Source organism: Lycium ferocissimum, chromosome 5 (genome assembly GCF_029784015.1).
Source record: "Lycium ferocissimum isolate CSIRO_LF1 chromosome 5, AGI_CSIRO_Lferr_CH_V1, whole genome shotgun sequence".
In the NCBI taxonomy this organism is placed as follows: domain Eukaryota; kingdom Viridiplantae; phylum Streptophyta; class Magnoliopsida; order Solanales; family Solanaceae; genus Lycium; species Lycium ferocissimum.
In genome coordinates, this window is record NC_081346.1 from 1,268,806 (window position 1) to 1,409,771 (window position 140,966).

Genomic DNA, 140,966 nt, shown 5'->3' on the forward strand with positions numbered 1-140,966 from the left:
GCCACTTACCGCTACTCCGAGACAAACCTAGGTAGAGGAAAGCGCTCGCCCGCCTTTTCGTGCGCAAAGCACGGGGCTGGTCAAATACCTTTCTCGCTCTCCGAGCCTTCGACACCGGTGTCCAAACGAAGTCGTTCTTCTTTTCCGAGTAAAGAGAAGAAACGGTGGCATTTGTCGAGACTCGATACGAAGCGACTCGCCGCTATTCTCCCGCGAGCCTTTGTACCCCTTTATGTCGTTCACGACCTCGATGTCCTCGATGGCTTTGATTTTATCCGGGGTTGATTTCGATCCCCCCGTTCGATACCACGAAGCCCAAAAATTTGCCGGACCCTCACCCCGAAGGCGCACTTCTCCGGTTAAGCTTCATGTCAGACCGGGCGAGCACATCGAAGGTTTCCCGCAAATGCTTTAAACGGTCCTCTTCGTTTCCGTGACTTAACAACCATATCGTCAATATAAACTTCCATCGTTTTCTATATGTTCTTCGAACATTTCGTTGACTAGGCGTTGGTAAGTTGCACCGCATTTTTTAACCCGAAAGGCATGACGTTATAACGTAAGTCCCGTATCTGTAATGAAGATGTTTTCTCTGATCCTCCGGCATCCGGATTTGGTTATACCGAGTAAGCGTCGAGAAAACTTAACATTTCATGTCCGGCCGTAGCATCGATCATTCTATCGATGTGCGGCAACGGAATGAATCCTTCGGCATGCCTTGTTTAAATCTTTCTAATCGACACACATCCGAAATTTATTACCTTTTTTGGCACCACCACCACATTAGCAAGCCAATCCGGGTATTTCACCTCCGATGGATCCCATATTCAAAAGCTTTTTGTTACCTCGTCTTTGATGAAGGCATGTTTTGACTCCGACACGGGCCTCCTTTTTGCTTTACCTGGGCAAAACTTACCGTCCAAGCCGAGCTTGTGTGACGCTACTTCGGTGATATACCTGTCATATCTATATGCGACCATGCAAAGCACCGGCGTTAGTTCGAAAAACTCAATTAACTTATGCCCGAGCTCCGGGTAAGCCCCGTGCCCGTATACCTTTCTATCCGGGCAGAACTCGAACAGATGATCCGCTCCAGCCTCCTCTATGGTCGACTTGGTTGCGTCCGAGTCGTCTGGCGTGACAAAGGATCGGGGCATCCCGAAGTCATCCTCTCCGCACTCCGGATCCGCCCCGATATTCTTTGATTGCTATTGGGGGGCATCCTCCCCGGTTACACCCTTTTTTCCCTGAACTGGTTCCTCAAGCCGGGGTGCTGATTCTTCTACAGCGAACATCTCCTTTGCTGCGGGTTGCTCACCGCGGACGGTTTTCACTCCCTCTAAGGTTGGGAACTTCAAAGATTTCGATGCAACGCCAAGGCACCGCCCTCATGCTATGTATCCAAGGTCCGCCCAACAACGCATCGTACTTCACGTCCCCTTCGATTACGTAGAACAAAGTCTGTTGAACGGTGGCCTCAATGTTCACGGGCAAAGAGATCTCCCCCTTTGTGGTTTCGCCGCCATTTGAACCCGCTGAGTACCCGGGTTGCCGGTACGATTCGATCGAGCAGTCCTAACTGTTCGACCACTCTCCGTCGAATTATGTTGGCTGAGCTACCTGGATCAATCAAGACACGTTTAACCATAGTTTTAAAGATAAATGCGAAATTACCAAAGCGTCATCACAAGTTGAACGACGCTCTCGCGTCCACGTCGTCGAAGGAGATGGAAGCTCCGATAAATGATCTCGCACGCTTTTCCCAAACAACGAGATCTTTGTCCGACGTTTACACGGGACACCTAGGGGTGTCAATCCCCCCGACTATCATATTGATCACATGCTGATGTTCGACTGGTTCAATCCCTCGATGAACTTCTTTCTCCTTATAATGGCTTTTGGCTCGTTCACTCAATAGATCTCGGAGGTGGCCGTTTTTCAACAACCGGGCTACCTCTTCTCTCAACTGGCGGCAATCCTCAGTTTTGTGACCGTGGGTTCCGTGATATTCACAAACTATGCTCGGATCCCGTTGCCCGGGATCTGTTCTTAGTGGCTTCGGCCACCGAACATCCGAAACACGACCGATGGCCGAGACAAGATCCGAGGTACTGACGTTGAAGTTGTACTCCGAAATCCTCGAGACCTTTATCGTCGGCCGAACTCCCTGTGATAGCTTCGAACGAGGGCCCCCGAGGCGTTTGCCGCGCGTGTCCATTCGACTACCTCGACCGGGAGAGGGTGGCTCCTGCCTTCCTTGATTTCTCCGCCTTGAAATTTGATCGCTCCGAGTGCGAGTATGGCCGAAACCTTTCTTTAGTCGATTCGGACTTTGCTTCGTAACCCTTCCTCGGTTTCTCGAAGTTTCTGATGTTCTTTGACTTTGCCGGAGAGAGCTCGAGCTGGTCATCCTCTACCCGAATCTTCGACTCATACCGATTGTGGACATCGGCCCATGTTACGGCCTCGTATTCTAGCAAGTTTTCCTTCAACTTGGCCGAGGCAACCGAGCTTAGCATACCGAGCCCCTTTCGTGAAAGCTTGTGCGCGGCCTATTCTTCGGCACCGGGTAATTCCATCCGTTCCTCCGGAACCGGTGACGAACTCCCTTAGCAACTCATCGTCCCTTTGTGTAATCCGAAGATGTCGCCTTACGGCCCGTACTCGATGGCACCGCATGCGCCACGAAGGCGTCGCCCAAGATTTCGAACGAAGTGATCGAGTGCTCGCGCATGGTCATACCACGTCGCTCCTTCGACGCAGTTTCCCAAACTTTTTCGAAAGCAGTACCGACTCAATTTCGTCTTCTTCCATATCATTGCCTTTGCGGCGCAGGTATACGAGGTCACGTGCTCGTGTGGGTCCGTGGTGCCGTCGTATTTCTGGATGTCGGGCATTTTGAACCTCTTTGGGATCAGTTTCGGGGCCGCACTTGGCGGAAAAGGCCTTTGGATGTACCTTTTCGACCCGGCCCTTCAAAGAAAGGCGCCCCGGTATCTGGTCCACCCGAGAGTTATATGTCTCAACCTTCTTCTCGGTCGAATCTACCCGTTTTGCCAAAGTCTCAAGCATCTTTAGGACCTCGGTGGAGGAACCGGCCCCAGAATCATTGCTCTCGACCACCCGCTGTTCATTCCTTCCGCTTTCCACTGTACCCTTGGCCTTTTCTCCGGCCCGGCCTTCCTCGTCCATTTTGCAACCGGCAATCGCCATTCCTTTGCTCGGCAATCGTCGCTCTTTGTTCCCGCAACATCTCGAAAATCGACGCAGACATGCGGTCGTTTGGAGCCCTCCGCTTTTCGCTGTCCGAGACAACGTAACCGAGTTACGAGTTCTCGAAGACGGCGTGGCCGGTAGGCGGCATTCTCTTGATCCACGGTGTTTTGCCGATCGAGCCCCCTCCCTCGAGTCGACGGGGTTCGGGTCACAGATTCGGGCACAGCCCCTCGTCGTTCGTCGCCCTCATTTTCTCGCCACACCCCGTGTTATTAACGTGGCCGAATGTCCGATGTCGGCCCATAGATCCGTTTCGGACGAAACGAACGAGGGTTACGCTTTAGATGAGTTTGATAAGAATCAAGACTAAGAACTATTATCCTAGCCCCACGGTGGGCGCCAAACTCGTTTACCCCGAAATCGGATAATCAATTGAATTTGTGTCGGGCATGATATACGTGCTTTGTTCTTGATGTATGTTAGATAAAGGAAATAGAAATTGGAAGGCTCACTAATGAAGCACCGAAGATGTAAACGTTTGTGAACAATGTATTATATGATTAGCACATAATTCTACAAAGAAACGGCCTAGGCCGAATGCTCGAGGAAATAAAATATGAGATTCTTCAATCGTGTTGTGTTCGAAAGATAAAGGGAGCCAACCTCTCCAGCGATGGAGGGTGTCCCATATTTATAATCTTTCGCTCCACGGGCTCCATACAATGTGAACCTAAATAAAATAAAATAATAATAACAAGGACAAACTGCGAATGGATTTGGTGGGATAAGACCGACGGCGCCGTCACACACACACGGTTGGTGGTTGACCATGTCGACGCCACCGACGCGTGGCTCACATTCAACCTGCCAGTACCGACCAACGGCCAAACGGACCAACGTTGGCGGACCAAACGGTGTCCTTACCGGCCTCTGGCAAGCGCTCCTCCGGTTTAGCTCGGATGTCATCAGGCACGTTCCAATCTTCCTTGCCTCGGTCCTCATTTCATCGGTTTACGCTATGTCCGGTTTTCACCGTACACACTATTAACGTTTTTCTTTACAAATTAAAGACATTAATAGGAATTTAATAGGGGAAGGGGAAATGTCATTCTCTGAAATATTAATAAATGGCTGTGTTGACTAACCATATATTTCTTCTACGTGGGTTGAATGAGTAATTGAACTTTATTGCAAAGCTTTACGTGGGTTGCAACATAATATTTACTTTATTTATTTTATGAGGTTTTTATTAATCCCATTAATTAGTAGATCTTTGTTAATAAGTGAGAAAAAATGGCGAAAAAAGGAGAAAAAAGATAAATAGAAATGGTGGCCATACAGAAGTGTCACATCATCTTATTTATGCCTAACTTTATATTATATATAGATTATTACCTCATTAAATCATTGAACCACGATAAATTTATACAATTTGGTATAGATACCTAATACGGATACATATTTACTATATATCTAAGTTATGTCTCTTTCTTTCTTTCTTTAATTTGAAAATGCAAGCCAGCTATCGCTTAATAACAAATCCCCACAAGCAGTAGAATCAAGATCGAATATTATTTCCTCTTATCAATACAAACATCATCACGGATTATTCAAAATCACTAGTCAACTACATGAACAAATGCAACAACAAACTCCAAAAACAAAATCAAATAATCATATTCCACCCTCTAACGTATGATAAACTCTCTACTGTAATCTTTATCTGACAAGCTCTATATTTTCTGTACACAAACTCTATGCAGTACAACGTGAAAAACACCTCAAATCTCAATCATGTAAAAAAGTGTAAAAAAGATTAAAACTTTAACAAATCAATCAATGTGGAAAAAAAGAATCAAAATATGAAAAAGGTAGTAATAGATTTCTATCTAACTCTGGCCTACTCCTGGACCCAGATTAGATTTCTTGATGGAGTTGATCTTCTCTAGTTTTAATCCAGCTCTAAACTTTGATATAAAGTTTTCAGCTTTTGTGTTTACGTCCGGGCTTGGACAGAACAATGGCGGTGGTGGTGGAGGCGCAAACGCTGTCCGTTCACCGCCGCCAATGTTTTCCTCCGTTGGAGTGCTGACGGCGGAATCACTATCTTCAGGTTCAGGCGAACCTGAACGTGAGCTGACAGTGCTGTCTATTCTCACGTAGTCGCCTTGTACTACGAATTTCCAGGCATGTTGTTTTCTGAAGAACGGTGGCGGCGGCGGCGGTGGTGGAATTGGTCTCAATGGCGATTCTCCTCCGCTGTTTGAGTTCTCCTCGACACTTTCAAAACTTTTTACCTGTTGGTTTTTTAACAAGCAAAATTAGGAAAATAACAGAAAGACTTTGAGACTGTGATATTGGCACTGTAGTCAAAGAGAATTTTTTTATTTAGCTCTCCATTTAGAGGAACAAAAACAGTAAAAAATAATCATAATTACTCGCGTACAAGAGTATTCTAATTAATTACTACTTTCTCTGTCTCAATTTATATGACATTTTTTTGTTTTTAATCCATCCCAAACAAGAACTCACCTTTCTCTAAATGGAAACAAATTAATTTTAAAATCCCCTTACACCCTAAATGAAATGATTTACAGGCACTTAGTAGGATTACATTGGGTATATTGTAATTGTTGTTGAAATAATTTACAGCCATACAAATATTTAAGATTTGTTTTAAATCATAAATTTTAAAAATATTTCTTTATATCTTAAATTTTGTGTCACGTCAAACAATGCAACATAAATGAGAATAGGGAGTAACAAATAGGAAAAGCTAACTAACAAACTATTAACCAGGATTTATTAAAAAAAACTAAAGCAGTAAAACAAAACTACTGCACTCCAAAAGCAAAGTTCTAACATTACCTTCACTGGCTTTGGTGCTGGAGTTCTGGTGATTGGGGCATTTTGGACATTTGGTCTTGATATCCTGACCGGCACCGCCTTGACACGGGGCGGTGGTGGTGGTGGCGGCGGCGGCGCATTTTTCTTTCTTCTGGTTTTCTTGGATGTGAATAAGTTTTGAAACAGAGAAGGAGGTGGCGGTGGTGGTGGCGGAGGCGGCGGTGGAGGAGTGGATGTCACCGGATATTGGAAATGGAGAGGTGGAGGTTCTGATTTGTGTAGAAGAGCATCAAAATTATCAACACTTTTTGACCTGTTTTTTCTCTTCTTTTTGTGATACAATGAGTTAATAAACTCCTTTGTAGCACTTGCACCACCTCTTTTCTTATCACTTTTACTGCTCCTAGGCTCCACGTAATGTGGCAATGGCGGAGGTGGTGGTGGAGAAAACGTCACCGGTGCATCAAAATTATCAACACTCTTTGACCTGTTTCTTCTTTCCTTTTTACGCGGAACACTATGAGATGCTTTCTTCACTGTCTCCTCATATATTGGTGCAGGAGCTGGTGGCGGTGGAGGTGGTGGTTGAGGAAGTGTTGCCGGTACCATAATAACTTTAATTCCTTCCGTCTCATAATTTTCCCTCTGCTTAGTTGTTCTCTCACTTTTACGCGGAACACTACGAGATGTTCTCATCACTTTTTCCTCATATACTTGTGCTGGAACTGGAGCTGGAGCTGATAAGGGTGGAGATGGTGGTGATAGCACCGGTGGAATTGAAGCTGGTTGAGTAAATGTGGGCACCTTAATGGGTTCTAAATGATCTTCATAAATAGTTTTAATTATTTCAGGTTCAGGAGAACGATCAACATCTCTCCAGCTACGAGGGCGATGAAGCTGACCTGGATCAGAAAATCGATAAGCATCAACATGAGTATCGTCGTAGAATCGCCAATGATCTTCACCAGAGATCCACCGTGGTGATACTTCAGTCAAATCAGGATATGAACTAGAACTCCTCCTCAAACCAGGCCCACCACCATTATTGTTAAAGGAATTCCTGTCTACATTATCGAACCATGTGCGTGGTGTCGTTGGATTTGGATTTGGATTTCGAATTTCGTTAAACCATCGACTATTTGGTGTTGATGGGTTCGATTTCTGAACTTCATTTCTGTTTATTGGAGAACTAATTTGTTGATACTCATTAGGATTTCTTTCTTCATTCTTGTTTCTGCTGAGAAAACCAAAAATCACAGCAACTAGAACTAGCACTACATTAACAGAATCCCAGCTTTTCTTTACATTGCTTGGTCTAAATATATTACTAGTAAAAGAGAGAGTAGAAGGAACTATGAAAACTAAGAAGAAAATTGCTGCTACTAATAGAATGATGAGCAAGAGACCGGCGTTAAAGAAGAGCTCCGATAACCGGTGGCGGAGCCGCTCTGTACGGCGGAGATCGTTGGAGTTTTGTAGCCAAAATGGGGTCAAGTTTTCCCCATCATCTGCCATTGATTTAGGCTAAAAGGAGTTTTTTGGGACACAACCTTTAACTTTGGTTTGGCTCTTTGCTTTCTTGCTTTTTCGCTTTGTGGTTGTGTGGTATTGCTTGTTTAAGACTTTGGGTTTGGCACTTTTATGTTGGATGGATAAATCAAAGACCTGTATATTTATAATATATAAAAAGAATATGGATTTGGGAGTTGTAATGTAAGATTACTTGTGGGGTTGGGAATGGAGTAGTTGTGGGAATATTGAAAAGAGTATTTAAGTAGTATTAAAGTATGGTCATTAAGCATTATCTTTTGATTAAAGTAATGAAACTAAGTAGTGTATGATGCAAGAGTTGGGAAATTGGCACATGCTTTGGCTGCTGCTGCGTTAAGAATGACAGCTTATAATCAATACTTCAATACCGCGTACAGTGTAATTAAAGTATCTTTGAACCAGTCATATATAAGGTACTAATCGACAATTGACCATATGACTCTGTTAACGTTCAAGGATAAATTTTGACGTTTGCTACGGCCAGCAAACAAATTGCTAAAAGGCAAGCATACATTTGCCTAAGCAACAACTAGTATAAAGGAACAAAAGGAACAATTGCATGACATTAACGTGCTCATACTTCATAGAGGAGTGGGATCCAAGATTTAAACTTTATAAGTTCGAGTTCGATAATTCATAGCAGAGTCAGATTCTTGAACTTTATGGATTTGTTTCAAAATTTTACTCCAATTCATCTGATTTGTTAAGTACGAAATCTATTAGTTGTACTTATTTAACAATTTTTTCAACATATATATATAGAGTTTGAGTCGAAATTACTGTATTCAAATAAATTATAACCTCTGTTTTGAGTCCGCCCCTAGTTCATAGCCCGATTTGATCGAGGTATTGAAGACTTTCGAAGTCATTTCCAAGCCCTTCAATCATTCATAAAACAATTAACTAGCAATCTAGCATCACGGAAAGATACCCATCCACTCATCAAAACATGCGTACATACTAACTGATAGTAATTGATAGTTAAGAGTTGAGAATGTTTTTTTACCAATTCGTCTCAAAATTTACAGACTTGATTAATTTGGATTCGCGCAGTAAAAATTTCACTATTGATATTTTTAACGCTCCCTATTAAAGAGGACTCTATTTACGAAGTTACAACTCGAGACTACTGATTAAAGTTGAAAGAACCGTACCATTTCACTATACCATTTTATGGTAAGAAATTTAGAGTTGTTGAGACTAGAATCCTTGCATCCAGCCCTAAGACAAGGGGCAAATAATGTACCAACTCATATACCGTATTTCAAGTGAAGAAAGAAGAAAAAAGAGAACGCGTAGATATCGTGTGATATTGACATCCACGTCTCCATCAACTACGCTCCCATTTTTGGGTTTTATGTCTCCATGCATCTCCATTTCTGATGTAACTCTGGCTTACAGATGGAATTTGAAATCCTTTTTGTAGATGTTTGTGCATTATTTGAGTTAAAGTATTGTGAACTAGTCAAAGATTGGAATAAAATCACAATTTCATTTGAAATACATTGTTAAATCACTATTTCCATAAATCAGTTGAAACTTAAATACTAATTGCAAAATACTAAAATATTTATAATTATCTATGGTACCATTATTCAGATTAATTCAGACTTGTATTATGTAAGGTAAGGTCTATGAAAAAAAGAAGCGCTCCGCAGAAATTTCTCTGGTCAGAACTCTTAAAAGGAACTCATGTTTCAATCACTTACATTTCTCTAGTTAGATCGTTTATAACACTCATAAAAATAATCCTAAATCAATTATTTCCTAATATTATTGTACCTGACAAGTCATATTAATTGGCTGACCAATACCATCTTAACCTAGCGTTATAAATATTGGACATCTTTGGAAACTTCCAACAGAAGCTATAGTTTTGAAGTTTGACGATTTCAACAGCCTACTGTCTGCAATGTGCTACTACTTCATTGTTTAAAAGCTTATTTAAGCCCCCTTCCCTTCCCATAATAGTTGATGATATATTTTTTCTAAAGAAAAAGCTTATTTTAAGGTTTTTTTTTTTTTTTTTTTTTTATAATGGAAACTACAAAAAGTAGAATATGACCCACGCATTGAGTGCGTTACACAGGTTTTACTTCTATTAAAACTTGATCAATTAATACTAATTGGTTCTAAAGTACCTCACGTTAGTGGAGTCCGGAACCAAAATGCACCCAAAAAAACTATTTTGAACCAAAATACCGCAACAAAAATATATATTACAAAACTACCTTAAGCGCGATTTTATCGCGCTTAAAGACTTAACCGTAACGGAAGCCGCAAGTGCTTTAGCGCAGTAAAATACTGCGCTATAGCAATTCCTCTCTCTCCTATAGCGCAGTATTTTACTGCGCTATAGCGCTCCACTTTAAACCCATCGGGTTCCACCACTGGTCCCTCCAGTTGCCAAAAAAAAAAAAAAAAAAACGAAAACACCATTGGAGGCGAAACCGAGGTGGTCCCCACATCCAAAAACGTCATTTTCTATTTCGTCCGTGAAAGTTTAGATTCTCAGTATATTCAAGTCGGAAGCGAGATTCTAAGTTCGAATTTTGGGAAAAAGCGCGTACAACTCAATTAAAATAACTTTACAAAAAATCTTCGATTAAGGTTTTCTACTATGAACTTTTGTTATTATTTTGTTATATACATTATATTCTAAGCATGCTTAACATTTAACCCTTGCCATTTTCGAAAAACAAAAATCTTTTTTTTTTTTTTGTTCTTGTTCGACTGGGCAGTGGCTTTTGCCACTCTTCTGATTTTTTTTTTTTTTTGTTTAATTCATTATTTGTTAAATGTTTATGAATTGTTAAATGTTTATGAATTGTTAATTTGTTGTATGTTTATGAGTTGTTAATTTGTTAATTATTTATGAATTGTTAATGAATTATTATTTTGTTAATTGATTATTTGTTAAATATTGATTATGAATTTATTAGTTGTTAAATATTGTTTATGAATTGAAAGAAGTTGATTGGTAATGAATTATTATGTTGTTAACACTTTGTTTGGATGATTGTTATGTATTGTTTTGACATTTATCGTATTGTGTTGTATTGTATAGGACCAAATCAGTGGTTACATAAAATAGGACCTTTCGTCGTTACATAAAAATAAAATTAAAGTGACAATCAAAGCAAAATTCGTATTTAAACTAACAACATAATATAATACAATAGGTAACAACCATCCAAACAAGTTGTAAATGATTATGAATTGTTAATCTATATAATTTTAAAAGCGTGAATATATATGTTAAATAAAAAAAGATTATCTTAAAAAGAATAGTTAAAGTTCTTCTTTTCATAAATACATAAGCTAACAAAAAAAAATGTAAAGTTTGTAGGAAAACATGTGGTCGACGAATATACTCTTTTAGTTTAATTTTATCGTAGTTGTGTTAGCTATTTGGTCAACTAAAAATATATCACATATTCAAAATAAAGCTCTAAACAAATATTACTGCTGAATTTCGATTCTCAAACTAATTAACTTAACAAGTCTTTGCCATCACATAATTCAAAAGTAATTAACTTAAAAGTCTTTGCCATCACATATGTGTCCTTACTATCACATATTAAATTTACAACATATCCCATGTTAATTATTCACAAGATATAATACTACATAATTCACATATTCCCTACAAATTATTAATTAGTTAATATAATTTATCTTTCATTTCAAGAATAATGACTAATTTAGTTTGTACGGACCGGACTCTTTCATGGATCCGAATGTTCCCCCTGGGCCCGATGTTCCCCTGGGGCCTGATGCTCACCCGGGGCCCGATGATCACCCGGGGCCCGCTGACAGATCAGTATTGTCTTAGCAAGATAATCATAGGTCAGACTTATTATGGGCCGGTACTATAGGGATATCTACTAGGCTCCGTCCCCGTAGGCTGCAGAGAGCGTGGACTCTTTTACGCGAGCACCCCCCACACCCTCGCGTCTTGGAGATATTGTTTCGGGGCGGCATCTACCGTTGCGTGTCCGTTGGTCGGGTACAGCATGATTGGGGCTCATCACGGCCATGGTTGAGCGGTGGAGACCAGAGACACATACCTTCCATCTTCACACTGGTGAGGCCACGATTACACTTCAGGATGTGGAGGTCCTCTTTGGATTGCGGTAGATGGAGAGCCACTATACACTCGGTACGAGTCTCCTCCTGGTCAGACATGGACGACAGAGTTGACTAGGCTCACCGACTTCGTGCCTGATGCCGAGGGACAGATTTCGGGACAGAGTCGGGTTAAGATTAGTGCACTCTCACCGATGTGGAGGGTCCGGATCCGCCGAGGATGGCACCCCGCAGACGACGTTGATCGTAATGCCCGTTTGTACCGCTTATTATATTCGGGGGCATCTTGTTCCCGAACTCATCGGTGCCTTTGTCGGCTTACGTTATTTGATTTTCTTGAGCATCCGGACCGCACGGGAGACTACACAACGGTCGTTTTGGCGTATCTTTACAGATGCTTGTGCCGAGCGTCTATTGGTGTTGTCAGAGATGTGTGTGAATTTTTTGCTCTTCACCAGGTAATATTTTAAGTGTGTCTTCCTTCAATGTAGACAAACCTCTTGAAATGACGACTTAAAAATCGTATTTTCTAATATCGCTTACAATTATGGGCATGGGAGAGGATGCTGCCTTTTCAGCCCGTACCTAGGCATCACCTCGAGATTGACATGCCTTATGCGAGGAGGTAGACAGGGGGTTTTGACCGGGATGTGGATACGCACCACAGTATTCTTTCATTCCGGGACCAGCTTGATCACATGACGGACGATGCAGTAAAACTATTTAAATTTACATTAATAGTTATGCAGCTATTTATATGGACACTGTACGCTGCTATATTAGATGGTTTGCGGCCTTCGTAGGCGCGAGTCGGGGGGTTTGGAGGTCGCGGTGTCCATTGATACACCCGGACATCGTAGAGAGCACATGCCCGAGCGTGTCTTACGACGGTTGGGCGCACGAGTATACCCCCGACGTCCGTGATGAGCTCCGACACTACCACGGACGATCGGGGCCGCCGTCGATGATGATTTTCTGGCTTTCATGGATGTCCGCCTCACCGCCGGGAGAACAGTTAGGCACTTTAGCGGTGGTCCGCCATTTGACTCTCGTTGAGCGTTACATACGCGCGGTATCATCGGATCACACGCCGATTGATCGACAACCCAGCTTTGCGTCCCCCTAGGGATGTAGGATACTCAACACTCGCGGGGCAGTATGAGGCATTGGTAAGTTTATTGTATTTAGATTTATTTAATTGCATTAATTGTTACGTTTTAAAAAATAGTTTTTTTTTTCCTGTTGAACATAAATGCAGCTACTGGCCGTACAGCGTTTACGCATCTTTGGGTTAGAGCATATGCCTTACCCTGGGCTTGCGGGGCTTGCGGGGCTTGCGGCGGAGATGATATGGATATCGGAGGATGGTATCCGGCAGGCAGGCGAGATTAGGCGCAGGGAGGAGCATTCCGAGGGGCGAGTAACGTAGCGGCGGCCGGGGGAGGACCGGGTGCTCCCAGAGAAAGAGGTCGTGCTGGCAGAGGACATCGTGCTGCCGGAGGAAGCCGTGCGCGTAGAGGCCGCGGTGCTGCTGCTAGAGGACCTGGTGGTGAAGGACACCATCTGATAGATGAGGCGGATGAGGCCGATCCCATTCCAGAGGGCGTTCACGGTCTAGTCCATCCGCAGCCGTTCCAGGCCGGTGGCAGCTCACCTGGGGACTCACCTACGTTTACGCCGGCGCTCTTACTTGCTGAGATACCCGGGTCGTCATCACAGCCGAGCCAGAATGCATACATGGAGGAGCGTGATAACGTTGATTGGGTGGCGTTACGTGCTTCATTAGCTGATGAGCGGCCTGTGAGGAATTTAGAGGGAGCCAGGATTCTTGACTTCAATGAGTTTTTGATCCCGGTTAGTATTTAAAATACTTATTTGTAGTACTTATTTTAAATATGTATGTTACTTATTATTTCGTTTTTTTTTTATATTTTAGGATTCGGCGCCAGTGGGTCCACAGGACCGACCCATTCAGGAGCATTCTCATCGACTGAGGCGAAATGTCTTCTCGTAGAGACTACCGAGGCGCATGTAAGTTTTTTACTTAAAACTGATTTTATTCAATATTAGGTAAATATTTATTTAATTTTTATAACCTTTACTTGGACTTCGAACAACATCTCATCCAGGAGACTACCTCATATTCACCACCACACCCATCTCAGGAGCCTACAGACCCATCTCAGGAGCCTAATCAGGCGCCCGTTGACACACAAGTTTGATTAAATAAATAACATTAATGTATTCAATATAAATAAGAAATGGTACTAATTATTATATACTTTTCAGGTTCACCCTTCGGCGCCTGAGGTGGCGACTCCCGACGAGGAAGAGGTCGAGTTTCCAGACCTAGCTCAGCCTGAAGTTCTGGCGTGCCAGCGGGACTAGATCCCAAAAAGAAGCACGTTCTAGTTAAGGGCGCAAGGGCTAGGGAAAGAGAAGATGATCATGACTTGGAGCGCCCGGTTATTAAGAGGAAAAAGGGCGATGGAGACGATAGCGAGGGCGGTGGGGATGGTATGAGCCTTATGCCTAGGGATAGTCTCCGGCATACTACATGTGGGACCCATCCTCGGTAGTGTATATACATTAGTGTTGTACAATTTATCGTAAATATTATATATTTTTTGCATATTTATACATATTATCTTAGTCTTTATTATTGTTTATAGTTTCACATCCTAAATTGATAATAAAAAAAAAACGTGACACATTCGAAATAAAGTTAAGCATTAATTTAAAAAATAAGATGAAACCCTAAAAGATAAATAACGTAAAGCTAATGACTACAAGTCTTCAAACAAAAAAGGACTTCGAGCACTTTTCAACCACTAAAACGACAATCCAAAGTATTGAGTATTCTTGATGTATTGAGCCTATTTTATTAATTGAACAAATATAAGTAGGGTTCTATATAAAATATTGAAGTTCCGGAGTCTCAAAGCATGATTAATATACGGCTAAACTACGTAAAAAGGAGTGAAAATGTAATAAGAGACTGGTTTTGGAAAATGGCAGACCGATATAGCGCAGTAAAATAATGCGCTATAGATGAGAGACAAATTTCTATAGCGTAGTATTTTACTGCGCTAAAGCACTTAACAGCCCGTTTCGGTTAAGTGCTATAGCGCAGTATTTTACTGCGCTAAAGCACTTAACGGCTCTGTTACGGTTAAGTGCTTTAGATACTGCGCTAAAGGTAGTTTTGTTACATTTTTTTTATTTGGGTATTTTGGTTCAAAATAATTTTATTTTAGGGCATTTTGGTTCCGGACTCCACGTTAGTGTCATTAGTGGGGTAAGTGCGAACCAAAATGCCCTCAAAAAAAATAATTTCGACCAAAATACCCCAACAAAAAAATGTTACGAAAATGCCTTTAGCGCAAGAATTATCTGCGCTAAAGTGTTAACGAGAGACGTCTCCGTTAACTCCTATAGCGCAAAGAATTTACTTGCGCTATAGTGTTTTTTCTTTTTTTAATTTCCACCTCTTTTGGTTAACCCTTCTTTCGTTACACTTTTTAACGTACTTTGACCATAGATTAATCATGCTTCGGGACCCCGAAATTTCAATATTTTATATAGAACCCTACTTATTTTTGTGCGTTTAATTAGGTAGGATCAACACATCAAGGATACACAAAAGTTCGGATGACCGTTTTAGAGGTTGAAAAGTGCTCGAACGCCATTTTCGTTCAAGGATCGGTGACATTAGCTTGAAGTTCTTTACGAATACTTAAATTTGTTCATTAATAATTAATCAAAGTTAGTCAAAATGGCAGCGTTCATGCAAAAAAAAAAAAAAAAAAACTTAATTAAATTGCATCATTCATAACCTTGAGTAGATGAAAATACGTAACACACTAATTCATTCATTAATAAGAAACCCATGATATGTTAAAAATACAACCACAACATTCTTGAAAAAAACTTAATACTTAATTTAATACCTAAGAGCATAACGATATATTAAACTTAAAACTAAAATCCCAACATTCTTAATCATCATCAGAGTACAAGTCCTCAATATCGTCCTCAGAAAAATATTGGCGGTTTCTTAAGACACATCTTTTTTCGGTAGCAGTTAGTTCTCTACCGGTTGATGATGCTTGTTCTTCGGCCAACTTTAGCATGTAAAATCTACATCGTCTTGCCAGCATTCTGTTGTTTTCTTTTCTAATCCTTTGCACGGCAAGCTCGCAAGTTTCGCACCTACTTGAGGCATGGTTAAGGAGTACCTCGTTGGTATTGGAGCGTTGAGATTTTCCAAGTCACGAACAAGACGTTCTGATTCGGCAAGCCGATGTGACCATTCTCGGCGTAAACCGCAATAATATTCCCGCGGATCTGAATATTTCACACTGCAGAAATCATCATTACGCTCTATAAGAAGGTGGGGATTTAGCTCATCTAGTTTGAAATCACTAGTATCGCTCGAAAAACTGTCATGATTTGAACTCTCATCGTCACTGCTATTTGGTTCTTTTGGAAGGAGTAAAGACCAAGTCGAGTTTCTACTACTCGACATTGAATATGGTGTAGTCTAATAACAAAGAAAGGGCTACTTATATAGTTGCAAACCCCAAGTACCACTGGGGGAGGGGGGGGGGGGGGGAAGGGTCTTTATGACCCTACCTACTTACCTTATTGTAAGAAAAATGTTAGTCTTCATCGGACATTTCACGGTCCGAATCCCACTTGGATCTAAATCTTGTGCTACCATATATACCATATTCTACCCTATGGTAACGTATTTGCATCCGATTGTTCTCTTCGCGAAACGATTTAGAGCCAAATTAAACTCTTTAAGGAGTTCCGCGAGACATTGACATAGCACGTTTTTTGGGCGTTTAAGCCCTACCGACGCTAACTTGTGCTCCGGTCTTTGCGACCTCCCTAACACGCCAATCCCACTCCTCTGTCATTTTATTATTGTATTCTCGATTGAATCTATCGTTAGGGTTATTTGAGTAATGAAAATCATCATCATCTAGTTCCCGTGTCCTACCCATTGCTTCAAATATGTTTCTTGGAGTGAATGATATAACACGGTTAATATCTCTAAATTGATCAAAAAATGACATAATAACTCAATTTTGTGTGAAATGTTGTGTGGTTGGTAACAACTATTCGTCAAATTACGTTATATAAAGTTTGATTCGAATCATGACGTTTTTCTGTTTGATAGGTGAGGTGATGACAATGGAGGACTGTATAGCGCAGTAAAATTATGCGTTATATGATATAACGCAGTAATTTACTGCGCTATAGCGTCATAGCGCATTATTTTACTGCGCTATACCGTCATAACGCATGATTTTACTTTAGCGCTATCTTCGTCGAAAAGTTGCATAACGCCGTAAAATAATGCGTTACGCATCACCTCCACACTTATTTGATTAGACGTAACACTGTAATTGCATGCATGCGTTGGTTGGTTATAAATACCGAGTTCGCATAACGCAAAAAAAGTTAAAAATTCAAAGTTTCATCTAGTTTTTGCGTTTTGTATTCCTCCTAAATTATTCAAAGTATGGCGTATGTTCCAAGAATTAAAGTTTCTTTATTCTGGGACGGACAAATTATATTCGAGGAAAATAATTTGCGCTATGATTCTTCCCCAAAATACCATGTTAAGTTTCCACTTGACTTAAAATTCTCAAAACTACTTCAAGCCTTGTATAATAGATTACAAATTAGTAGAAGTGATTTTGATCTAAATATAATTGGAAAATATCCAACGTCATTTACGCCGCAAGGTGTAACTAGTTATGGTCGATGGTACATTCAAGACGATGAATCGTTGACCGATTTTTGAAGGCGCCTTATGATTATAGGAAATGCATAACTTTAAACGTCCTTGAAATGTATATAGAGAAGGTCCCCATTAATCGACTTGAATTCATGGGTAGGGCTCCTCGGAAGCCCCGTCTATAATTCAAACCGAAGTCACTCAAGCGAACCTACTTATCAACACAATTACCACGACATGAGTACCTATCAAAGCATTTTGACTAGCCAAATGCCTCCGGATAGTTTAAGTCATCAATTTGACGGAAGATGTAAATATTCATTCTTTTTAGTATTATTATTATTATTATTATTATTATTATTATTATTAGTAGTAGTAGTAGTAGTAGTAGTATTGTTATTATTATTATTATTATTAGTATTGTTATTGTTATTATTATTATTATTAGTATTGGTATTGTTGTTATTATTATTATTATTATAATAAGTGATTACAAATTGTTATTATTATTATTATTATTGTTATTATTATTATTATTATTAGTAGTAGTAGTAGTAGTAGTATTGTTATTATTATTAGTAGTAGTATTGTTATTATTACTATTATTATTATTAGTATTGTTATTGTTGTTATTATTATTATTATTATTATTATTATTATTATTAGTATTGTTATTGTTGTTGTTATTATTATTATTATTATTATTATTAGTATTGTTATTGTTGTTATTATTATTATTATTATTATTATTAGTATTGTTATTGTTGTTATTATTATTATTATTATTAGTATTGTTATTGTTGTTATTATTATTATTATTATTATTAGTAGTAGTATTGTTATTGTTGTTATTATTATTATTATTATTATTATTATTATTATTAGTAGTAGTAGTATTGTTATTATTATTATTATTATTATTATTATTATTATTATTATTATTAGCACTTGATTATTAGCACTTGAATGCTACTAATGACGTTGATTATATTATTTAGGGGTTATACACCTGATATGGATCATATCGGACGGTCTCCTCAATCGGGATGGATGAATCAGGTTGGAACATCCTCAGCCTATCCAACAACTCAAAGCGATGGTCCTTCCTCAAGTTTCGGTGCGAGGCCAGATTACTATCGGACGTCTATTTTTTTTTAACATCAATAGTGTTATTTGATGTGTAGTAGTTAAAACACCCTAATTTCTTGTGTAGGGAGAATGTGGTGGTTGCACCAAATTATAGGCAAAGGCGTGCTATGGATGGTCCAGATTATCCGAATTATATAGTGACATCACCCAGCGATAGTGAGGAAATACCTAATGCGGAGGAAAGTGACGATGAGATTGAGGTTGGAACTAATCGTCAACATCAAGTAGAACTGTTGCAAGACATGATGAACAGTCCGGTACACGAGGAGGAAGCGAATTCACAAAGAACCATTTGAACGAAAGAATCGACTCCGGTTCGGTAAAGAAGCCAATTTCAACAACAAAGAGTCGACCCCGATTCGGTGGCATTCCAATGAGATCCCATATCTTGATCATCTTCAAGATCGCCCGGATGCCTTTGTCTTTACTAGGGATGATGATCATATTCGGCAAAATTTGTGGAAAGAGCCGGATGCGGTAAAACAAAAGGCTCATATTGAAAAAGGGATGATTTTCATCTCGAAAAAAACATTGCAAAGAGGTATGTTAAGATTTATTGCATCCGGGGATGGGGAGTTTAAAGTTGACGATTCCACACGAAAACTTTGGCGATTGGTCTGCAAGCGAAAGTATCAAGGCTGCGAATGGATGCTCCGTGGTAAGGAAACTGCTGAAAAGATGTGGACTATTTCAAAGTTCTACACAAAGCACACTTGTGATATGGGTGACCTCCCAGATGATCATTGCAATCTAGATACTAATTTGATTGCGCGTGTATTAGTTGGCGACATTAGAGAAAACCCAAGGTATCCCCTTCGCCTAAGTTTCTTTTATTTTTTGTGTTAATATAATGTTCCTCGTTGTTATATCTTTGATATTTCAAATTTTTCGGTACCCTATTAAAGATCGTATTAGAGCCGTCTTGAAAGTATATAACAAAGCCGTCACTACGAGGAAGGCGTATCTTGGGCGTAGGCGTGCACATGAAATAGTCTACGGCAATTGGGAGAGCTCTTTCAAGACGTTGCCGAGATACATGGCGGCTCTACAACACTTCAATCATGGTACTGTTGTTGAATGGAAGCTCAAATCGAAGCCTGGTGTGCCGGTAATATTTTCGATTTTGTATTTTGGGCCTTCAAACCATGCATTGATGGGTTTGCTCATTGTCGTTTTTGTAATATCAATAGATGGAACACACATGTACGGGAAGTATGACATAAAGTTGCTAATAGCGGTTGGAATGGATGCAAATGGAGCTATATTCCCTCTAGCTTTTGCAATTGCGGCCCAATGAGAGCATTAGTACGTGGGGTATGTTTTTGGACTACTTAAGGCAACACGTTATTAAGGATCGCATGGGAATATGTGTGATATCGTATAGAAATGCTATATTACACAATATGTTCAATTTGCGGGGGTGGCAACCACCCTTTGTCTACCATCGTTATTGTTTAAGGCATTTAAAGGCAAACTTCCAAAAGGCATATCGAATCCCAACACTTTGCAATTGGATGTGGGCGGGCGCAACAGAGCATCGGGAGAAGAAGTTTAACCCGCAAATGGACATTATTAGGCGGGCGAATGAGGAAGCCTTCCACCGGTTAAATGCAATTGATAAAGACAAATGGACATTACACAAGGATGAAGGTAGACGATGGGGTATGCGACAACAAACATGCTTCCGAGTCATTCAATGGCTTGTTGAAATGCGCACGGGACCGTCGTCACGCAATGGTGAGAATGACATTTAAGCGAGTTGTGGAGCGGTTCGTCGGTAGATCAAAAGAGGCCAAAGCACATGCAAGAAGGTCTAAGATGGATGCCAAAACCGTTAAAACTATTCGAGTACCACAAATATAAGGCTCAAAAACATGATCGGATGGAGTACAACCCTGCAGAGCGCATATTTGAACTCACAACAAGTGTGCACCAAGGTAAAGGAGGTAACGTTCACACTATTTGTGAGATTTCAAGAACGTGCACATGCGGCAAGTGGCAATCATATCACATGCCATGTTCTCACGCCTTCAAGTGTTTTATCACAATGGGAAAGAACGCCTCCTCTTACATGGCTGAGGAGTATACGGTTGAAAATTATGCAAAAACGTATGCTGGAAGGTTCTATCCACTTGGTAGTGAGAATTATTGGCCACCAGATCCATTTTCAATGGTTGCAAATAAAGCATTTATCCGTAAATTCAGAAAGAATGCATACTCACGTATTCATAATGAAATGGATGTTCCACCGGGGAGATACACTCGAAAATGCTCATTTTGCAATTATGTTGGTCATGATAAGCGCAAGTGTCCCTTACGGCATAGTGGTCAAACTACATCTCGCGGTGGAAGTACCTCTCGGGGTGGAGGAAACTTTAGTGGTGGAAGTACCTCTACGTGGTGGTGGCACGTCTCGCGGTGGTGGCGGAAGATCAACTCAAGAGCATTAATTGATGTATTAAATTAAGTATTAAGTTTTTTTCAAGAATGTTGTGGTTGTATTTTTAACATATCATGGGTTTCTTATTAATGAATGAATTAGTGTGTTACGTATTTTCATCTACTCAAGGTTATGAATGATGCAATTTAATTAAGTTTTTTTTTTTTTTTTTTGCATGAACGCTGCCATTTTGACTAACTTTTGATTAATTATTAATGAACAAATTTAAGTATTCGTAAAGAACTTCAAGCTAATGTCACCGATCCTTGAACGAAAATGGCGTTCGAGCACTTTTCAACCTCTAAAACGGTCATCCGAACTTTTGTGTATCCTTGATGTGTTGATCCTACCTAATTAAACGCACAAAAATAAGTAGGGTTCTATATAAAATATTGAAATTTCGGTCCCGAAGATTAATCTATGGTCAAAGTACGTTAAAAAGTGTAACGAAAGAAGGGTTAACCAAAAGAGCGGAAATTAAAAAAGAAAAAACACTATAGCGCAAAGAATTCTTTGTATATAGGAGTTAACCGAGACGTCTCCGTTAACACTTTAAGCAAGATAATTTACTGCGCTAAAGGCATTTTCGTAACATTTTTTTTTGTTGGGGTATTTTGGTCGAAATTGTTTTTTTTTAGGGCATTTTGGTTCAGTACCCTCATTAGTGTGGCCCCCTGGCAAAAGTAATGACTTTTCATCTTAACTAGCCTGTCATTTGTCCTGAACTAGAGTATAGTTAGAAAAAAGGAACACCACGGGTCCCTTTTTTTTTTTTTTGGACACCACGACTCTAGAAAAACTTTATAGTATATGGTTTATAGATAAAGTTTAGTTGATTAAATTCACAAGTCAATATCTGAACGCTAAGAAATTTAGTTTTTGAAATCCCAAATATAAAACAAGAAAAGCTTTATTTTATGGATTGCGGTCCAACATTTTTATGGCTTATTATTTAAATTTAGGCCAACTACAGAGGAGCCTCTTAAAGTAGGCAGAAAATTTGATTTTGGCACCTTGACTTTGGCTTGTGCCTATTAGACACTCCAACATATTTTAAAGTGTGTATATTAAACACATATTTATATTTTTCTCTTTTTGTAATCATGAGTGCTTGAGTATTTTATTCTTAAGGAGTTATTGGAATTTTCTTCAATTTATACTTATTATTCTTTTTCAAGCTTACTTAAATTTACCCAAGTTTGGGCAGGTTAATGATTTATTTATTTATTAACTCGATCCACTTTGACCCGCTCATTTAAGCTATTCTAAATGTTGGATTTATTTGGGCTAAATTTATAGTCCAAAATGACCCATGAGATATCTTTGTCAAAATATTTTCTTATTTTTTTTGTTTGATATTATACAGTCATAATAAAGATAAATATTTCACCATGTAATTAATCAAATTATAAGAAAATAAATAAAGATTAAAACTAGGGTTGGTAAGGTCGGCTTATGACTCGTTGTTTAGCTCATCTTGACTCAGTCCATCATAGCCTAAGTAACTTCGGACAAATTAATACTCCATTCATTTACAAACTCAACCTATTTTTGACTCACCTAAATTTAAGTCATTCCGCCCATCTAACACCTTTACTTTCCCAACAAAACTTATGACATGTCTTTTGTGTCTAGCTTTTGGTATGGTACATCAAGAATCAAGTGACAAACTCTAGAAAACAAGTCAATATAGCAAATTAAGTTCTTGCGGAGGATAACAGAATACAAAACAACTGAAGCACATTAAGACAACCATACAGAGTACATATGAAGTCATTAGCCTTAGGAACAAATGACGAAGATAAATCAACAAGCAAGCTCAAAATGCAAACAACATAAGTAATTAAATATGTAACAGAAAAATAGTGGTGTAAACCCCTATAGATTAGATGACCAACACTTAATTAGCAACGGGGAGGATTAGGGAGTTTGCATTTCTCAGGAAGCTGAATTGCAAGTTTAGGATCGATTCCCAAAGAAGGCAACCACTGAGAATTTTTGTAAGAGCAAAGGCAGCCCATGTCTGCCTTTGCTAGTGCGCTACAGCACTTGGCTGTAGGCGCGGGCGGATTAGGAGGTGTGACCGATGGTTTGCAAGACATCAATTCTTCGCCCGTCATGTTACATATTCCTTGTGCCCGCGACACCTCAATACTAGCACTGCTAATAAACACAATAGCAACCAAAACCAATGTCACAATCTTTTTGGCCAGATAATGCTCCATTTCAATTTCTTTCTTTCTGATAAATTTCTTTCTAATCTTTGTGTATGTATGGAAAAACAGCATGAGATAGATGGGTTTATATAGGTAGGAATTATGTTTGTGATTGGGAATGGGCCTGTATGGTGTAACAACTGGAAACCCGTGATAGTCTATTGGCGTTACTTCAATTCTACCAAAAACTCTGGTGTCACGTACTCTTTTCTTTTGTAATAATAGTCAAGTGATGATTTGATCTTGTTCCCGTGGCCTCTCATTATTAGTGCATTGACCATTGATGATTCCATATTTATGTGACCCTATTCATATAATTTGATCATTCTTCACTATTATTCACTCGTTGTCTAGTAACGTCTGTGTCAAGTTTAATTTGGTGCCCTAAGTTCTACTCTTCTTACACTTTCCTTTGTTCGTCTTCTTCTACTTTGTCTTTCGGTCAGAAATTTCTAATCGTCTCGTCTATTCTGATCTTGTTGTACATGTTACTCTCTTTCTGGATTATGGTTGAAGCCAGAGGCAGACAACACTTAAATATGTACGCGTCCAGTGACAGGTGGTTAAAAATTTGTATATGAAGGGGATCTGAATCCCATTTATAGCATGTGGCTCCGCCTCTGGCTGATGTTAGATGGCCACTTTACAAACATATGCAAGTTAAAAGTGTTCATTTGTTCATTAAGCTTGTTCTAAAATGAAGATCCTACTGAACCAAACAAGTGAGATCTTCGGTCTACGTGCCAAAGAGCAACTCAAATAAAGAAATCTAATCCATGTAAATTCAGGCACGACCCGCATGGATCAACAGAACATCTCCTACTTTTTTACGTGTAGTGAGAAATTTTGTATTGTGACTCGTACAACAGACAAAAGTTGTGGCTTTGCTTTTACATCGTACACACTAGACAACAGAAGAACTAGGAAATTGTACATCTGATATTGCTACAACATGCTCAATTTACATAGCCATTTTGCTGGCGCAACAACACCAAAAATTTGGATAAACGTCGTTTGTTAACTGTCTTTTTCTATATTACATGCTAAAATACTACTGATTCTCATACACACCTTAAGCCCATAGGAAAAATGAATGGACCGAGTTATGTAATAATGAGATTATACCCGTCGCCGTGTATAGATTTATACTAAAACCAAATGTGGGTGAATATGTCATCTCTTCTAACATTTGCTTTTGAACTTCCTTTGAGCTTTAAGGTCCACCACAATCACGGAGATATTGTCTTTGCTCCCTTTTTGAAGAGCCATCGACGAAAGATACTCTGCTGCTGCTTGTGCAGCAGGATCAACTCCTTGGCCCCTTTCTGGCAGAGGATTAGTCCCATTCTTTTTGTGCCAGAGAAGAATTCGTCGTCTAGCCACTTCACAAACTTCCTCATTTGTCATGACATCCCACAACCCGTCACTGGCTAAAACTAGGCATTCGTCTTCTCTAGCGCGTGGTACAAACATAACTTCTGGTTCGGGTATAATCCATGGTTTCAAATATCTGTCACCTGTGGATAAAAAGGGGATTACATGAATAAACAACAGAAAAAAGCAGTTTTTCAACCATTCACTTCATCCATCCAAACACTATTGGGTAATGGACACCATATCAATACTTGAACAATGGCAGTTGTAGAGAAATCAGATAAATTACCATGTTCTTCCCTGCTTCCTGCCCCACCCCATCCCAAAAAAGGACATTATACACAGAAAACAACGATGACGAGGACACTTGTAGAATACTGAAAGAAATGAAGGCAATGCACGTAAGACAGATGATAAATAAGAGCTGAGAGAAAGCACAAGCAAGGTGTATCCGAAACTCGAAGGAAAAACATAACAGATTACATGCATCCTAGGTCATGTAGGTTTACAAACACTGTACAGAAAAGACCAACCTTACTTTCTTTTACAGTTTGTTTTAAAAAAAAAAAAATGACCATTATATAAATGGAAAATATCTTCCTTCCAACTAAACTAATATAACCATATGCTTCTACTTATATGTTATTTGATACTTGATCTGACATGTTATCAACTACCTATTCCACTCCACAGTTCGAACAATTACTTAATCCTCATCTCTATTGATCTCTACAATATAATATAAAGATAAAGATTAGAATGTAGGGGAGTATTCATGTACCATTATCAAAAAAAACAACAGAATGTAGGGGAGTATTGATGTTACCATTATCCCTGAATTAAACACGTTGAAGAACATGCAAAACCTTGATGCTGCCCCACGAGAATCTATGATAAGATTGAGCTCACACACATACAGTAATCTCTTCAAAATTTTACTGATAATGACCAAAAAGTCAAACTAGACATACTTGCCGGACTAGAGGATATAGAAGGATAAGTGCCTCTGCTTGGCATTCCTAGATTTTATTGATCATGGACAGTACTGAACTGTTGAACCAGAAAATGCATATTTATATCGTTAAGACGTTTCAGTAAGTTGTTCCAAGTAATTGCTTCATGGGATACTGCTCGTAAGAAGTCAAGAGTTTGGAGGAAAACAACACCAGAACTATGCATCAATCTCAAACCATATTGGGCTTGATTATATGAATTCTCGCTGTTCATGTCTCTAATCTAGATCATGTCTCAATCCAATATCTTTTTGTAAATGTCTTAATCCAATATGTAAAACTCAAGTTCTCCGACCCTTGAATTTCTCTACATTTTCTCTAGTCATAAAATCCACAAGACAGGATCAACGTTAGAGTAATAGGCAATATTCCTAGGGATCATTGGACCTAAAGTAACGTGAGAGTGCAGAAAAGCATCTTCTATACTAGCAGCTGTCTTCCAACTTGGGCAGTAATAGCTTAATATCAGTATTAGCCACGCATCATCTGGTGTACATTCCCTAAAGATCTCACAGGTTCTCTTTTGATGCATAAAACCATGAATTTTCTATTAACTAAGGGGTTGTCCGGTTGCTGATTAAGAAAGGAATTATTTATGTATTAAAGCTGACATAGCTAATACCATGTTTGGTAGCCTTTTAGTCGTTTGTATAAAACTCAGCACACCAATTACGGTGTTTGGTTATCACTTTACAATCTCACATAACTAAAACATGTATAAGTTATGAGTCAATTTATGTAGTGGCTGCGGGTTCCCTTGTCATAAAAAAACATGTATAAGTTATGAGTCAATTTATGTATTAATTTATGCAGTGTCGAAGATGAAATAACAAACATGAATAACTAAATCCTGCATAGCTACACCCTGCATAACTAATTCCAACATAACTCTAACCAGCAACCAAATGACCCCTAAAGTTACATATTACCAAGGAAAACAGGTATCAAGTAAATCCATTGCACAACACACCAATAATAAATCATGAATATTGTACAGAATATTCAACAGATGCAAAGGTGAAAGGTTTTAGTACACCAACCAATAGATCTTGACATTGCAAGAACGCCAAATACACGATGTCCATTCCACTGAATGACCTTGCCACCAGATGCTTCAATTCTGACATACTCATCCTCTCTGTTTGGCTGGTAAAAGAATACATACAAGGTAAAAGAGTGAGATGGTAATGCATCAACCGCATTCTTTCCTGCCAAAATAAGACACATGTATGTGAAAAACGAAAGAGAAGAAGAAGAACAAGAAGAGAGATGCTGAAGTGTGTTTTACTTTGTGATCGATTGACAGTGCCACTGCTTCTTTGCCACGATAAAGGACTGCTCTTGAATCCCCACAGTTAGCAACTATAATATGAGACGAACAAATCACCGCTACAACCGCTGTGGACCCAACAGTTTCTGGGGCAATAGGTTCAGAGGTATTTACGTTGTCATCACAGAGATCTACGTTCGCCTTTCCCCCAACTTCATCGTCAACTTTGAGAAAGCAATTAGTAAAGACCTTCTCCCACTGCACCTGCCGGGTATCCCTTGCGCTTCCATCCACCAAATAATCATCTTTGAAAAGTTTTAACTCCTCAACTAATGCTAGATGAACACGTCTACAGCAATAATCCGCAACCTGCATGACGAAACAGCAGTCAGTTATCATAAGCTTAGTTGTCATTGATCACGACTAGGAGTGGCAAACACTAGGAATGGCAAGCAGGCGGATTGGGTCGGATATGTGCGGGTCGAAAACAGGTTAAACAAAAACAGATAAAATATCCAACCCGCCCATATTTAACACAAATAAAAAAAGGGTTATAGGAACAGTCCGATGATTACACGAGCTAAAAGCCAAAATAAGCTTAGAACCCCAGAAAGCAAGAACTCATGGATATCCATCTGGATATCCATTTTTAGTGGATAATATTCATATTTGATCCATTTTTAAAAAGTCAATTATCCAACCCATGTTTTTTTTTATGACACAGTTATCCAACCCATGTCTAGTGGGTCAGATTGGATGGTTACTTTTTTTTTTTTTTTTTTTTTTAAATCCATTTTGCCAGCTCTAATCCAGATTCAAACTGATAATAGCACAAACACCCAGGTAGTTAAACTTGACAACTAGGTTACATTTGTAGATTTTATTGAAAGTCTGAAATACTACACAGCTGAAATCATGGGATGAAGAAATGGCTGGTGAACTGCACACAAGGTAATAGCAAGCTCCGAATAAATAATCTATACAAAATTGATCTACTTAATTGGCTAGTTAATCGAGACAAAAACATACAAGAATTCATTATACCTGAGATCCACCATGACCATCATATACTCCATAAAAATGAGATGTGAGGTGACTCAAACTTTGACTTAGTCCATCAATCACACGATCACCAATAAACATCTTGATAGGAATTTTCATAAAATTAGGAACAGCCATAAGAGCATCCTCCATCTCCGGTCTCTTTCCACAGATAGATACAGAACCCCAGAGTGGCACACATTCCAATTCAAACACACTCTTGACACTTTCTTTGACAGGCTGCTCCTTCTCACCGGGCAACGGAAGAGCCACTACAGATGCCTTTAGTGTAGGGCCTGTAGTAATTTCATCATCTGGAAGGGCAACTACTGTATTACTGACCATTCTCTCAAAACTCTTTTCCTCCAAACTTATGACTTTGGCAACAATTTGTCCATTGTCAATACCCTCGATTTCAACAGCAATTGGCAAGCTTAACTGTAAGTTAGCGCCCAACGGCAACAACTCCTCGCCGTTAATTCTACTTGGATCCTCTCCAACGGATAAAATCTCGTCTTCATCATTAATCAGGCCGTTTTCAGATCCCAATATAGTCTGGGGTAGACTACATTTTCCGGAACTTTCTCCTGCTGGGGTCAACAAGGGAACTCTACCAACGTCAATTTTCATACCGTTGCTATTTCCATCCCAACTGGTATTCGACTCGGTGTGCAACAAAGATGCAGTAGGATCTGAAAGTAAGCTAGCGGTGTCAGTGACTAATTTGAGCCTTGTGATATCTACATGGTTCGATATTGCAGGGTTATCACAACAGATAGAGTTGCTTAAGCTGAGAGTAACAGCAACAGCTGGAGACATCTCTTCCATTAATTCTTTCTTCTAGTCAAAACAATATGCAAAATCCACACAAATGAATCTCTCTCCCAACTATCGAGTCAACCGCGTTAGTCCGTGCAGCACCTTCTGCGGTACCAGAGTAGGACTGCTTTAAAGAGAAATTCACAAGCGCGGTAAAATAGCTAAATTGAAACCACAATGAAATGAGGTAGGAATCCACAGGAATGAGGAAAGACAGCTAAATTAAAAGCACAAGGAGAATGAGGTAGGAATCCACAAAAATGAGGAGAGAAAAATTGAATGGACAAGAAAATCTAAGTCAAAAAGCTCACTACCAGAAGTACATAGGGTACACTATTAACATCAAACAAAAGGTGGAAAAAGCTCAAAGTTAGTGAGACAAGCAATGGTATGACAGAGATCTGGAAAACGATCCCAACTTGGGTCCTTTTTTGTACCTAGAACTAAAAAAACATGCAATTCCCTTAAAGAGAAGAATATCAAGACCAACAAGAGTAAATCCTAACTCCACAACCACCAACCCTTAAATACACAAGAACATGAGGAAAAAGACAAAATCAAAGCCTTATCCATGAATTCAAGAAAGGAAAGCGAAAGAACCATGGAAAGTAACCTAGGAGGGTAGGAAAAAAATACAGACAACTGATCAAGAATCACAAGAAAACCCTAAAAAGATTGAACCTTTTTGCCACATGTAACTTGGGTTTCCATAGATCTGAGGCAACTCATGTCCACCTCTCAAAATATAGGTCATTTACTAAATAATATTCTCTTCTTCAACCCCAACAAAAAATAGAATCTTTAGCAGTACAAACTATCCAAGAACATAAAAAAAACTGTCCAATTTACAAAGAATTCAGCTAAAAGAGTGGAAATTTAAGCTTACCAACAAGAACCCTTTAAACAAAACAGCTTGTAGACTCTCTCTCTAATGCCCCTTAACTGGAGATATTATTTTGTTGTGTGAGCACATGAGAGAGAATACAAACTGGGGATGTAGAAAAGATTTTACCTTTGGTGTAGTCCTAAAGAGGACACGTGTAGATTCAATCATCTAACTCCAATCAATGCACCAGACAGACAAATGCTTTGAATTGTTTTGTGCTTACCCTTAATTACAAAAAGAAAACAAAAGGGAGAGAGAGAGACAGAGTTCATGGACTTTCCATGAGGACCATCTTCAAGAACAACACGTGTCCTTTCTTGGCAGGTCAGCCATTACCTAAAATAATGTCACCATTATTTTCTCTCAATTATCATGTGTTCCATCTTTTCAAGGGGGGTTTACTACTTATGTACGTCTGTTGTCTTTGCATATAACATTTCCCTTTTATTGCTGAAAATTAGGTATTTTGGGGTTATATGTTGCTTTCAACTATGTTGCAAGTATTTATTATTTGACATTGCATTTACTCCTCTCTTTTCTCAAACAAGGATTTTTATTTTTTTTTGGTATAATTCCTTTTTCTTTTTGGTTTCTCATATGTATCCATATTAGGATTCGATTAAATTCTGATTCGCATCAAGACATCTCAATAAAATATTCCTTAATAAAGATGACTCTTTATCATACCCAAATTCGGTATCTTTAATTAAAAATGAAGGTATACTTATCGTTTCATCATAACTCTTTGTTTATTTGGTTACATTTCAAACAAGGTTTATTGCTTTTACCTTTTTTGTGCAAATATATTCCAACTATGTTCTCAGTCATTTGTTGTTTTTGACTTTTCTTGTGTCAATATATACCAACTATGTAATAATAAGACCAGCTTTGTGCACCTCATCGTGCATTACATAATGATCCGACAAAAAATGCTTTGTCTATGTAAATTTACGGGCAATATATAGTTGAACTTGGAAAGATTTGAAATATTTACAATAATATTTAGATAACATTTTATATAATTGTTTGTCTCAAATTGAGTATGTGTTTCAATTCTAAATTTAAAATATAGAATTTCAAATTAGGAAATAGATTTAGGAGTTTTTCAAGTTTTCGCTTATAAAACTTTTGTTTTTATATTCAAACATAACTTCAATATTCAAATACTTTTTTTCAACTTAACTTCAAAAATTATTTCTTTTTAAAAAAAAAAAAAAAAAATCCTCAATCAAATCATGTCCAAACACCTCCACTGATGTGTCCTAACCACTTCATTTTTTAGCCTTTCCAAAAAAAGTTGATTATTGAGAATTTGTTTGAGTCAAATATTATTAATTAGGAGTACTTATATATTTTCTGGTAGATACTAAAATTTAGAAGTTTTCTTAATTGAACTTCAAATTGCACATAAAAGTACAAAGAGATTCTCATAATTTTTTTTTTTTTAAATAGAAGTACTAAAAGCAAAGATTTTTAAAATATGTTTTCCTTTTGTTTCATACTGTTCGACCGCAAATACTTCAAGATCCATCCATCTGTATACGGGGAAAACCGGACATAACGTAAACCAACGAAGTGAGGGCCGAGGCAAGGAAGATGGGAACGTGCCTGATGACATTCGAGCTGAACCGGAGGAGCGCTTATACGGAGTCCCGAACCGGAGGAGCGCTTATACGGAAGCCGACCGAAGGAGCGCTTATACCGAGCCGAACCGGAGGAGCGCTTATACGGAGGGAGAGCAAGGGTGCCATTCGGTCCGTATGGTCGTTGGACCGGATAACCATTGGTCCGGTGGTCGTTGGTTCGGTACGGCGGGTGCCGCGTGAGCCGCGCGTCGGTAGTGTCTGTCGTGGTCGGCTACCAACCATGCGTGTGTCGGACGGCGCGCGCGTCGATCCTAATCCCACCAAATCCGTTCGTAGCCGTCTGTTGTTATTATTTTATTCACTCACATTGTACGAGCCCGAGGCGACTATAAATATGGGACATCCCCCTCCTTTGTGGAGGTTGGCTCCTTTTTACATTCAAGAACATTTGTAAGAAAAGAATCTCATATACTTACTCTCCCTTTCATTTATTCGCCAAGGCCGTTTCTCTCAATTATTGCTAATCATATAATACATTGCTCACAAACGTCTACATTTTTGGTCAACTTCATTTGAGAGCCTTCCAATCTCTATTTCCTTTATCTAACATACGTCAAGAACAAAGCACATATCCTATATCCACTTACAAATTCAATTGATTATCCAATTTCGGGGTAAACACCATCCACCCACGCACAAACCAATAGCAGAATAAATGCAAAAAATGAAAAGAATATATATATATATTTTAAAAGGAGGAAGAAGAGACAAGTCAGAAACATAACGTTACAAGTGTGGTGAAGTCAAGATATATACGTAATCGATTTCATAAAATACTTCATTTTCTACGTTCGGAATTTTTTTTCCAAAAAAAAGAAAGGTTAACGTGTAAGAATTGAATTGATGGCCTTATAAGATTGGCTGAAAGAAATTAGATCAACTTTGGAAATAAAAAGAAATAGCAAAAACGCTGTAAACATAACACGTCAAACATTACAATCAAAGAGCAGAGAGAATTGATTACATAAAGGGCAAAAGCTATTTTTAAGAATCCAATGGAAACGGAACAAGGTAGCAAAGAGTAGGTGTTACTTTGCTTCTCTTAATAAAGAAAGGCTTTTGGATTAAAGATGGTGCGTCAATAACCAAGTTTGGTACCACTGTCGCACAGTGTTTTCTTTTATCGAGTCTAGTATCCGCTTTGAATCCTATTAATCTAAATTAGTGCTGAAAAATCCTACTTTTAAAGTAAACTGTTTTTTACCAAAGGTAATTTCTTTTCGAGATTCGATTATTGAAATCTCTAATTAAGAATTGAATAAAGATAAAAGAGTATTTGGAGCTCCACTATAATGTTTGTTGATGCGACACGGTGGTATCATATCTTCTATACATCTGCTTTTACCACTTGTTAACTTTTATGGATGAGGATTACCGCACCATTTCTGGGTGTTGGTATCTTGGTCAAACAACTTTTTTAATATTTGATAGGAATCATATTTTTGCTAAAAAATTGAATTCCTTTCCGAGATATATATTTGGAAGTTCTGATTAAAAATTGATTAAAGATGAAAGAGTACTTAACATTAATATTTGTTGATGTGACACAGTATTCTTTACATCTGCTTTCACCATGTGTCCACTTTTATTACTTTACTACCATTTAGAAGAGGCAGTTTGAGGCATTTTTTCGTCGTCCGTTGTGGACCCCCCATTAAAAAAAAAAAAAAAATTTTGGGCCCCATATTAATCAAGCCCTAAAAAAAAAAAAAAAAAAATTTTTTTGGCCCCATATTAATCAAGCCCTAAAAAAAAATTGTGGGCCCCGTATTAAACTTAAAAAAAATTGTGGGCCCCATATTAAACAACATCGAGTATTAAAAAAAAAAGTGGAACCCACCACATCCAAAATCACGGGAAAAAAAAAGTGAACCCCATATTAACAAAATCAAGCAATATAAAAAAAAAAAAGTGAATCCCATATTAAAAAAACACAGCAACATACTTAAAATACAAAAATGCTTAGAAAATCAAACAATTAAATCAATAATGATGGATTTATTGTCACATGCGTATCAACCCATTAGTGAGAGCAAATGAAATTATTGTACAACAACATACTTAAAATACTTATATATATATATATATATATAAAATAGTGGAACCCACCATCTCCAAACTCACGGGAAAAAAAATGGACCCCATATTGACAAAATCAAGCAATATAAAAAAATAAAAATAAAAAAGTGAGTCCCATATTAAAAAAACAAACAATATCAAAAAAAAAAAGTGCAGACTTTGTATTCGTAGCAAACACTAATATAATAAAGGTTTAGATACGAAGCACAAACTACAATGTTATATTAATCGTGTTTTGAACATAGTATATATATATATATATATATATATATATATATATATATATATATATATATATGCATAAAAATAGTGCAAACTAATAATGTCCAAAAGGGTGGGCCCCATACTAAATAACACCAAGCAATATAAAAAATAAAAATAAAAAAAAGAAGAAACTATATAAAGCATGGGTTTAGACTCATGCTTCATCGTCCGTTATCCCTTAAAAAAAAAAGGGTGGCCCCATACTAAATAACACCGAGCAATTAAAAAAAAATGAAGAAAAAAATTGGAACTCACCATCTCCAAACTCATGGGAAAAAATAAAGTGGACCCCATATTAATAAAATCAAGCAATATTAAAAAAAATAAAAATTGAACCCCATATTAAAAAAAAATATAATATTAAAAAAAAGAAGTGCAGACTTTTTATTCGTAGCAAACACTAATATAATAAAGTTTTAGATACAGAGCACAAACTACAATGTTATATTAATCGTGTTTTGAACATAATATATGTATATATATTATATGCATAAAAATAGTGCAAACTAATAATGTCCAAAAAAAAAAAGTGCACCCCATAAAGGGTGGACCCCATACTAAACAACATCAAGCAATATATAAAAAAAAAAAAAAAATGTGGAACCCACCATCTCCAGACTCACGATAAAAAAAGTGGACCCCATATTAACAAAATCAAGCAATATAAAAAAAAAGTGAACCCCATATTAAAAAAAAATAATGTCAAAAAAAAAGTGCAGACTTTGTATTCGTCGTAAATACTAATATAATAAAGTTTTAGATACGGAGTACAAACTACAATGTTATATTAATCGTGTTTTGAACATAGTATATATATATGCATAAAAATAGTGCAAATTAATAATGTCCAAAAAAAAAAAAAAATGCACCCCATATTAAAAAATCAAACAATATTCATGTAATTTAAAGTATCTCATTGAGTCAATAATGATGGATTCGTTCTTTACGTGCGTATCAATCCATTAGTGGGAGCAAATGAAATTGCTTTTCTTCAAAAGGTTAGGTAGTCAAACCATACAATTTTTTTTTATTTTTTATATTAGCCTGAGATCTAATCTAGCTATTAAACTGTTGTATTTGCTATTCCGCCATGTCATTTATTTGTTATGTTTACTAAAATAAATATACTTAAAATATTTATATTTTAAAATAAGATAAAATTTAATTACTTTTTTATTTTTATTCTTACTCCAATAAATGTGAAAAGAGATTAATGTCGTAGAAAAATATATATCAAATGGAAATCAAATAACGAATAAGGTAAATTGGTCAAATTATAATTCTAATCGACGTTTTCTTAAAAAACCATGCAAAAGACAACATGACAAGTAAAATGAGCTAAACCGAAATATTTACCAAAAATTAAAAAATAGTATTTCTTCGTTTAAATAGAAAATCAATTTCTACTTTGTTTTGTTTTAAACATGTAAAATTAATTTAATAATTTAAATTAGAATTATCCAAATCAAAATTTGATAAAAAATAATAAGTATTTTACACTTTTAAATTAATCGAATTAAAATTAAAAGTATCAATTGATCTTAAATATTCTTATTGTTTTATCTCAAAGAGAGGAAAATAGTTTCTTTTTAAACAAGTCTTCTCTTTTAAAAAATATTAATAAATTTGCCGATTTTGTATTCGTAGCAACCATTAATATAATAAAGTTTTAGATACGGAGCACAAACTATAATGTTATATTAATCGTGCTTTGAACATAATATATATATATATATATATATATATATATAATCACCATTCAAAGACAACTATATACACATAGATGCACTATAATCTAAAGTGTTGGGCCCGTGCGCAGCACGGGCATAGACCGCTAGTAGATTAAGATTACCGCACCATTTGTGAGTTTTGTATCTTGATCAAACAACCTTTTTAATATTTGATTACTTAAGCGGGTGAAAAATATAGGAATCATATTTTTGCTAAAAAGGGTATAAGTGAGGGACCGTGGAAGAAAAGAAAGTCATATTCTTTTCTAAATATTCATATTTTTCACTTCATATATATCCTTTGTTTCAATCAGCATTTAGATACTATTTTCAATATTGAATAATTAAGAAAATAACTATCATTATTCTTTACTACTATTGCCATGTGTCACATTTCTTATGTTTAATCAAATCCTGGAGATATATTCCAAATTTCAAAGACAAAACGTTTTACAAAATTAATTTCATAACAAACACGATAACCACGTCCACTCAATAATTTCCATAGGTTAGAATTGTGTCTGTCTTTTTTCTCCCGTTTTATAGGAGCTATAGCCCATAGGAGAAATGAAACAAGATTTATTTATTTGGTTATATTGTTATGCAAGGATAGAGATACAGAGAAATTGTAAAATCTTTTAAATGGCATATATATTAGTGAATGATATCTCTTTCTTTCTAGACTAGATCTGTAAAGAGATACAGTGCATCATGACAAAATCTAAATCAGGCAGCTGTAGGCCTATAGCCTATGGCATAGAGAATCGTACTGAGCTTTGATTTGAACACGTGTCTTTGGTAGGTGCGTTAGGTACTACAGAATATATTTTTTGGAATTGTTTTCCAGAAAAAAGTCTATATTCTGGTATTCGATTGCCATAACTTATGTTTTCAGGAAAGACATTTTTCACATCCTCATTTTTGACAGAACTCATTTTGCTTCCTATTTACCTCAACTCTTTAACTTCATAACATAGCTGCTTCAACCAACACTTAAGACATTAATACCAATCTCAATATTAAAAAATTTCAACACATTATCGGGTTTGCTAATATGTTCGTATCAATCTTTGATCACTGTTTTTTCCAGAAAATATTTTTCACTCTCCAACCAAAAATTAGAAAACATTTTCCGAAAAATAACTTCCGCCATACCGAATACACCATCTCGGGTTCTCGAGTCAGGTGCTAGCTTATCAAGTTTATCCTCCCAGCCTCACAGGCCTCATCAATAATGGCTGCTTTACCACATGAACATCAGCGCGAACCACGTCCAACAGCTAAGAAGTGCCATCATCTAATTTTTGGACTATCAACTCTCAGTCCGCGATGGAGAGGAGAAAAGAACTCACAATCATGAACGACTAAATATGGCACGTATCCAGCGCCTAAGCATATGGAGTCAAGTAAGCACATGTTAAATCACAAGATAGTCAAAATATATAAAGCTTAAGTTATTTTGATTCTTAGATTCAGGATTTAAAAAGTTTCAGGAGGTGGTAGAGCAAAAACATTTGAATACATCAATATACTGATACCAAAGAAATGCTTTTCTACAATCCATTTATATTTTGATCCTCTCTATGTAGGTATTGATGTCCAACATCTAACTTAATTGCATATAGATGTTATTAAACAAAGATCTATTGAAGAAAATGAACTTATCCAGAAAAACTAATGAAGAAATGGAAGATTTCTACAACAAAACGATTTACCACTTTGTTGATTAAAGATCATGTTCCGTTTTTCATAGATGATTGTACAGTCAGTCATGAATAAGTTGCATCAAGGAAAAGGAATCAAGAGAGATACCTCTGCATGGTAATATTCCGAGAATGATTCGTAATTTCCTTGCAGTATGTGTTAATGTCCACAATTGCAAAACCAGCTCTTCCAAACAAGGTCGATGCGTAAGCCTCAGAAAAGTAAAACGAACACTGAGACCATAATGACAACGATTTGATTAAAGTTGATATAGAGTGAGACAGCATGGATAACCCAACAAACCCGGTAAAATACTTACAGTTCCATCACCTCGGAAATAAAAATTCTCACTAATCATCTGGTTTCTATCATGCAGTTTCACCTGAAACATTTGTTGTGTAAATTCCATGCCAAAAAAACAGCTTTCAGTTCCAGACTTCTATCAAGTGAATCACTTGTAACAGAAAAATGGTTCAAGCCAAGATTAAAATGTTCGACATGAATGATATTTATGTGAAAGATGTTTCATTTTTAGAATGGAAACAGCCCATACAGAATGCTCTTCAGTCAGATTTCTCAAGTTGATTTTTTTACATGGTCACTCAACTAGTAGTTATTATCTCCGAAAGTCACCTTTCTTCTTGATTCCCATTTTTTTCAACAAAGAAAGTGATTTTCTAAGATAATAACTACTTATTAGTTGAGCGACCATCTGAGAAATCAACTCCAGATTACTCTTTAGCTAAAGAACTTCATTTTTCCGATCAACAAAGGGCCCTTAAAGAACAGTTATACCACTAATCAAAAAGATGATAATTAACGTGAAATTGAAATTTTAGCTACATGATAGTATTTGGTGTCTGCATCAAGGCCAGGAACACCAAGGTTCACCCCAAGTACTTCCATTTTGGCAGAGGTATCTGAAAAAAATCTGGGTATACCGAGTATCAAATAACACAGTTATTTCAACAATAGGAGAGCAAAGAGAAGGATTTATGTTCTTTGCCAACTGAAAATAAGTAAGTACTTAGTATGCAGCAGTATCTTCCTGTTCAAGGAAGGCAGTGAGCACTGAGCAAACACTTTCTTAATAAGATCACGTGTTTTCTCCATTTTGTCTACTGAGCTATTGCAAGAACAGCAAAGAAATACGTAATCTTCAGCCTTCAACAGTTTAAAAGATGTTTGACTATACACAACCATTTCCTCTCTTTTAGCCCCCTAGGAAAAGAAATTGGTCTTTTCTTAACAAGCGAAACCCCATTTCCCCCAACTGCAATTCCTTTCCACTTCTAACCCTGACCAGCAGAGCTGATGACATGTCTTGTCTTATGCGTTTCATGCTCTGGTTTGAGACAAGAAGAAGTGAGACACGGAGAACTCCCTCGCATCAGGTATATCTGAAGATCCAAAGGCTGCAGCACATACGAGGATTTACCTGAGCAGAATCTCCAATTGCGTAATCTCGTAAAAGAATGTGACCATTTGGCTGCAAAATGAGATCGCAAAAGCATGACACACCCATTAAATAATCAAATAATAGAGAAAGAAAAAGGAAAATGAGGTGAGTTATCTCCTGAGCTCATGTATTACCTTTAGTACTTGTTTACAGTTCTCCAGAATTGAAGCCATCTTAGATGGAGAAACTGCAGACAAGGTAAAAATCTACTTTAAAAAGTTAGATGCTCATGTAGACATACATCTTTCCCTTAGAAAGGAGATATGATGGTTAAATTGCTTTTAGGCAAAATACTATGCTTTAAGCACTTAATACATATTCAGATTTGGTTACAAGTACTCACTCCCTTCACTTACCAAGGTTACTACATCAACAGTAAAAGGCGTGACATTATCACAGAGATCATCCTTTGCGGCATCACAGACAAAGACATTCATCTTTTTGGCACTGTAATTTTCATGTGACTGCATCATATAGAATAAATAGCTTTAGGAGTTTGCGCGGGACTGCATAAGTAGCTTTAGCCACAAGCATGCCATAGAAAAGCAAGGGCTATACTCTGAGTTTGTCATACCGTAGAGAACAAGCATAGTTCCTCAGACATAAGACTTAAATCGCAAATAACAGACTAATCAAATGAAAACTCACAAATCTGAAGAACAAATTTTGATATAACAGAGAGTCATCAAGAGAACTATGTCATGGATGCTCAATGAGATCCTACGCAGACCACAGTAAGTGCAATGCAGGTGAAATATTTTAAACTAAAATGAAAATGACAAAGTGATAAATATTGTAGATATGAAATGTTAAGTTTGCTGATCTTAACCGATAGACTAAATTCATGGAGCTAAAAAAGTATCAAAGAAGAAAAACTGATATAGCAGCTAATCTAAGATAAAAATGAAAGGGGTACTGACTTGAGATCCTATCCAGATTACAGCTAATGCAACAGGCGTAAAGTAGCCATAACACTTAAAAATACTTTTATAGCTGAATGCTAGAAGTTCCTCTACGCAAGAGGAGAACATTTACATGTATTCCATGTGCTAATCAACACAGGTACAACTAAACAAGTCCAAAGAAAAGATCTCGCAGCTGGATGAAAGGATCTTCAGGGCTAAATTGTAGTTCCAACTTTTAGCATGGCGAGTAATGCCAAATCCAATTATGTCATACGAGTCACACCATATTTGAAAGAATCATTAGCCCATTAAACTGTGAGGGAGCAAATACTTGTTTCCCTTTTTCTTGGACCAAAAAGTGACTTTAAGTAGCTTTCTTTGTTCGATGTCTAGGGAATAGTACTGATTAAACAAAGGTATGATAGTAGGTAAACTGGCAGTCTCTATGACTCTAAAGTTACTCTTGATGACAACACAAGATAAGAAGGTTAGACAAACCTTAACGAGTGTTATTGCTTTAGGTGAGAAATCACAGGCGTGAATATATAGCTTCGGAAACGTAGTGACGAGAGGAAAAATCGTATTCCCCGCTCCACAACCAACCTGTCCATATCTATTCAGTTAAAATCTTCAATTAGCTACTACAGTAAAAGTACATTTACATAAGCAGTAAAATCACCTCTAACACAACCTTCCCATTGGAAGATTCGATTTCATCATCAAAATAGCTTCTCCAATCCTTCTCCAAGTAGTGCCGGTCCTTGAAAAACTGCCAAATATACAAATGTAAAATGAATTCAACAGTCCACCGATGCTGAGGTGGCACATAAATTTTGAAGGTGTCTTCATTGGAGTGCTCAACTAACACAAGAGGCCAAGTTTAGCGTCTATCTATGTGTAATGGAAACTTGTATGAGAGAGAAAAATAGGTGATTAGAGTTAGAATTAAAGAAAAGTTGGAGCTTGTTTTACCTTGTTATTGTGGAGCTTGTAGAACTTATCCCAGTACTGTTGAGACCTTCTGCTGTAATGGTGGTTTTCACTGTTACTGGTTAATGAAGTCCAACATCCAATAGTCAAATATCTCCGGCCGACACGTGGCGCTGGCCAATTCGACGCAGAAACCGTAACCGGAGGACCACCGGCTGCATGCATTCTTCCCTCCGTATATGGTTGGTTTGCTAGGCGTGTGGGAAATTTTGGATGAAGTAACATTGGAACGACGCCGTATAAGTAACTAACTACTGTGGTCCACCTAGGACTTGACACCTGTCATTTTGTGCTGAGAGTTACAACGCCTTAAACATTGACGGCTGAGAGTTTTTAACCTGAATGTTCCTTTTAACTTATAGGATTTGTCTAATCTAATCCTTAAAATATGCTGTAGTAATAACACTTTACATAAACAGTCCTGCTTTCTTTCAAACACATAAATAGTCCTGCGAGTGCTTCTTTTTGGGTCACCTTTGGTTTTCAACTAAAGTTTTGTAGCATGTATAAAAGGATCGAAATAGAAATTTAATTGAACGGTAATGTCTACAGTCTACCTGAGGAAGTTGATGAAGCATTTCCTAGTCCACCTTTTTCTTTATATATAATCGTGATATCTAGACTAGCTTGCGCGCACCTCAATTATTTTTATGGGATAGCTGTTACCTCCTATCAGCAACAGAGACTTTTGTCTAAAGCAAGGTTCGAACTCATGACGCACACCTAACTCACACATGACACGCTGCGCTCTTACCACTATACAGAAGCCCTAGGGGCAAGTCAACCTTCCATATATATAAGCAAATCAAACTAATAGCCTAATTTCATTCTTGTACGAGAAAGATAAAATCAAATATTGATGATAGTATCGAGACTCGCACTATTGATGATACTTTTAGAGAAATTCTTAAAGATGATCATAAAAAATAGATGTTGGGATACTCAAGTAAGTAGAACCATGGTCAGACCTTCTTATTTATCTTTGGAGTATCTAAACTCAAAGAACATATTTTGTTCAAATAGCTTATATGTGTTGTTGTGAATGAGTCTGTCCATTTAAACTTATTTTGTTTGTTTCTTTTAAACGAAAACCAAGATATACACTCAAAAAACATAGTTTGCTCAATATCATATTGTAACTCAACAATAGGTGTGGGTTTGATTTTCATCACCACATTTTTCCTCCACCAATCCCCCCAATGTAATGAAAAAATATTCAAAAGGAAATTTCTTAACGGATCAATTTTTAAACTTAATGGACCATTTATGTCAAAAACACAAATATCAAAGGTCTAATGCGAATGAAATTTCTTCCCCCAAGAATATTCAATGGAATTGAACCGGTCAAAATCCAAGTTTACAAACCCGGTTCGCCTAACCCACACCAACTTAAACAACTTGAATCGGCCTATTTATTTAAAACTAGCCGTAATTGAACGCAACCACATTCTAGAGTAGTAGTAGTGGAATATACAAGAATAACGAACTCAAATATAAACTCCGTGACGTAAATATATTTTAAAAAATAGACATAGAGCGTAATTTCCCTTATTTCTCAACATTTTTTTGTGCGAAGTGCCCTTCAAATGAATGATCTTTAATTTTTGCCCCTTTCGCCTAATACGTTCTAATCCCGACTCAGTAAAAATAAAAGACAATTTCGTAAGATAGAGTTTGTAGCAAAGTTAGGCCTATTCAGGTCAAAGTTAGGCCTTAAGATAAATTTTTGCCTTATAGGTATAAGGCAAAAAGTAGAGCCTTGCGAATCCAAACTTTACCTTGTGATTTTTTTAATTTTTACTGAGCAGAGGTCGGAACCCGAAATCAAGGGGTTCTAACGAAGCGCAAAAATGAAAGACCATCCAAAATAAGGGCATTCCTACTAATATGCAATTGAACCGGTCAAACCGTCAAAGTCCAAGTTTAGAAACCCGGTTTCCCTAAACACACACCGACAAAAAACACTTGAACCGGACCGATTTTATTAAATCGCCATAAATAAACCCAACCACATTCTAGAGTAGTACCTGTAGCGTAATATACACGAAAAAAGGGAAAAAGAAGGAACCCATTTTCTTTCTTATTGGGTTCTCTGCAAAACCCTAGCTCAAACCCTAGATCAAATCAAAACCCTAACCATGGCGTATTCATCTAATAATCACAACGCTAACAGCGACGACGAGAAGAATCGCCGTCTTTACAACCCATACCAAGACCTAAACATTCCAATCCAAAATCTCTACAAACTCCCAACTTCACCCGAATTCCTCTTCCAAGAAGAATCCGTCGCACAACGCCGATCATGGGGCGAAAACCTAACTTACTACACCGGTATCGGTTATCTCTCCGGCGCCGTCGTGGGCGCCGGCAAAGGTTTCATCGACGGCGTTAAAGCATCAGAACCAGGCGATACTATGAAACTTAGGGTTAACAGGGTTCTAAACGGGTCGGGTCATACGGGTCGGAAGTTTGGTAATCGGGCTGGTGTTATTGGATTGCTTTATGCTGGTATGGAGAGTGGTATGGTTGCGATTAGGGATACTGATGATGTTATTAATAGCGTTGTTGCTGGTTTAGGGACTGGTGCTTTTTATAGAGCGGCGTCAGGGATTAGATCAGCTGCTGTTGCTGGTGTTATTGGTGGTGTTGTTGTTGGTCTTGGTGTTACTGGAAAACAGGCGTTAAAACGATACGTGCCGATATGAGATGAGATTTGTGCTGGTTTGCTTTTGGATTTATGTCCTGTTTTTTTGTTTCGGAAATTTTGATGATAACTTGAGAAATTGCGTTCTCAACACTTGGGAAGTAATGTAATTTGGCATGAAAGTTGCATGCTTTTTTAGATATATTTAACAATATTTATTGAATATATTCTGAAATTAGGTAGATGAGATTTTTTATCTTGAATAAAGTTGAAAAAACTGAGTCTTGATATGCTTTTTTCATTGCTACTATTATGTCAATGCTTGTGTTGCCGGAAAACAGGCGTTAAAGCGATATGTGCCAATCTGAGATTTGTGGATGTCCTGTTATTTTTGTTTTTAAATTTTTGATGATAAGTTGAGGAATTGTGTTCTCATACCAGGGAAGTAATGTAATTTGGTATGAAAGTTGCATGAAATTTTCTCTTGAATAAAGTTGAAAAAACTGAATCTCGATATGCTTCTTTCATTACTACTTTTATGTCAATGCTCGTGTTGACAGATTTATGTAGATGATAGAATGCATTTTCCTCTGTGTTAGTTGTTTTGGTGGTGGAAGAGTTTTTTGTTCACTCTCTGATGCCGAATGAGTTCTAGGATTTGGTGAATAAACTATTGGAAATTAATTACGGTTTTCATGCATAGAAGTCTGTCAGTTATTAATTGCATGCATATGTATATGCTTTGTGCAGTATCTGCAAAAAGACTGGAGACACAAAGTAGTTGAATTTTGGCTAATCACTAACCTTAATTGAAGAAGAATCTATGCTATCATAAGATGCCTTGTGCCAGAAGGTGCTCCATCCTCAGGCATTCCTTTTAAAGAGAGTAATAATGTGAAATCTTATTTGATTTCTAAGCAGTTTATGTGTTGTTATAAATGAGATTACTTGTCAACAAAAAGTACTAGTCATATTAGATGACATGGTTATTTTAGAAGGAAAAAATCTGTTATCCAGAATTTTATGTGCTAGGGCTGCTAAGATTGAGCTATACTTCGGTTGTTTTTCTTGGCCATGATTATGAATGAAAATACTTTTACTTGATCAAAAATAAAAAAAGATCGTGTTAGACTTAGTACTTGGATATTTACCAAATGGTAAGTATAAAGAAGAAGAATGAGTTTTATTCTCTGTTTCCCAGAGGACTGATTTCCATTTTGGTAAAAAATACCGAGTTTTTTCAACTACACTTAACTTCCATATTTCCTATTGTCTATATGTTTTTGGTTGACTCGGTTACAGCTCTTTGTACTGCCATATGATGTTTGGGTAATTGCGCAAGGGCTTTGAGTTCCATGCCATTGATATGCAAAGGATGGAACTTTGAAATGATTCTGAGTTTCACCCCTTCTGATGGCAGCTTTTATCAATGATTAATGTTGAGAGCCTGAATTTTATGTGCTAGTGCTGCTAAGGTTGTGTTAGACTTATATATACTAAATAGTAAGTATAAAGAAGAAGAATGATTTTGATTTTCTGTTATATGTAGGAGCGGAGAAAAGATACCATCTTTTTTTTTCAATGTACTGACTTCCATATTTCCCTACTGTCTATATGTTTTTGGTTGTCTCGTTTCTAGCTCTTTGTACTGCCATATGATGTTTGGGTAATTGCGCAAGGGCTTTGAGTTCCATGCCATTGATATGCAAAGGATGGAACTTTGAAATGGTTCTGAGTTTGCCCCTTCTGATGGCACTTTTAATTCTCTGTTTTTGGAGGAGCTGATTGACATTTTGGAGAAAAAATGCCATCTTTTCTTTCACTATACTAGCTTCCATATTTTCCTATTGTGTGCATGTTTTTTGGTTGTCTTGTTTCCAGCTCCTTGTACTGCCATATGATGTTTGGGTAATTGCGCAAGGGCTTTGAGTTCCATGCCATTGAAATGCTAAGGATGGAACTGTGAAATGATTCTGAGTTCACCCCTCTGATGGCAGATTGTTGTAAGTGTATGAATTTTATGTGCTGGTGCTGCTAAGGTTGTGTTAGACTTAGATGTATACTAAATGGTAGTAAGTATAAAGAAGAAGAGTGGTTTTGATTTTCTGTTTTCTGGACGAGCTGATCGACATTTTGGAGAAAAAACTACGTCTTTTCTTTCAGTATAATACAACAACAACAACATACCCAATGAATATGTTTTTTTTCAGTATAATAACTTCCATATTTCCCTATTATGTATATGTTTTTGGTTGTCTCATTTCCAGCTCTTTGTTACTGCCATGTGATGTTTGGGTAATTGCGCAAGGGCTTTGAGTTCCGTGCCATTGAAATGCTAAGGATGGAACTTTGAAATGATTCTTAGTTCACCCCTTCTGATGGCAGTTTTTATCAGTTGGTAGTGTTATCTGAATTTCGTGTGCTAGTGCTGCTAAGATTGTGTTAGAAAAAAAAAATTGTGTTATGATATAAAAGAGATTCCTCGAGACTTAGATGTAGAGAGGAAGAATGAGCTTGATACTCTGTTTATAGGAAGACTGGTAGTGTATAGAAACCTGTCTTTCCTCTCACTGCATCAACTTCCATATTTGCCTATTGTCTGTATGTTTTGGTTCTCTTATTTCCAGCTAGTGTTTGGGCCCCCTTAGTTTTTTGTCTTTTGGTATTTAAGGTTTTTATCACAAACCACACCAAGTAAATGCTGTATCTCTACGATGTAGTTACAACTCTTAAGTTGCTCAAACACTTCCCTCAGCCATGCTACCTTCATCTCTTGCCAGATTCTACATATAAATCTTGCATGTAAATGTGTCATGAACCCCTTGTAATTAATGAATGCAGCTTATCAATTTCCATTGAATACACCCGACCTCACATCATGTTTGTGCGTTTATAGGAGATCATTGAAGTTATCTTAATAACCCCTTTGAAATTAATTCATGTGGTACCTTCTATTTTGATACATAATTTAAGAGAAGAAAGATCTTTGAAATTTACGATCCGACACAAAGATAACGAATTTAATATTTGAAGTTAAGGTATATATGCGCTTCAGAAAATCTGTGATTAAAGGCAAGCAGGAAGACTGGAAATGAGCGGTAGATACAAAGATAAATTTAAAATTTGAAATTCAAGATTTGAATGTATAGGTATATATACGCTTTGGAAAATGTGATTAAACGCAAGCAAAAATAATGGAAATGCACATTTCAAAGTGATATCGTATTTAAGTCAATAATGAAGACATTTCTTTGTTTTGCCCTCTGTATTCTGAGAGTTCTGATGCTACTATATTCACTTTTGCTTTAGGCACTGCTGACACTACGTAAACAAGAAACAAAACAACTGATAAGGGCACCATCTCTATAGAGCATTATCAACAGCAAATACCAACTTTAGAGTCGAGAAAAGTTAGCATTTCTTCATAACTATAATCAATCGTTTACGAACGCTGTTAGATATTTTACTTCTGAGTACGTCTCGCGTTCACTATAGGCATGAACATGAGATATTAGGGTATGATCTTGGTACTCACAAAGAGCCATAACCATACAAAGCTATTGATTCTGGTCTCACACACGAGCTAGTCTTGCAATCATGTGTGCAGCAGCAGACTCCCTTGCTTCACGGGGGCTCTCACTTATGTTACTTTCACTGATAAATTCGGAATCCGCACCTTTCACAAAGACCTTGGCAAGAAATCCACCTTCACAAGGGCAAACACTGACAAGGATTAGCTAAAATTTGCGAGACACTTGTAAATTGGGGAGTGCTTGCTTAATTAAGCATGAATTTTTAAAACAAAAATTAAGATTCATATTAAAGTGATGATGCCTGTACCAAGGTAAGCTCCGGGTGACGGAATGACAACAATGGAAAGCAAAGGAGTAGAAGTTAGAGGTTTAACCAAGTCTAAGACGAGCTTCTAGTGGAGGGGCTATGCCATTTGGCCATTGATAGTAGCATTGCCTGTGATACAAAGACTTCACCAACTGCAAGAAGGAAAAGGAGCAATAGCTTCTCCCTAACAGGACAACCCTCCCTTTATATCCCTACTTACATATCCCACCATGAAAGCAATACAGAGCCTGTTTGGATGGGCTTAAAAAAAGCAGCTTTAGATAAGCTAAGCCAAAAGCGCTCAATTATTTGTTTGGGCTCATTTTAAGCACAAAATGTCTTTAAGCTGGCCAGCTAAACACTCAAAAAAGTTGAAAACAGCTTATAAGCTATTTTCAGCAACTTATAAGCCAATCCAAACAGGCTCATATACTAGAGAAAAGAGTTCAAGCCACTAGGTAACCTTTTCCATCCAAAGGAAATGCATAAGCCCATGTAAGGCCTTAGTATGGTGAAAGAGTATTTCAAGAAAAAAAGCAAATAAAACAAATAGTATTCCAAGAAAAAAAATAGTGTCTCTGTAAGATGTGTGGAATAGAATACTTTGCTGACGCCCCGTGTTATATTATCACGCTCCAGTTGTCCAGTCCTACGCATACGGCGTGTTAAGTCCAACATTGGTTGAGAGAATAGACTGTTGTCTCCTTATATGGTTATGAGCGGTCCTTCCCTCATGAGTGCTTTTGCAGTTGAGTTGGGTCCAAGATTCATTTATTCAAAGAATCAAACAAATACAAAAAGAGTTGGATGAAAAAGGGTCAAAATTTTAGAACACGTCTTTCCCAGGCTATCACCGTGGCAGAAAAGAAATCTCATCAAATGTCCATCACTTTCATCAATAGCACAATAGCATGTATCATCAATTCATCATTGATATAGAATATATAGCCTTTTGAGGTAAATGGGAAAGTTTAATATCTTACCCTCAAATGGAAAGACTCGATATGCTGGCAATACCCAATTATTCCTGCAGCACAATTGATCCAGTTGCTGCAGACATAGAATTGAAGCATAAATGTGAGTTTGTTACAATTATGCAGCAAATAAAAATTACCACAAAGAAGAAAAGACACCAATACTTGTAGGCAAAATCACTAACAACAGGAATGTGAAGTTATATGACGCGACCTAAATTATTCGAACTCCTAGCAGGTAGATGTTAGGATATGCAATTAACATGAATGTGAGTTGATTTCAGCAAGAAATAACCAGCTGAATTTTTTTTAACTTTGCCATATGCTAACCCAATACTTAAGATTTTATATAAAGAACAAATGCATGAAAGTCAAACCAAGTACTGTCTTTCTTAGCTCAATAAAATGAGCACATCCCTTATGTTTCCCAATAATGACTTCCTATGTATATTGAAGGAAATCTTAGATATATCAAACATGAATAAACTTTTCAACCAACAAAGGACAATAGAAAATAAGAAAAGCGAAAAATAAGTGTCAAATTTTGATGCCTCATCTTGCCTGACATTGGTATTGCGAAGTAGGAATTGCCTCAGACAATCTTTTTCCTTTGCTACATTGAACAATAAATTGGTCTTCTACCAGTTGATTGGTACTGTCCCCAACTCCTTCACCTTTTACACACATGTCATTACAGCCATCTATGAGAGCTCCAATCTTCAATGGCAAAACACTTTGACCCTCTGCATACAAATTAAGAAAGAAATTATGCTGACACTCCCCAGTCCATTGGTTTAAACTAGTTGTTCAAGTGAAAAGTCTCCCAAAGGCTGACACAATATATCGACAATGGGTATCAAAACATCAAATACTAGCAACAGATAATGCCACCTCTGTCTTAAGAGAAAAGCTACCAGAACAGTTTCTGTCCATTGTTTTTCTGAGCTCCAATTAAACCAATACATAAGCGTCAGCTGTGTTTCTAATTTCCTAATAAAGATTTTCCTTTCACTATTTATCATCTTTTCAGCGTCATGCTTTAAGAAACATATGGGCCTCGATTTATCTCATAAAATCTGAAACTTATCAAAAGTGCAGCTTTTAGATCTATGTTAGGCATCTATCGGCAGTTTATTGCTTTGCATTTATTCTAATAGTCGCACATCGATATATGTAATGCCTTAAAGGCAACAAAAAACCTTCCTGCCAAATAAGAATCTAACTTTCATGAATGAATTTAGTATTCATTGACTAAGATGAAACATGCTAGGGAGAAAAGTTGTACCCTTTAATGCTGTCTGAATAGCTTTATCACACAATGCAATCTCATCTTCCAAAGTGAGTAGCTGATAATGCTGAAAGTGAAATAAGAAAAAAGTAAAAATATCAGGATGGCAATCAACAACAACATACCCAGTGTAATCCCACAAGTGGGATTTGGGGAGGGTAGGATGTCGCAGACCTTACCCCTACCTTTGAGGGGTAGAGAGGCTGTTTTCGATAGACCCTCGGCCAGGATGGTAGTCAATGTCTCAAAATTTGACGGCACGTTTTGGACCTAAATAGCATAATCCACAGTTTTCTACCATTTCCACAACCATATATTGAGAAAACTAAAAATGTGAAATTCCTTAAACCTTCACACAATGGTCTTCCATGTCAAATGCGGAACATGAACTGGAACCTCCCACCCCACATCCCACACACGCAGCAACCAAAAAAAGAAATAGAGAAGTGGGAGTGAAACAAGACCACCTGATTGATGTAAAGATGAAGGGAACTTCTTATCAGACGAAACAAATAATTATTAAAATAAAACCTCCTAAATAAAGGAAACATTCTTCAAAACGTAGTCAGAAGTTCATCAAGGAAAATTGGGAAAAGCTTATCAATAGGGAATGGGGTATTAGTCACTTGTCAGAGCAACCAGTGCAAATCCTCCTCTTAGGAGTTCCAAAAAATGTAATACCCAAAGTTTCATTTGCAAATTTTGATCCCTCAGTAATAATTATTTCCCAAAAGTGAAATGAGAAGCCATATTTGTTAACCATAGAATGACAGATTTTCAACTAGAAATGACATGCACCTAGGAAGACATAGGAACAATAGCAATATCAGAGACAGGTACCAGTTTCTCTCTTTTCCAGCGAAGAATATTCAAGGCAGATTGTGTTATTGCAGATTCCATTGAAGCCAAAGTGGCTACTGCATCCTCAGAATGTTGAGAACCCAACTGAGACAGGCCTCCTTGCACACCTCTTCTTCTTTTCGCTTCAACAATCTTTTCATCATCATAGTCAGTATTGCACGACTTAATTGTGGGTTGAGCCACATCCTCCTGTCAATATGCTTGAATATTGAATACTCACAACCATTTAAATCCATGCTCCAATAATCTTGCTAATCATATATATTGTCAGATGCATCCATAAAATTGACTCTGAAAGCATGAGGTGATAACAAAACTTGCACATAATTCCAAGTTATTACTCAGAAATTTGCATATAGGCTTTTCATTTTAAGGGAAATACTGAATGTCCCGTCCCAGAGCTTTTGAGGCATTAGTTGTTGGGCCCGACAATACAAAGGAAAGAACTCAGTTTTCAAAGGTAAGCAAGAAGAAGGTAACTTCCAGAATGCGACCTCCATCATAAATAAAGAAATAAATAAGTAAAACCAGATTAATACAAAAGAGGGGAAATAATTGAGGGAAGTTCCACATGTACTACATTAGACAGAAAAGGGCCTGTTAGGCGCCATGGGATTCATTTGGTGATAATAAATGCCAACAAGATTGTCACAGTTTTGTCTCTGCCTAGATGAAAATCACATCAGTCATCTACACATACTTGATGAGGACCACCAAGCAAATTGGATAAACAAGTCATTTGATAGTACCGTCTTTCTTTGAAAAAGCTCATGATTCCAGCTTCTAGCCGTGCATCCCTTCGAACTCCTTATAGCGTAGTTACTGTGGGAATTAGTTTTTACCTGATTTACTTCCTTCTCACTGGAGCTACCTCCAATATGTACATCATATGCATGACCAGCTACCACTTCAACATTTAGATCTTGCAAGCCATTTGATAACCTGTGATGAGAACTCATTTTAGCAACAAAAGGAATTATGCTTAATAAACTCTCAATAGTTTGAAAGAGCAGAAACTAGATATGAAATAAACAAACAAAAAAACAAAAAATTAAATTATCTAGAAATGGAAGCTGATCACTAGGTGATTTCTTCCCATCTATCCAAGACTTGGCGGACACACAAGCCCAAAAAGAATCACGAAAGAGGCGTTCTCACTATCTATTCAATTCAAAATGCTTACCTGTGCTGGTGGGAGGTAGCAGGTATCTCTAGCAGGTTCTCGAGTTGGTTAATTATATAAGAGGCTCTACATATACAATGTGAATGCACCGGCTTGAAGGGGAGTGTTAGATATGCTAGTATTAGCACTGTAAATCCCACAAGTATGAAAAAACTCATTGTAATACATGTATATAAATAGATAGAAGCGTACGGCATAGCCAGGCATTCCCATAAACTTTCTCCCATGTTTTATTTCTCACAGTTTTCCTATCAATGCGAGACCTAACTTTTAGGTTTTATGAAAAACTTAAAGATATAGCTGCAAGGAACAGTTAGAACTCGGAATTACTAATCATCAACAAATGAAAATTTATAACACAAAATAATCACAAAAACTAAAGCATGAGCTGTAAATATTTGAGTCAAAAACCAAGAATGGAAATATTATCAAGTTTGTGAACGTCCCCTTAGAGAAAGAAAAATCATTGGATAGTTTCTACTGGAAGGAAAACAGCTAAGCTCCTACTAAAGCATATTAAATTGAGAAGTAAAAAGCATTTTCGCTACCAAACATTTTTCTTAAAAAAAAAAAAAAGGACACAGAAATAACCAAAAGTAACCAGATGAAACTTCTACCTAGAATGCCAATTTGACAAAATCTCTCCGTAGGGAAGCAAGTGAAGATACTCAACAGCTGGAGCAACTGTCCATTCACGTGTCTTTTTCTTGATTAAAGGACCCTGCAAGCTACTCCAGAAGCAGATTCAGGGAAAAATCAGCCATTCGTCGTCATTGGAGCAATATTTTATAGTACTGAAAATAAAATTTAAAGCAATAGTCATTTATGCAATGCAAAATTCACCTTGTCTAACATATTATGATATTAACTAAGGAGAGATCAGTTCCTTACAAATTTCACTAACAAATAACAAAATTTGATCATTCATCGATGAAATGCACTTATCAGGCTACTTAGCATGTCAATAGCTCAACATAAACGATTTATGCTCATACAAGTGCAAAAATGGAATATCCTACTGGCACATTAAAATTTTCTAGATTATGAATCAATATTGGTAAGTGGTAGCATGTCTGACCTTTCAATGACGTCCCGGATAGGAACCATAAAATCTTTATTCACCGACTTAGTGGATTGTACAAGATATAATTGAGCGGATGCTTTTTCTTTATCTAAGGAATATACAAGGTGGCTCTCTAGGACAACCAGATCACTTCTATTGATGCCTGTTTCACATGCAAATTACAAGAAATATTTAGGCATTCTACAAATATTACAGCATATAAACACAACTGAAGTATTTAGGTAATAAATATTATATATGAAGCTGCCTTTGGCTAAGCGAAAAATATGAGGTTGCTAAAGGGATAGGATATTAATCAGTATACTATTAGCAGAGTTAAGTTACTTCAAAGAAATCAAAAGGCGGAAAATGGTTACAAATCATGACTGATTCTTGTGAAAATAATAATAATTATAGATCAATTCAGCTAGCTACACAAAAAATAAAACCAAACTGGTTGCCCAAACTTAGTAGTACTTGTCGAACAAACAAAATAAATATAAGGAACAGATTCCTAGATCTCAAACATAGAGACCCAGGGCGGGCAGTGGCAGAAGTAGAATACAACCAATGGGTTCATGGGAAGCCATTACCTTTTGCCCAGACCCCTATATATTAGATATCCATTAAATATGAACAAAAAAATGAATGAGAACCAGTTATTATTGTTTATTAACTTGAGGTGTTTGTCAATGGCAGAGCCAAAATTTTTACTAAGGGGATTCAAAATATAAAATATAAAAAAGTAAACACACGATGAAGTCAAGGAGATTCAACATCTCCTATATATACATCAATAATAACTGACATTTGGTGTTAGTGAAACAATTTCTTTTATAATATTGAACTGAGCCAGACTTAATTGGAGAGACATGAACGGTGAGGATTCATGTAGCCACCTCAACTTCCTGTCGATTATGGGGTAGTTATTGTAGTAGTTTCCTTGGTAGCAGGTGTATGAAACATCTTCCCACAACATGAACTACAATTAACGTCACTTACTACAAATAAACCACAAGAACCACTTCCTTAGTACTGACAGGCAGCATAAACAAACCACAAGAACTGTTTCTAATGGTACTGATAGAATAAACAGGCACAATTGGAAAGATCAGTTCAAACCTAAATCGGTGCCAAGGAGATCAGTCACTTCCTAATGCAAGTCTTCAGAACTTAAAACTCTAGAATTTGTGATTCCTCATTAAATAAATACCTGTAGCTTCTGTGGCAGCAGAAAGCGCAAGCTCTTGGAGGCCTGCTCCATCAGCATTTGAAAGTATATTAGTAGCTCTTTTCTTTTTGTTTTTGTACTTTGAATCAAAAAGATAACCTGAGGAGCCATCAAGATGTTTTTCAATAATGGACCAAACTGCACCAGTCATAGAACTACGCACGAGCAAGCAATTCTCCCTCTTTGAGTCAACTAAGAATACAGCAACTTTCGAAGTAGGCCATTTCTGTGATAGCGGAACAACTTCTGCAGCATCCAGCGTCGAAGATACATCACATGCCCTCATAATTGCCTGCTCAGTGAGTGAAAGTTGGCTTTCCAAATTGTCCACATCTGTGTAATCTGATCGATGCATTAATTTCATATATGCCATCAAACTTGGTTTCAGAACTACAGCCAATTGGCAAAATGATGTAAAATCAAGAAACTCTAGTTTATGGTCTTGATATTGCTTCCTGTAGTAGTAGTTGTAGAGCAACAAAACAGAATGCACCTGTCAACATCAGCAACCAGTAGAAGAATGGATTAAATAGCACATAACAAACATGCCATAGTGTCTGCAGGAAGATTTTTCCACTAACCAAAAAATAGCATAACCTTCATTAACCAAACTTTCATACCAAGCTTGAGTATGCTAGCTTACAGATTAATCTATATTCAAGCATAAATACATAATGCAGCTCACCTCCACTAAACTCATTTATATAGAATCTCCTCCATACCAATTGCATAATATCTTTTCCCCAAAGTCAATTTCATGAAATAAATGAAGTTTAGACTTTCCTTGGCGTAACTGGCAAAGTTGCTGCCATGTGACCAGGAGGTCACGGGTTCAAGCCGTGGAAACAGCCTCTTGCAGAAATGCAAGGTAAGGCTGCGTGCAATAGACCCTTGTGGTCCGGCCCTTCCCCGGACCCCGCGCATAGCGGGAGCTTAGTGCACCGGGCTGCCCTTTTAAATGAAGTTTAGACTTTAGAGTATCAAAATAAAAAACGTTTTGGTAAAGTATTTTCCACATGCAGATTGAATTAATAAAAGTCAATTCATTCATCTAACAGTTGTTGAAATAAGTTGTTAACACCTAGGCTTTTCTCCTTTTTGCTCTTTATTCATACTTTCTCTTGGTTTTCCCTTTTTTTTTGGTCTGATTCAAATTTTTCTCTCTCTATAGTTTTCCCCAAAGTCCATCCCTTCTTTTACTCGGGTGGTTCGCAAACTAAATTATCCCGGAATATAGTCCTGATTATAACCCTTAGACAAATGGGGTACAATAATCTCAAGTTTGATGGGATATCCAAGATTAAGTTGGGATTAAATATATAATGTGTTTGGTTAACGGTATAGATACTCTATATTCAGTGGTGGAGCCAAATTTTTTGTTAGGGGTTCAAAATTATAAAGAAGTAAATAGACAGAGAAGCTAAGGGTTCAACATTTACTCTCTCTATATATAAAAAACAAAATAACGAAATTTTTACGGAAGGGGTTTGCCCGGGCTCCGACCCCGTCTATATCGGCAACCAAACACAATATAAACCAAAAGAAAACATGTGAATTTAATGAACATTGAGTGACATTCTATATAAGTACCTGTTTGGCCATGGATTGTTGTTGATCAAGTGTTGGAACTTCATTTGATTTGCAAGAAGTGTGCCCTAACAATGGCTCCACCATGTATTCCAACAATGCCTGAAGTGTTTCCTCAGTTGGACCCACCTCCTCAATGGCCTCCATTTTTTCCTTCATCTGATTCTAGTTCTAGTTCTAGATTATAGTTGATGGTGCAAAAATGCAGTGATAAGAATGGTGAATTTCGATAAATAAAAAGAAAAAATGGGCATGCAGAAAGGCAGGGGGTTTAACAATGGTGTGGCCTGGGAAAGTGTGAAAGAAAATTGGGTTTCGGCCTTTAGGGGTGTTGGGAAAGTGAAAACACACAAAAGGTCACTTTTACACTGCTATAGGTAATAATGCTCAAATTAGTAGAAATTAAAAGTGCCCGTTTGGCCATAAAAATTATCCACTTTATTCCCAAATCAGCATTTGGCCATAAAAATTTCGAATACAGCTTGAAGTTGTATTCTGGAATACCAAAAATTCAAAAAACTTATTTTTCAAAAAATTTCACTTTTTTATAACTACATTTCACCAAAAACTACAATTTCAAAAACTATGATCAAACACAACTCCAACTCCAACTCCAAAATTCTAGAAAAAAATGCATTTTTTTTTGTATCTATGGACAAATGGGGCCTAAATTTTATATTCCCTAATCCATTTTTCCTTGTCAAGTGTATTAAAAATAGATGTTCGCTTTTACTCCTTTTGTCCCATATTAGTTGTCCACGTTACTAAAAATGTCCATCTCAATATATTTGTTCATTTACAAAAATCAAGACAGAATTAATTACAATTTTTCCATTTTGACCTTAACATTAATTGCTTTTTAAAGTAACTAATAGTATTGATTATGGTGTATTTAATTGGAGAGAGACAAGGGCAAAATAGTAAATATACACTTTTATTTATGATTTCTTAACGGTGATTAAAGAGAAAAAAGTGGACAAGTAATATGAGACGGAGGGAGTACTTGTCCGATTTGAAAAACTACGTCCATTTTTACTTGTCAAGTGTACTAAAAAAATATATGTTCATTTTTACTTGTCTAATTTAGAAAATCAATATATAATTTATCATTTCATTCCTATTTTACTCTTATTATTTATTATTGAGTGGGAAACTTTAAGAAATTGTTAGTGATTGCACAAGTTATAAAGTAATGTTTGATTGATTCAATCATTAGATGACTTAGTAATAATTAAGGTTGATATAGTGATATAGTAAAATTGTCATTTTATTTATGGCTTCTTAAGAGGTTTATGAAATCAATACAGCACAAGTAAAAATGGATTGAGAGAGTATTTAGACAAAAGATACTCTTTATCTGACCTCTTTTTATGCTTTCTATGAAGCGGGATCTTTCGGAAAGCAGTATCCTACGTTAGTAGGAGTAAGGTCACAACATGTATTTCTCTCAGGACCGCGTTGTGGGATTTCACTGGGTTGTTGTTGTTGTTGTGTATACTCTTTTTAAGGCTTAATACATGAATAACCTCTTAATTTGCCAACAAATTACATTTAGACACTCGAATTACGGTTTGTTTCAATTGAGCGCCCGAAACATAATAAAGTTTTCCTATTAGACACTTCCGGTTCAAATTTTGAAAAAACTTTTGCACATATCCTCAAAGCGTCTATTAGATAGTTAAGTTAACTTAAAATATGTCATCTCCTTTAAGTATATACATTAGCCTCAATTTCATAGGAACACTTTATTATGTGTTCAGATATTCAATTAAAACAAAACTTAATTAAGCGTCTAGATGAAATTTGCTTACAAGTTTAAAGAGTTGGCTACGTATTAAATTAACTTTTGTAACATAAAACATCAATAAATTCGAATTTAAAAAACAAGCTAAAAATGAATGTGTATGTACAATAATGCATGTTAGAAACGCCACATGGCAGATAGATTATGTGTCACTCCTCACTTTTTATCTGCATCAAAATAAAAAATGGAAGTTACAAATTAGCTCTGTCACAATAATAATAACACCACACAAATAGAATTGTGCGTACAAAATACATGTTAAATCTGAAATTCGAATTTGTTATGGAGTAAAGAAAATGTGGGTTGATATTAGAGGTAGCAAATTAGAGTATTGTCTGATTTCTTGTTGCTATGTATATTGCATTATGCAATATGTTTGATTGTCGAAAATGAGAAATAAATAGAGGTGAAAATAGTGTTGGGGGGTGATTCACGAAGAAAAATGAATATTGATTGTATGTTCTTTTTATATGTTTGACAATTTTGTTATTGATTATTGTTTCTAAGCTTGAATTAAAGCCGTGTTGTCAATTTTCTTTCGAAATAGTTCAGCATATCAAAAACTCAATGTAGTTAAGCCATTTTGAAGAGCTCAAAGGCAACTGCTACATGAACTGCATCATAGTATAATCCAAAGGCAACTGCTACATGAACTGCATCATAGTATAATCCACCTACAAAAATTCATTTATTTTGAAATGAAAGGACTAAATTTTTTCCATAAATAGATATCGCGTAACACCCTTTAATTAATGTGCATCCGCCCCCTGATGATACCCTGTCATCTTCGAATCCCAGGTCTATCTCGGTAATTAGTGACACATTATCTCATAAAAAATTATTTACTAAGTATTTGTTATTTTATAATAATAATTACGTGTCAATCTCCAAAACTATATGAATCGCAATCATATACATATTTTTTCCATTTGTGTAACTATATCACTCAATAAGAAAACAAACATAGGCAATAAGAAAATAGAGCTTAGAGAGAGAGATGCGTCGGTCTCTATAACTAGTGGTACATTATCTCATAATAATTTTATTTATCAATTATTTTTTTCATAATAATTCTCTGTTCCAATGATGTGATATTTTTCGCTTTTTGACTAAATTTTAAAGCTAATTGTGTTAGATTAACTTAATATTTTAAAATTAAAATTCATATTTAAAAACTATCTGAAAAGTACTATAGGTCACAGCATTTTGTCATATCAGTTTGATGAAAAAATACATCTTAAAATATTAGTCGTTCATACAGTTTAAATCTCGGAAAGCGAAAATCACATAAATTGGGATCAAGAGAGTACTAATTATGTGTCAATATATAAACTTATATGAATTGCAGTCATATTCTTTTCATTACTCTCTTCGTTCATAATAAGTGGTGTTTTTAGCTTATGCACACCTTTAAGAAATTACTTATTTCTAGAAAATTAGGAGTGTTTTTACTTAGTTGCCCCTGATCAAATTTTACTGGGTATGTTTATGTTGTTGCCTATAAAAACTAGTGTTTTAAAAGGCGGGGGTGTGAGGCGGGGCGTTTTACTTAGTACGGGGCGAGGCGTAAGCCCCGAGGCACGTGGCATAAGCCCCATGGATTTTTAATTTATAATGTAGTAAAATAGTGTAATAACACAGAAATTATAAAAAATATATTAATAGTTTAAAAAAATTTAAAACATGATTAAAGAAGCTTATAGAAAACAAAATTTATACCATGATTTTACAAGTACAAAATAATGCAATGATTTAAAAGTTGTTATGACATGCAAACCAACTTTAATATCTTAACTTTCGAATCACAACTTTTAAAGCATACTATTGTCATACTATGTAATTTACCTTCCTAAAAGAAAATAAGAAATAAATTTTATCATATTACAATAAAAACATTACTCCCCCATAAATAAAAACAAAATTACTTTCAAATGACAAAATAATAAATTATGACAATTTTGAGACATAGAACAAAACATGAAGACCAGTGACAAGTGAAAATGCAAAATTCGACTATGAATTTTTAAAAGAGATGTTAAGTGATATTCACCCTCGTAGTGTTTTCAAATAGTAAATATGTACATATTACGACTTGTTATTTGAGTTATTCTAGATCGTCTTATTTTTATAGATGAAGAAAACTATTAAGCATCATTCATTTAGTAAAGAATTATGAGGGTCAATGATTTTAGCTAATGAAGTTGACACATAATTTGTGTAAGAATTCGAGCCCAGAGCGCTGAGCGTTACGCGTGTTTAGGACGTAAGTCGTCAGGCGTTTAGAGCGCAAGCTTCACGGAACTAAGCTCTAAACTTAAAACCCAAAGCGAGTCTCAGAACTACCTTCAAAAACATTGATAAAAATTAGTTAATGTTCTTGATAAATAAAAATATATGATGGACCATATTATAAAAAGCGTGAAACACATGTGCGTGTGAGTATTTAGTTAAGGTTGTTTCCATAATAGATGGATGAGAGTTGAGAGTGTGGGCGGGAGGGGAGGTTTATAAGTAAGCAAAATTACATTTGTTTCCTTCAACAAAATCTCACATTAATAAAATCTGGCTTAAACACTAGTATTAGATTGAGCATTATTAATCAAAAAAGCTCCTGGAATTTTCTTCAACAACGTCAATCCAATACATAGAGAGAGAGAGAGAGAGATGGGGAATCGGAAAGTGAAATGGACATCAGAGGAAGAAGAAGCCCTAAAAGCAGGTGTAGCCAAACACGGCACAGGAAGATGGAAGAATATACTAAGGGATCCTCAATTCGCTCCTCTTTTGACTAATCGCTCTAACATCGACCTCAAGGTTTTTTTTTATTTTGCATGTATCATGTTTCTCTTTTTTTTTTTTTTTTTTTTTAATTTTTTATTATTACATGTTGTTTCATTTGCTTCGGTTATCGTACTACTGTTTCATTTATCCATTATTTTCATTATTGTATATGTACTTTATTTCATGTCCTACTGATTTTGATATGCTTTAGAGTCTATTGGAAAGCCTCTCTACCTTCACAAGGTAGGGTTAAGGGTTTGTAGACCCCACTTGTGACTGGGTATGTTGTTGTTGTCGTATTTTTTTCTCTTTTGTTTTGGGGCGATTGAGGCTTAATTTAGTGGGAGTTTTGGGCATAAGAATTGTGAATTTTGGGAAAAAGTAGTAGTATTTGTTTTCAGGTTGAAAATGGTATGTGGAAATTAGAGTTGTGTTTGGACATGGATATAAATTGGAATTGTTTTTGAATTTTGTGAGTGATTTGGAGTGAAAAAAAATGAAAACGGCTTTTTGGTGTTTTTCAAATTCCAGAATCCAACTTTTGTCAATTTACATGTGGCAGTCTCTCATCCAGAGTCGGGTTATTTATAATCATCAAACTTTCTTTGTTCTCATTGAACAGGACAAATGGCGAAATATGTGTATTTACACTGCTGCGCAAGGCCAAGGGTCTAAAGATAAATCTAGATCTGCTCGTGCAAGACCAGTGGCAATAGATGCACGTGTGCCTTCTACTGCTCAAAGTTTTCAGGCTATTACTTCAGCATTGGAGAATGAAGCCATTGATGATTCTCCGAGAAGCCCACAGGAAGGCTCGAATGCTCCAAAGTGTGTGACTCATTTTAGTTTCTTGTATTACTTGTACTCTTAACAGCTTTGTTATTGAGTTTGTCGAGACTAACTACTTGTATGCATGTATACTTGTTAAAAAGCGTCTCTAGGGAATAGATTTTTTAAAACAAGCTTGTTAGTATCAAAAGACCCTTGTGGTCCGGTCCTTCCCCGGACACCGCGCATAGCGGGAGCTTAGTGCACCAGGCTACCCTTAAGCTTGTTAGTATCATTTTCGTTCTTCTTTCTAGGTGAAGGGGGAGGAAGGAATTAGTTATAGTTTTGACAGGAAATGTGAAGGAAATTTCTTCTCCACTCCCCACCACCCTCACCTCTTCCTCCCTACATCTCTGCAAAAAAGGATAGAAGGAAAGGAAGTTAGCTGAAAGGAAAGAGGAAAAAGCAGAAAATGTATCTGTTCTGGTAGAGACAAAAAGAAGGTAGCCTAAGATAGGCAAAGAAATTTGACATATCATTTTCTTGTATGATAGTACTGGTTGATCTTTCACTGTCTAGAAGCTAAACCTATTTAATAGGATCTTTTGGAAAGTTGTTGTACAGTCTGCTATTCACATTAGTTACTTGTATTAGAAAAAAGTGGATGTCTGGACCTTTTCTTTTGGAATATATCCTTGATTTGATGAAGTTTATTCCATTTAGATGTGTTTACGACATAGTTATTCTTTTTTTTTTCTTCCCTTGAATTATTTACAATGTAAGGTCAATATTGAAACGGTGTAGGAAGTAGGGAAAAGCAAATATCTATTACTAAAGTCTAAAGTAAACATGAGATTTTTTACACGTGCCATATTGAGATCGAGAGGGCATATATATTGCATGTTTGGGCTTGGGAAGAATGGCTAGAGTCAAGCTTTGTACTGGACACTTGGACTTCCTAATGAGAGCATGGTGGATCTGCATGCACTTTGAACTGAAAAATGCTTAGGATAGGAATCTTTCTCATTCTGCTTGTATGATTATTTTTGTTAGTAACCCGTCTACTGATCCATCCTTAGGCCAGTTGTCGAAATTCAAACTAATGAATGCAAGTTCGCTGGGTATGTTGTTGTTGTTGAATGCAAGTTCGCTGGCTTTCATTATATGTTGATATATCTGCCATACTTCCAGGTATAAAGATATGATCTTTGAAGCTCTGTCATCCATGAAGGGTTCATATGGATCTGATCTTGGTGCCATTGTGGGATTTATTGAGGTGAGCTCAATCATCTTATCGTTATTGCATTAAAAATTCCCTGGGAAAGTCGTGCTTTGTATGACTTCATGATCTTCATGTTGACATGCTTGGTTTTGCTGCTTCTGCTTTTCAGTTGACATCATAATGAATTTTGCATGAATTTCAGACTTTGAGAGGTCATTTAATCAGTCAATGCATGTTGGAATTCTGTATGAAAACTTTAATTAATTTCATAAACATCAACCTTTTTTCCATAGAGACTTCTTAGATTTATTGAGCCATATATGGAGGCAATTTACTTAAGCGAAGAATACCTTATAAAAAAAATTAGCAACGAATATTTGTGCTCAATTTTCCGATGAATCCTAGGCTCTAGGTTTGCCCTCTATTTGCACTACTAGGTGTTTTCCACAATAACAAGGCAGTTGAAGATTACACTTCTATGTAAGGCTACTTGCTGATAAAGATATTGCCATTCGACACTTTGGTTACCATTCAAGGTTTTATGAAAGTTCATGTGAAATTTCCACCATGTTCAATATCTATTGAGGGTTTGTGCTTGGCCTTTAAGGTTCTTATTATCTTTCTAAAAAACATTGAAATATGCAAGACCAGATAGCTTTTTCCCTTTTTCAGCCTCTTTTCTTTTTGCAGTTAAACATGATTTTGGGAAAAATACAAATATGTCGACCTGTCTTTCTGTCGTTAATCTACGAGCTTATGCACAAGTCCCTGGGGATGGCCTAGTGGTTGGGGCATGAGAGTAATTACAACTGCGACATTGCCCACTTTCTTCAGCCTTGGTTAGCAAGTGTACCTTGGCAACTTTGCTTGTGAGGCTGACAGATGCCCGGCCACCACTGATAACGGGAAAAGAAGGCTTCTGTCCAATACAAACACAGATTTAATGTCCTCCTATAAGTTTAATTGTTAGCACTTAACAACTCAAATAGAGGAAGTAATTTCCTTTTGTGTAGATTTTTTATCTGTTGATATGTCCACAACTCTTGCATGTGATCCCTTGTCTTTTGTTTAAAAAGGAAGAGCAAGAAAGAAAAGTGCTGTATGATCTTCTAGTAACTTCACAGTTACAATTCCATTTTGATTACCATTGCATTTAAACTTTACCAAGGAAGTTGACTCTATTCTATTCTTACTGCAGCAACGACATGAAGTACCACAAAATTTTAGAAAGTTATTGAGTTCCAAGTTGAGAAGACTTGTTTTGCAAGGAAAACTTGAAAAGGTAAATAATTTCTGAATCCCTTAAACTAAGCTTCCTGACTATTTTCTTGACTGTAACATTAATGAAGACTTCATTATTTACTGTCTATCACATGTTGATGGATGACTTACTTATTTTACTGTGCAATTTGTGGAATTTGGACAAGTGTGGTTCAATTGATGCATCTAATGTTCCGTTAGGCTGATTGTATCTTGACATTGCCTTTATTGTTTTATGTTATTTGGGGAAAATATTCACCGATTATTCATCAGCATATAAATTATGATGCATCTAAAGTCAGCAGCCATTGTTTTATTGAGCCTGATACTGCAGTCTTCAGAAAAAATGTAGGTTAAACAGGTTATTTCGAAGTTCTGACTTGCAAAGTAGTTGCAGAGCCTTCGATTGGAATTCTATTGTTTGCATTTCATGGGCGGATAATATCTTATGTCCAGCTCTTTGTGACAGAAAACAAAGATAGACGAAAGCATAATTTTTTGGCACTTGAATATCAAGGATAACCAGTTATTCTTTTATCAGCAATAAAAGCAACATTTTAGCTCCATCAGCAATAAAAGCATCATTTTAGATCCAGCAACTAGAATTTTTGGCAAACCTATACCCCCCACCCCCCCTTTTCCCCAACCACACATGCACCCCACAAAAAGGGGGGGGGGGGGTTACAGATGCAGTCTTCACACTTTCGAAACCCGGAAAATCTTGCTTTGGCACACTTGTTGACGTGAAGCTTTAGCATTTCTCTCTATTTGATAAAATGCAGGTCCAGAACTGCTATAAGATTAAAGATGCAACATTAGAAACCAAAACACCCACTCCAATACAAAGAGATGTCCGGTCATTGCCAGCTCCAAATTCAGCTGTAAAAGTCTCCTGTGAAACAGCTGAAGAAGCTGCTAGGATTGCTGCTGACAAGATTGTTGATGCAGAAAATAAGTCTTATTTGGAAGCTGAAGCAGTTAAAGATGCAGAAATGAAGTCAAAAATGGCTGACGATGCAGAGACAATGTTACAACTTGTCAAAGAGATCTATGAACAATGTAAGTATTCTAGTTGTTGCCTAACATGCTAAATTATGTAGGGACGATTTAGGTTTTTGATGGTTTGATGTTTAAATGCTGCCATTCCTGAATGCTTGGGTTGGATTTGCTAATTGAACAGATGCTTCTTTTCTTCTTGGCTTCTTGGTGTTGTTCCCAGGTTCACGAGGAGAAATTGTTTTCTTGGCTTGATCACCATTTGCAATGGTTTGTATATACTGCTCGTTGAGATGCGGAGATGCTTTTCATTTTCTGATAGCTGTGGGTTCCAACCAATTCAATTTCCTTTAGAAGTATACTTGAGAAAAATCATGGTCACACCTTGAAGCTTCAGAGATGACGATCATTAATATCTTGTGTATCCTGCCCATCTAATCTCTTTAGTACAGGCTATAGGCAACTCTTACATTCAAATTTCACTAAATCCTGTTCATAGATTTGCTTAATGAGCTATTCTCTTCTTTTTTGGCGAGAGGAGACTATATTGATGAGAGTTTTATTGTTACTGGCATACATAATCACCAGCTCTGTGGAGGTATTTGTTTTACAATAACTCGGCATACTAGTTAAATTCTTTCTATTGTTCTTTGCTTGTGTGCATCCCTGAAGAAAGCCATACTCGGCTATTTCCTGGAACCAATATGATTCCCTGAGGTTTCTTGTTGGCGCCAACGGGCTTTGGATTTTACTTTCTAGGCCTTAAACAATTAACCAAATGGCTAACCAGGAAAAGAACCCTGGGTAAAATTTTCTGGATATAAAAGGAAGTGTGTCAATGTAAGCGAATTATAACTTCATTTGTGACGACATTATAACCTGTTAAATGCGGTCTGATGCGCAACGTGTATTAAGGTGGTTCTTGGATCTGTGTAGTCCGGCAGCACGCAGACGTGCTCATTTGATGTCAATGAGAAGTGACGATTCTATCCCCTATCGAACACAACTAGCTAGAAAATAGAAATGTAAAGCTCTTCAAATTTGTATGTTGTATTCTTTTGCGTAGTATATAATCCTCAAGACGGTCAATCGTTGCAGTCCTCTGCTTTTCCCGTCAGTGCGCAAATCAGCTATGTATTTTGTGCAAAAGGAATGATACTTTCAGTTCTGAAAGTAACTTCAAAGAGAAAAAGAAAAAGTCCTCTAAGGATCATTTGGAAACGCAATCTTATCAAGTCTCTTTTTCTCTCTGAAAGAGATGTTAATACGATGAAGCGGTAACTTCCCATAAATACATGGCATAAAAGTACCATCCAATTGTAAAGTGGTTTCAGCTATGGACTTCAAACGATAAATTGCAGATTTTTTAAGGAAGTCATCAACTCACGAATCTCAGCCAGACAAGTACATAATTCTTCTTTTTTCTTGAACTCATCATTTCTCACGGAAAACTGTCCGAAGCAACAATCGAGACGCCGTTTGACCATTTGGTAAAAATTAATCTAAAAGTATGAAGGAAAATATTCCTAGCCATGCAAAAATAAGGCCCTAATATGATCCACAATATTTCTGAATGAGATATAACTGCTTTATTAATGATGACGTCAAGCAAGCAAATAATGGATTTCAGGACGTACAGAGATGATAGTTTACCCAGAAAAAGAGTTGGAACTTGGAACTAGTACTTATCCAGAGTTACAATGAAACAGGGAAGATCAGGAACTACAAAGTGCAATTGGGAGGGAGAGAGCAAGAGACAGATAGAGCGAAAGAGAGTTTTACATTGAAGCGTAATTTTCGCCTTGGACTCGAGCAAAATTTAACAGAACTGAGGAAACCTTGCAGTAGAACTGGGTGTGAATTACAAAAAATGCTTCTCTTTCCCTGCAGTAACAAAGAGTTCTGCGACCTCCAATTACAATAGTACAAGCCCAAGCTCTGACGATCTTAAAACATGCTTCGTTCGATAATTGTAGAGATAGTAATGGAGTTTCCCATCACCGGGGCCAAACTTCAGTTCCTTCAAGAAACTGTCGTTCTGCATAACATCTAGGGCATTGAAAACATCAAAATCCTTCTGCTTTGCCACAGTAAGGGCATCATTCATCAACTGAATCAATGGGGTCTTCGTTGACACATTGTAATACGAATAAGCAGCTTTTAGAGTGGTATGATTCTGGTTACCAAGAATTGATGAAGGGAGTGTGTAAAAACTGCAAAAGTCGGTGATTTCATGAGTATCAGGGCTTTCAACCAGATAACTGTCGATAACACCCTCCTTTGGCAGAAGCCAGTGTTCCACGTCATTTTCATCAAAGTCAGGTGCAACCACAAACTGCTTCAAGTAATTCCTAAGCAATCGAGTGACAGCAGGAACATCATGGGGCTCCATCTTCCTGAACCCAGGTGTCACAGTCTGATCAGGTAACTTATACCTTACTTTATTGTACGGCTCATTGTCATCCTTGCACCAAGCCTGGAAAACCCGACATCAATTAGCTTCTTTGGATTCAGAGATCTATGCCAATATTGACAGGTTGATACAGGTGTTGGAAGGACCACCCCAGCTGTATAAGCAGCTTGCCAGATATTCTCCATATGAACCCTCCTTGTAACCTCTTTTATCATGACGGGAGCAAGTCTTTTTGATCTAAGCTTCTTATGAACACACAGAAAATTGATCTCAGCCATGGTCACAACAGTATCTCGGACGCGTATCCTTGCAGGTACCCCTGTAATAAAGGCAACCAACTTTTTTGAGGTCTTCACTCTGACTCCAATGTGCCAGCTCCTATAGAAACCTGGAGGGCGAAGTGCCCATCGAAGAAATTCTTTTGAGTAATTGAACCTAAACATGTTCTCATCATCCTCAACATAGTTGTTTGTTAGGAGAAGATAGACCTCATTGCACATCTCTTCCGAGTCCATGTCACAGGTTGTCCACTCATATGGACCTGGAAGGTTGTAAGGCTCCTGCTTCACTTCTGATAAAGGAGTTGGAGGTTCAATAGGGCCTTCAGGCAAGCTTGTATCCCCAAGATCCTTAAACTGCCCCACTGGTTGAGTCTCCCAAAACTTATGTCTCTTTGCAAGTGAGAAAGATTCTTGGACTTTTCGTGCCAAGGAATCAATGGATACCTCATTACGATTCTCCAGAGCTAAATTATCATCAGAACTTTGGTTATGGTTCTCAGTTGCCTTACTGTTGTCAGCCATTTCACCAGCTTCAGTGAATTATTCTCTGTCATTACATCATAAATTCAAACCCCATAGCAAATGACTAAAAGAATAAGCAACAAAATACAGTATAGTGGCTATCTAACTAAGCATCAGGGGGATTACATGGGCTATGACAGGTACTTTAAGGAAGCAGTTCACAGCTTTTATTTAGTGAAGACAAGGAAGGATCTCAAGACAGTGAGGATCACCATAACCTGCTGCATAATCTGGTGCATTCCGGATGAAAGGAATTGAAGGTGGTTCGAAGGCAGGGTTCACCTCAGTGAGAGCAATACATTTAAATCTCTTAGCTTTTTAGCGTAAAGTAGATTTAATAAATACTCCTAACATACACGCTCTTTTCGATTTTATCATCTCCCTTAGTTTTTTAATAGATGAATAAGATTATAATCAGATACAGTTTTTGCAGTAAAACTAGTTTGTCAGCAACTACTTGATGCCAAATGAACAAACTTAACTTGACTTTATATAACTTTTCTTTTTTTTTTTTTTCAAAAAAAAAAAAAAAACAGCCCTAATCCGCTGAAGTAGGCACCATCAAATCAAATGAACAAAATTTACTTGCCTTTATATATATATATATATATATATAAAAGTAGCACTAATCAGCTCAAGTAGGCACCATCCCTCAAGCATCTTATATTTGATGTAAAGATGCTTAAAAGTAGAAACTATCATTTAGGAAAAAATACCTGCAACGAGATATACATATAAATGGAAATGTTGGCATACACATGGAATGCATCATATAACAACAGGCACAATGTATCAGAGCTAAATTGATGTGTCCAAATAGTAGACTAAGCAGTCTTAAACAAGGATGGGCAGCTGGTTTACCAGCTAAATTACATCTTCTTATAGAAACCAAATCAAACATCATTTTGCATGAATTCATATTCACGCTAACACACACTCGATTCGCAATCATACACAGTGTAGTAACATAAACATCAAAGCAGATATAAAATTCCACAATTTCAAAATCAAGGAAAAACAAGATAGAATTAAGGAGTCAAAGAGATCTAGGGTTTTACTGAGTTACCTGTACTGGAGAAAGCAAAGAATATTATGAAATGGTTCAAATTGGAAGCAACGAAGCTATGGATGAACATGTGAAATGGTCGAAATGGGAGATGGGCCTTGTTTTTTGTTATGGGCTTTCTTCATTATTCTCCTTTGGGCTGCATTTACTCCATTCATCTTTTTGCGCATTTTTTTGCACGGATTGCCCTTCGTTTGGGGTGGTCTTTAAATTTTGCCACTCAAATTTGTGGTCTTTAAATTTTGCCCTTCATATTTGTGGTCTTTAAATTTTGCCCTTTGCTTGGAAAGATGAGCGAATACATGAAATTCTGGGTTCGAACCCCGCTCAAGCATAAAATAAAAAAATAATTTCGCGAGCGGGACTAGGGGAGTGTATGCGGATCCGGCAGATACAATCTTTAAGAAAAAGTTAAAGTTATGCTTAGGATCAGCGTAACTAAAAATCTGCCCCTCGAGGCAAAGTCGCCCCCCTCAGAAAGACTTTTAGTTAAACATAACTAAAAGTACGCCTTGAGGGGGCATATAAATTTAAACTTTGCCTTATAAGGCAAACTTTTTTTTTTGGTTGAAAGTCTATTTTATTCCATCCAAAAAAAACTTGTACGGCACAAAGTTGAGCCGACCTTCAACCGTACATGGTAAAATTCCTACTCACTAACTTGTATAAGTCAAACTAGGAGCAACTATTACATTAAAAAAACAACGACCGAGTTTTAATCAACTACACTTAGCTGGGATAGCATTCATACGCGAAAAGCTCTCTCCCATTTGAAATTGTTCTGCCTTGGATGTGAATATGTTGTGCAATCTCTCTGCCCGAGTCTATCGGGAAGAAAGCGAGTATTTTGAAATGCGAGTAGGTTCCTTTCTCTCAAACCAATGCCACTAGCATACCAAAAATGCGACGAAGTAATGGAGCGGTGGCACGATTTGTGTCTAGCAATGTGTGAGATCCGTGTGATTTCATCTTGCCGGCCCTATTCTTCTAGTGTACCCGACCTACCAACAATCTGTACCACAATCCTTTTGTGATGGAGCGTTCAAAATAAAGATGGGAAAATATTTCTTGGGTCCGCACGGAAGATGGGAAAATATTTACGAAGTATCAACGATTCTAATCTACCTTGTATTGCCCGGCCAAAGTGTGAATTTGTATACGGGATGGACATTTGGTTGTAGCATAATACTTTTCCATGTAACTTTGGTATATATGCTTGAAAAAATACATATATATGCTTCAAGGAAAAGTTTGCCCATAAGGCATAAGTATGCCCCCGTCGGCGTAAGTTTGGTAAATCCTTAACAAGTTTATGCCGATGGGGGCATACCTTTAATAAACAAACTTTTATGCTTGGATCCGGCATAAACTTATGAAGGAATTATCAAAGTTATGCCGGAACCGCATACTTATGTCAGTCTACGCCCATAAGGCATAAGTATGCATGGGTCCGGCATAACTTTGCTAATTCTTCACCATTGTATCTTGAATGGGGCATAGCGAAATTTAAACTTTGCCTTGCGAATTTTTTTTTTAAAATTTTGGTTGTATGGGGGTTCGAACACGAAACCTATGGGATTTAGCGAAGGGCAAAATTTAAAGATTTCAAATATGAAGGGAAAAATTTAAAGACCACCCCAAAAGAAGGGCAATTCTGCGAATTGCCCGTTTTTGCGCGGTGTTCTTTAATTTTCGCCCTTCACTTAAAAAGGTTGCCGAAATTTTTTTAAGGTTCTGGGATCGAACCACCTCAGTAAAAAAAAAATAAAAAATCACAAGGTAAGGCTTTTGCAAAAAGTCTGCCTTATGCGACAGACTTTGCCTTAAGGCATAACTAAAAGTTTGCCGTATAAGGCAAAGCCTGCCGTTTCCGGCAGACTTTTAGTTATGCCTTAAGGCAAAGTCTGCCGTCTCTGGCAGACAGGCATAACTAACAGTTTACCTTACAATGCAAAGTCTGTCGTCTCCAGCATAGGTTCTATGTAACTTCGCCCGAATAAGCAAACCAATGCCCTTCGAAATTATTACTATTTTCGACTCTGCTGGGTTTCGAACCTAGAATCTTGGAATATTTTCGGCCATGTTTTTAAGTGAAGGAAAAAATTTAAAGACCAGTGAATTGAGAGACAAAAATTAAAGACCAGTCCGTATGAAGGCCAATCGTGTAAATTGCCCTGCTCGATTCCCTTTTGTTTCTAAACGGGTCACTTGCACTTTTGGCCCTATTTTGTGGTGGTCTGTAATTTTAATCCCTCGTAACAAATACTTACTAATTTTTTTGCGGGGCATATCTTTATATTTTTGCATCATAATATCCCACGAGTTATTCCCAGTTTAAAGAACTTATGTCCCGCTATGTATTAGTTCGATTTTCAAATGCAAAACAAAAATAAAAGACCAACCCATTTGAACGACAAAACGTACAATTTCTTCATTCCATTTTGTTCCCAAAACGTCTGATTTACGTAAATGTTTCTTTTTAAGTCCATCATTTATATGTTGTCCCAATTTTTTAAATTTGCACAAGTATAACTTTTGGGATTGACAAAATATAGGACTGTGTTCTAACATCTATAAAATTTTAGATCGTGTTGTAATATTTTCTCATAAGGTTTTCAGTTGATTCAAAGGAATTTTTAGACCGTCGTCTAAAAAGTTCATAAATTGACTCCAAAAAAGACAACTGGCGAAAATTTTCCTTTCTTTCTCTTTCTTCAATTTTTCTCCAACTTGTGCTAGGTCGAATTGTGTCTTCTTGCAATAAAGGGGACTTTTGCTAATTGTGTTTTTTTTTTTTTTTTTCTTCTGTTCGTTGTCCAATATTGGAGCCCGATTATTTCGAATTCGCGCTGTGTAGGGCCCATTTGGGAGAAAGCGCTCCCTGCCAAGACTTTGCTAATTGTTATTACAAGCTCAACAAGGTTGGACATGTGAATAGTGAAAAAAGTAGATAAAAAGAAAGAAGACCTTTGATAAGATTGTAACCTCGTGCCGAACATATCAAGTGGGATTCTACTACTTAAGATATAGTTTGGCAAACTATATTGTATGCAATTATTTGGTTGAGCAAGTGAAATTCCTACTCTTCGAATACATATAGTTGTAATCAATATACTACTATTTATGATAGCTTTGCTATTGACAATTTAACCATATGTAACCATCCTTCACTATTTCAGATTTAATCCTCACACTCGCTCCAACGCGAAATATCTTACAATTTGTCCTAAAATTATGTCATACATACAATGATTAGAAACCAAGAGACAGACGTGCTTGCTTAATAAGCTACAACTACGGGACCTTTTGCATTCTGTGCTTTTGCGCGTTGACGATGATATAGGAAGAGAACCATGGTTTGTTTTTAATTCAAACTTTAGCGAGGTAAAAACATAATCGAAGTGTGAATGAATTGATCCGAACACATTATATATTTTGAATCCGTTATATGAATTCTCATTGCTTTATTTAAGCTCCACTCATGTTATTGTCATACCTAGGGGTGTTCAAATGAGACCGAAAAATCGATCCGAACCGGTAAACCGAATCAAACCGACTTGATAAACCGAAAACCGGCTTGGTTTGACTTGATTTGGTTTTAAATTTTAAAAAACCGATAACATTTGGTTTGGTTTGGTGTTAAACCAAAAAAAACCCGAATCAAACCGATACATACATACGTACATATATATAAGTCCAATACAAATTCAAATAATTAGTAAGAAAAGTGTAGCCCATTTAAATTTAAGGTAAAATAAAAAGAAATTTGCTAAAGGTAAAATAGAATTTCTCCCTTATTCAGTTTTACGGTTCCCTCGTTTACATGACATCTGAATTACTACTAATAAGCTAGCATTTTATCCGTAACAAATTAAAGGGAAGAAAACGACACAATTGGAATTTAAAAAGATTTGGTAGATGACTTTGTCTTTCTGTTTATCATTTTTTGTTTTAACTTTTGTGCTTTCTTCTCAATGCTTCATAAACACGATGAATCTAGATAACAAAAAATTCGGAGGGTCGCGTAATATCAAAAGGCTATATATAGGAGGTAACTACAATCATGAAAAGTAAATGTTATGCTTCTATAATTCCTATACCCATAGCCATAGGCCTATACCTAAATAAAGTTAATGAATTAATTAAGAAGATTCTTAGATTTGAATGGATCACTTTAAAGCCGTATTTAGTTACCATTTGATTCAAAGGTTCTTTGTATTAATACATTCTTAAAATCCGAAAAAACCCGCAAAAATCGAACCAAACCGACAAAACCAAAACCGATAGAATTCATACTTTAATGGTTTGGTTTGGTTTGAATATTAGAAAAAACCGACTTAATTGGTTTGGTTTGGTTTTAACCAAAAACCGAGTCAAACCGGACCATGAACACTCCTAGTCATACCAAGTATAACTAATTTTAGTATACGGTTAATTATTATCAATTCTTTTTTAACTTGTCTCTAAACCAAACAAACACGGGTCTCGAGGTCCCATCATCTCCCTTTCCTAACCTTCTTTTCACCTAATCCATTTTAGTATGGCCAAATAGTACAGTTTTGGTTATAGTACTAATTTGTTACATGTGAAACAAGCGTGCTAATTAGAAGTAGTCTGACTTGGTCAGACAATTCCTTTCTGGTAACTATCAAAGTCCAGACAGCTGAAAAAAAAAAAAAAGTCCAGACAGCTCTTAATTAGTTAATTGTTTGATTGAGATTTTCTACCTATTCCTTTCGAAAACATCTGCTCAACTATGACACTATTTAAAGTTTATTTTGTGCGCGTTGATTAAATTTATTTAATATCAGGTAAATATTTATAATTTATTTTGGATCGCACATTTTAAAAAGTTATTTTTTCTTTTTTAAACGCTGTTTCAGTCTAACATTTTCGCACGGATTGATTAACAAATACCACTTCATATATAACCTGAAATGATAATATAAAAACAACACAACAACTGATCTATCCGTTTAAATTGCATCGATATAGTAAAGATTTGTGATACTATCGAGGTGTATAATATAAATGCTTATTTGAATATCCTACCTGCCATAACTATACGTACACGTATGTAATTTTGGAATTTCAGGAATTAAAGCCAACTGAATGGCAAAAGTCCCCACCTTTATTTCTCTTTAATTGACTTCTAAAACAACAATTAAGGTCATGGATAAGCCAACCATTTTCATTTCAAAATCCAACCCGTTTATATTTAAAGTGGAGAAGCCAAAAGATCTTATTTCCTCATATGTGAATCACATACGCTCATCTTTTTTGTTTTTATTTACATCGTTTTATATCGCCCACAAGCAAAGAAAAGACAGAACGAAATGTGTTAATGTGGCATGTGATTTTTCTCCCCTTTTTTTTTCTTTTTAAAAATTTCTCGGCGGCCATTGATTAGTAATAGAGGACAAAATAGAAAAGAACTTTCGGTGACATTTAACTAAACCGAAATGATATACTAATATAATATGAACGGATTTAAACAACTTGTAAAGTTTAAAATTTTTTATATCATTATATCCGGGACAAGGTGGGAGTGGCATCGGTGAAGGATAAGATGCGGGAAGCGAGGTTGAGATGGTTTGGGCATGTGAAGAGGAGAGACACAAATGCTCCAGTGCGGAGGTGTGAGAGGTTGGCTATAGACGATTTCAGGAGAGGTAAAGGGAGGCCGAAGAAGTATTGGGGAGATGTGATTAGACAGGATATGACACAGTTGTTCCTCATGAAGACATGACCTTAGATAGGAGGTTGTGAAGGACTCAGATTAGGATAGAAGGCTAGGTGGTTTATCCTTCCACCATAGTAGTTGTAGTTTTGCTCATTCGTTTATTGCCATTTGATTTCTGCATTTGATTACTGCTTATATTTGTTGGGCCGTTGTACTTTGATCATCTTATTTATCTATAGTAGTTAATGTTCTTTTCTTCCGGCGATTCTACCACGACTTTCTCGCTTTTGTTATTCCTTGTTTTCAATCTTTTTTCGATATGCTTGCCCTATCGACCTATCCACCTTTGTCTTGTTTTCCTCTCTTGACGGGAGGTGTTTCGGAAAGCAGTAGCCCTACCTTTCAAGGTGGGGGTTAGTCTCTTGTCTGTTTCTACCTCCCGGCACCCAGTGGGATTATCTTTGGGCTTGTTGTTGTTGTTGTTATTGTTGTATACTCTATGATGTTGTATTATACAAGCTGTTTTATTTTCATGTTTCTAATTTTTTATGTGTTAAACCTATAGAAGATAAACTCAACATGAAATACTCCATTAATTACATTTTATCTGACTTTATTTTATTTTTTAGTCCGCTCCAAGTATAAATAACTCTTTCTAAATTTAGAAAATGGTAATTTAAACTTTCTGTTTCTCTTTTTTTTTTGTGACCTATAAATCCGTCTCGAATGGATTCTTTAAGCCAACACTACAAGAAAGTATAAAAATGGTAACAAAAAATTTAATATTTGGCAACAACTTAGTTTTATTGTTGGCAAATGTACTTTTTTGTTGCCAAACAATTTAATTTTATTCTTATAAGTATTGATTATTGTTGCAAAAAGTACTTTTGGCAAAAAAAAAAAAGAAGTTGTTGTACACCGTTGCAATAACAGTAGTAGGGAAAAGTTTATGCAACAATTTTTTTTTTTTGTTATCAAAAGTACTTTTTACAACAATAATCAATTTATGACAATAAAATTTTTTTTATTGTCAAATATCTTTTTTCTTGTAGTGCAACTCGCAGCCTTTCAAACTCTAAAAGGTGGGCATGCCAGTATAACCTTTTCCACTTAAATATCAAAGTTAGTTACCCTCGCGTAGGGCTTAGACCTATTACCTAATACATAAGTTCCTCAACTGTTGTTGATTGAGCTATGAGCTTTTGTTTTGTCATTAGTGAAAAACGTTTATATCAATAGAAATGTTATGATATATTTAATATAATAAACTTCAATATTCTTATAACCATATAAATATTAAGATATATTTAAAAATCATAAAATTTATTTTTTATCTTAATTTACTGCTGTTAAAAAAAATACATAAGATAAAGGAAAAGAGTAACGCAACTTGTCGACCTGCAAACCTGGATCCTTAGTCAGGTGCTGATGAGTCATGTCCCCATGCTACTTGCTAATGATGTTTTGAATAAGCACAGTTTGGACATGATTTAAAATCATATTTGGACATGTAAATTTAAATATTTTTAAGGAGTATTTTCTCAAAATCTCACAAGTTATGAAAACTATTAAAACATTCTCAATTCTTATACAATCTTACCAAATGAGCAAGTCATAGTTCATAACAAAATTAATACGCGAATTCATAACAACCACCTCAAAATTAATGCTAGAAGACCTTTCTAAAAACACAACATCAATTGATCAAATTTTAATTCAATAAATAAAATTAAACTATGAGTCCTTTTTTACAAAATTAAAAGGTTGGTAGACATAAATAAATTTTGGTGAAAGTTAATGAGATTGGTAAATAACTGTTGGGAGTAATTGTTAAAAATATCTACCAACTTATGGGTCTTTTTTTATAATATATAAATTTATGAGTTAAATTTTATATTTTAAAAAATTGAAACCATAGTTTCAAATCCCAAATCATGTCTTTTTGAATGATTTGGGGTTTCAAAACTCATGGCCAAATGCCTACTAAAAGCTTACAGTAAGGGATCGTTTGGTAGATAGTCGAAATTATCCCGGCATTATAATCTCGGGACTAACTTATCCCATCTATTGGGATTATTTTATACCATCTTTTAGATGGTATAAAATAATCCCAATATAAGTGGGATAAGAAGGTATAAGCTGGGATATTCCAGCACTAATTTTTGTACCATATTTGATACAAGATATAAATTTATCTACCAAACATGATATAAAAATTAATGCTGGAATATCCCAACTTATACCATCTACCAAACGGCCCCTAAAAGTTTTACAGCCATGCCATTATTCTATCGCAGGAAAAGTCAAGGCATGCTTTAATAATGTCAAAAATCATTATAGCAAAAAAATAGGTACTCAAAAGATCTACAAATAAAAAAGATCAAAGCCACCACCACTTTCAGCTGCACCCAATTTATTTCCACAAAACCAAACCCAAAATTATTTCTCTCTTTCTCTCTGTTTGTGTGTGTTTTCAGATATGGAGAATTATAGATCTATGTCAACAAGAGAAGGAAACATGCAAATACAAAATTACTATGGAGGTGGTCCAGGTCCAACAAATATGCAAGATTTGAGGAGTTTTAGTACTAATTCTTATGCTTCTTATGCATATGGGGGTATGGATAAAGAAGTGAAGATCAAGAAGACAAAAAGCAGTTCATCATCAAGAAATTGGGCTTTTAATGACCCTGAATTACAGAGGAGAAAAAGAGTTCTTGGGTATAAATCTTATGCTGTGGAAGGTAAAATGAAAGGTTCTTTGAGAAAAAGTTTCAGGTGGATTAAAAATACTTGCAATCATGTAGTCCATGGATTTTGGTGAAATAAGCCTTTCATCTTATTCAGAGACTGATTCAGAATTTTAGAAAAGACAAGCTTATTAAAGATTTTGAATAAATTATTTGTATACAAATACATGATTTTGGTTAAAGGTACATGAGTCTTGTCGAACTTGTGGCTACAACTCTAGCTCCGCCTTTGATCCTATTTGACTAGTAATTTTCTCGGGCTATTTTTTTTTTTCCTTTCATATTTAAGCTTTAGATCTTATAAACGTATCATTGAGTGATATATTGGGGGGTTCTTCCCTTTTTCTTCCTTTTTTTGATTTCAGAATCCGATAGTGAATTGTGATCTTGCAAAAATCATCAATGTAATATACTACTCTCTCTCCTTCAATTTAAGTGTCTTGTTTAATATTTTTTTTTAATATATTTTACGTAACTCTTTAATTCCAATAGTTTACCTAGCTTGTTTATGATCATAAAATTCAAAGTGAATTTTGATATATTATACACTTTAATTTAAAATTACAATATTCAAAAGTCTTCTTTAATTTCTTAAATTCGTGCTTAACTAAAACTACGTACTAAATTGAAATTTTAAAGTCCAATTGTTAGAGGTAAGAAAGATGGTTCTAGTCCTGCAAAAATCATTAATTAGATTGATCTTCTAGTAAGAATTGGGATGTTGACTTTGAAGGGGCGCTGTGCCATATGAGTTATATGTAATACATAAAAAGGAAAGTTGGGATCTTTAAAATTCTAAATTGAGAACAAATTCGGTCCTTTGTTGTAACGACATGTATGCCCATTCCTCCTATTTACTTGTTTTCCAAAAATAACTCTACCTACTTCTTTATTCATAACTCTGCTTTTGATATTGGAATTTTAAGTAGCCGTTTGGCCATAAAAATTATTCACTTTTTTTTTTTGATTTTTTTTTTTTTTTTTTTAATTTTAGGCGTTTGGCCATAAATATTCGGAATACAACTCCGGAGTTGTATTCCGGAATACCAAAAACAAAAAAAATTTATTTTTTACTTTTTTTTTACTTTTTTACACTACATTTCACCAAAAATTACAATTTCAAAAACTATGGCCAAACACAACTCCAACTTCAAAAACTTCAAAAAAAAGTGAATTTGTTTTTGATATTTATGGTCAAACGGCACCTAAGAGTTGGAAGTCATTTCTCCAGTTAGAAATGCACCTCAAAAAAAAAAAAAAAAAAAAAAGAGGAGGAGGTTCATCCAAGAATGCTGCATTTCAACCAACAAAAAGTAGTACTACTAAAATAAAATAGGAAATTATAGGGTGGTTCCACTGGTTGGGTCGGAGTTTTTGTCTTTATCACAAAGAGAATATTGAGGGAGAAAGGAAAAGAGATACTTTGAAGATCACAATTAGTATTTTGTTTTTCCAATTAGGCCTACCTTGTTACTATCAGCTTTTCCTTGCTGTAAAGGTTGATATCGATGGCATTCAATGGTGTGATAGTTAATGAAGTAAATGCTAACAAAGACAAACACATTATATGACTTCTTCTCATTTATCTAACTTGTGATCGACAGACAACACAGTTTAACTGCTTTTGCTGATGAGATAGAAAATGTTGATAAAATAATTAAGATGCGCGACAAATTGATCAAACACCACCATCTAAGTTGTGATCAACAAAGTTAACGGAAACCTGAGATATAGCAAATATTGGTAAAATAGTCAAGATGAATCAAACACCATCGATGACAGTCACAACGGTGAGGATGACATTGGAGCTGGAGGTATTGTCAGGAACAGTAATGGAATCTTATCATGGCTTTTATCTAACTTGTGATCGACAGACGACACAGTTTAACTGCTTTTGCTGATGAGATAGAAAATGTTGATAAAATAATTAAGATGCGCGACAAATTGATCAAACACCACCATCTAAGTTGTGATCAACAAAGTTAACGGAAACACGAGATATAGCAAATATTGGTAAAATAGTCAAGATGAATCAAACACCATCGATGACAGTCACAACTGTGAGGATGACATTGGAGCTGGAGGTATTGTCAGGAACAGTAATGGAATCTTATCATGGCTTTTGCAAAATTCTAAGAAAGGGAAGTAGTAATCTAGCAGAAGCTAAAGCTGCTTTATATGGAATGAAATGGTGCATCTCTAATGGCTTTTGGAACATAATTACGAAAGGGATTCTCTCATCATAATCAACATGCTAGAAGTAAAAATCAACATTGCTTCGGAGTTACAAGACTCTATTAATACAATAAAACAATTGCTCTCTCAGACAAACTACGTTGCTCATTATTGTTAAAGTCGCGAATGCATTGGCTCAATGGAGTATGAATGGACAAGAAGCAATAGTCTTTGAAATAAAGACTCTTCCAAAAGAGGCAGTCGGGACTTACATTCTGGATAAAGACAATGTGGCTTCCGTCAGACACAAACAGAGGAAGAACATGTATGTATAATGTAGCTAAAGTTTTTGAGAACTTCACTTTTGTATTTGGGAGTTTTAACCCCCTGTTCTAGGTAGCTTAAGTTTTCAGATTTTCTGTAAATGATTGTTGAGGTCTGGTTTTCCCAACCTTAGATCTGCGTACCTCTCATTGTTGATGAAATAAAAGGGCTAAGATTACATAAAATTTAAAAAAAAAAAAAAACAAAAAAACAAAAAAACACCATCGTTACAAAAAAAGAGGTTATTATCGACAATGTACGCTTAGTAGGCATTTGGACATGCGGTTTTGAAATCATGGTTTGAAACCATGAGATGAAATCAGCGTTTGGATATACATTTCATGTCATGGTTCCAAAAGTTATAAATATAAAACTTGACCTCTGAGTTTATATTTTATAAAAAAAGACCCATAAGTTGATAAATATTTTTAACAATTACTCCCACCAACCATTTACCAACCTCATTAACTTCCACTAACCTTTATTTATGTCTACCATGTGGGAGGATTATATTAAAAAGTAGTTACATCACTATTCATGTCAAAATTTTCGTTTTTATTGAAGTAAAGTTTGATCAATTGATGTTGTATTTTTTAAAAATGCCTTCTAATAGCGTATTAATTTTGTTATGAATTATGCCTTGCTCATTTGATAAGATTGTGTAAGAATTGAGAATGTTTTAAGAATTTTTACAACTTGTGAGTTTTTATGTCTATAAGAGAAAATACAATTTAAGACATCCAAGTTACATATCAAACCTGATTTCAAACCATGATTTCAAACCATGTCCAAACGGCTCCTTGAAATGGTTCATACAGTCATGTTGTCCTTAGAATCCCCATGAACTGATAAGTGACCAGCACGGAAAGAAAGGATAGATTTTCTTTTTGCTTGCTGCCATGCTAGTAATTTGCTTTTTCTATGGGATAAAGAATGATTTTCTATCAAGTATCACTCATCTTGATATTTCCTTCCCAAGCACGGAATCTGCTAAAAACGATGGTTTTTCTATTTTGCTTTCTACGATGGTTTTTCTATTTTGCTTCTTTCACTTTTTCTATCTATCGGACAAAAAAAGTGAATCCCTATCAGTCTATCACCTATCCTTGATATTTCCTTCCAAAAAAAAGTATATGCTAAAATTTTGAACAACTTGCAATTCAGGTTCATCCCACAATAATAGCAAAAAGATGGGTGTAATTCTAACACAAGAAGTCTCAACTGAATATTTAGCCTCGAATCATACAAAAATATCTTGATAATTCACAAATATTTAGTCATCAATCATACAAAAATATCTTGATAATTCACAACATAGCACCATTAAAAATACTAAGAACTCATATAAAGGGACATCATAGAGAGGGAAATGACGAAAACATAGAAAGTGCCAAATGTACAGAAGAAGCATAAACCAAATTATCAGAGGGATCTCAAACTTGGCTTTGTGACCCATGAATCTCCTTATCATGTTATTGAGGTCACATTAACTTATACATTTTACCCTTTGCTGATGGCAACTCATAACGAAACGCGTAATCCCCGAAGTTGGTGTAATTCTTTTGCCAAGATTTACAGTAACCAAAGAACTGAGATAAAGCAGCACAACTAGTAATGCAGCCTCTCATCATTTTTGACACTTAGTCCCTCTATTCCTTTAAGGGCAGCCTCGAAGTTCTTGTCCATTCTAGTGGAGGAGCTGCGCTTCTGATCTGATGGGACAACCGGTGAACTTCTCTGAGCAGCACTGGTAGTTTTATGGAGATGTCCTGGACTCGCATCTGTTTTCCGGATGTGAGAGGAATCAGGTTCACCAGTTATCACTGGGTCGCGACTGCTAGACACAGCTGGACGCCTTTGTGATCCACTTGTCCGGAAAATATTAGAACTAGATAACTGCAAGAAGAGATCAGTCAAAGTCCTTTATTTCACTGGTTGCCAACAGAATCACAAAACATGATTATATTTTTGCTTGCGTTCTGGAAACTGTACGATTTTTCTATCTCTTGCTAAATTCTGTTTCTATCGTTTAGAATGAGTTTACGAACTCGTGAGTTTATTGTCAAAGGATGGAGCTTTTGTGATGCTCGACTCGGAAAAAGTGCAATACGTTGCTCAGATATAAATACAAATAAAAAGTAACAAAAAAGGGGAAAGATTCATGATATCCCCTACTTAGCAAATTGAAATGACACAAGACTATGCCGTCTATAGTCTAACAAAATCTAATGCATTCAGAATCTTGTGCCAACACGTATTCTACTAAAGTGTCCCAATTTATTTGATATTGTACTACCACTTTAAACAATTTAACCACACAGGGATATATTTGTAAAACAAGAAGAGTGGGAGAGCGAGAGGAATCACCTCTTTACCCATGGATAAATCATTGGTAACTGTCCCTTTTTGCTTAGCCAAGCTTCCAGAGTTGAATTGCAGCCCTGAGTTCCTATTACGAGCAAGATTTCCTGAAGACCAACCAATAGGCCGACCTTCTTCACCACCTGCATATAAAATGTGTAGCATGTTACTTGTAGGTCCCATGGAATAGGCAGATTGGAGGTAGCATACTTTCCTGACAAACTCGGCATCACTAGAATAACAAACATGATGAACTAGTGAAAAATACATGCTAATTTATCTTATTCGTTAATGGCTAGAGATAACATTTATTAGGAATGACCTGAGGATGAAATTCTCTGCACTGTAAGTAGTAAAGAGAAAAGAAACTTATACAAGCTCTCTGTTGCAAGTAATGTCCAGTTTATTGTAAATCTACCATCAGCAAACCCCCAACACCACTATATGTACACAAAATTTCTAAAATGTACCGATTGTTTATAATTCCCTTTTATGCTTGAAGTAAAGAACACATAAGAGGTCCACCTGATTGCCTCTCAGCATTAGCAAGAGCATGAGGCATCCCTGAACTTGGTCCAGCAGTACCACCCTGCACCGAAATTATCATTTCATTAAACATCTTGATGCCAATTAACGCAATATTTGATCTACCTAAGTCACTTACAAGAGCACGAGATGGAGGATTGGCAAGCTGTGACTGCTGATATTTCAAAATGGTCCAGTCAAATACATAATCAAACTGAAAACCTGAAAGACAAGAAAAGAAAAGAAAAGAAAGGAGGAGAGAGCAAAAATGAACAGAGACTCTTGAGAAAAGCAGTAACTAAAAACCTTATATTGTTTATACAGCAAGTACAATTGCACGGAAAGCAAGAAATGAGCATACCTTCCCGAATGAAAAGGTCACGGAAAATTCTCTTGAGATAAGCATAATCTGGTTTATCCTCAAATCTCAGTGATCGACAGTAGTGAAAATATGATGCAAACTCTGTAGGATAGCCACGGCACAATGTCTAAAAAAGGAAAATATGTGTCAGTATTGTTATTAAAAATCATATCACTCGCATAAGAAAAATGTTAGAACATAAAATGCCTCTATTGATGTTGAAACTTTCTTCTCACTGATCCTCTCATACTTCTGTTTCTTTGTGCCTGCTTTCAGCCCCTGCCAAGGAAGACTACACATTTTGAAATCAGTAAGTAGAAATGTCATGAAAGAAGTGTGAAAGGCAAATAAAAGAAAAGGAGATATACATAAAGAGATTCTACCTTCCTCTTAAGAAGTACATTAGAACATAACCCAGTGATTCCAAATCATCCCTTCGGCTTTGTTCTATAATTTGAAAGCAACAAATGGATCAAGGATGTCTTCAAGAATAAACACAATCCACATACACGGAAGTGTAGAAAAGTTCAAAAAAACGAAAAGCTTACCAATGCCGAGGTGAGTATTCATGCTTGCATATCTGGCAGTTCCTGTCAAATTCTTATTTTCTCTGTATTTGAAATTAGAAGAATAAAATAAAATTACTCATTCATTATTTAGAAATAAATCATTTCCCTAGCTAATAGATTACATGAGAAAATTAATCTCAAAAGCATCTACTGATTCGGAACTCAAGATAAAAAATGAAAACTATGACTTTGACAAGCTCAAAGTCCAAATAACCCACCTCAATACAAACCAAAAGCAAAACTCTCTCTCACTACTTAAATTTACTTAAATTTCACTACCTACCCGTAATTAGTGACAAAAGAGGTATTCTAGAATAGACTATAGAGGTAAAAACCTTGAATAGAAGTCAGCATCTTGATCCTGTCATAATATTTTTAAGTTCTCTTATTAAAAAAATTATTTTTAAAAAGTTCTCAAAAGCTTCTTGTTTAAATAACTTCACTCCCATTCGAGAAATTAAAATGAAATGTAAGAAAGTAACTGAGAAACAGGAGAAAGATCCACCGCAGAAGTTATAAATGATGTATACTTCCCTTTTTAGTTAATAATGTAATTTCATATTCAAACCTCACAGGCTACTTCTGTAGCTTCTTGCCTCTTAAGTGGGAGTCAGTGATTCAGTGTAGTCAAGACGTGAAAAGCCTAGAAAAGCGTTAAGGTCTTCTAGGGTTTGAAGTGCAAAAAGCAATTAAAGCATGAACTTAAGTGAAGAAAGGTGCTAATAAAGGAAAAAAGACACGTGTAGTTCAAGAAAAATAGACATAAATACAAATAACTAAAGATATTGAAAATTTGCTAACTAAGTGAAATAAATATTGTTAAAATCATGTCAGTCAGGATAGAAAGACCATTGCAAATTTCTGATGTGTTTGTAAGTTCCAAGACTAATTTTCTTCTACTATATTTCTGATACCAATTTGTGAAGTTATACCAACACATAAAAATGATCCTGGTAACTCTACATCGATTGTGCCAATACCAAGAAATCTATGAGATGCATACTCCGCTGGTAGCGGACAAGGATACTATCTTATGATTTAGAAAAAGAATAAAGAACACTGAATTTTCCGTCTTTGCTTACAACTCCCTCAAACCAAAAATACTTGTTTTACTTTTCTTTTTGGGATGTTTCTTGTCCACTTAAATGTAAATTGTTAATTGATTTTACGTGCCGAAAGAAGTTTTAGTGGAGAAATATTTCACTCTTCTCAGTACACCTTTATCATCTAATTTGTTCTTTTACAGCACAAAAGTCAGACTCTGACCAATAGCTCGTTACAAATATTAAACAACACATTTCTTGAACTCTTCTCATAATAAATGTCCCAAGTCAAAAAGGGACAAACCAATTGGACTAAGGGAGTATCTCCAAAGGAGGAGGAAATGGTCGTAGTGCTATACGGTTGGTGCAAAGTAAAATAAGTCATCTTATTTGTCCCTTCAAAGAAAAAGAAGCAAGAAGACCAGATAAAGCTTATACTCCCTAGTCCCTCCGTCCCAATTTATGATAAAGGAATGAAAGGAAGACTTTTGGAACTTGTGGTCTAAAATAAGCCATAGATAATATTTGCATCGCTATAAATCATCTCATTAAGGGTAAAATGGGAAGTTTAAAGTCAAATTGTTACTAAATATAGAAAGGAGTCATTCTTTTTGGGACTGACGGAAAAGTAAAGAGTGTCGCACAAATTGGGACGGAGGGAGTACTTGTTATGAACCTTCTTAGACAAACTATATCAATCCATAGAATATAAGCGTTATCTTATCCTCTCTTGAAAAGTTCAAAGGAGCTTACTACATAATTAAAAAGAAACAAAAAGAGATAGCTTACCTATATGGAATATGCTGATGAGTGGTGGAGTCTCTATACTTCTTAGCCAGCCCAAAATCAATGATATAGACCTATATGTAGCCAATGGCAAGCATGCATCAATAATTACCCTACCAGCAATAGGTGAATGAAATAGCAACCGACAGCTTTGATCCCAATACCTGATTTGCACGTCTTCCCAATCCCATCAAGAAGTTGTCTGGCTTTATATCTCGATGAAGAAAAGATTTGGCATGAACAAATTCGACCCGATTTATCTAAAAATTTAATACAGTGAGAACATGTTTTAAATAGTTAAAGAAATAAACAAGTCCAAAACTTCACACCTACCATCTGGTCTGCAAGCATAAGAACAGTCTTTAAGGACAGCTTCCTACTGCAGAAATTGAAGAGATCTTCAAGACTAGGTCCCAGTAAATCCATCACAAGGACATTATAATCTCCTTCAACTCCAAACCATTTTAAATTGGGAATTCCAGCTATCAATGTCAACAAAGAATTCCAACTGATGAGGATAGGACATAAACATTGTGTAGTAAAGAAGCAATAGCAGTCAACAGGAAGAATGAGAAATTACTTCCTCCTTGTAGTATTTTATACAGCTTTGATTCATATAATAGTTGAGGATGCTTTGTCTTAACATTTTCCTGAGTAAGCAGAAAGAACAGAAGTATTTATCACAAACTAAATAAATTCCACCAGTATAGGAAGCTAAATAACTTTATCTCTGAAGAAATCAGAAGTCATCGACCACGTGTCAGCATAAGTACCAAAATGGGAAAAAAGAGAAAACAATGCCACGAGTATCATCAAGTTAAAGCAGAACTTCAGCTTACCAAATCTCCACAAAATTTAAAAAGTGAAGCTGTTCTAATATCTACAAAATCGACAGGCAAATTCAACATACAAATCATATAGCTGGAAGAAAATTAAGGTAAACATATTAGCCACCGAAAGCGGTCATGAGGAATATGTACGAGAAATTCTTTACAAATTTATACACGTTCTCGTATTTATTGTCGTGTTAATAGTTGGTAACCCTAAATATTTCCATGTAAAGCATCTTGAAATGGTAAGATCAGATGTCACCTCAAGTTAAAAGCCTAAAGGTTCGAATACCAGATTGTTATTTCACCCAGCAACATAATGGTGTGATGTTTAAAATTTCTATCTCTTGCCCAGCTATATTTAAATCTTGGAGATATTTCTGATAAGCATGGGAAACTTTTTCCTGAACGATCCTGACTTGGCTGTGTTTCAGTTTTCGGAGTTTATACTTCTCACATTTTTGCCGGCAAATATTTATTATTTGCCAAACCTTGTCTAAAATCATTGAGCTATATCGGACTCCTACTGCTCTACAAGCTTTCGGTTATTTAGATCTTTTCATTTTGTTGCCAGACATCCAATGATCAGCTACTAATATCCATTCGATGTAGCAGGTGTAAATATTACATTCAAGATTATGCAGATGCTTGATCTAAATGCAAGTTAGGAAAAACCGTAAGAACTTCACACTAAAATATAATGCAAAAAATCCAACTTTTAACTAACAGCAGCTCAAATTCCTTACTTAGGCAATCAGAAAACAACCAAATACAGAGTTACACTGTAAATATTACGTTCAAGATTATGCAGATGCTTGATCCAAATGCAAGTAAGGAAAACCTTTTAAGTACTAAAAAATAATGAGAAAAACTCCAACTTTTAACTAACAGAAGCTAACTCCTTTCTTAGGCAATCAGGAAGCGACAAAATACAGAACTATACTGTAAATATTACATTCAAGATTATGCAGATGCTTGATCCAAATATAAGTTAGGAACAACTTAAGTGCTTCGTAACATAAAAATAATGAGAAAAACTCCAACTTTTTTTTAGTAAGAGCAGAACAGCAGCTCAAATTCCTTCCTTAGGCAATCAGGAAGCAGCAAGATACAGAATTACACTGTAAATATTACATTCAAGATTATGCAGATGCTTCATCCAAATGCAAGTAAGGAAAAACTTGAATTACGTAATACTCTAAAATAATGAGAAAAACTCCAATTTTTAACTAAAAACAGCTCAAATTCCTTACTTAGGCAATCAGAAAACAACCAAATACAGAATTATACTATAAATATTACATTCAAGATTATGCAGATGCTTGATCTAAATGTAAGTAAGGAAAAACTTTAAACACTTCATACTAAAAATTAATGATAAATACTCCAACCTTTAACTAACAAACAGCTCAAATTCCTTACTTAGGCAATCAGGGAGCAACAAAATACACAATTAAAGTTAAAATTTGAGAAAAGTAAAAAATAATTACCAGCTTAATTGCAACCTCTTCATTGGTCTGAACATTAGTCCCTAAACATGACAAAAACACAATTAAAAAAAAAAAAAAAAAATTAATCACAAATAGCAAAATTGAAGAATCTTGAGTGCATATACCGAGGTAGATCTCACCAAACGAACCGCTACCAATTTTCCGACCAAGACGAAATTTATTACCAACACGAGGCTCCATTGATTAATTATCAAAATTTAATTAAAAGGATACAAAAAACGGATCTAAGAAGAGAAAAGACATTAATATTAGGTTTATCTTATGAAACAACAACATATGATCCACAAATAAATGACTGGATAAAATAAAACATTTAATATTTTGCAGATTTCAGGTTTTTGTAACCATTTTTTTTTTTTTTACATTACTGCTTTCAACTTTGGTTTTTGATCTAATTTCAATTCAACCCATCATTTCTCTCTCTCTCTTTTTGTTTTTCTCTCTCTCTTACAAACCCAACTAGACTATGGTAATGACTTTTGTCAAATGTGTTTGGTCTTAAAACAAAAGAAAATATCCCATCTAAATCAATCAATTAACTACTAGTTTATCTTAATCTAAAATTAGTCAAATTTTGATCATATAGTAATTCTTTATATTTGGCTAAGAATTGGCTCTATTTGGATTATTTTATTGTAGTTTTGATAAATAATTTGTTCATTTTAATATAATTCTTTTATTTTAAGGAGTTATAATGAAAAACACCAAACATAATTTTAGGCTCAGCATGACAACTAATAATCTTAATGCCGACTAATTATTATTATGGATCATTTGATTTCATTATGTTCTGTTATTATCTTAGTCAACGTCAATTCAAATGTACATATTTTTTTATTTTTTTTCTGTTGATAAATTGGCTATATGTAATTTATGTATATGAGCAGTAAATATGGAGGTGTATGTAAAATATAATCAAATTGTTTCATGTGACCTTATTTCATTTTATTATCGACATATTTTAATTCCGCAATTTGTTGGTGTGACATATAATCTTCCTAGACTTGTATAATCTAGGTTGCCATTCACATTTCCACTTCTTTCAAAGTCGATATTCGTTCTCTTATAATGTTGTAAATCTCAATTATTTCATGCAACTAGCCTTTCACTTCGTTAAGTATCACATGACGTCTCTATTTCAACCATTACACTATTTGCCATAAAATTCATCTGCGTGGCCAAGTTTAAACGTCTGGCCTTTTGTCTATAAGGTGCCATAATTACGTCAAATGTTAGTCCACTTAAATTTTCGGAAAAAACGAAATCAAAATATTTTCCATTCGATGCATAAAATTCAGATACATTTGCTAGCAACATTTTCAAACTTGAATAAAATGGAAAAACAAAATAGATTTGGCAGTAGCCAACCAAATCCATATTAAACCAAAGTAAATGGGTTAGGTAGTTTGGTCTTGAATTAGTATTTGCTTCAATCTAGTAAGTTTAATGTGCAAGTTGTTAAGACTTTTAATGTAAAGACAAGTCAACTGAATTGAGTTCAACACACGTTTGCAGTGCTCAATTAGTTATCGAGGTAAACTTATTAGTAGTAACAACTTCATAAAATGTTGACCTTGAAACCAAGAGAAATGTGTCTTAGCTATTTCTCAAAATTATAAGGATGTATAAAGTACACTGTATTGTTCACAGTAAGTACCTCCAAACTAATGAATGACCTCATTTTTTGATCACTATACTTGACAAAAAAAGAATTTTATATATATATCTTGAAGGGCCAGGGAAAAATTTGCAAATGGCCAACCTAAAAGAAGATAAGCAATGCAGAGTTATGTTTACTCCATCTGTGAATGCTTTTTCTGCAGCCTTCCTTTTAAATTCCTAATTTTGGCATCTACTCTGGCTGTGAAACCAATCTTGGTCTTTTGTCTTGCTTTAGTTTGCTGTCTCTTCCACATACGTTCATCTTGAACGTCTTTCTTATAATACTTGATTTCTTGGATAACGTGATGATCCCTTGGATGGAACGCTCTTTGGAAAGCTACGTGAGCAAGGTAAGGCAAAATGCAGGCTAAAGTTACTACGAGGGTGGTACACCAAAAGATTGGAGCAGGACCTAAGTTTTCCTGCAGGATTCTGAAGGCATATTTAGCATAATCTGGGAATATCTCACCATAGAGCACAACAGCCAGGTACCAAACAGCGATGCTTCCCCAGATAAAAACATGCTGTATCCATGTGAAATGACTCATTGTGAGCGCGATCTGGCAGTTGACAGTCCAGATGATGCAGGTAAACATTGAAGTACCAAGAATAGTCAAGTCAGCAGTCTGGCCTCCAGAGTCCAACGCTTGATTTTTGAAGAATAACACGTTGAGGGAGAAAACCACGAGGGAGGTGTAGATACCGTTGCAAAGCCACCCAAGTATTCTATACCAGTCAAAGAACAAGTTTTTGGGTCCTTGCTGGTACAGTGCAGGAAACTGCAGAGGGCATTAAGGTTCAATAGATTTAACAGACTGACACCATTACTCTTTTTTTAGGGGGAGGGTGGATGGCATTGTAAGTTAACATTATAGGAACTCCAAGAAGAAGTTATTGCCAAAGGACTCACCTGTAAGCAAACTTCAGACGACACATCCTGCTCGAATACTCCGAGTGCAATTACAGGCAATGAGGTAAGAAGCACGTTGAATAGAATCATATACATATCATTATAGACTGACTGTCCAGAAAAGCCAGCGAAAACCTCAAAGTAAAATAATGTGAGGCCAAAAGCTATATTTTTATAGAAGAAGTAGCATATCTGCATACAGAAGATTATGGTGCAGATTAGATGAAATATGTAAAGGATCCAAGTAATGTAGTGCTTAATTGTTTTGGTATCTGATGAGGGCATTTTATGTTATCAGGCCACACATGTATTTCATGTTCTGTGCATAAAATGAAACAGATATACAGCAATTACCATCTGAGCAATTCGTTTGTAGCACCAATGCCCATGTACAACGAGAAGTCTCTCCAAGAACCGAAACTGTGCGACAGAAAAGTCACTAGCCATCACTGCCTGCAAGAAGCTGATAACCATTTAAGCATAGTTACAGCAAGAGGTACTAGCCTAGAGGAAAACATGGCCTTGTTTCATTACTCGTGGATCAAGATTGATGCAACAATCCTTTTGTTTCAAATCTTAATTAATCTTTCGTGTCAAGTTTTACTTTCTTTATATTTTCTGTGGTTGATGTTGCATGAAAAACCTTAAAAGATGGATAGAGAAAAAGAAATCAAGGTAAGAGCATTAGATAACTCTCCAATATAAACAGGAGGAACCTAGAAAAGACAAAGGACACAATTTATGGGAAAGTTTATATATTATTGGTCATGGTGACTGGACAGTGGAGGAATTATGGCGAAGTAACAATCTTCAAAACATAATCACTTCAATAAAAATGTGATCTGATATTGATATATGCACAGAAATTTCGCGGAAGAAATTTAAAGCTGGTCTATGGTCTTGGACAAACTGGTTGTAGTTTTACCTACTCAAGCAGTATCCATAGTTTGTAGAAAAATTAGCTATATAGGTTGTTATTGCTTAAGATTCTTGCTGGCCTCATGACACTTCCTCATCCACCATAAGCAATGGTGACAAGTATGAGTTCTGATAAGTATCAGCACATGAGCATTATAATCCCAATCTAAAGAAGGAAAATGTCAGTTTAGACTATGAAAATCACATTTTACTTAAAGGCTGAATCTGGTAATCTTCGTTTTTGAGATTTGGAATTTTCATTCGTTTGTGGGTAATTTAGTATACTATAATCCATCTGTATTCCCCACTACGTTGAGAGAATTTCTTGGACACATTTTTTGACCCATATACAAGTTTAGTGGAAGAGAGAGGAGAGACAAAATATTATAGTCCCAAGAAGAATGTAAAGTTGCTTTTAATAAATTAATAAGCCAAAGACCCGCTATACGCATTATCAACCTGCATTCCTTCTGCACCACTAATGCCAACACCAATGTCTGCTTCTTGAATCATCCCAACATCATTTGCACCGTCACCAATTCCTAAGGTAATTTTTCCAGTTCCCTCCTTCACTAACCTAGTTACCTGAGAAGTATGAATAGGTTCACTTATGGAAGAATAGTCAGGATAAAATTGAAAAAAGCAAATCAAGTTTGAGATTATCTTACCAACGCCTTCTGCTTTGGAGAGACACGGCAGCAAATGACTGAAGCACAATCAACAGCTAAATTCAAAAATTGTTGCTTCGTATCATCCTCCAATGCATAAGACAGCGTTTTCCCGTCAATTATTAAGGCAAATGCGGCATGAGGATCCTTTTCAAGTTTGACCATCTGGGAAGCATTTGTGATTTGCTTCAAAATGTTCTCCTTTGTAGCCTGATCAGTGACAAATAAATGGAAGCTGTCATGATGATAATAAATTTCCAGAAGAACTAAAACTATTTGATTCCAACAAACCTACCTGTTTAGAATCTTGGGCCACTGAGTCTGCATCCACTGTTGTTATGCATATCTGTTTCATTCCTTGTCGAAGCAAACTACATGCGTACCTGAAATAAAGGAGGTATTTCCCTTCAGGAGTTTGAAGCCACTGACTAAATTATACTGTATGAAATAGTGGATGACATTACCCTATGTTTATGGCTGTTTCCATCTTATCACCGGTCAGAACCCAGATCTTGAGACCAGCTTGCGCCAGTTTATCAATGCACTGAGGAACCTGGTGAAAACATATAGATTGATATGTTGAAAGGACAGTGAATGGAAATATATACATTCATTTTCTAGCAAAAAAAAAAACATACTCCCTTCTGTAGTTTATCCTCAACAGCCGTAGCACCAACAAGGATCAAATCCTTTTCCATCATATCAGATACACGTTCAAGAATGACATCTCTATCCCCGCCAATTGAAGTTTTTGCTTTAGTAAACTCTTCATTCCAAGTCGAGTACTCTGCCTCATCGAGTTTCTTGTAGGCAAGCACAAGAGTACGCAACCCTCCTTCCCCGTATTCGTTCAAATGCTTTGTCATAGCTTCCTCAAACTTCCTTCCATTCTTTGCTAATCTATCATAGATGATGCTGCATAATCCAATAGAAAACATTTAATTTAAAATTTAAACAAGACAGGTAGTCATAGGCTACATTGATAAACTTAACACATAACAAAAGCAAGGAAAATTCATCCCTTATAGTATTTCCTACTCCACGCAGACAACAAGTCAAGCCCTTAGAAGATCTCTAATCCCATGTCCCACTGACAAATAGGTTGGGTAGAAAAGAAGAGTTCGAAAGAACTAACACTTCATAAAGGAAATAGCTTCTTTCACAACCATGCATATAAGAGTTAGGATAGAGGGGCAAATCTAGAGTAATTCATAAAAAATATTTTCTGTGTCCCAAAAAGCTTTTGCCGATTTCCTTTTTGGTATGTCTCAGACAACTCTCCTCTGCTATAAATTTCTAGTACATTCTAAATACCACAAGAACTTTTATGTGATACAAGTCTAATTAAATTCTTTTATACCACAAAACTCAAAGTTAGATCCAATGCTTCTCAAACCAATATTAGACAGCTGACAGCTCACAGTGTTCGACTCTTTTCTTGATAATCATGCCAGTCAAAAAAGAGACAAGCTAATTGGAATGAAGGGATTTCGCGGAATTTAAAAACGCGTCTGTCAGTATGTTCTACAGCAGAATGACTCTTGAATGCAGGAGCGAAAATTGAGAATAACAAAGGGTAGCGACAGAAAGACCTGTCTGCTCCTTTACACAAGAGAAGAATCTGGCCAGTCTCATCCCGAATAATAACAGACATTCGCTTCCTCTTGCTGGTGAAATCCAAAAGATTAAGAATTTTGTATTCCCTGGAGTAAATGCAACAAAATGTAAGTGTACTACAAGGGTAATGCAATTCTTGAGAGAGCAATTTTTGGAGGTTTGAAACTTGATCTTACTTTTCAATTGGATCTTGAAAAGAAGGGTATCTTTCTCTTACAAAAACACTTGCTTGAGTTCTTTTGAAAAACTCAAAACCGAATTCTTTGGCTGCAACAAGAAATGATACTTCATCTGGAGACTCTGATTCATAGTTAAAGTTTCCGGTCTCCTCATTTACCTCAGGAATAGCAGCATGACAAATTGCAAGTATCCTAAAGAATAGCAAGATGACATCTGCATTTGGCTCTTTCATCCAACATCCCTTCATAAGGCGGCTATCCTCAAAGCTGAACCCCTTTATTGCAGGTTTAAGGTTGCTTTCATCTTTAGAGGTGACGACTGTCTCTAATTCAGGTGTCTGTTCAAGATCTTGTATGTCCTCTGCCAACTGCTTTGCAGCTGCAAGTTCTACATCACTAGCACGTGTTCCATACTGAGTACCGGCAATAGAGCATTTCAGGAAGTCCATTTGGTTGCACGTCAAAGTGCCAGTTTTGTCAGAGAGGATTGTATCAACCTGCCCAAGCTCCTCATTTAAGTTTGAAGTACGAGCTTGAGCAGGAGTTCCTGTCTCATCATCATACATACTGATATCTTGGTTTATGAATGATGCCTGTAGGACCTTCACGATTTCAATTGATACATAGAGGGATATGGGAATTAAATAACCATACAAAATAAGTGCAGTGAGCAAATGCAGAAGGCCAGATAACTCAGGCTCGTTTAGATCAGTCGAATTATTGTAACTGTCATAAGGTTGCAGGTACCACCAACTTGGCATGTGGAATTTTACATTTATGGCAAAGCCGATGGAACTAACAATTGATATCAAGAGAAGGAGGCCAAAAAGGAGGTAAATAATCTTGTCCATCTGTAATTCAACCCTGCTCCTCTTTGAAGGAGACTTTGTAGAATTCTGCATAACTTTGCTATCAGGACCAGTGAATATTACAACTCCATAGACATAACCAGTATTCCTAAGCTTTGAATCCCGGAGGAGAATCTGACTAGGATCAAGAGGATAAACCTGACGATCATATTCAAGGTTGCCAACAAAAGTGTAAAGGCTAGGATTCGGATCTTCACATTTTATAGTCGCGCTGAATTCCTTGAAAGCCTCATCTTCATCCAAGGGTAAGGTAACCTCCAATGCTCTTCTTACCTTCAAGTTTGTCTCTCCGTCCAAGTTCATGGTTTCCACATAACAAATTCCATCTTCGTAACTAGACGATAAAAGAAGTAAATCAGCAGGAAAAAATTGATCCTTTTTCACTTTCAGGACATCTCCAACCCGGATTTTCATCCATTGCTTATCTTCAAATACACCATCTATCGAATGGGCACTAACTTTTCGACGATTTACATTCATATCTTGCAGGAAACGCTTCGAATCTTCTAAACCTTCCTTCGCCATACTCAAACCAACAACAAAGACCAAAGGAGCAACCGTACTGAACGGATCAAATGGAGAAAGATCTGTTGTAAGTGTTAGGATTGCACACAAGAGAAAGTACAAGTTAGCAACACGCCTGAATTGCTCGAATAAGGCCTTGGGAAGGAAGGTGATGACATTGTACTTTGTGGTGGTTATGAAATTTGTGCAGTACTTTAGAGGTTTCTTTTCATGGAGGTGGGGTTTGTTGCAATGGACTACTCTTGATGAACCAGCGCCTAATTCATGAGTACCATCTTCCTCAGAAGTAGGTGTTCGTGTACGACAACCAAATGTGTAAATACTACTCCTCCGGATCTTTGCCCTTATCCTTCCACCCGCCATTTTTTTTCCCTCAAGCCAAAGCCTACATCAGTTGTATCACACGCATAATAACATTCAATACACAGCTATAATTTTCCTTCACCAAGGCAACTGAACGGCATTCTCAAACCGAGCATCATGCTTAACCTGAAGATAACAATAGCAATTTAAGCCACAACTCACGATTAAAAGACGTCGAGATTTAACCTCCAAAAAAAAAAAAAAGAAAAAGAATATTTGGCATCAACTTATCTGAAGAAAATCAAAATCAAACAAAAGCTAGAAACATCGAGAGGGAAGCGAAAATTGAGAGCTGAAAATAAACAAACCGAATATTTCACAGGAAAAGAATGCCCTCACATACTGTATATCATGAAATTGAAATAGAATATAAAAAATGATGGAAAATGACAAAGTATTCAGCTACGCTGCAGCTATTGGAACATGTACATTTATAACATAAACACACAAAAAAAATGGATTGGAAGGAAATGTATTATGCAATTTGTTAACATGCACGTAACTCGTGAACAAAAACAGAGAAAACAAGAAAAATGATAATAGTAACGAAAAGGAAGAAAAAGAAAAGTTACCTGAAGCAGGAAAAGTGCAACAACAACAAAAATGGAGATAAGGAAGAGAGAAGAAGAAGAATGGGAACATGCAGAGATTGCAACGTGAGAATGGGGAAGCGAGAGACAAGTTTTTACGTAGAATTAGGAATCACAAGAAATTCAAGTCCTCTCTTCTTCCTAAAGTCCCCAAGAAATGCCAGTATTTTACGGAGTCTCTCTCCCTCTCTTTCTTTTTCTCTTTCTATTTTATATATACATATATAGTAATTGCACTTTTATATAGATTTTAATATCTAAAATTTAAATTTAATATATTAAATTAATATAGTCTAATTTAGTCGAAAGATTAACAAAATTGACTCTCGAGAAGCAAAACGTGACAATTATTTTGGCACGGACGGAGCATTATTTTTTGTTTCCTAGTTGATGTCCCGAACCAAATTGGGGCCATGGATAATTGAGATTTGTGCCGTGTACGACTCAATAAAATTGAAAATAGTCCTTTTTAAAAAAAAAAAAAAAAAATCATTTGCGTAGCTCAAACCCGAGATTAGTGGAGATTCTATTTATCCCACCTCAATGTTTAATCCTATTTCTATTTTCTTTTGTTGTTTCTTTTAGTTTGGAACCACTCCTCTCTTGTCTGCCTATTCCGTGTATATTATTCATTAATGTTGCTTTATTTCTCTAACGAAGGTGAAAATGCTTGAAAATAACAACTTTTTAGTCGTCAAACACTAAAAGAAGTATACATAAGTTGTAGGGATTCAGTAACTCAGTTAATTGACTATCTGAACTTTTACCTTATTGATGAGGATTCGAATCCCCACATTATAATCCCCTTCCCCTACACCTATGTAAATAATAATTAAAAAAATATATACATAAGTTTATAGGAACCTCTCTTATAACAATTTGTTCTAAACTTTCATATTTTTCATCTACAATATCTAGGGTGTTTCCATTTCCAAAGTTTGCATCCACTAAATCACGCCCTTGACGCGACACGCATCTTTTTAGTTGGAACATGTTTGATTTTAGAAGGAATGTTTCTGGTGTGTTCACACACCCATTTGCCTTCTCTTTTTTCCCCTCACGTTATATGCCACATCCCTCTTTTGCTTAAAGCATGGGCACAAAAAACATAACCACCTCAGTTAATCTTAAAAAACAACAACATGGTCAAAGAGGAAAGATATTTGTCAGTGGTTCATCAAAGCAGCTTCTATTTCTCAGACCAAATGCACCAGAAAATTAGCTCCTGGTTGATGATGGCCTTGTCAAGAAGAGAAATATTGTTGTTTTGCACAATTCTTTTTAAGAGAATGTTTGTTTTCCCGAAGAATTTGCTTGTCAATGAAATTCCACTCATAAGTAGGTTCACAACATGATCCAAATTCCATTCTCATCGAGGTTAAGATACCAGTAGAGTCCTGTTCTTCTCTTTAGGTTCTGAAACACTTGATGGTTTGTTTATGACTTATTGTTCTTATAGTGAGTTTAAAGGAATGGATTAAAGATGGGAAAATTTCATAAATGACTACATTTTAAGGGTTAAAAATCTGGCATAGCAACATTTTGCTTATTTACGGCTTGTAGCTACTTTTTTGTTTGCTGTATTCATTTTTTTTGCTGTATTCAATTTTTATTTTCACTGTATTCATGACTAAAATAATTTTTTCTCACCGTATTCATGAAATAATTATCTGTATTCATAAATTGGCTTATTTTATTCATGAATACAACAAGTAAAAAACTGAATACATACACACCAATAATTACACAAAAACATCGTATTTTTCGATATGTATACAACAGATACAGGCGAAAAAAACTGAATACAATATAGATACACCAAAAAATTAATAAATACAAGTGAAAAACATTGTATACACGGTAAATATACGACAAATATAGCGAAAAAATTAATGAATACAATGAATTGTATGCTAAAAAATTAATGAATACACTGAAAAAGAAACTTGATTTTTCAGATCCGGTACCGGAAAAGCCACCGTCGGCCAAACTCCGACAAAGCAACACTTGTCGACGATGAAGATCTGATGTATATGGAGTGCCCCGTTTTTTGCAGATCTGTCAACGATTTTCAACGACGATGTACACTTTTCGACGACAATGAACACTTTTCCAGATCTGTCAACGATTTCCGGCTGCTCGAAATTTCGCAAAGAACAACCCTTATGGCGGCGTCAATGTTCAGTTGGGAAATTTTTGTTTGATTTTGTATGTGGAGTGCCCCGTTTGTTGCTTTCCTGAAAACATTCATTACAAAGTACAGTAATAAGGGTCTGGTTTATGAATTATCCCAACTACAGCAAGAGTAATAACTTCCTCAATTTGAATTTATGTGTCTTTGATGTTATTTGAAGAGCTCCAGCCAAGATCTGCTGTAAAAGTTCGCCGGAGAAGGACGAGAGGCCAATCGGTGAAGATCCGATGTATATCCGGTCAGATCCGGCCAAGATCTGACCGGATCTGACCGTAAAAGTTTGCCGGAAAAAGGTCGCCGGCGACAGAGCATGGGTGGGGGAGAGGGGGGAGAGAGAGATGGGAGGATTTGGTTGGAAGTGAATAATGTGATGATGGGGTATTTTATTTTATATATATATATAGCTATAAGTTGTATTTATCATATAATTATTAGCTATGGAATGTATTTATTTTAAACTATAGCTACTAAATATAAATATGTACTAATGTTAGTTATGCTATGTAGTTATCCCATTAAAGAAACACATAATAAAATGTCGATCCAAATTGCATAATGGCTGGCCTCCACTTACTCTAGTACAGGCAGTAGAACATTTTGAAATGGTTTAAAATGAACGACTCTACTGATACGCAACATCACCATCATAAAGAAAAATAACTACAAAATAGAATCATAAAGAATTACGTCAAAAATAATTGCTCTAGCAAATTTGAAGAAAATTCATCTGAGAAGTGATCTTGTCAAATGTTCGCGCGCTGTTGCCAAAGCTTGAGTAATAGTCTGAAAATTGCAAGACACATTAAGATAAAACAAATACTTCAAATAAACAGAGAAAGCCAAGATGATGAACATTTCAACTAAGTTGTTTGAGAACAAAACTAGATACATATTTGCAAGAAGTCTTCAAATCAGTTCAGCCATTGGATACATTTACTGTTTGGTTTGGATTCCTTCAACTGATTAATATGCAATAGCTTCTTATTTAAAGGCTATGCTACAAGAACTTCACGCTAACAAGCCAACTTGGGTGGTTGTGGGGGTTTTGGGGGGGGGGGGGATGCGCTGAGGAGTAGTTGTTGTAAAACTAACTACTATAATCTAACAAAAAATGAATTTACTATGAACATTACCAAAGCAGTTGCTTTTTTTTTTTTTTTTTTTTTTTTGGATTGACATGGGAACCGGCAGCCGCTACCCTTTGGGTGCGCACAGGGTAAACCCAGCTCCTGTGCAATAGCTCGCAAACCACACAGGAGAGATAACCAGCACTAGGCAAACATCGTGCGACGAGCTCGACCCAGAAGGCAAATCCCCAGCTGTCGTTGGCAGGGGGTTTCGAACCTGAGACCTCCATTATGAAAGCCCCATGCTCAACCAACTGAGCCACCCTTGCGGGTCAAAGCAGTTGCTTTCTTTATAAGCTAAAGAAGGCGCCCGGGGCATTTTGGGACAATCTAGGAGATTTCTAACTACAAACCTAGTCTAGAAAACATTAACTGCAAAATGGTTCTAGCTAAGCCTAGAGTATGAGACGTTTTAAAACATTGCCCACTAGAAAATTTCCGGTGCCCCACTGCCCCTTTCAGTTTCAGCCTAAGCAACATTATAGACCAAGAATGGCTTGATTTTCAGACCTTTGCAAGGGATGTTTTGTGTGTGTGTGTGTGTGGGTGGGTGGGGGGGAGGGTGTTGTTAATTACGGGATCTATTAAGCCTGTTATCTGTCCTATAATCCATAAGATTGATGAACCTTTATAAGAAGGCAAGGAAAGGTAAATTGATTCTACAATCCTAACAATTATACCGCCATTAAAGTATGATTCAGCAATAGAAAGAACATGTTGCTTACCTGTTCGGACAAGGGTGCTCCATCATCCATGTTATGACTGGAGACTTTTCCAGCAATAACATTACCATCAGTTTCTAGCACCATCCTGCAGCATGCATTCCAAAAAACCAAAAAGCTTCAGTAAAAATGTCGATTGTAGAAGTTGGAACAGAAGGCAACAATGCAAAGTGGTTAATAGGATGAATATGGTACTTGAACCATAACAGTAATAGTAGTTGTTAATTATCTACTTTGTAAAAGCTGGCGGACAACTAGACCAATAAAAGTATCCTATGACAAGAGAGCTAGATTACAATCAAAATACTGAAGGAATTGCATTTGAATAAACACTCTTTCGGTTCACTTATGAAACGAATGTCAAATTCCCAAGATATCAAAACCTGTTATTCCATCATGGCAAAAAATAAGAAGACAATAAAAACCGGCAAACTAAAGCTTGGATTACGGCACAATGGAGCAAAATTTCCTGGTGACAACAGCATAGAATAAATTTATTCTGCTCTGCAGTGAGCTAATTGTTTACACCCTCCAACTAGCAGCCATGCGTTCAGCTTTCACATGAAAAATCTGTTTGTTTGATTTCCATAAGATACGCCCAAAAGCTGATGAAAATGAGCATGTCTGTCTAATAAGAAGTATGGTACTCTACCTTCTCCGGTTCTCTCTTTATTTTCAACTCTTTCTTTTTCTATATAAGGGAAGGAAATGCAAAACTACTGAGGGGAACCCATATCCATGGCCAAGTCAAAAGCACATTGCAATACTGTCCTTGGTTTTACCTATATAGGTGATTTTATACGTGTACAAGCATTATTTAGTTTTTGCAAGAGGATTTTCTCCTTTACCTGAGAACCATTTAGGTAGGTAAGAGAGGTAATGTTGTTTCGGGTGATTAAACAAAATGCATCCACAATGCAAGCCACTGTCCAGTCCTACAAGAGTGTGGACGGACAAATGTTAAACAATGAGTTTCTTATATTCTTTTCTTTGATAACCGAGAAATTCTCCCGCGCCAGTGTCGGTTCGTAACTAGGAATTTGTTGTCTATCTGTACAACAAATAAAGACCCAATACTCAAGAGTAACTACCATGGAGTCTCCTGTAAAAAGTCTGAACACATATTTGCACAGAGGATTCTCTTCAACTTCATTAACGCAGGCTAAATTCCTATTTGCATTTACACTCAACTCCAAAGCATTGCGCCAATTATATCTTGTTTTTATATTCTTTGGCTTGAACAAGTAATAAATTTAATATTCCATGACAACAACAAAACAAGATATGGAAAGTGAAATACTGGGGAAAGCCAAAGACTACATGCTAGACTTACCCTCCATCCACAATCTCATCAAGGCATAAAAGAATAAGATCTAAGTTCTCAAGTGCTTCCCTCTGGTCAACGTTATTCCTGAAACAATTACACGGTGGATTAATCAGCAAATTTGCACAGATCAAGAGATCTCAATTCTGAAATCACGGAGAAGTTTTAAAGCCTTTACTAAAAATACCTTAGGAGAAGGGTAACTGCATCAAAGAAACCCTGAAGTACAGTGGCTAGAATTAGTTCATTTTCCTCATCACCTCCAGTGACAAAGAAGTGGAGGTCTTGCACAAACTTGTAAACAATAATGTTGTTCTCAAACATTGTTATTTCAGCTGCAGATAGAAAATTTAAAAGGTAAGCCCAAACAAATTAAGCACATTCAAAATCAAACCTTTCACAGTAGCTAGAGAAATCAGAAAACCGACAAAAATGGTCCTTTATATTTGAGGGTAGGTTCAAAATAGTCCCTTAAGTATGCACTTAACAGTTTCAGTCCTTTAAGTTTGCCAAAAGTTAACACTTCTAGTCTCCAAAAAATATTTATGAACTCTGCCGGTTAGATATGACGGAAACAATGGAAAAAAATGATTTAACTATAAACACCAAGAAGGTCCCATCAAATCTTAAAATATGCAACACAAAAGAACGCTAACACTAAAAGATATTAAAAATAGCAAAAATTACACCTCAAAAGGCTGCACACCAAACTCTAGAAATAAATTAAAAATAGCAAAAACTACAAATATTGTACCTCTAAATGTGAGTTCCCTCTAATTTCCTTTTTTTCATAGTTCCCATCGAATCTAACCGATAAATTTCAGTAAATATTTTACGGAGACCAAAAGTGTTAACTTTTGGTAAACTTAAAGGACCAAAACTGTTAAGTGCATACTTTAAGTAAATATTTTACGGAAGGACCAAAATTGTTAAGTGCATACTTTAAGGACTATTTTGAACCTACCATCAAACATAAGGGACCATTTTTGTACTCTTAGTGAGACGACGAAGAACATCAGGAAAATATGGTTATCACCAGAATCCACCGGATACTGAATAAGAAAGCAAATGCAACTGTATTCCACAGAAGCATGCTAAGTAGAAATTCAGACATGAAGATCGAAGATCATTCAAGCGAGAATAGATCTCTAAGCAATACCTTCGGTCCGAGCATTTGTCTTTTGAGTCTTGGTGAAAATGGACTTCTCAAAGGCAAGCTTGGCGCTGTTAGTCGGCCAGTCATCAGAATAGTATTTAACAGCTACACGCTTCCCTTCCGAATCCAAAAGAAGTATGTTCTTTATCACAGGACAAGAATCCTACACAATCAAACAAATCACCATTCACTCACATCAGGCAAGTACCAAACTACTCCCTCATCCATTTTTACTTGTCCAGTATACTAAAAATGGATGTCCACTTTTACTTGTCCAGTTTGGAAAACCAAGAGATAATTTACCATTTTATACCTATTTTGCCCTTCTTATTAATTATTCGATTGTTAACTTCAAGGAATAGTTATTGGATGCACAACTTTTAAATCATGTTAGATTGTCATTTTATTTATTGCGAAGTCAAACATGGACAAGTAAATATGAACGAACGAAGAGAGTATCTTATTAAACAATTTCTTCCTCAATATACTAATTTCTAAAAATTAAACCGTGATATGTGCTTCTGTACCGAGTGAGATCTAATTGATTGAAATCAAAAGGCGATTGAGCATTGAAATATCAGATCTTGCGAAAAAATGTAAACTTTATTGAAGAATTCTTATTTTAGTAGAAATAAATCTTGCACAAAATTTAAAAAGTGCTAGAGATGAAGAGGAAGAAAACGTACGTGATTTAGAAGGAAACCAGCCATTGATGAAAGAAGGATTCACTACGGTGAAAATTTCTGGTTGATTTGCAGTGAAGGAGTGCTGTTTGTGTCGGATTTGGAAAGTGTGGGGGGTGATTAGAATAAATATTTTTTGGTGAGGCTAATATTGGGCCGTTAATGAGGGATTAGCGTGATGAACCTTTTGAGAGTTCAATCAAAGCCCAGCCCATCTCTATAGTGTAGCAATTGCACTCGATAGCCCATTCTTAAAGCTATATATTCATTTTTCTTAAATTATTTAACTTGTAGCCGATTTGGTAAACTCTTCCTCCTCCTCTTCGACTTCAAAAGTTTTGCTCAGTGTTCATTAACAAATTTCATGACACTAAGTGTTATACGACTAGAATATGTAATGTTCTTTTTGTTCCAATTGTTTTAGTTATCTTATTGTAAACTCCCTTAAATTTCTTTATAATTTGGACTAATTTCGTGCTAAAAAATAATAAATGAAGTTGAGGTATTGTGGATGAGGGGAAAATGAGTAAAATGATATTCATGAATAATTTAAGTTTGGATGATGAAATAGATAATGTACCATGAGTGAAATAAAAATGAGGTGGAGGTACTATGAGCAAAATAATTGAATGAGTTATCAAAGTTCAGATAAGATAAGAGTCCGAAGTTTTAGAATGTCAAACCAAACTCTAAATTTGCTTGCACAGGCAACATGTCAAATCTCATATATTTTATTATGAACTTAGGCCCGTTGTCTGAAGTTTATAGCTTCATACGCGGATTCTTCAATTTCAGTTAATCTGAAGTTGATGTTGAAGGCACGAACTTACAAAAATTAATATACTTTGGCTATGAAGATCCTCAAATCGGCTATTGTGCACTTGCCCCGTCTATATTTGTGAGGCCCTAGGCATTTCTTTTTCTTTATAAATTTTGTTTTAGAGAAAATTATAAACAAAGAAAAGTAGTGCTTATTCATTTGCTCATAGATTGATGAATCTATCACTCTTGTCTAGTTGATGAATCATGTTGATCAGACCCTTACGTTTTGACTTTGACATGGTTGCCATGACCACAAAATTCTTGTTTTAAAGTACATTTTGAATCCTAAGTTAGCTAGTAGTAATTCTCATGTAGTTTAAAAAATAATTAATTTATCTTCATAAAAGATGTATATTTCATACAGTTAATTGTACGAAGAAAATACAAAAAAGGACAACAGTAATTAGGAAGCCATTGAGATTCAAATTACAAATTGACCACTGAATTTTTTGCTCAAGATCAAACTAAGTGTCAAAGCAGCATTTGGAGTAAATAAACTAATAAGAGTAAATTTAAACCAAGAGTTAGAAGATTAAACCATCCATGAAAACTACCTTACTCTTTCTTTTTCTACAAAACATTTACTAACAACAAAATTTCTTAAGGACCCACTATACATACTCTTTAACTCATACAACATCAAAGTACTCCAATTTAGCGTAGGACTAAGGAGTGTAAAGTGCAGGCCCGCACTTGCATTTCCAACCTTCAGGTTCGTAATTAGTGTACTGAACTCCAACTCGACCCGTGTTAGTAGGTACTTGTATGGCTTCACAAGGCATACATCCATAGCATTTGTGCTCACAGCTTGGTGGACTTGATCCTAGCATTACCTTCTCTTCTTTACTCACACTACTATTTTCTTCTTCTTCCTTCACTTGTCCTTGTACTTCAGTGCTCATATTTCCCTAGGGGGAGAAGAAAATTGAAAAAAAAAAAAATTGTTTAGTTCGTTTCAATGAACTGATTAAGTGCCAGTTTGGCCGGGGATAGTTTGGCTTTTTTTTCAAAATATTATTCCAGAAAACTGTTTGGACATAGAATTGTTACAATTTTCATTTTTTGGAATTCAAGAAATTTCAAAAAGTTAATTTTCATTCCAAATCAATCTCAAAAAAATTCAAAAACAACTCTAATTTGTATTCATATCTAAACACAAATCCAATATTTAAATACTCCACCATTTTCAACTTGAAAACAAATACTTACTGCCACTTCCTTTCAAATTTCACAATTCTTATGTCCAAAAGCCCGCCTAAGAAAAAAGAGAAATCAAAGACAAAGGATTTTGAGAGTTACCTCATTTGTACTCAATTTGTTCTGAAGAGATTGTTGATTTGGTGCCAAAGGCCTGCTTCTAACACAGGCTAAACAAAGTGCAAATATGATTAAGAGAAAACAGCAAAATTTACCCTTCATTTTCTACCTGCACACCAATGTTTATAGGCAGTGAAAGTCTTGAAAGAGAAAGAGACAGAGCTATCAGACAAAAACAGAGGATTTAGAATAATTGAAGATTGATCATTTGGTTCACTTCAAGTGTGTACATATCGTGATAGCTTTATAAAGGAAGCAAAGGAAAAATAGGAGGGTCAAAATTCTCAAACTCCCATTTACCAAAAAGCTCCTTGGATTTCTCTAAGCCTCCCTGTAAGTTTTTGTATCGGTAAAAACGAAATCTTTGCTTCTCAAACAAGTGATAGTATTATCTTTTCCTGCATTTTTCTGGCAAAAAGCCTACAACTTTACAACTTTTTTTCCTTGAATAATAGTATTAGTTGTACTACTAGTCTTATTTTGACAACTCAATTCAACTTATGATTAATCTATTTTCTTTCTTTCTTTTCTTGTTCCTCTATGTACACGTTGCTTCAAATCTTGAAATGAAACTGGAAGTACCCTTTTTAGGTTGTAAGTAAAACCTGAATACAGCAGCCTATAGAAATGGCAGGTTAATTAAAAGGGAAAATTGTGGGTGCCTAGACTGCAGAGCCACCTATTCCCTCTTTTGGTCACATTCTTGAAACTGGACAAGCAAAAAAAAATCTTTCTTTAAATTTTTTTCAGTTTTTAATTCAAGAAATAAGTACACAGAATCAATATCTGATAGATTCAGTACCAAAATGATTTAAATCTGTATTAGTAAACAGAACTTAAACAATAGGCTGAATACATAGCCAGCCCATTAATATTTTGTGGCAAATTTTGAAACTTTTTTTTTTGCATTTGTTTTCATTCATATATTACACAGTTAAGTTAACAATATAGTAATATATTTCATCTCCTTTAATTATACGCTTTCTCCTCAATAAGTCGTAAAAATTCCAAACATTTTCTACTTGAGGTTGATGCGTATAATTAAACTACTTGAGGTTGATGCGTATAATTAAAAGAGATGTCATATTTATGCGGTCAACTTAACTACCTAATAGACGAATGAAAACGCGCAAACTTTTTTCCAAAATTTAAACTGAAAGTGTCTAATTGGAACAATTTATTAGGAGTTTAAGTGTTCAATTAAACGAGGGATTAGTTCGAGTGTCTAAATGGAATATCCTAACAAATTTAAAGAGTTCACTATATATTAAGCCTAAACAAAAAATGTATTAACTACTTAGTAGTTAACTACTTTCATAGATAGGGAAGCAATGTGACCCAAAAAGTTCTTGTTATCCAAAAAGAAGAGCTTGATTTTCTATTGGACCATGCAAGGGTTTCTGAATTTTATTTTACCAAAGAAATGAAGCCTTCCATTGACTTTTTTACTATTAGGCTAAAGTTAAACTAAGTGAAGTAAGTGCAGCTGATTGCAGCATCAGCATTGAATAATGAGTTGCAATAAATAATGGAGAAGAATGAGGAGCCAATAATTAAACAAGCTTTTCTTTTGTTTGGTTCTTTTAACATTTGAGGTAAGAACTGTGAAACCAAATCTGGGAAGCAAGTACATATAAAAGGAAAGCTGATAAGTACCATTCAATGCACTGTTTTTCATTTTCTTTTGCTGTAGTACTAGCTGATGAGTGGCAGTGAAGTAGCATGTCCAGACAAGTCAGGTAGTAGGAATGTAATATAACAGCCTATGTTTTCTTGATTCAAGAAATTACAGTTTATTGAATTCTTGATTATTTACATCTTAAGTGGATTTTTAAATATAAATACATGATTTGAGTCAAAATTATTGAATTCTATCGAATGCGTAGACGAAGTTGTAACTCGTCTAAAAGATTGAAGTTAATAGTAAGACCAATAACCAATTTGGTCAGTGTGTTCTGCAGGAAATGGTTATTAGTGAAATTGAGGGATGTTGGTGGAGTTAAAAGTATGGATTAAGACAGGTTAGGTAAACAACATCATGTATATTTCAGAGTGGTTTCATTTTGGTACTGTTTATGGAGTATCATTTTCATTGACGTCAATCAGTGAATGATTTGATGATACACTGTGGTTTCTGTCATTCAATGACCATGCTTTCTGTGTTCAAGTTGAACAGTTTAATATATTGGGCTTAAAATATACAACACCTAAAAGAGAAAATTGTAGTAGTGTAGGTATTAAAGGCTATACGCTAAAAAACCTTTTTTCCTTATATGTTGGTGCGTCTAATTCATTTATCCAACTAGCTAGCCATCTGGTCCCAATCAAATTCTAGCTGAAATTTGTGGTTTTGATCTTTCTTTATGCCTATTCTCACTTTCGGGTACAGTAAAGGAGTGTGCATGAAGCCATGAAGCAACAAAATGGCGATTGTTAGTGGACCCGCTGGGCAGATGCAAATTCATAAATTTTTGTAAATTGTTCTTTTAGAACATCTATTACTAAATGACCTTTTTTTTTTTTTTTTTTAAATTTCCCTTAGGAGTAAGTTATGAACCATTTAAATTATGATCTAAAGATCTCTTTTGAGTACACTAAAAATTTTATGCATAAACATTAGAAGTCGATCTAAAGTTATGTAAATAGCAAATGATAGACAACAGTATCATATTTTATCTGAAAAGAATGAGCAACAATGTTGTCTGAAAGGGAATTTCTCAAAGGTTAAATTTGCACAATTTTTAAAGGGATAAAATCTAAATGCGGTGGCTTAAAAAATGGAGTGTTTGCATAAATCAGCCGTTTTAGTATAGTATTCTTAATTTGCCAAGCAGGCAGCTGGAGTAGCTGAGTTGGTTAGAGCGTGTGGCTGTTACCACAAGGTCGAAGGTTCAACCCCTTCCTCTAGCGAAAGTGTTTCCTTTATTAAAGGACATTGAGAGGTCCCAACAAAAAAAAGGGTTGAAAAGAGCGTACATTTTCTATATGTATGATACAGTTTATATACATATATACACTTTCTATACAAGAATGATACAGTTTATATACATATGTTGGAATTAGTTGAAAAATGATTAGAAAATGAAATTATTTTGAGAAAGGCTAAAAAATTACCTTTCAAATTCTTGGGCTATCGGATGTTAATAGTTTCACCCCGATGGCCATTTGTGTCCTTTTCCCTTATTTTTTAATCTTTAGAGATGCTATTCAGGCCCCAAGGTGTGATACAGTTTATATACATATATACACTTTCTATACAAGAATGATACAGTTTATATTCATATATTGGAATTAGTTGAAAAATGATTAGAAAATGAAATTATTTTGAGAAAGGCTAAAAAATTACCTTTTAGATTCTTGGGCTATCGGATGTTAATAGTTTCACCCCGGTGGCCATTTGTGTCCCTTTCCTTTATTTTAATCTTTAGAGATGCTATTCGAGCCCCGCGTGGGATAAGGTCACAGACACTTTATCCTCTCCAGACTCCACATTGTGGGATTCACTGGGTATGTTATGTTGTTGTTGTTGTTAAGAGATACTACTCAGGCCCATGTTGCTTTATGCAGGATTTGTGTCATTTGCATTATTTCCCTATTTTGTGCTAGTCTTTAATTTTTGCCCCTTAAAATAGAACTTATGTGTATAAGGAAAATTACGCATCATAATATCCGCAAGTTATGTCAGCGTCCTTGAAGAACTTATGCCCATATCGACCAGTCAATTAAAGAAAATACACAAATACCCCCCAACGTATACTCGGATTAATTATGACGCATCCAATCTTTGCGGACGACCTATTACCCCCTGGCCTTATTTTTTCTGTATTTTTGTAGCCTTTTTCGGCTGACGTGACACAAAAAAAAAAAATTGATGCCCAGTTGTACAGTGGAGAGTGTTGCACACTCTCTGCCACATCGGCGCCACGTCAGTGCCACGTTGATACTCCATTACTCATCTACTATAATTTCTTCTCTGTTTCTTTCTCTCTCTATAGATATATGGATATAATCACTGCCTCCGCGGCGGCGGAGGTTCGGCGTCGTTCTTATTAAAGACATATGAAATGGCTGATGATTCACAAACATATGATATTGTATCATGGACTCAAATTGGTCATAATTTTGTTGTTTGGAATCCACCTGAATTTGCTAAACATCTTCTTCCTACTTATTTTAAGCACAACAATTTCTCTCCGCCATTCGACAACTCAACACTTACGTATGTATCATATCTCTCTCTCTTTCTGTATTTGTTTAGTTCTTTATTAGCTTTTGACTTATGTTGGAAATGGGTTCAGTTGAAGAAAATTGAATCTTGAAATTGAAGAGTTTAAGATCAAAAAATTGAATCATTGAGTTTATTTTCTATTTTTAGAAATGGGTTCAGCTTAATATTGGATCTTTGAGTTGATTTTCTATCTGTTGAAATGGGTTTTGCTGAAAAAATGGGTTGAATGTGTGTGTGTTAATGGAGAAAGAAAATAGGTTGGTTGATTTCTTAAAAAGATATGTATGATTGATGATGAAATTGAATGTGTGTGTGTTAATGGAGGAAGAAAATGGGTTGAATGTATGTGTGTGTTAATGGAGGAAGAAAATGGGTTGGTTGATTTCTTGAAAAGATATGTATGATTGATGATGAAATTGAATGTGTGTGTGTTAATGGAGTAAGAAAATGGGTTGAATGTGTGTGTGTTAATAGAGGAAGAATATGGGTTGGTTGATTTCTTGAAAAGATATGTATGATTGATGATGAAATTGAATGTGTGTGTGTTAATGGAGGAAGAAAATGAGTTGAATGTGTGTGTATGTTAATGGAGGAAGAAAATGGTTTGGTTGATTTCTTGAAAAGATATGTATGATTGATGATGAAATTGAATTATGTACGCTAATAGAGAAGAAAATGGGTTGAATGTGTGTATCTTGAAAAGATATGTATGATTGAGAAATTAAATGTGTGTTTGAAAGAAAATGTATGTATGTGTGTGTTAATGGAGGAAGAAAATTGTTTGGTTGATTTCTTGAAAAGATATGTATGATTGAGAAACTTGAACTAGGTGTGAATATGTAAAAATCTAGTATTAAGATGATATTTTATCTATATGAATCCATTCTTGGTGAATTCGGGTGGAGGATGGTCGTTTTGAAGTCAAACCAATTAGTGAAGTTCTTAAGGCCTCTTAAATTCGCCTAAGTTTTGGTAGGTCTGTCTTCTGGGCGATTTTCATGAAAATGTGTTGTGAATTTGGAAACACTTCCTCAATGAAAGTTGTAGATATTTGAAATAGCTTTCCAACGGTAGGTCGCCCAGCCCAAACGGAGTTACGTACAAGAAGTTATGTCCATTTTACCGAACACTGTGCAGAACCGATACCCGTCGCTTGTGCAGGCGCGTGGGGGCGCGTGCGATGGCCCCGCATCGCGGGCCGATCGCGCAAGTCTGAGTATTGAGCTGCAGAACATTGCGCGATGGTCCCGCATCGCGGACCAATCGCGAATCGGGTCGGATTCAGGTCAAAAAGTCGGGTTTACGCGTTTTAGTTATATTTAAGGTTTGGGGTTTATTTCCCCAGCACCCCATTCACGAAAATTTACCCTAAAGTCAATAAGAACAAGTCCCAAGCCTCAAGAACCATACAAGGTAAGTGTTACCATGATTCTAGGTTGAATTCAAGTTCTTAATCCCTTTCTAACATGATTTTATGATCAAAACCTAGGGTTTGCAACATAATTCTTTCCAAAGTAATTCAAGCTAGGGTTTGGGTATTCTTCATTAGAAAAGTGATTTGTTAAACCTTGTTTAACAAATTAAGGTATGTCTCCCCTTTTAAAAATCTTATTGGTGATTTGTATGTCTCTTTAAAAATAAAATCCTTTTTGAATATAAAGGTAATTGATATGTCTCTTTTGCAAACTCTCTTGAAAGATTGATTCTTTATAAAAGCATGTGTTGAATGATATGATGAATTGGTTTTACACTCTCGAAATTTATTACATGTTTTGATTAATGGTTAATGTGCGTGAGGGGACAAGCCCACATTAAATCTAGATTGTAACAAACCCTATATATGTATGTGATATTATGAATCATTTTCTTCTATAAGAGATGATCAGTGATGATGGTTAATTTTTGGTATTGATGATTTTACAAAGGAACTATGATAAAGTAATTATCTATGATATTATGGATTTTCGTAATGGCATAATGAACTTTAATGCTATTTGATGGTGTGACTATTTTGAGACAAATTGTGAATCGGCTTCTATGCTATGAATTTGTTGTTGTGTTTGGCCTAGCTACTCGGGAGGAAGGGTAGCCACTATGGATCCTAGTGTGTCATTGCCTAGCCATTCGGGAGGAAGAGTGGCCACCGGGGTTCGCTACCCGGGGTGTGATTCAAGCCTAGCTATTCGGGGGAAGGATAGCCACCGCCGGGTTCGCTACCCGGGGGTTGATGTATGCCTAGCTATTCGGGAGGAAGGATAGCCACCGCGTACTACATAGTCCGGATTCGCTATTGATTCTTGGGGATGTGATTTATGCCTAGCTATTCGGGAGGAAGGATAGCCACCGTGTACTACATAGTCGGTGTGGTGCGCTATGCGCGATATGATTGATTCTTGAGCCCGTATTGGCATGTGTGACATTCTTATTCTCTTATGGAATTATTGATGACTATCTTAATTGATTAAAAAGGGCATATTTGAAGTTGTAACTTAACAAGAGGCTTTATAAATGGGTTTTGATACTTATTATTGGGATACATAAACTGAATAACTACCCTTATGTTGATTTCATATGATTTTCAAGACTGATTTCTTCATGTATTATTTTACTCTATTTTCGTATTATTCATTGTCCCCGAGGCACTCACTGAGTACGAAGTACTCAGGCATACCATTGTTGTTTTTGATGGTATGTTAGGTAACGAAGAAGAAGCGGGTTCGTGATACTCCGGGTGCTTAGGAAGGACTTGCTGTTGCGGATAATTTGGTGAGCCCACACATTCGTTCGTGGGACACCCCGTTGATTTACTTATTTGTTACATTAGTTGTCCGGCCGCGTCCCGATGAGTCGACTATTAATCCTTTATCTTAGAAGCTCCCTAGTATACATTTGTGGGTAGTTATTGAGTTATTGATTAACTCTTGGGCACGTTGTTATGTTTGACAAGCATAGATAACTAAAGACTTCCGCTGATTTAATTCTTATATGCGTGATTCGTTTACCTTTATTTTATAAACTGTTGGAGGCGAATGTTGAACCTGGCGGGTTCAAGTATTATTATGGTGTTGCTTAGGTTCTTCCGATGTTGTTCATGACGTCGGATGCCGGTCACGTCTAGGGTGGGTTTTGGGGCGTGACAAGCTTGGTATCAGAGCCTAGGTTTAAATACGTCCTAGGATTATTGTCGGTGTACGTGGAGCCGTGTCTAGTGGAGTTTTCCTTGTGCGGCTTTGATCACCACGCGCATGACCGAGAAACTCCCGGGACATTTATAGGTGTTTCCTATTCTTCTTGATTCTAGATTGTCTTTGTAGAGCTTAAAGTCCTTTCTAGGATCGTTCTAATTCGCTCATTAATTCGTGCCTTGCGGAAATGACTCAGACGCGATCCAAAAATGGTAAACGAGGACGTCCCGCAAAAGTTAACCGAAATCTTGGGGGCGCGAATGTTGATAATGGAAATGATGCTGGAAACCAAGCACCACCCCCAGCACCGCCTGCTTCTGCTGTTCCTGTTGCGGGTGTGCCTGAGATTGGTACTATGCAGACGGCCATTCAAATGTTGACTGCTTTGGTTGTGGCTCAACAACAGCGTGGAGGTGTGGGACCTCATGGTGGTGGCAGATTTAAGCAGTTCCTAGACTTAAAGCCACCAGAGTTCTTTGGGTCACGAGAGGTGGACGACCCCCAACACTTTTTAGATGAGACCTTTAAGGCATTGAGGGCAATGGATGCCCAGGATTCAGAAGCTGTGAGGCTTGCTTCGTATCAGTTGAAGGATGTTGCTCACGTATGGTTTGAGATGTGGGAATCTGAGAGAGGTGACACTGCTTTAGCTCCGACATGGGCTGAATTTGAAGAGGCGTTCATGGAAAGGTTTTTGTCTGATGAGGAAAGAATTGCTATGGCTACGAAGTTTGAAAAGCTAGAGCAGGGTAATAAGTCGGTTCGTGAGTATAGTCTGGAGTTCACTCGTCCGTCAAAGTATGCTTTATACATGATTCCGACCGAAAAGCATAAGTTGACTCGCTTTGTGAAAGGCTTGGTACCACGTATCAAGTCTTGTTGCTATGTCTCCTACTTGCACTTTCTCATCTCTGGTCGGGTTTGCTGAACAACAAGAAAGTTGGAAAAATGAAGAGAGGGTGGATCGAGATCAAAACAAGAAGGCCCGATCGGCGGGTGGTTTCAGTGGTAATAATTATAGGGGAGGGCAGAGTAAAGGGTATTCTGCACCTGCTCAGTCTGGAGCTTATTCGCATGCTAGTGTGCCTTCTGGTAGGCAAGGCCAGAAAAACAATAATAATAGTAAGTTTTCGCAGGGAAGTAGTCGCCCGCCAGGGTGGGAAGAGCGTATTTGTCATCATTGTGGGATTAGAGGCCACATCAAGAGGGAATGCAGAAAGTGGCTACGTGAGGTGGCTGCTATGAATAACCAAAAGAATGTTCCGTCTGTTTCTGCATTTGCTAGAAATCCGCCTGCTGGTAATGATAACAATAATAATCATAATGCTCGTAACAACGGCAAAGGAAAGGAAGTTGCTAATACCTCTGGTGGAGGGACAGCTCGACTTTATGGGCTGACTCGTAGGGAGGCAGCTGAGGCTTCTGACGCTGTGGTTACAGGTATCCTTACCATCTGTTCTCATGATGCTTACTCATTGATTGATCCGGGTTCAAATTTATCCTATGTGACTCCTTATTTTGCTCTTGATATGGGTATGAAATCCGAACCTTTGTTGGAACCCTTTGCTGTTGATACACCTTCGGGTGTTCCTGTTATTGCTTCTAGAGTGTATAGAAATTGTGTTGTTGTGATTAAAGGCCGTGAGACCATGGCTGATTTGTATGAACTTGAGATGGTGGATTTTGATGTAATTATGGGGATGGACTGGTTGTCTGCGTGTTATGCTAATGTGGATTGTCGTCATAAGTTAGTTCGTTTCGCCTTTCCCGAGGAGCCTGTTATTGTGTGGGAGGGTGAAATTGCTAAGCCAAAAGGTAGATTTATTTCCTATCTTAAGGCTCATAAGATGATTACTAAGGGGTGTATTTACCATTTAGTTGCTGTGAATGATACAAAAGCCGTAGTACCCGAATTTGCATCTGTTCCCATAGTCAGTGATTATCCCAAAGTATTTCCTGAAGATCTTCCTGGTATTCCTCCTGATAGGGTTATTGATTTTGGGATTGACGTTATCCCCGACACCCAACCTATTTCTATTCCACCTTATCGTATGGCTCCAGCGGAGCTAAGGGAATTGAAGGATCAATTGAAGGACTTGTTGGATAAGGGCTTCATCCGACCAAGTTCCTCACCTTGGGGTGCTCCAGTCTTGTTTGTTAGGAAGAAGGATGGTTCCCTGAGAATGTGTGTTGACTACCGTCAGCTTAATAGAGTGACCATTAAGAATAAGTATCCCTTGCCTAGGATAGATGATTTGTTCGACCAACTTCAGGGTGCTAAGTTCTTTTCGAAGATTGACCTGAGGTCTGGATATCATCAATTGAAGATAAAAGAGGAGGATATCCCGAAAACTGCTTTCCGTACTCGTTATGGGCACTTTGAGTTTTTAGTCATGTCGTTTGGCTTGACTAATGCGCCTGCTGCATTCATGGATTTGATGAACCGTGTTTTTAAGCCGTATCTAGACCGATTCATTATTGTGTTTATTGATGACATTTTGGTGTACTCTAAGAATCGTGAAGATCATGCTAATCATTTGAGGATAACTTTGACAACACTTGAGGAGAACGAGCTGTATGCAAAATTCTCTAAGTGTGAATTCTGGCTTGATTCTGTGGCTTTCTTGGGCCATGTGGTGACCGGGGACGGCATTAAAGTAGACCCTCAGAAAATTGCAGCAGTGAAGGATTGGCCTAGACCCACTAGTGCAACGGAAATTCGTAGTTTCTTGGGTTTGGCAAATTACTACAGGAAATTCGTGGAAGGTTTTTCATCTATTGCCTCGCCATTGACTAAGTTGACGCAGAAGACTGCTAAGTTTCAGTGGTCTGAAGCTTGTGAAAGGAGTTTCCAAGAGCTTAAGACAAGGTTGACTTCGGCTCCTATTTTGACGTTACCTTCGGGGTCTGGTGGATATGTGGTGTATTGCGATGCTTCTAGAATTGGTTTGGGTTGTGTGTTGATGCAAAACGGTAAGGTGATTGCTTATGCGTCGCGTCAGTTGAAGAAGCATGAGAAGAACTATCCGACTCATGACTTAGAGTTGGCCGCTGTGGTATTTGCTTTGAAAATTTGGCGTCATTACCTGTATGGTGAGCATTGTGATGTTTTTACTGATCACAAGAGTCTGCAGTATATCTTCAAACAAAGAGAGTTGAATCTCAGACAGAGGAGGTGGTTGGAGTTGTTGAAAGATTATGACTTGAACATTTTGTATCATCCTGGTAAAGCTAATGTGGTTGCTGATGCTTTGAGCAGGAAATCTATGGGCACGTTGGCTTATTTGCGTGCACATGAAATCCCCATGGGGAAGGAAATTCGAAGGCTTGCTAGTCTTGGGGTCAGACTTGATGAAACTGAAAATGGAGAGTTAGTGGGAATCACGCCATCACGGTCTGATATTATAGAAAGGATTAAATTCAAGCAATATGATGATGAACTTTTGGCAAAGCCGAGAGATGGAGTAGAAAGGGGTGAGTACACTTCATTTACTTGTTGGTACGGCGATAGTGTTCTCGCGATTGCAAGGACGATTGTGTGTTCTTGATGTTGATGGTCTTCGACAAGAACTAATGATGGAAGCTCATAGTTCTAAATATTCGGTTCATCCGGGATCCACCAAGATGTATAAGGATTTGAAGCAACACTATTGGTGGAAGAGCATGAAGGTTGATATCTCTAACTTTGTGGCTAAGTGTTTGAACTGTCAACAGGTGAAGGCCGAACATCAAAGGCCGGGTGGCTTGACTCAAAACATTGAGATTCCTCAATGGAAGTGGGAGGTGATAAATATGGACTTTGTTGCAGGCTTACCTCGCACAAGGGCCAAGTATGATTCAATTTGGGTGATCGTGGATAGACTCACGAAGTCTGCCCATTTTCTTCCTGTAAAAACGTCATATGCTGCGGCAGATTATGCCAAGTTATATTTGAAGGAGATTGTTAGGTTGCATGGTGTTCCGACATCCATCATATCTGACAGAGGTACGCAATTTACTGCTCATTTCTGGCAGACGTTTCAAGAAGGTTTGGGGACTAGAGTGAAACTGAGCACTGCCTTTCATCCTCAAACTGACGGGCAAGCAGAGAACTATTCAAACTTTGGAGGATATGTTGCGTGCTTGTGCAATCGATTTTGGAGGAAGTTGGGATGAACACCTACCTTTGGTGGAATTCGCTTACAATAATAGCTATCAAGCTAGTATTCGATGGCTCCTTATGAGGCTCTTTATGGGAGGCGTTGTCGGTCTCCAATTGGTTGGTTTGAACCAACGGAAGTAGAGTTGTTGGGTCCCGATTCAATTCATGAGGCGATCGAAAAGGTAAATCTTATTGTGCAACGACTAAAGACCGCTCGAGTAGACAAAAGTCTTATACGGACATAAGGCGTAGGGAATTGGAATTTCTTTGTTGGTGACAAGGTTTTCTTGAAAGTGTCACCTATGAAGGGGGTAATGCGTTTTGGCAGAAAGGGCAAGCTTAGTCCTCGCTACATTGGTCCTTATGAGATTACTAGAAGAGTTGGGGAGGTAGCTTATGAGTTGAGATTACCGGCCCGAATTTGAGCCGTCCATGGTTCATCCGGTGTTTCACATTTCGATGTTGAGGTTGTATAAACCTGACCCTTCTCATGTGTTGAACCATGAAGAGGTTGAAATTGATGAATCCTTATCTTATGAAGAAGAACCAGTTCAGATTTTGGATCGCCAAGTTAGAAGGTTGAGAACAAAGGATGTTGCGTCGGTCAAAGTGTTGTGGCGAAATCATAATACTGAGGAAGCTACTTGGGAAGCGGAAGAGGACATGAAGAAGAGATATCCTCACTTGTTCCCTATTTCGGTATGAGTTAAGTTTTGAACTATTTGTGCACAAGGTGATTGTGTGGTTAAAATTCATGTTGGTAAATTACCTTCCTAGAATACTATCCTCATTCGAGGACGAATGATCTTAAGGGGGGGGATAATGTAACACCCCGTAAACTTGAACTAGGTGTGAATATGTAAAAATCTAGTATTAAGATGATATTTTATCTATATGAATCCATTCTTGGTGAATTCGGGTGGAGGATGGTCGTTTTGAAGTCAAACCAATTAGTGAAGTTCTTAAGGCCTCTTAAATTCGCCTAAGTTTTGGTAGGTCTGTCTTCTGGGCGATTTTCATGAAAATGTGTTGTGAATTTGGAAACACTTCCTCAATGAAAGTTGTAGATATTTGAAATAGCTTTCCAACGGTAGGTCGCCCAGCCCAAACGGAGTTACGTACAAGAAGTTATGTCCATTTTACCGAACACTGTGCAGAACCGACACACGCCGCCTTTTCAGGCGCGTGGGGGCGCGTGCGATGGCCCCGCATCGCGGGCCGATCGCGCAAGTCTGAGTATTGAGCTGCAGAACATTGCGCGATGGTCCCGCATCGCGGACCAATCGCGAATCGGGTCGGATTCAGGTCAAAAAGTCGGGTTTACGCGTTTTCAGTTATATTTAAGGTTTGGGGTTTATTTCCCCAAAGACCCCATTCACGAAAATTTACCCTAAAGTCAATAAGAACAAGTCCCAAGCCTCAAGAACCATACAAGGTAAGTGTTACCATGATTCTAGGTTGAATTCAAGTTCCTAATCCCTTTCTAACATGATTTTATGATCAAAACCTAGGGTTTGCAACATAATTCTTTCCAAAGTAATTCAAGCTAGGGTTTGGGTATTCTTCATTAGAAAAGTGATTTGTTAAACCTTGTTTAACAAATTAAGGTATGTCTCCCTTTTAAAAATCTTATTGTGATTTGTATGTCTCTTTAAAAAAAAAAAAATCCTTTTTGAATATAAAGGTAATTGATATGTCTCTTTTGCAAACTCTCTTGAAAGATTGATTCTTTATAAAAGCATGTGTTGAATGATATGATGAATTGGTTTTACACTCTCGAAATTTATTACATGTTTTGATTAATGGTTAATGTGCGTGAGGGGACAAGCCCACATTAAATCTAGATTGTAACAAACCCTATATATGTATGTGATATTATGAATCATTTTCTTCTATAAGAGATGATCAGTGATGATGGTTAATTTTTGGTATTGATGATTTTACAAAGGAACTATGATAAAGTAATTATCTATGATATTATGGATTTTCGTAATGGCATAATGAACTTTAATGCTATTTGATGGTGTGACTATTTTGAGACAAATTGTGAATCGGCTTCTATGCTATGAATTTGTTGTTGTGTTTGGCCTAGCTACTCGGGAGGAAGGGTAGCCACTATGGATCCTAGTGTGTCATTGCCTAGCCATTCGGGAGGAAGAGTGGCCACCGCTGGGTTCGCTACCCGGGGTGTGATTCAAGCCTAGCTATTCGGGAGGAAGGATAGCCACCGCTGGGTTCGCTACCTGGGGTGTGATTTATGCCTAGCTATTCGGGAGGAAGGATAGCCACCGTGTACTACATAGTCCGGTGTGATGCGCTATGCGCGATATGATTGATTCTTGAGCGATATGATTGATTCTTGAGCCGTATTGGCATGTGTGACATTCTTATTCTCTTATGGAATTATTGATGACTATCTTAATTGATTAAAAAGGGCATATTTGAAGTTGTAACTTAACAAGAGGCTTTATAAATGGGTTTTGATACTTATTATTGGGATACATAAACTGAATAACTGCCCTTACGTTGATTTCATATGATTTTCAAGACTGATTTCTTCATGTATTATTTTACTTTATTTTCGTATTATTCATTGTCCCCGAGGCACTCACTGAGTACGAAGTACTCAGGCATACCATTGTTGTTTTTGATGGTATGTTAGGTAACGGAAGAAGAGCAGTTTCGTGATACTCCGTGTGCTTAGGAAGGACTTGTTGTTGCGGATAATTTGGTGAGCCCACACATTCGTTCGTGGGACACCCCGTTGATTTACTTATTTGTTACATTAGTTGTCCGGCCGCGTCCCGATGAGTCGACTATTAATCCTTTATCTTAGAAGCTCCCTAGTATACATTTGTGGGTAGTTATTGAGTTATTGATTAACTCTTGGGCACGTTGTTATGTTTGACAAGCATAGATAACTAAAGACTTCCGCCGATTTAATTCTTATATGCGTGATTCGTTTACCTTTATTTTATTTTATAAACTGAGGCGAATGTTGAACCCGGCGGGTTCAAGTATTATTATGGTGTTGCTTAACAAGTGAAGAAGTTGTGAAGGAAGGTAAGTTTAATCTTGTTTTTATGAGTTATGGAAGGTTTATGTGTGTTGTTGTATGTTAATATGGATGAAATTCATGGAAATTTTGTATTTGAAGTTGAGGTGTGAGTGGGTATGGTAGTTGGCATGTGTGTGTTATGTTAAAAGTGATGACTTAATGAATTTAGCATGTTTTTGTGTTGTTGTAATGAGCGTTGAAATGAATGAAAATCATGAAGTATATATATGAGGTGTTGGCCGAATATGTAGCTCTTATTTGTATGTCAAGAAATGAATTAGTTTTCTTGGAATTTTGGTTGTTGTTGTTATGTGGATTCTATGTTGGAAATGAGAGTTTAATGATTGAAGTTGGTATTGTAAGTGTTGCGGGCTGATTTGGAAGATTTGGTGCATTTAGTGTAATTTTTATATTTATGGAAATGACATGGTTGTTAATGTGGAATGTTGAGTAAATTTATGATTTGAAATCGAGGAATAAGTGTTAGGTTGTTTCTCGGGTTTGGGGACAATTTCGGGTATTGGAGCATTTGTTGGATTGTTGGAAATATTGTATGAATTGTTTAAGAGTTCTTGAATATTGTTTGAATGGTTTTGGATTGGTAATTGAGTATGTGTTAGTTTGATTACATGTTGGTTTGTATGTATGTAGTTGTAGTGAGCATAATTGAAATGTTGTTGGAATGTGTGGAGAAGAATTTTTAATGTTCGAATGCGTTTCGAATTGATTGTGGATATTGTTGGAATGATTGTTGGTGTTGTTGTGTTGTTGAATTTGGCCGAGTTGAATTCTCGGGGTTGGTCTGTTTCGGGTGTTGCTGCCCAAATTTCTATAGAATTATGTGTTAGTTTGGAAATGAGCTTCTAAATGCTTGGTTGACGTTGGTATTTATTGATGTTATGTAGATCTTGGAGGATTCGAGATATAGGTTTGATTTGGATTAGCATTGTGTGCGAGCGTATGTAAAGCTTAACTCTTCTTTCTTTTGGCATGTCTTAGTTGTACATAGGCTACGATACGAGCCTCGAGGAAATTCTATTCTCACAATCCGAGCATGTCTATGATTCGCGTTTGTCTCTCGGTATTCGTACGTTGATGTGAGAAAATATTGGCTTTGATGTTTTTGGAATAATTGATTTTTCTTAAAATTGCATAAAAGTTGGTTTTCAAAAGAGTTTTATTCTTAAACGATGTTGAAACTACGAACTAGTAACTTTCCTCACGGCAAAGTTCGGATTGCCTCGATATCATCGTGGGAGGTTGTATGGCGTGTGATGAGTATGTTTTCCATAGGCGGGTCTCGCTCGGGTTGACACTCGTCCGTGGGTCCCGCGACCTTCCTTTGTACATTTCTGATGACGTTTGAAAGAGTTTGGTATGACGATTTTTCCCGATTCCCAAGTATGGTCATTTTACTTACCTTTTGAACCTATGATAATGATTTTATGCATATGGTTACTCACGACTCTGCTCGTACGTTTTGTTGGTACATCTTTCGCCGGATCCCGGGCCGGTTATGTTGTCGTGCGCGCTATGATATATTCCGGTGTTATGCTGTGTTATGGTTCACCGAGCTCCTCGCTAGAGGGCCGGGTTCCACTTATATTGGCGTTATGCTGTGTTTGGCGTTATGCTGTGTTATGATGTGTGACGGGGATATGGAGATTTGAAAACTTCTGGTGTTATGCTGTGTTATGGCGCCATCGACGGGGGCGACCATATTTCCCGTGCCCTATGCATGATTTGTATTTTGAAAATAAACATTTGGCATTTTGGAAATGTACTTACTTTCGGTATACATTTCGAGTGTGACTCGGATTTGTTTCTTTTGTATTTTACTCGCTTTGCATACTCGGTACATATTAAAGTCTTGACCCCGCTTTCTTCGGGGGTCGCGTTTCATGCCCGCGGTACCGACACCCGGTTTGGTGATCCGCCGGTTTAGGACACCTATCTGCCGTGTTGGGTGCTCCTTTTATCCCGGAGCCTACATCTTGGTATATACTCGTTCGTTGCATATGTGTGTGTGTGTTCAGGGGTACGGCGGGGCCCTGTCCCGTCATATGATTCTGTTAGTCCGCGAGGGTACGTAGACGTATATGTGGGTTATGTGCCTACTCCGTACGTGTGTGTGTTCGTATGTTATATGTTTTGGGCGATCCTATTTCGCGTGTCCCCCGTCGGCTTGCATGTATATATTTTGGACCGTTGTGCCATTGATAGCCTCGCGGCCACATGTATGTGTATGGTTGTGTTTGAGACGGCGTTTGATATTCATATGTGCATAAGCCAGCTGTGTGTGATTCGGGTTTGATGAATGCGTTTGGGTGCCCAACTCGGGCACTAGTCACGGCCTACGGGGTTGGGTCGTGACAATATAATTAATAAAAGAAAAATCAAATGAAAAAAAGAAAGGAAAAGTGGCACTAACGTGGCGCTAATGTGGCGGAGAGTGTGCAACTGGGCATCAAATTTTTTTATGTGCCACATCAGCCGAAAAAGAGTACAAAAATACAAAAAAAATATGTCCAGAGGGGTAATAGGTCGCCCGCAAAGGTTGAGTACGTCATAATTAATCCGAGTATACATTGGGGGGGGTTATTTGTGTATTTTCTCAGTCAATTACTTGGGAAAAAGAGAGTCGGGGAATGTTGGGTTTGGGGGATGCAAAATAACATTGTTTTGCACGGAATTCCCTTCAAAGGTGTTGATCTTTAATTTTTGTCCTTCACTTAAAAAAAGGCCAAAAATACCCTTAGGCTTTGAGTTCGAACCCGCGCTCAGTAAAAGAAAAAAAATTACAAGGCAAGGCTTCGCGAAAATTCTGCGAACTTGCCCCAGGCAAAAGTTTGTCTTTCTTATTATTTTTTTTTTAACTTTGCTGGAATTCTACAAAAATTAGATCTTAAGACCTAACAGACCTAATTTTGCTAAGAAATTCTGCCTCGTGAAATTATTATTTTTCAATTGAGCCCGAGTTTGAACCTAGAACGTCAGGATATTTTAAGCGAAGGGCAAAAATTAAAGACCAACAATTTGAGGGGCAAAAATTAAAGACCACCCCTGAATAAGGATAAGCGCGCAAATTGGGCCCGATAACATAAATTGTTTTCATTTTTTTTGCGCGGATTGCCCTTCTTCTGGGATGGTCTTTAATTTTTGCCCTTCGCCTAATATTTTTTGGGTTCGAACCCCAGCTCAATAAAAAAAGAAGGAATTTCGCAAGGTAGAGGTTTGGATTCGCAAGACAGAATTTTTCCTTCGAAACACTGACTCAAGGCAAAATTCTGTCTTGCAATTTTTTTTGTAATTGTTTACTGAGCAGGGGTCGAACCCGAAACCAAGGGGTTCTAACGAAGAGCAAAATTAAAGACCACCAATTTAATGAGCAAAAATTACAGACTTCCCCAAAATAAGGGCAATCCAGCGAATTGCCCGATTATTTTTTGGAATTTCACTTGGTGTAGCTTCTTATAAGAGGTAATTATTGATAATAATTACTTTTTAATTTATTTATATTTAGTAGTTACAGTGATTTTGTAAATTACCATTCATAACTACACCAAAATACACAACCAACAATATTTCTTTTCTTACATATTTCCCCTAGCTTCTTCTCCTTGTATTTGAGTGTATTTTGCCATATGTATTTGACTCATATTTGTATCTATATGTATTTGGCCTGAGTGTATTTCGCCATATGTATTTGGCACAGTGTCTCAAATACATCCAAATACAAGACAAGAAGCTCAAATACAAATGGGATGCATGACAAATGAGCCAAATACATATGACATACATTCAAATAAAGTTCAGACATCAGATACATGTGACATCAAATACATATGAGATACAATATGAGCCAAATACGACGAAAATACACTCAAAATACAATGAGAGGAAGCTAGGAAAAAAATACTTAAGAAAAGTAATGTTGTTGGCTGGGTACGAACCTGGGCGGGCAAGGGGAGAGTCTCGCCCAAATACACGCGAATTCACAAAATACACGCGAAATACACAGCTTAGTTTTGCTTAAAAGTAAGCTACAAATTATAATTTGAAAAATAATAGCTACTAATGGTAAGATCCTCATAAAAAATAATTATATCTGTAAGTTTGCCTTGTTTTTCCCAAACGCCCAATAAAGAACATAAAGCCTCAAATTATCTGCATGCCAAAATTTGTACATCTAATTTTTACCACTGGAGTAGTTCAACAATCTCTTTTTGTGAAAACAGTGAAATAATTCCTTTGAAGAATTTGTTTATGGAAAATGTTTTATTTAGATCATTAATTAGTTTCAATATAACGTAGCAAGTCGGAATGGTCATATTGCTTTGTATAAGTAACATAACAAGAAAATAATTTTATTACACTTTTAAACGATGATGATGAATGTAACTTCATGAATGCGCAGTTTTTCTCTCTTTTCAAATTAAATAAATCAGCCAACGATGAAGTATGGGTGGTCCCAAATAGAGTCAAATGGGAAAAGTCCAAGTAATGAAGTTTAAATGTCAGAGAACAGAAGGTAAAGAGTCAATAAAGGACTGAGAGCCTGTTTGGCTTAGCTTAAAAAAATAAGTTGGGCCATCCAATTTATTTTTTTGGCTTATTCTAAACACTTTTTAGCTTATAAGCTGGTTTGTCAAAACCCTAAAATATCAAAAAACAGGTTATAAGCTGGCTTGACCACTTATAAGTCAATCCAAACGAGCTCTGACTCAGAAACTGGCATGAGAAAGATCAAGCACTTTACACAGTAATTTACATTTATATATTTCCAACTCTCTCCGCCCCATTTTAAGTATCTTAGTTTAATTTAACATAAAGTTTAAGAAATAAAGAAAGTCTTTTGAATCTTGTGGTCTTAATTTAAAAATGTGTGTAGTCCTTTAAATCTTGTGGTCTTAAACTTGCCATGTAGAATATTGGGATTGAAAAACTTACTAAAAATAGAAAGATACACTCTTTTTGGGATAGACTAAAAAGGAAAGTAAGACACTTAAATTGGGACGGGGTGAATAATTTGTTTGAAGGTTGACCAGTTTGGGGAGTTAAACAACTTTTTATTTGACTTAATTTTAAACATAGATTTTTCGAGTATTTTATAATAAAATTTACATATTTAAAAACTACATAAAAAGTATTATAAGTCTGCATAATTAATAATTCACAATTTATGAAACGTGTTGGAGAAAATTATAGTTAAAAAAAGAGTTTGACTTCCCAAACTGGTCAAACCTTCGTACGAGTATTTCTATCAAACTGGTCAACCTTCGGACGACTATTTTGTATCATTCTTTGATTTGGTCCACATGAAATTAAGAGGAAAAGAAGAAGAAAAAAGTTTAGAGATGGGAGGAAAGATCAAAGAAATTAAGAGGAAAAGAAAAAAGAAAAAAGAAGTTTAGAGATGGAAGAAAAGATCAAAGATATTGAAGTAGAAAGTTCCTTAGCTCCTACATTCCTCCATTCATAGCAACCCGTTGGAAGGATCAAAATATTATTCAAAGTTCACGTAGAATAAGTTGCTAACTAAACTTCAAGTCATGACTTTTAATTTCTTTCAATCACCAGTCTCTCTATCTCTAGCTCCCTTATTGTCCCACTAGTTTATATAATCGACTTCAATTAATTTGGGATATTACATGTTTCTAGTTTGACGAGTACTAACAACTTATATCAGGTTCAATTAAGAATATTGAAGTGAAGAAAAAGGAAAATGGAAGCAAATCAGAAACCCAAATCAGTAGGAGCTCTACTTACTCCTACAATCATGCAAACTCCAATGCCAGATTCTACGGTTCTCCTTGAAGAACTCTTGTTAGTTTCTAATCTCTATCACTTTGTTTTCTAATTCTCGTTTCTGCATAAATTTTATCAAAGCAATTTGAAGATCATTTCATTAATTATAATAATTATACAGGTGGAGGGCATTAGATTTTGCAACTCTCAGACAAAGCTCTGTCTCTTTTTTTGACATAGGAAAGACAGAGTCAGTAGTTTCGCGTTGGACAAGGGCTAAAATCCGGGCTTCCAAGGTACATTTAGATCTCTCTATAATAGTCATGTATACACTCATGCAGTCATGCTCTATGATAACATTTCACTATAACGATCAAGTTTTTTCTTTTAGACCCGATTTTCATGTTATATATGTTATATTATATGTTTTCTATAACAACGTTTCACTATACTAAGGAAAAATTATTCGGAAAAGTGTCGTTATGGATGACTGGATTCTTCGACATGTTACAATGGAAAAAAGATTTTAAATCATTGTTAAGGATCCAGGGTTTAAAATGAGCGGGTAATTTACCCCTAAAATAGATCGAATTGATATGTGCATTGGGTCATGACATGCTCAAATGTTTATTTGAGTCAAAATTAACGAGTCAATTAAATAAAATAGTAAGTACTAGATTATAACCCAATTCGCTCAACTCAAATTCATTTATAATTTAATTGTTTGTTCTTTTTATAATTTATTGTTGTAGGTTGGAAAGGGCTTGTCAAAGGATGGGAAAGGCCAAACACTAAATTACAGGCACTGGTTAGAAGCTGTAAGTGTAAAAATGACTTACTTATATAGCACCAAATTTAGCCAAAGATCTGTGACGGACTTCATATTTAATTCGTCGCAATTATTTTTCAAAGTTTCTAATTTTTTAAACAATTTTGTGACGGACTATTCATAGAGAAATCCGCTGACTCCTAGGGCTCGTTTGGTATAATGGATAAACAAAAATAGTCCTGGGATAAAATTTAGTGCCGCCTTATCCCATGTTTGGTTGGAACAAAAACTCGGGATAACTAATCCCAGGATTAGTTATCCCGGGATAAGTTGTTTCCAACCAAACGAGCCCTTACCGTCTTACGTCAATTTTTAGTACCACAATTTGTAACGATTTCTTTTTAGAGATTTTTACACTCTATACCAATTAGGTTAAAATAATTATCCGGTTTAGTCACTATTTTTTTTTTACCCGCTGTAGCGGCTGTCGGAGAGGTCTTCTCCTTCATCCTCTCCACTATCTCACCGAATCTCCATCGGAGAGGTCTTCTCCTTCATCCTCTCCGCTATATCACCGGATCTCCATCGGTCGTCTCCTTCATCCTCTCCCTCGTACCACCGGAGAGGTCTTCTCCTTCATCCTATCCCTTGTACCACTAGATTTACACCGGATCTCCGTTATTATACAATTTTATAGAATGTAGAAGTGTGTTTATAACACCTCTTAGGTATATACACCTCTGTATAAGTTTGTATAATATTGTATACCTGCGTAAAAGTGTGTATAAACACCTCTTATACTTTATCATACACTTTTATACAAGGTTGCTACATTGTCTACAATAGGTGTATAAATCTGTATAATGTTGTATACGGTGAAAAAGTGGCTATGCGAATGTAATTTTACTTGTATGTAATTTCTTATGTTGGATTATACATTATTGAAATTTCCCCTTCTTTTTATCCGTAGTTAATTTCTCGCAATGTTTATTATTATGATTATTGTTTTCCTGAGTTAATTAATTCTACTAGTAAAGTAGTAGTTTTCTTGACAGCATTTTTTCATGCAAATTCAGATAGATCCACGCCACCGGTATGGCGTGAACCTAAATCGTTATTATGAAGTGTGGTGCAACAGCGAAAGCTCACAACCATTTTTCTACTGGTATATTTAGAGACTATACAATACAATAAAAAAAAAAAAATTGTTGATATTCTTGCAGCAAGCTCAATCATACTATAGTCACTAGCTACTTATATTTTTTCTTCGTGCAATATAAAAATTACAGGCTAGATTTTGGTGACGGAAAAGAAGCAATTGCCCAGAAATGTTCGAGGAGTGATCTACAATCCCAATGCATTAAGTATCTCGGACCAGTAAGCAATTTTTTGCCAAACAGTCTCATCATAAAACTAAAAAATTCAGCTCTCTCTCGCGCGCTCTCTCTCTCGATATAATTATATAGGGAAAAGGGTTCAAAACACATTCTTTCTACTTGGTAAATTATATAACACACTCTAACTTTTTGGTCCTATTTTTTTTTCTAAACTACTTTAAAGGAATTATTAGCTCCTGGGAGGTGGCAAAAAGATTGTATGTCACTCTCTCAAAGAGAGTGAGAGAAGAAATGAAAATGTTTAAAGTTTATTTTATAAGCAGTTTTTAGAAATATCTATTTTTCATTTTCCTTTTCATATGTTTCTCTTCATCCCTTTTGTTGGGTTTCTCAACCACCATTAACAAATGAAGCATTGATGCTCTTCAACAAGTTTGTTTTCAAGGAACTCAACCTATGAGTTTTTAACAGATTAATCGCCATTGGATAATCGAAAATTCGTCGAGCACCGCCATCTCTCTCTTCAACTCCGGCTACCCCTTTGTTCTTTGATTTCATCTCCTCTTTGACCCTCAAAACCCAAAAGATAAAATCAAATAAAATTCGGATCAATCGGGATGATAGCCGGAAATGTGAATTTCATTTTTCAGATGATTTGGGTTTTCTACTGAATTGAATTTCTCAACCGGATTTCTGCTAATTTAGTCTAAAAGGGAGTTTTTGAGATGTTTTTGTAGGATTTTAATGTGAGATCCTCTACGTCATAAAGGTCTAAATTGAGAGGTTGGGTGTTAATGGTGGAAGAAGGTATAGAAAGAGTAGAGAAATAAAGAAGAAGTAGGGAAAATTCTGAAGAAAAAAATTTAAGTGTAAATACAGAGTCAGGCGCGTGTATTTCACCCCTGGACATAAATTTGGTTTCAACTTTTTAAGGAGGTAATAATTCCACCTTAAAATAGTCCGGGGGGGTCATAGGACCCCCGCAAAGTTGAAGTGTGTTATAGCAATTTCCGTCAAAGTTGAAGTGTGTTTTGAACCCTTTTCCCAATTATATATAATACTGATACTGGTAAACAGTTTTCAGCCATCAATATAGCTTAATTTGCAGTATTAATTAGATTGGGCAAATTTGTTTGGGTCAAATTAATAAATGGATCATGATCCGCGCAAAATTTTCTTGGATAAAAATGAGTTGGATCAAATAACGGATCATAATCCAACTCATCAACTATGACATAACCTCTTCTAAGTTTTTTCTTTTGAAAAAGAAAAGTGAAAGCTAATATGTTTTTCTTAAATTATTAGCTTTAGCTCTTTCAAAAATTTATAAAATTCTCAATTTATTTTCGTTTGGGTTTGAATTGCATTTTGACATGCCCGGTTACACTACTTGGGCATGTTTTAGTCCAATAGTTTGATCATTGATGAGTCATTTCGAGCTCAACCTTTATGTTAATTAAGTTAATAACGGGTCATAATCCAACCCGTTTAAACTTGGGCAAGTTACTAAAAAACGGGTTGATTTTAGTACCTATTGTTGCCAATTAATGTTTATCATAAATGTTTACGACAATCACATTATAAATTACTTAATTGCATAAATATTTTTTTCACTACTAAAAAATCACTATTTTCCCACTGAAAAATCTTCAATGGCTATTTTCCACTGAATGTCAGTGGGAAAAACATAAATAGTAGAGTTTTCACACCGAAAATTTATAAAGTTTCTCAGCGGTTCAATGGGAACCTGTTTCCCATCATGCATTTTCCCACAGAAGATTGTTCAATGGGAATGAGATGGAAAAATCATGTTTTATAGCACAAATTTCCTACTAAATGTCAGTGGGAAAAACCTATTTTTCTATTAGTGCTTACAGCACGTCAATAATTAAACTCTAAAACTAAACATAACTTGATTCGGCACGTACATTTACGAGTACCAAAATGTAATTTGTGCCTTTAATTTGTGCAGAAAGAGAGGGAAGCATATGAAGTAACTCTAAAGAATGGAAAATTTATGTACACCAAAACTGGTGTTTATGTGGACACAGTTGAGGGTACTAAATGGATGTTTGTGCTTAGCACCTCAAGGACCTTATATGTTGGAGAGAAGCAAAGACACCATTTTCACCACTCCAGTTTTCTAGCTGGAGGTGCTTCTCTTTCGTCTGGAAGATTGGTTGTGTCCAAGGGAGAGCTCGAGGTATGTACATTGCATATAAGAATTTAACTTATATACACATACGATGTAAAATACTTTTCACTATATAATTGTGTATTTTTATCGACAGTAACAAGTTATAAGTTGCCCTTGTTTTTGTTTGGATAAGTATGGTCATGTCTTGGTCGGCTTGCATGTACCGAGTAACTCTGTCAATCAAGACACTAAGATTTAATTTGGACCGATGAAAAGAAATCACTTAGTATTTTTATTTAAAAGAAAATCAAATGGAAAAAGATTTGTTGACGAGTGGAATTTCTTACATAAGCAAAGTCTTTCAGCTATATGATACTTTTTTCCAATATAGAAAGCAAATAGAGGAAAGGGCATGATCAGAAGAATTATGTGAAATAAGTGAATTAAGCTGAGGTATTCTCGATTGATTGAGACAAAACGACTCCTAAATACAATTTGACTTCGTCAAGCATGTACGAGTAGTTAAAAAGTATCTATTGAAATTTGAATCAGAGATCTCATGATTCTCACAGATAGTTACCCTCTTTCACAGACTACCGATCTATGTTTGTTATAGAAATTACTTGTAATTGATTTTCAAGTCACCTGATAATACATTATTTTATACACTCAGTGTACATATAGTAGTTAAACTTGTTGCGTGTAAGCAATAGGTATGCTTTAGAGCTTTGGCATTTTTCTTTCTTGAAATTGCAGTAATATAGACAAATAAATTCCTATATAAAGAGAATGGAAATTCCTATATGGTGACGGATTATATTTTCTTTTCTTTGGGTTCTTGCAACATATCATTTAGTCGTTTATTAGTCCTCCTCATGTATGTGTGTTGACAGGCTATATGGGCATACAGTGGTCATTATAGGCCAACAGAAGTGCATTTTGAGGAGTTAATAACCTTTCTTGAGGAGCACCATGTTGACCTCACCAATGTTAAGGTCAATTATAGAGTCATTTATGCTTTATTTAAATTAGTTAATCTGCTAAATATGGATTAACGTGAGGATTAACTAACTGTATTTTTCTTCTTTCTTAAACCAGAAATACTCAATAGATGATGACACACTCCCCAAGCCAAAAATTTCAAGCCTTACAAATGAATCAAAAGATGATGGCACCAAAAATTCCACTGATGAAGTCATTCCAAATGCTGCCTAGCTCAAGGATTACAGAAAATCCTTTTGATTGGTGCAATAAAACTCTTATCTAAGATTAATTTTGGAAGTTCAGTAGTTCACTAATATTGTTTGACTCCAATAAGAAGTAGCTGCAAAGAGAAAATGCAAACAGCTTCATGTAAACAAAATAACGGGAAACTATGACCAAAGAATTCTTTATCAACCACCGTCTACTTCACAAATCATTATGGAAATCTTTTACAACAAAAATCAAATACGACATTAGTGCACCACGTTAATTTAGTACTTTCAGCTGTTCAAGAGAGAAATATATTTTGTTTCCAACACATCTATTTGTTTTCTTATCCAAACGTATATGTTTTGTCATTAAATTCATAGGCTTAAACAGTTTACCCCTATCTGGAGATGTCCATGAAATTTGTATTCAAGATACAAATTAAAATCCAGTTCATTTCAATCTTTGTTTGGTTACATGAAATTTGAAATCTTAAAATTTTGAAATACTGTAATAAATGTCACCAGCAAAAGACCAGATGTAGAAGGGGGGGGGGGGGGGGGGAAGGTCAGCTGATTCAGAAAATGCATTGCCCTTTTGACAATATTTTAAGTAAAATAATAATTAATGGGAAATATCAAGGGACATTCTGTGATTTTCTTCCATTACTTTGTACTTTCGATAACCGGTGGAGGGTGGTGGTCGAAGAGGAGGCAAAATTAATATGCACATAGTGTAGGCTAAAATTAAATCATACGCATAGAGTAAAGATTAAATCTGGCTCACCTTGGTTTAATTAGGACATATGGCATATAATTTTTTTGGACAAAAAATGCTAGTTAAAGATAAAAATACATAAAATAAACTTCAGTAGCTTCGATGGGCAATTTGAGTCACTTTAATAACGATAGAGATAAATTTGAATTGAGTCACTTTAATAATGATAGAGATAAATTCGAGATTAATTTTATGAGCCACTTTAATAATGATAGAGATAAATTCAACATTAATTTTTAGATGATATTAAAAAATTTCATTTCACATAGTTCAAGAACAATGTTGACTCTTTTTCGTATATAAATGTGGAGAAAATATAACTTTGCCGGCGAACCAAACAATACAAGAGAAACAACTACTATTTGCAGTGATGGTTGGAAGTTGGAGTGACCGAAGTATACATATACACAATTTCGGGATCGGCATTTAAGCTATACCCGTAGTATGTAAAAAACTAGTTAATTAATCCGCGCTTCGCACGGTCGTGTAAAAATTCAAAATATCACTAAATGATTATATTGCTGCAATAGTTTTTATAATGTAAATAAATGATTTTTTGCAAAGTAATAATATAAGTAGCCTAAATATAGAAATAGAATTGTAAAGTCAAGTCTAGAGATAACTCATGTAGTAAACAGAGAAAAAATTATCAAAATTTTATGCATCATTTGTTTTTAACATTTATAAATTGAACACCGCATACAACAGCTAGCACTTTAGCAACATTGAACACATTTGATAAAAAGAAAATCCACATTTAGAATAAAAATTTGTAAGTTTAAAACTCATGATAACACCTTTAATGTATTCTTGCCACTAAATAAAAGGACTCTCACCAAACAAACATATAAATTCTTGATTATTTTATGATTGATGGATATAGGTCACAAAAACCTATTTATTGCACAATAACACAAATTTTAGAATGAAAAGAAAAGATAGAAATGGAAAATTTGTGTGTATCAAAAGTACAGAAGAGATAAAAAACTAAAATCTAAATAGAACCTAAGAAAGCAAGTGAATGTATAAAATAATCTAAAATTTCAAATAACTAAGTCCGAATGATGACAACAATAGCAAGAGTTCGATCCTACCCTTCGCTAAATTCTTTGGTAATGTGTGAAGGATATAATGCTTGATATCACCATTACAATAATTTTAGAACACTTCAATTGCTTGACACTCAAAAGCCTTAAATTATCTCAATAGTGCATAGCCTCTATTATTCGCTCATCCGATTGTATATACTTCTAATTTCCTCAACTTAATTGTTAAAGCTATTGGAGCTTCCTTACTATCTCAACTATGATCCTATACAGGTAAGAGAAAAGAAAAAGAACCAACTTTTTAATAAAATAAGATGAATCAGTAAGAAAATTTGTAAAAGGTGGAATAAAATAAAATTAACTTACCCTCCAATTACATGGTTTCAGCAATAATGTAAGAGGCAATTGGAGGCAACACTATAAATAGTCGGATTGTTGCACTATCTAGTATTAAATTAAGGAAACGTGTCTATTAAGTGCAATGAAAATCAGAAACAGTTTCAAGGAAACGGCTTATGGGTGAAGAGAAACCAATGTCTAATATTAAATTTAATAGACACGACTGTAATTTAAACAGATACAATGTTTTTCTCATTTAATGGAGCAATAAATGTAGATAATTATAGATTTATTCAACAAATAATTTGAGGGAAATATAAGAGAAAAATGTCAAAAAATTGACAAAAAAGATAAATAAAGAATGGAGGCCATAGAGAGGTGCCACATCACCTTGTTTATTCCTACTTCAGAACAAATTTACGCATGCAGGGTCTGAAGTCTCGTATGGCTGAACGCCAGACACATATGACTGAAATTCAGCCATTTTGCTTGAACTTCACCAATATGTGATTGAGTTATCATCATTTTTTCATAAACTTCAGTCGTTTTTGTCGAAAATTCTTATATAATTTTCAAACATGTCAAAGTCTAACTTCAGATATCCGAATTTATTCCGAAATAGATATACATGCAAACAAAAATTAAAGAATAAATACAAATTAAATAACTACATCCAAATAAGGTACCCTTAATATTTTTATAGTTGGAAATTAGGCGCACGAAGCCTACCATTTGCCCACGTAGTGCTGTTGATGCCGAGGCGCGGGACTTATTTTGACTATTAATTGTACTTTACACTCAAATTTTAATAATTAAACTTTAACAGCATGTTTTAACTACCTTATTTTCAGGAAATTCCTTTCACTTTCCCACTAATATATTTGTCGTGTGTCAGTTTAAACTACGTAGGAAACACAAAAGTCACTCCAAAACGCCGTCGTTCCACTTTCCACAAACTATCCGTTACAACTTTTGCTTTTCTACTCATCATTTTCGAAATTCAAAATTCAAAACCTAAAAAAAATCTCCATAGCTGTAGTAATTAAAGCTCCCCAATCCCTTCAAATTCCCAAATCCCAACGCTTCTCTTTAATTTTCAGACGCCATTTTTCTAAAATTGTCTTCTTTTACTCCTCAAAACAAAACCTTTATTCGAGCTGCAAAAACTGTACCAGTTCATCATTTTTCAAGAAACACGAAACATGGGTGGTTCAGGGAAGTGGATTAAATCATTAATCGGTCTAAACAAGAACCAATCAAATGATCCTGTAAGTTGAATTCTCATCACTCTGTACTTTTTTTTCTTAATTTTGATATGCTTTACTTGAGTCGAGGGTATATCTAAAACAGCCTCTCTACCTTCACAAGATAGAGGTTAGGTGGGCGGATTTAAAGGCGAGTGACCCGAACACCCTCGATAAAAAATTTCACTATATATAGGGCAGATTTTCTCTGTTTATGTACATATATAAGTTTTGAAAACCCTAAACAAATGCAAAAGGGTAGCTCAAGCGGTCTAGGGTGTTCAAAATTCTCTCCAAAGGCCCAGGTTCGATTCTTAGGGACAACATTTTTTCTTATATTTAGCTTTTATTGTTTTTTTCAAACCCCCTGAGTGAAAATTCTAGATCCGCCACTGACTCTGTGTACATCCTACCCTCTCCAGACTCCAATTGTGGGACTTCACTGGGTATGTTGTTGTCGTTGTTGTTATTTTTTGTTAATTATAAATTGTTGTACATGGGGGGTTTTGTAGGAGAAGGGTGGTGTAAAGAACAGAAAATGGAAGCTGTGGAGGAGTGCATCGGGTGGAATTGCTGTGGCGTCGTCGAAAGGTGTAAAAGGTGGTGGCAATTTGGGAGATTCAGATGGATCTGAGTCTTCATTTCTGTCAGACAGTGCTTTGGCTGCTGCTATGGCTGCTGTGGTTAGAGCTCCACATAAGGATTTTGTTGTTGTGAAGCAAGAATGGGCTGCCCTTCGAATTCAGGCTGCGTTTCGGGGTTTTTTGGTAATTCAAAATTTTCCCTTTTCTCAATAATATCCTCTGCTTTTATCCTTTAAGATTCTGTTGAGATCTATACAGGAAGAAATTTGAATGATTTGGGACCCAAAGCTGTTATTTTTTTTTTTTGTTGAAACTTGAAAATGTTCTGTTTGTTATACATTGATATGAACATGAAAGAAAACAGATCGTTGTTTTGGACAAAATTTGCTGAAAATAGTATCAGGAAAAATTAGGGATTTTTACGCAAATAGCCAGCCGAATTCATTATTTATCTTTTCTAGCCTGTATACACAGATTATTCATTGATTATACGTAATTATTCACTTATTATATTTGGATTACTCATTGATTATACGTAATTATTCACTTATTATACATGGATTATACTTATATTATGCATCCGCCGGCTATTTCTAATTTAAGCGGTTGGGTGAGCGGCTATTTAGATTAACTCTTCAAAAAGTTTAATCCTTGTGGTTTTCTTGCGGTTGTTTGAGATGAGCTTAAATGGAGCGATATTATCAGTGTTGATTCATATAGCCAATCCCGACTTGCTCGGGATTGATGCATGGTTGTTGTACGGTATTCCTTGTATCATGTTTTGTTCCAACTTGATCTTTTGCAAATCTCGGGATTAAGGCTTGGTTGTTGTATGGTATTCCTTGCATCATGTTTTGCTTCGACTTAATTTTTTGCAAATGATTTACATAGCTAATTACATTTTTTTAATCCTAATGATCGAAAGGCAAGACGTGCATTAAGGGCGCTGAAGGCAGTAGTTAGGCTACAAGCTATATTTCGTGGGCGACAGGTTAGACAGCAAGCTGCTGTAACCCTCAAATGTATGCAGGCTCTTGTTCGAGTGCAAGCTCGAGTTAGAGCCCGAAACAATCAAACATCCATTGATGGAGACGCGATGAAAGGGTCTGATGCTGATAACTGTAGCCAAGCTGATCCAATTAAGCAAGCTGAGGTATGTCTAGTTTCCACAAATCACTACAAAAAAACTGGAATTAGCGACGAATTTTGATATTTACAATTTACTTATGGAATTTGTCCGTCGCTAATTTATGTTTTTAGTAGCAGAATGAAATGCTAATATTAGTGTTTCATGAAATTGTCTAATTTTGATTTTTTTTTCCAGAGTGGATGGTGTGATAGCCCTGGCACAGTGGATGAAGTGAGGTCTAAGTTAAAAATGAGACAAGTAGGAGCAATCAAGAGGGAGAGGGCCATCACATATGCCCAACAGGTATTATATTTAATTCCTAAAACGTGTAATTTGATACGAAATTGCCCTATAGATGTAACTAACTGGCCTAAAAATAAATAAACTGATCTATTTCAGAAACTGAGAACAAATCCCAGCCTGAATTCAAGAACAAGGAAAGTGGAAACCCCTAATAAGATCAAGGCTAATGGGAATTCAACTTGGTTAGAACGTTGGATGGCGAATAAGCCATGGGAAAACAGATTGGTGGATGAATTCCATACTGATGCATCGGGGATGACCCCGAATTCTAGGAAACATGAAGATTATGATGCTGGATCTTTCACTGAGCGTAGTTCGGTGAACATTAGAAGGAATAACATGTCTACAAGGATATCTACAAGAGGACCAATAAGTTGTCAAATTGTCAATTCATCTTCTGAGTATTATCCGTATGATGATAGTACGACTTCTCATTCTTCCATGTCAACTTCTGAAACTCTCGGATCAAATCAGACTCCTCCAGAAGAGGGACATAGCAAGAAACCGAATTACATGAATCCTACGGAGTCTATTAAGGCAAAGGTTAAGCAGAGGAATTCAAGTTATTTGTCTCAGAGTATGCAAAGGAATTCAGCTGATAACTTACAATTGCATAGGAAATCAAGTCCACTTTCGAGGTCAATAGCAAGGAGAAGTGCTGATTGTGATCTTTATTCAGTTGATCTGTGTAAGGATCTCTACCCTCCCTCAAATGCATTTTAAACAACTAAACTGGAAGACGAGGGTGATTGATGAAAGGGGTTTCGTTGGTGAATTTTGTTTGTCCATTTAGCTCAACAACTTGTTGTGTCTTGATAGTGAAAGGAGTTAATTTGTTTACAGAATTTTAGTCTTTACCAATACATTATGCATTAGGTGAGATTTTACCAGCAGGTGACAGTTTCCTCTGGAAAGTTGATTTATACAAGGTGTCAAGAATGTTTTTAATGTATTATAATACTGTGTGCAATTGGATGGTTGTTTGTGAGTTTCTGTTGGTCTCTGGTGTAAATAATTTGATGAATGTATTCTGCCTATTAAAGCAATTTAAAGAGTTCTCCGGCTACTTGTTCATTGCCTTAATATATTGGATGGATAATAGTTTCTTTTCCATGGTACCAAAGTTACGTACACTATGGAGTTGGATAACAGCAGGTTCAAAGAAATGTGTATGGGTCATGAACTACTTTACTTATTAATGACAAAGGTTTAAATTCGCCTTTGAATTATGCAAAATTGTCTACTTTTGCCCAGGGGCGGATCTACTAAGGAGGTGGGGAGTGCCACACCACCTGCAAGCCTCGGCCGAAACTCTATATATAGATATGTATATTTATATAAGAAACATTATAAAAAGCAAAAGTGCCACCTGTAGTAATAAAAGTGGCTGCAGTGCCGCTGGCAGAGGGCGTATTTTTTCTTCCATTTTGCACGGGTTCGAATCCACATAATTAGCATTGTTTTAAATCTCATAACAATTCAGTCTCTACACAAGTCTACAACACATACTAGTTGACACTCTTCTTTTTTAAATGTTTGACTATTATATTTGTTTAATTAAGTGTAAAATAGTAGAAATTTTCTTAGAATAAAATAATAGAAAATTAGAAAGTTTCTTTTTTGGATATTCTCTCATCTCTCTCCTAGTAAACCAAGAATTCCTTCCCAAACAAAAATTGACCTCCGCCACTTTCCCCTGCTCCCAGTACCGCTGTCACTACTTCACCACGGCTCCGCTTCCACCATTGTAGGCTCCCTTAGTTTCCTTGTTTATTTCTTTGCCCTATTTGGTTATTTTCTTTTTTATTTCCCTCCATCAAGTATATATTTTTGTTTTGCTTCTGTTATGGTTAGTTGAATTTCGGGGTCCTCGTTAAGTTTTGTTGTCATTTTTTGTTTTGTTTTTTTATTATGTATTGTTTAATCTGTTACATAGAGCGAGATGTATTTACAAATGTAAGTAATGATGTCATGGAATTAATTCAAAATGGATCAATCCAACTGAGCGTAGACCTTAATTCAATCTAATTAACTAGCGTTAAGTTTGCATTAAAGGTAGTGCACTACTAAGAACGCGCCTTTTCCGATGAACAAAACCGACGGATAGTTATATATTGAAAATTATCATCTCAGGAAAAAAATCGGTAGACTCCCTTCGATTCGATAGCCTCCATCAGTAAATAAATTAAAGACAAGATGGTATTAGAAAATTTTATATAATTATTGCACATTTTTGAGCAAAATTAACCTACGGACGTCCGTCGGCTTCATTAAGAAAAATTGAAAAAACAATCTTTCTCCTTCATCAATAATTCTACCAAGAGTAAGGAATCACCATTTCTTCATATTCAATTGATAATAATAAGACAGCAGATAAAACAATATTTCATTCTGCTAGTCCTAAATCACAACTATAAGGTTCTCAAGCCGAGTTTATAAAATCTATTTGTAGGTCCAAATTTTGGGCTTGCTTAAAGAATGGATCACATGCATCAATTGGTTGATATATGGACCATGAAGAACGAAATGATGACATCTTATGAAAATGTAATAGGGGCATGTGTTCTAACTTCTAATTAGAGAAGAAATGATAATGAATCTCATATTGAAGGTTTCAAACTTCTTCCCATTTTTCTGCTTCAAATAATAGACTACTCAAAGAGAAGCATATATCGTTGGTGAGTCCCAATCCCAAGAAGGACATTTGAGCAGTTCAGAGAGGAATCTTTAATCCATTTAAAAAAAAAAGAAAAAAAAAAAAGAAGAAGTTTGAGTATTTACTTATAAGATCTTGAGCTTGAAACATAAGTTATATGCGTGTGAGGATTTGGTAGGTATTATGTCGGTTAAAAGATTCCAGGGAAGGAAATAATTGATAAGAAAAGCCAAATTAGTACTATTATATTTTTCGATTTTGGAATTTAAAATGTAACAAATTTTCACACTATCTGTGTATCTTAACATGTGCCGTATGTAAGTATTTGCACAAGTTGCATTGATTTGTCATCAATAGTTTGTATATGGGGCTGCGAGGTTCTATAAGTGTTAACTTCTAGTCTTAAATTGATATCTACTTTAAACTATTTATTAACTGTATCGATCTGATGTGTATATATATACATATCATTTTTGAGGAAGTGACTATATACTAAGATCTTGAGCTTGAATTAACGATAAGTTATATATGCATGTGTTTTGTTTGGAACTTATAATTTCGGTTCAATGATTCCGCTTGGGAAGGAAATAATTCGATTTGTACAATAGTTTTGAAATGGGGTTGCGAGGTTCTATAAGCTTTTAACTCTTGTTTTAAATTGATGTTTACTTTGCATTATTATTCAAAAGGTGTCAATTTTTACTTTACTAGATCAGTGCAATAAGTTCAGGTCCAGGCTTGAAACGGAAAAAAAAAAAAAAAAAAAAAAAAAAAAAAAAAAGAGAGAGAGAACGAGAAGGGGTCGCCCAAAGCTGTAAAGATAAGGTATAATAATAAAGAAAATCTATACAAATTCATATTCCATGGTGGGATTATCAATTAGACGTGATTGGAAAAAACAGTCTATCTACTCTTCTTTTTTGGTCTCTCTGTTATGAATAGTTATCTATAATTATCTTTTAAGGTAATTTGATAGTATAATTTTTTTTTTTTAACACATTTAATGTATAGAAGTGTCTCTCTACCACCCTAGGTAGGGGTAAGGTCTGCATGCACTCTACCCTTCACAGACCTCATTTTGTGGGATTATACTGGGTAATTGTTGTTGTTGTTGTTAATGTATAGAAGTGGGCCAACAATGGCTACATGTAGTGCACAATACAATTTCCCAAGCATCTTGTTTACGTGTTTGTTTACTATGTTTAGCAGTAAATTATTGTGGAGATCGGTTTGTCTAGCATTGTTTTTGGCAATTTTAATTTTAGAAAGGCACTTTGATTTAAGATGTTGAAGATAATGTTTGAACTGTGAACAGCTATAAATACTATTTCGAGTTCCACAAAATTGGCTGATAAGAAGTAATATGCAGTGTTTTTGTAAGTTTTGTCTTCATCGTTAAATGGTTATCTCAAGATTCTACCTAGCATAGGTATCCAATGCTCTGTGTGCTGTAAGATTTGTAGCCTGATGAGTTTATTAATTTGATCAATAGAGTTATCTACATCAATAGACAATAGTGCAAATATATTTTGCACTGTTACTGTAATTTGATTTATTAAGACAGTTACAAAAGATAGTAGATACCTAAGTGGATAATTAATTAGAGTTTAAGTTTTATATATTGAGTTTATTCTATTTATATCATCAGGTAAAATTAATTTACATTAACAAGTAACTCTTCGTGGAAGCCTGAAAATAGTTAATTGAAAATTTGAGTAATTAATTTAACTCCAATGTATAGCTTGGGGTTTCTTTTGTCCTCCATTTGATTTTCCTTTTATTGTAACTACTAAAATCAGGTAAAAAATCGAGGGTCAAAACAGTGGGAGGTTCGTCGGTTATGGAGAAAAATCGAAAAAGAATTGACGGACTGTCTCAGTTAAAATCTAGCTAGGGATGTTCGTCAATTATATAGATAAAAGATAAATAACTCTTAGATGTCCGCTGATTCTGGTTAATGCATTCAATAATGTTTTCTTTTTTATCCCGTGTTTGATCTCCGTCGACTAATTTGAATTTACGAAATTTCACTTTCGGTGATAATCGCTCCCGGCAATTTCTTTCTCAAAGCTCAAATCTAATATCTCTAATTTAAGATTGAATAATACTTACCGCCCCATTCTAATCTTTGATATGATGCATGCATTGACTAATGCCTACTCAAACTGAAACACGTTAAAATTGAAACAAAAAAATAAGTGTGTGAAAGTGACAAACAAGAACCAAAAAGTTATGATTTTTTTAAGAGAGAAAACAAGAATATGTTGATGGGAATTTCCTTGGTTCATATAATAAGTTGGGATAAG

The 140,966-nt window shown here is 36.2% G+C and overlaps 15 protein-coding genes and 1 long non-coding RNA gene across 29 annotated transcripts; 7 read left to right on the plus strand and 9 right to left on the minus strand.

Annotated features, from left to right (window-relative positions):
• Window positions 1-4,769: 4,769 nt before the first annotated feature.
• LOC132055320 (pollen-specific leucine-rich repeat extensin-like protein 1) lies at window positions 4,770-7,852 on the minus strand. Its single transcript, XM_059447070.1, has 2 exons — window positions 6,085-7,852; window positions 4,770-5,513 (listed from the first exon to the last, which is right to left on the minus strand). Exons 1-2 carry the CDS (start codon window positions 7,576-7,578, stop codon window positions 5,106-5,108), a joined length of 1,902 nt encoding a protein of 633 aa, XP_059303053.1. The 5' UTR covers window positions 7,579-7,852; the 3' UTR covers window positions 4,770-5,105.
• Window positions 7,853-12,955: 5,103 nt separating this feature from the next.
• On the plus strand, window positions 12,956-14,091 carry LOC132058602 (uncharacterized). Its single transcript, XM_059451059.1, has 4 exons — window positions 12,956-13,070; window positions 13,133-13,557; window positions 13,640-13,705; window positions 13,993-14,091. The coding sequence occupies exons 1-4, from the start codon at window positions 12,956-12,958 to the stop codon at window positions 14,089-14,091; spliced, it is 705 nt and encodes a 234-aa protein (XP_059307042.1).
• A 9,971-nt stretch (window positions 14,092-24,062) lies between these two features.
• Window positions 24,063-30,008, minus strand: LOC132055321 (protein phosphatase 2C 16-like). Of its 10 annotated transcripts, none has more exons than XM_059447076.1 (5): window positions 29,790-30,008; window positions 27,962-28,882; window positions 26,936-27,286; window positions 26,688-26,793; window positions 24,063-24,777 (listed from the first exon to the last, which is right to left on the minus strand). In XM_059447076.1, exons 2-5 carry the CDS (start codon window positions 28,784-28,786, stop codon window positions 24,443-24,445), a joined length of 1,617 nt encoding a protein of 538 aa, XP_059303059.1. In that variant the 5' UTR covers window positions 28,787-28,882; window positions 29,790-30,008; the 3' UTR covers window positions 24,063-24,442. The 10 variants fall into 10 exon arrangements, with proteins under 10 accessions (XP_059303059.1, XP_059303057.1, XP_059303054.1 ...); XM_059447074.1 differs by having other exon boundaries at window positions 27,962-28,901; XM_059447071.1 differs by having other exon boundaries at window positions 29,664-30,008.
• Window positions 30,009-36,375: 6,367 nt separating this feature from the next.
• LOC132055322 (tRNA N(3)-methylcytidine methyltransferase trm141-like) lies at window positions 36,376-40,730 on the minus strand. 4 transcript variants are annotated; one of them, XM_059447082.1, is made up of 9 exons: window positions 40,423-40,713; window positions 40,130-40,219; window positions 39,949-40,053; window positions 38,902-39,009; window positions 38,680-38,751; window positions 38,525-38,575; window positions 37,406-37,468; window positions 37,195-37,319; window positions 36,376-36,770 (listed from the first exon to the last, which is right to left on the minus strand). In XM_059447082.1, the coding sequence occupies exons 1-9, from the start codon at window positions 40,663-40,665 to the stop codon at window positions 36,737-36,739; spliced, it is 891 nt and encodes a 296-aa protein (XP_059303065.1). In that variant the 5' UTR covers window positions 40,666-40,713; the 3' UTR covers window positions 36,376-36,736. The 4 variants fall into 4 exon arrangements, 2 of the variants coding, with proteins under 2 accessions (XP_059303065.1, XP_059303066.1); XR_009414561.1 differs by lacking the exon at window positions 36,376-36,770 and adding an exon at window positions 37,930-38,431 and having other exon boundaries at window positions 37,270-37,319; window positions 40,423-40,730; XM_059447083.1 differs by lacking the exon at window positions 38,902-39,009 and having other exon boundaries at window positions 40,423-40,717.
• A 1,739-nt stretch (window positions 40,731-42,469) lies between these two features.
• Window positions 42,470-43,372, plus strand: LOC132055323 (mitochondrial import inner membrane translocase subunit TIM23-2-like). The gene has a single exon (XM_059447084.1). The coding sequence runs from the start codon at window positions 42,579-42,581 to the stop codon at window positions 43,143-43,145; it is 567 nt and encodes a 188-aa protein (XP_059303067.1). The 5' UTR covers window positions 42,470-42,578; the 3' UTR covers window positions 43,146-43,372.
• A 3,054-nt stretch (window positions 43,373-46,426) lies between these two features.
• Window positions 46,427-55,439, minus strand: LOC132055324 (uncharacterized). Its single transcript, XM_059447086.1, has 10 exons — window positions 55,115-55,439; window positions 53,507-54,017; window positions 52,309-52,456; window positions 51,848-51,958; window positions 50,890-50,989; window positions 50,027-50,236; window positions 49,184-49,253; window positions 48,460-48,641; window positions 47,908-47,974; window positions 46,427-46,790 (listed from the first exon to the last, which is right to left on the minus strand). The coding sequence occupies exons 1-10, from the start codon at window positions 55,268-55,270 to the stop codon at window positions 46,657-46,659; spliced, it is 1,689 nt and encodes a 562-aa protein (XP_059303069.1). The 5' UTR covers window positions 55,271-55,439; the 3' UTR covers window positions 46,427-46,656.
• A 3,906-nt stretch (window positions 55,440-59,345) lies between these two features.
• Window positions 59,346-64,558, plus strand: LOC132055325 (telomere repeat-binding factor 4-like). Its single transcript, XM_059447087.1, has 6 exons — window positions 59,346-59,729; window positions 60,319-60,524; window positions 61,656-61,740; window positions 62,885-62,968; window positions 63,729-64,005; window positions 64,166-64,558. The coding sequence occupies exons 1-6, from the start codon at window positions 59,580-59,582 to the stop codon at window positions 64,195-64,197; spliced, it is 834 nt and encodes a 277-aa protein (XP_059303070.1). The 5' UTR covers window positions 59,346-59,579; the 3' UTR covers window positions 64,198-64,558.
• A 950-nt stretch (window positions 64,559-65,508) lies between these two features.
• On the minus strand, window positions 65,509-68,363 carry LOC132055326 (glycylpeptide N-tetradecanoyltransferase 1-like). Its single transcript, XM_059447088.1, is given in 3 exon segments — window positions 65,509-66,379; window positions 66,382-67,183; window positions 68,225-68,363. Coding segments are annotated over 2 exon segments (1,299 nt in total). The 5' UTR covers window positions 67,159-67,183; window positions 68,225-68,363; the 3' UTR covers window positions 65,509-65,857.
• Window positions 68,364-80,353: 11,990 nt separating this feature from the next.
• On the minus strand, window positions 80,354-87,620 carry LOC132055328 (casein kinase 1-like protein 2). Its single transcript, XM_059447090.1, has 14 exons — window positions 87,247-87,620; window positions 87,122-87,162; window positions 85,382-85,451; window positions 85,135-85,283; window positions 84,966-85,061; window positions 84,805-84,875; window positions 82,952-83,013; window positions 82,787-82,850; window positions 82,611-82,695; window positions 82,404-82,530; window positions 82,182-82,264; window positions 82,043-82,106; window positions 81,524-81,660; window positions 80,354-81,052 (listed from the first exon to the last, which is right to left on the minus strand). Exons 1-14 carry the CDS (start codon window positions 87,320-87,322, stop codon window positions 80,765-80,767), a joined length of 1,413 nt encoding a protein of 470 aa, XP_059303073.1. The 5' UTR covers window positions 87,323-87,620; the 3' UTR covers window positions 80,354-80,764.
• A 1,020-nt stretch (window positions 87,621-88,640) lies between these two features.
• Window positions 88,641-95,637, minus strand: LOC132055327 (probable phospholipid-transporting ATPase 4). The gene is made up of 11 exons (XM_059447089.1): window positions 95,426-95,637; window positions 93,094-94,979; window positions 92,893-93,003; window positions 91,939-92,215; window positions 91,765-91,853; window positions 91,596-91,683; window positions 91,301-91,510; window positions 91,092-91,217; window positions 90,069-90,167; window positions 89,715-89,906; window positions 88,641-89,583 (listed from the first exon to the last, which is right to left on the minus strand). Exons 2-11 carry the CDS (start codon window positions 94,851-94,853, stop codon window positions 88,936-88,938), a joined length of 3,600 nt encoding a protein of 1,199 aa, XP_059303072.1. The 5' UTR covers window positions 94,854-94,979; window positions 95,426-95,637; the 3' UTR covers window positions 88,641-88,935.
• A 2,535-nt stretch (window positions 95,638-98,172) lies between these two features.
• On the minus strand, window positions 98,173-102,823 carry LOC132055329 (coatomer subunit zeta-1-like). Its single transcript, XM_059447091.1, has 6 exons — window positions 102,653-102,823; window positions 101,970-102,129; window positions 100,998-101,145; window positions 100,820-100,897; window positions 99,490-99,574; window positions 98,173-98,420 (listed from the first exon to the last, which is right to left on the minus strand). Exons 1-6 carry the CDS (start codon window positions 102,674-102,676, stop codon window positions 98,361-98,363), a joined length of 555 nt encoding a protein of 184 aa, XP_059303074.1. The 5' UTR covers window positions 102,677-102,823; the 3' UTR covers window positions 98,173-98,360.
• A 1,027-nt stretch (window positions 102,824-103,850) lies between these two features.
• LOC132058059 (EPIDERMAL PATTERNING FACTOR-like protein 6) lies at window positions 103,851-105,313 on the minus strand. The gene is made up of 2 exons (XM_059450625.1): window positions 104,771-105,313; window positions 103,851-104,379 (listed from the first exon to the last, which is right to left on the minus strand). The coding sequence occupies exons 1-2, from the start codon at window positions 104,888-104,890 to the stop codon at window positions 104,137-104,139; spliced, it is 363 nt and encodes a 120-aa protein (XP_059306608.1). The 5' UTR covers window positions 104,891-105,313; the 3' UTR covers window positions 103,851-104,136.
• Window positions 105,314-109,890: 4,577 nt separating this feature from the next.
• LOC132058060 (uncharacterized) lies at window positions 109,891-111,125 on the plus strand. The gene is made up of 4 exons (XR_009415175.1): window positions 109,891-110,290; window positions 110,362-110,429; window positions 110,506-110,601; window positions 111,086-111,125. It is a non-coding gene; the product is annotated as an uncharacterized LOC132058060 (long non-coding RNA).
• Window positions 111,126-112,388: 1,263 nt separating this feature from the next.
• Window positions 112,389-116,356, plus strand: LOC132058603 (uncharacterized). The gene is made up of 3 exons (XM_059451060.1): window positions 112,389-112,999; window positions 113,076-115,675; window positions 116,115-116,356. The coding sequence occupies exons 1-3, from the start codon at window positions 112,389-112,391 to the stop codon at window positions 116,354-116,356; spliced, it is 3,453 nt and encodes a 1,150-aa protein (XP_059307043.1).
• Window positions 116,357-124,712: 8,356 nt separating this feature from the next.
• On the plus strand, window positions 124,713-130,789 carry LOC132058061 (IQ domain-containing protein IQM6-like). 2 transcript variants are annotated; one of them, XM_059450626.1, is made up of 8 exons: window positions 124,713-125,226; window positions 125,330-125,444; window positions 125,901-125,966; window positions 126,994-127,082; window positions 127,207-127,294; window positions 129,227-129,457; window positions 130,285-130,386; window positions 130,490-130,789. In XM_059450626.1, exons 1-8 carry the CDS (start codon window positions 125,126-125,128, stop codon window positions 130,604-130,606), a joined length of 909 nt encoding a protein of 302 aa, XP_059306609.1. In that variant the 5' UTR covers window positions 124,713-125,125; the 3' UTR covers window positions 130,607-130,789. The 2 variants fall into 2 exon arrangements, with proteins under 2 accessions (XP_059306609.1, XP_059306610.1); XM_059450627.1 differs by lacking the exon at window positions 125,901-125,966.
• Window positions 130,790-133,700: 2,911 nt separating this feature from the next.
• On the plus strand, window positions 133,701-137,070 carry LOC132055330 (protein IQ-DOMAIN 8-like). Its single transcript, XM_059447092.1, has 5 exons — window positions 133,701-134,012; window positions 134,501-134,755; window positions 135,498-135,725; window positions 135,897-136,004; window positions 136,101-137,070. The coding sequence occupies exons 1-5, from the start codon at window positions 133,947-133,949 to the stop codon at window positions 136,725-136,727; spliced, it is 1,284 nt and encodes a 427-aa protein (XP_059303075.1). The 5' UTR covers window positions 133,701-133,946; the 3' UTR covers window positions 136,728-137,070.
• Window positions 137,071-140,966: the final 3,896 nt, after the last annotated feature.

Bases quoted from the DNA above. Each gene is read 5' to 3' on its own strand.
- LOC132055320 (XM_059447070.1), bottom strand. From the start codon at position 7,578: ATGGCAGATGATGGGGAAAACTTGACCCCATTTTGGCTACAAAACTCC. The intron at 5,514-6,084 runs GTAATGTTAGAA...AAAAACCAACAG, and splicing joins CAGCACCAAAGCCAGTGAAG to GTAAAAAGTTTTGAAAGTGT.
- LOC132058602 (XM_059451059.1), top strand. From the start codon at position 12,956: ATGCAGCTACTGGCCGTACAGCGTTTACGCATCTTTGGGTTAGAGCAT. The intron at 13,558-13,639 runs GTTAGTATTTAA...TTTATATTTTAG, and splicing joins TCAATGAGTTTTTGATCCCG to GATTCGGCGCCAGTGGGTCC. The intron at 13,706-13,992 runs GTCTTCTCGTAG...TATACTTTTCAG, and splicing joins CTCATCGACTGAGGCGAAAT to GTTCACCCTTCGGCGCCTGA.
- LOC132055321 (XM_059447076.1), bottom strand. From the start codon at position 28,786: ATGGAAGAGATGTCTCCAGCTGTTGCTGTTACTCTCAGCTTAAGCAAC. The intron at 26,794-26,935 runs GTAAAACACACT...TTCTTTTACCAG, and splicing joins CACTGTCAATCGATCACAAA to CCAAACAGAGAGGATGAGTA. The intron at 24,778-26,687 runs GTTGGTGTACTA...TTTTATCCACAG, and splicing joins TGCAATGTCAAGATCTATTG to GTGACAGATATTTGAAACCA.
- LOC132055322 (XM_059447082.1), bottom strand. From the start codon at position 40,665: ATGTTACTTCATCCAAAATTTCCCACACGCCTAGCAAACCAACCATAT. The intron at 40,220-40,422 runs GTAAAACAAGCT...TATATTTGGCAG, and splicing joins ACAAGCTCCACAATAACAAG to TTTTTCAAGGACCGGCACTA. The intron at 37,320-37,405 runs GTAAGTATTTTA...TTATGGTCTCAG, and splicing joins ATTTCCGAGGTGATGGAACT to TGTTCGTTTTACTTTTCTGA.
- LOC132055323 (XM_059447084.1), top strand. From the start codon at position 42,579: ATGGCGTATTCATCTAATAATCACAACGCTAACAGCGACGACGAGAAG.
- LOC132055324 (XM_059447086.1), bottom strand. From the start codon at position 55,270: ATGAAGGAAAAAATGGAGGCCATTGAGGAGGTGGGTCCAACTGAGGAA. The intron at 51,959-52,308 runs GTCAGACATGCT...CTTCTGGAGTAG, and splicing joins ATCCGGGACGTCATTGAAAG to CTTGCAGGGTCCTTTAATCA. The intron at 47,975-48,459 runs GCAAGATGAGGC...CTATGTCTGCAG, and splicing joins CTTCGCAATACCAATGTCAG to CAACTGGATCAATTGTGCTG.
- LOC132055325 (XM_059447087.1), top strand. From the start codon at position 59,580: ATGGGGAATCGGAAAGTGAAATGGACATCAGAGGAAGAAGAAGCCCTA. The intron at 59,730-60,318 runs GTTTTTTTTTAT...CTCATTGAACAG, and splicing joins GCTCTAACATCGACCTCAAG to GACAAATGGCGAAATATGTG. The intron at 61,741-62,884 runs GTGAGCTCAATC...TTCTTACTGCAG, and splicing joins CCATTGTGGGATTTATTGAG to CAACGACATGAAGTACCACA.
- LOC132055328 (XM_059447090.1), bottom strand. From the start codon at position 87,322: ATGGAGCCTCGTGTTGGTAATAAATTTCGTCTTGGTCGGAAAATTGGT. The intron at 84,876-84,965 runs GTATTGGGATCA...GGCTACATATAG, and splicing joins TGGGAAGACGTGCAAATCAG to GTCTATATCATTGATTTTGG. The intron at 82,696-82,786 runs GTAGAATCTCTT...CAAAATGTGTAG, and splicing joins ATGTACTTCTTAAGAGGAAG to TCTTCCTTGGCAGGGGCTGA.
- LOC132055327 (XM_059447089.1), bottom strand. From the start codon at position 94,853: ATGGCGGGTGGAAGGATAAGGGCAAAGATCCGGAGGAGTAGTATTTAC. The intron at 89,907-90,068 runs GTAATTGCTGTA...TTCTGTATGCAG, and splicing joins ACAAACGAATTGCTCAGATG to ATATGCTACTTCTTCTATAA. The intron at 89,584-89,714 runs GTGAGTCCTTTG...TGCCCTCTGCAG, and splicing joins CGTCTGAAGTTTGCTTACAG to TTTCCTGCACTGTACCAGCA.
- LOC132055329 (XM_059447091.1), bottom strand. From the start codon at position 102,676: ATGGCTGGTTTCCTTCTAAATCAC. The intron at 101,146-101,969 runs GTATTGCTTAGA...TTCTATCTGCAG, and splicing joins GACAAATGCTCGGACCGAAG to CTGAAATAACAATGTTTGAG. The intron at 98,421-99,489 runs GTAAGCAACATG...TGCAATTTTCAG, and splicing joins GAGCACCCTTGTCCGAACAG to ACTATTACTCAAGCTTTGGC.
- LOC132058059 (XM_059450625.1), bottom strand. From the start codon at position 104,890: ATGAAGGGTAAATTTTGCTGTTTTCTCTTAATCATATTTGCACTTTGT. The intron at 104,380-104,770 runs GTAACTCTCAAA...TTCTCCCCCTAG, and splicing joins ACAAATTGAGTACAAATGAG to GGAAATATGAGCACTGAAGT.
- LOC132058603 (XM_059451060.1), top strand. From the start codon at position 112,389: ATGACTCAGACGCGATCCAAAAATGGTAAACGAGGACGTCCCGCAAAA. The intron at 113,000-113,075 runs GTATGCTTTATA...CCACGTATCAAG, and splicing joins GAGTTCACTCGTCCGTCAAA to TCTTGTTGCTATGTCTCCTA. The intron at 115,676-116,114 runs GTGAGTACACTT...ATGCTGCGGCAG, and splicing joins GAGAGATGGAGTAGAAAGGG to ATTATGCCAAGTTATATTTG.
- LOC132058061 (XM_059450626.1), top strand. From the start codon at position 125,126: ATGGAAGCAAATCAGAAACCCAAATCAGTAGGAGCTCTACTTACTCCT. The intron at 127,083-127,206 runs GTATATTTAGAG...TAAAAATTACAG, and splicing joins TCACAACCATTTTTCTACTG to GCTAGATTTTGGTGACGGAA. The intron at 129,458-130,284 runs GTATGTACATTG...GTGTGTTGACAG, and splicing joins TGTCCAAGGGAGAGCTCGAG to GCTATATGGGCATACAGTGG.
- LOC132055330 (XM_059447092.1), top strand. From the start codon at position 133,947: ATGGGTGGTTCAGGGAAGTGGATTAAATCATTAATCGGTCTAAACAAG. The intron at 134,013-134,500 runs GTAAGTTGAATT...GGGGTTTTGTAG, and splicing joins AGAACCAATCAAATGATCCT to GAGAAGGGTGGTGTAAAGAA. The intron at 134,756-135,497 runs GTAATTCAAAAT...AATGATCGAAAG, and splicing joins CTGCGTTTCGGGGTTTTTTG to GCAAGACGTGCATTAAGGGC.